At 47.0% G+C, this 144,179-nt stretch overlaps 2 protein-coding genes across 4 annotated transcripts; both read left to right on the forward strand.

Annotated features, from left to right (window-relative positions):
• Window positions 1-4,535: 4,535 nt before the first annotated feature.
• LOC144808004 (uncharacterized) lies at window positions 4,536-79,493 on the forward strand. Of its 3 annotated transcripts, XM_078673574.1 has the most exons (5): window positions 4,536-4,642; window positions 6,331-6,400; window positions 29,514-29,634; window positions 40,890-40,947; window positions 75,641-79,493. In XM_078673574.1, the coding sequence occupies exon 5, from the start codon at window positions 77,013-77,015 to the stop codon at window positions 78,309-78,311; it is 1,299 nt and encodes a 432-aa protein (XP_078529700.1). In that variant the 5' UTR covers window positions 4,536-4,642; window positions 6,331-6,400; window positions 29,514-29,634; window positions 40,890-40,947; window positions 75,641-77,012; the 3' UTR covers window positions 78,312-79,493. The 3 variants fall into 3 exon arrangements, with proteins under 3 accessions (XP_078529700.1, XP_078529701.1, XP_078529699.1); XM_078673575.1 differs by lacking the exon at window positions 40,890-40,947 and having other exon boundaries at window positions 29,514-29,639; XM_078673573.1 differs by lacking the exon at window positions 40,890-40,947.
• Window positions 79,494-106,994: 27,501 nt separating this feature from the next.
• Window positions 106,995-131,005, forward strand: LOC144807636 (uncharacterized). The gene is made up of 4 exons (XM_078673256.1): window positions 106,995-107,014; window positions 111,579-111,629; window positions 114,897-115,015; window positions 123,970-131,005. Exon 4 carries the CDS (start codon window positions 125,312-125,314, stop codon window positions 127,280-127,282), a length of 1,971 nt encoding a protein of 656 aa, XP_078529382.1. The 5' UTR covers window positions 106,995-107,014; window positions 111,579-111,629; window positions 114,897-115,015; window positions 123,970-125,311; the 3' UTR covers window positions 127,283-131,005.
• Window positions 131,006-144,179: the final 13,174 nt, after the last annotated feature.

A 144,179-nucleotide genomic window follows, 5' to 3' on the forward strand; every position in this document is an offset into this window, starting at 1 on the left:
CCTGGTGTGAACACTTGGCATATTGTAAAAGTAAGTTAGTCGAGGGATTTTAACTCAATCCTCAGTCTCCTCTGCCCTAAAAGATCGAGAACAATTCTAGCCTTTTTTAAGATTTTTAAGATCCAGAGTGTACCAATAGCTACCTATGGGGCAGAGGTATGGAGTGTTGCCAAATGCTCTTGCGTCCAATCAGAGGAAAATAGATTTTGTAGAAAACTCTTGGCCCTCCAATCTCCACCCCTCTGTACATATGTTAAGGCGAACTGAAATTAGGATACATTGAAGACATCATAAGGGCCCGCCCCACACTATTTTGGCTATCCATAATGAAGAATCCCGAGGCTTCTCTCACAAGGGACATAATAGATGATAGTCTTCGCTGTGAGAAAGGATTGGATATTCCATGGCTTCCTGGGGTAGTCAAGAGTCTGAAAAGCGTTAACCTTGGTAGACTGTTTGCCAATTCAAACACAGCTGTATCAATGGACAAAAAAGTTTTAAAGACAGCATTGTACGCACTTCATAGCGCGGAAAGACTAGAAAGGGAATTGAATAAACAAACTGTTGCAAAATGTATATCCATTGCGTACCCCGTGCATTGTCTACCAAGTTATATTGCACTACCCATGTCCCAATGGGAGAGAGGCCTCCTATTCCGTCTAAGAGCTGGGACAGTAAGATATTTTCTTTGTTTTCCCTATAGCTATGAAGCAAAACGTGACTCCCTGCCATGTCCATGTGATGGTCACAGCAGTCAAACACTTTTACACTTTTTATTCTTTAGTAGATACTATATGAAATATGCACTATGGTTTCTAATTCCGTATTTAAAAAAATTGTCACCTATTAATTTATCAGACGCTCTTGACTGCAAATTTAAATTGGACAATGTTTAATTTATGTTGAGCATTGGCACCTTTTTGAGAGTAGCTACGGGTGCACGGAAATCTATGTGCGATCTATGAAGTCATTTGTATTGTACTATTCACAATATGCACTTTACCTAGGTTTACTGTATTTTGCTACATTATGATTGGATATTGCTATCTATTTCATTCAAAACATCTTTATTCGATTCGTGGAATCATAAAAGAAAAAACAATGCAATATTTATAAATACAACATTTCCGTCCAATGCCATAATCCTTGAGAAAGTAAATTTCAGATTTTTGGGTATCATTACATTTGTGCAAATACGCAATTCCAAAATAAACTGCAGTTAGTAGAATCAGTGCAAATAACATGGCCAATAGGTTCTCGGTGCAATAGACAATTAAAATAATAAAGTACAGTGCATATGTATCATAGTTGTATTCCCAAAGGTACTTGTGCCCCTTATATGTTTATCACAGTAACAATTAAAAAAGGAAATATTAAGAACTACTATAAACAAAATACATTATAAAATATTAAATACTATATACAATAAAACGTTTCGGCGATTCAGTCCTGCAATACTCAATTAATGTTCTTTTATCCTCTATTGCAGAATCCTAGTTAAAATTTCAAACCCTTCTTCATTCGCATATAGTTGATAGCCAATAAAAATCTAAAAACTCCAAATACAGTAAGCTGGGTGTTATCTGTTTTTAAAATGCGTAACATATCATTATATCTTCTGACACCCATATTCCTGCCCAACGGCACAATCCATTTTTGTCTAGCTCTCAGGTAAGTGGGGCAGAAGAACAAAACATGTGCTATATTTTCCTGCGTACCCAGCTGGCACATTTTACACTCACTATCTTTCCCCCCTTTTCGGCAATTTTCCCATTTGGTTGTAAAGGACTTAACACGGAGGGTCCCATACCTGAATTTCAAGTGCAATATTTTCGCCAATTGGGGTTCGATTTGGTCTAAAAATGCCTCAAAGCGGGGTGTTGGTTTAACCATCAGAATATTGTTTGTGAGTGAGCCAACTCACTGTGCACAAATTTTGTAAAACTTTGTGCACAGTGAAGTTCCAATAGACCCTTCTGAGTTCCCTTTTTGATTCTGCGGTCAACCTTTCTGGGTGGTGCCGGAACTCACTAAGCCCCAAGGTCAAAAGCCATCTACGTATATTAGCCAGCCATGGGAAAGTAACATGGGTATCTAGTGCGATAAGTTCACTTAGTGCCTGCCTGTAGATATGGAGTTCATCAGTGGCCCATAACCTAAACCAATATGACAAAGTCATCCACACAGCCCTTTGCTCGATGCGTTTTAACCCCAGATTGTACATGTAGGGGATCACCAGTGTATTTTGGGGGAGGGGGACCATGGCTCTTAAAACCCTGTTTTCTCCCGCGGTTAAGGTGGAGATTTGCTCTCCGCTCCACAGCTCTGAGCCATAGAGAGAAGCGGTTTGGGCCCTAGATTCATATACCTCCAATGCTGGGGTGATGGACTTGATACCAGTTGCATGGAGCTTTTTCAAGATGGGCACTGAATTTTGCATTAAAATGGTCCCAGATTTTCTGACATGCGGGCACCATGAGAGCTTAGAATCTAGGGTCACCCCTAAGTAAACAAAAGTGTGAACCCTCTCTATCACTATGCCATTCAGCATCATCTTTTTCTTTAAACTTTTGTGCGGCCTGATGGACATGTATTTTGTTTTTGATGGGTTTATTTCCAATCCTTTTTGTTTACAGTACACCACCAACTTATTCAGAAAATTTTGCAGTCCCATTGGGGTCTGTGAGAGGAGGATGGTATCATCCGCAAACGTCAGAGCACATACATGAGAGCCACCTAACTTTGGGGAATCGTGGTTTGTGTCCAATAGGAAATCCACCATATCATTACCATAGAGGAGAAACAGGGTAGGCGCCAGGACACAGCCCTGGCGGACCCTCTCCTCACCGGTATCTCCTCTGTCAACTCCCCGCGCATACCCCAGCGCACTTTTGCAAAATTATCTTCATGTAATTTTATGAGTTGCACCAGTAAGTTTTTTGGAACCCCTTGATTTAGCAGATTTATCCACAGCAGATCTCTTGGAATTGAATCGAAAGCGGCCTTTAGGTCAATAAAGGCCATATACAAGTTGCCGGATCTTAGTTTAGTATACTTCCCGGCAATGGTTAGCAGCCTAAACACCTGATCTATGGTGCTGATTCTTTTTCTGAACCCTGCCTGGCATGGGGATAATATGTTGTTGTCAACTAGCCAGTTGTTTAGCCTGTCCAGTATCTGCTTTGAATAGACCTTTTGGGTAATATCTATCAAGCTGATAGGTCTATAATTAGCGGGATCGTCCCTACTGCCCTTTTTGTATATAGGGACGATCTCCGCGCCCTTCCATGATATAGGGATAGGCTTCCCTCTGCTAATTGCATTGCACAGTAAGTTGATATACAGTGCCCATACCTCTGGGTCATGTCTAAAGAGGTCTCCCGGGATAATATCTGGGGCTGGCTCTTTGGACGGCTTAATGGCGACTATAGCCTACTTAGTATCTAAGATACTAAAATACAGTGGTTCAAACTCCTTGGACATTGTCAGCTCTTTAATTATGCATACGTTCTCGCTTGAAGGGGAACCCGGACATGCATATAAATGTGCAAAGTTTCTGAACCATGTTTTAGGATCTAGATGGTAGTCCTGGGCTGGCTTGCTCGACTTATTGCCGTTTGCAACAATTGATCTCCTGCCCTTGCTGCGGCTCGCAAGCCTTCCCAACCAGAGTCCTCCCAATGTCTACGTTCTGGTACAGTCTGAGCTTGCTGTGCTTGAGATTGTGTGCCTTTTGCCTGTGTTGTTTTGATTCTATGGCTGCTGTTTTTATTTGTTCCATCCTGTAACAGTTCTCTCATGTAACGTCACTGGTTCTATTGGTTCTATTGTACGGTGCTGTGACACCTTCGGGTAAAGTCCGCGCTTTATAAGAATGCATTAAATAAATGACCTCACCTGGGGCTTTATGTGGGTGCTGCTCTCTGTTGTGGGTCGGGTTAACAGAGGGCCTTGGATAAACAACTGCGCATGAGCCAAGGACAGACACTGCTTCCCACAGCGCGGGCTTAAGAGGCATTGGATTATGTGCGCATGCGCGGAGGACAGACACTGCCTCCCGCTGCGGAACGAAGGTTAGAGGGCCTTGGAAGAACAACTGCGCAAGCGCGGAGGACAGACACCGATGTTACTACAATCCAACTCCAGAAGTCGATGCAAGAAAGATTTCATTTAGTTCACAGCACGGAGCGCAGAAAAGGGCGACAGCTCAGAACCAGCACAGGTGGGACTCAAAGAAGCACAAGAATTCCAGTGTCCGCGCGGGGACACAATGAATGAGATATAACTGCCTCCCACCGCAGAGCACGAGGCGCCTCGCGCCACAGCATAGGGTGAGAGGTATGTAAATGCAAAGCTCCTCGGTCCGCTCCTCTGGGTATGTCTTTCCTCTGCGCATGCGTAGTGCGGCTGAGTGTTCTCTGTGCAGGGCGGTTCACAGTCCGTACCCCGTGCAAGGTCCTAACTCGGCGATAGGACGTCGTGTCTTCGCTCCGCACATGCGCAGCTGTGACGCGCGGTCCTGCGCGTGCCCAGCAGTGAGACGCCATGTTTTGTTGTGTTGAGCGCGCGCGTCACTCGGAGGGGGAATAACACACCGGACCCCACTCCCCACAGGCAGCCGGCCCCCGGGGCTCGAGCAGAGGTGAGGGGGGCCTCTGACCCCGGGGTGACGCACGAGCGCGGGGGCATCTTCAGGACACTGAGAGTCCACACTCAGGGCAGGGGCTGCAGGGCTCTCCAGACTCTGAACTGTTTCATACATGTGTGACTTAAGAAAAGAAAGTGCATTCAATAGTTCCACCATCTTTATAAAACAATGTACATATGCGAGCATAGAACAACTGTATGTAGCGTTTTCCTACAATGCTTTCCCGTGTGTGTGTCTGTGTGTGTGTGTCTGTTGGTCTCTGTGTCTGTGTGTGTGTGTCTGTGTGTGTGTGTCTGTTGGTCTCTGTGTCTGTGTGTGTCTGTCTGTGTGTCTGTGTGTGTGTCTGTTGGTCTCTGTGTGTCTGTGTGTCTGTTGGTCTCTGTGTGTCTGTTGGTCTCTGTGTGTCTGTTGGTCTCTGTGTGTCTGTGTGTGTCTGTCTGTTGGTGTCTGTGTGTGTCTGTCTGTGTGTCTGTTGGTCTGTGTGTGTGTGTGTCTGTGTGTGTCTGTCTGTTGGTGTCTGTGTGTGTCTGTCTGTGTGTCTGTTGGTCTCTGTGTGTCTGTGTGTGTCTGTCTGTGTGTCTGTTGGTCTGTGTGTGTGTCTGTGTGTGTCTGTCTGTTGGTGTCTGTGTGTGTCTGTCTGTGTGTCTGTTGGTCTCTGTGTGTCTGTGTGTGTCTGTCTGTGTGTCTGTTGGTCTGTGTGTGTGTGTGTCTGTGTGTGTCTGTCTGTTGGTGTCTGTGTGTGTCTGTCTGTGTGTCTGTTGGTCTCTGTGTGTGTGTGTCTGTGTGTGTCTGTCTGTGTGTGTGTGTGTGTCTGTTGGTCTCTGTGTGTCTGTGTGTGTGTGTCTGTGTGTCTGTGTGTGTCTGTCTGTTGGTGTCTGTGTGTGTCTGTCTGTGTGTCTGTTGGTCTCTGTGTGTGTGTGTGTCTGTGTGTGTCTGTCTGTGTGTGTGTGTGTGTCTGTTGGTCTCTGTGTGTCTGTGTGTGTGTGTCTCTGTTGGTCTCAGTATGTCTGTGTGTGTGTGTCTGTTGGTCTCTGTGTGTGTCTGTGTGTGTGTGTCTGTGTGTGTGTCTGTTGGTCTCTGTGTGTGTGTGTGTCTGTCTGTGTGTGTGTCTGTGTGTGTGTGTGTCTGTTGGTCTGTGTGTGTCTGTCTGTGTGTGTGTGTCTGTGTGTGTGTGTGTCTGTTGGTCTCTGTGTGTCTGTCTGTGTGTGTGTGTGTGTGTGTGTCTGTGTGTGTGTCTGTGTGTGTCTGTTGGTCTCTGTGTGTCTGTGTGTGTGTGTCTGTCTGTGTGTGTCTGTCTGTCTGTGTGTGTCTGTGTGTGTGTGTCTGTCTGTGTGTGTCTGTCTGTGTCTGTCTGTGTGTGTGTCTGTCTGTCTGTGTCTGTTGGTGTCTGTGTGTGTGTGTCTGTGTCTGTCTGTGTGTGTCTGTTTGTGTGTGTCTGTTGGTCTCTGTGTGTGTGTGTGTCTGTGTGTCTGTCTGTGTGTGTGTGTCTGTCTGTGTGTGTTTGTTGGTCTCTGTGTGTCTGTCTCCCATTCCCTGTAGGGAGAGTATGTAGCTCCCCGTTGTAGAAGAGTCAGTCAAGAAGGAGCACACTGCATTGAATAATTTCTTGGTATGCACTTTTTATTATTATTACAGGAAATCACAATGATTGATTGTCTCTTTTGTATTCTTCTTTCCCACAGGGTCTTCCACTTCAGTCCCTTAGGTGAGCCTCAGCCGCCGTCGTCCCTCAGACAGAAGGAAAAGGCTCAGGTAAGTGTTTTTGCTTTATGGTTTAGTCAAGGGAGGATATGAGGGATAAATAATAGCTATGCATAAATGTGAAGGAAGGGGGTAGAGGTTGGAGTAACCAAAAGAAAAAGAGTAGCCAATGATTTCTGCTCTTGTCTTTGTTTCCGTCTCACTTATTTCCTTTTCCCTGAGTCCCTTTCACCCCTCGGCCTCCCCTCCCATCCCTCTCTGACTCAGCCCCTTTCCAAAAGCCCCGTAGACGCCCACTCACATGTAAGAGCCACGTCACTCCGGGGCCATGGCGTGGTAACTCCACGTCCTTCAGTGAGGTCTGGTCTCCTTCTGTTTCGACTTTCCCTCCTCGCCAACAAGCTGTGACCTCCCCAAGGCTCCAGTTCTCTCTCTCGGAAGGCTGTTCGGTGTTCTCCGTTTTTCCGGTCTTCCCTGCTGGTTTCTCCGCCTTAGGTTATGGCTCACTTGAGCTCGTGGAATGCCTTTCTGGCAGCTTGGGGAGGATTTACCAAGTCTTAGTTCCTTTTCTCTTGCTTCAGTAGGTCGGTTAGTGGTGCTGCTATTTCAGAATAATTGGGTTTAAACCAGCGGTAGTAGCCTTGTAAGCCCAAAAAGGATCTAATGCCTTTTTTGGTGGGAGGGAAGGGGGTGTCTAAGACTGCTCTCAATTTCTCTTGTTGCAGAGCGATAGCCCCATCTCCCAATAAATAGCCCAAATATTTGACTTTGGTGAAGTTTATCCTGGTCTTTTTGGAGTTCACGTGGAGCCCTGCAGTCCTAAGTGCTTGGAATATCTTCCCACAATGGACGAGATGTAGTTCCAAGTTAGGGCTAAATATTATGATATCGTCTGTGAAGGCTAAGGAGTACTCTTGATGTTGGGAGCAAACTTTGTTCATAAGTCTTTGGAACGTCGCTGGTGCTCTGTGTAACCCAAAAGGCAGTGCAGTAAACTCGTATAGCCCATTAGAGGTGCTAAAGGCGTTTTTTTCTTGGTCTTCCTGTTTAAGTGGCACCTGCTAATAGTCTTTTGTAAGATCGAATGTGGTTATATATTGGGCTAAGCCTAATTTCTCGATTCATCGACGGGTATGAGTGAAATTTCGAGATGGCATTGACTGCTCGGACGTTTGGGGGAGACCAGTTACTGCTGGAAGGTTTTATGACTCCTAGTTGTAACATGCTCTCTATTTCGTCAGGAACTGGGTCCCGCCTAACGCCTGGTATTCTGTAGGGGTTTTGTTTTATTACTTTATTTGGTGGGGTAACAATGGCATGCTCGAGTATTGTTGATTTTCCCAGGAGGTCGGAAAAGATGGAGGAGAAGGACTCTAAGAGGGTCTGAAGAGACACTTTTTGTTCCTCTGTTAGATGTTCGTTTATGGGCAATTTATTAAATGTTGAAGGAATGGGTTTTGAGTCAGACAAAACGTAATGGGTGTCTTTGGGGAGGGGTCCCAACCATTTCTTTAGTAGATTTATGTGGTATATCTGGGTTTTGGTTGAGGAAAGGCGCAACCGGTAAGTAGTGAGGCCTATCCTTTCAACAACTACATATGGTCCCTTCCATTCTGCCCGTTTTTGGCGTATAGAGGAAGGTAGGAGTAGGAGCACCCAGTCATGGACCTGTAACTGTTGTCACCTCTTTCCTTTATTGTAAGACATCTGCTGGCTTCTTTGAGCTTTTTCTAGGTTTTTGTGAGCAAAAACTCGCAATTTCTGTATGCGGTTTCTTAGGCTTTGGGTGTATTCTAGATGGTGTTGTGTCTCTTCTTGTTTCTCTTGTTCCCACGCTTCTCTTGTTATTTCTAGCAAGGTTTGTGGCTGTCTCCCGTAAAGAAGTTCAAAGGGAGAACAACCGAGCTTCTCCGAACCTGGCTTCAAATAACAAAGAGGGCGAGTGGCAACAACATGTCCCATTCTTTCCCTTCGGTGGTTAGCATTTTGTTCATGGTTAGTGTTGGACTTGGCCCTTCTAGCAGGTTCACCCCTAAACTTTTTGCTTTTAATGGTGACCTAGTGATGGTGATTTTTGTGTTCTGCGCACTTTCACTGTGTCCCAGTGGAAAGTGCGTGCGCACTCTGAGTGCGTGGAGTAAGGTTGGCCTGCCCTCCCATAGGAATGCATGGGGAATGTATGTGTCCCTGGTAGTTCCTGATGCGTGGGGTGTACAGGCTCGAGTCTGGTATGTGCGGACTCGTGTGATTCAATGCTGCGAAATGATGTATGCGGCGTGTATGTGTCTAGTGTGGAAGTGCCACTTCTAGACATGGCTGTGTGTGTGCTGTAAAGGTGTTGGCGTGTGATTGGCTGGAGCTGGCTGGGATGCCAGGCTCCATGAGTCATGATGGGTCTGCCCGGTGGTGAGTGTGGAGATTAGCGTGCTGATGGCTGGGGAGGAGTGCACCTGGGTCCTGAATAGGGCTGGGCTTTCCCCACACAATGCTGGCTCCGCCCCCTGTGGTGCGTCTAACGACCCTAGCCTGCCTAGTGAATGGAGTGAGGGGCTGAGCACATCAAGGGTGCTCCCAGACCAGCTGCGACTGGTTCTTCCCCCACCCTGCACACAGACAAAGGATTTATTAGTATAAAAAGGGTCTGTGTCCCCTTGCAAGTTGTTCTTTCCTGATCTTACTGAGGGGGGCTGCTGCTGCTGCTGGGACCAGGAGGAACTGCCACTTGGGACTGCCTTCCTGCCTGGAGGGCCCAGTGAGCTGGGCCCTGGCCCAGCCTTGCCCCCCCATCTTGCTGCATTCCAAGGACTTTCTCTGGACTTGTGCTGTCCTCTAGCGCTGGGAGCGCTGGAATTGCCTCCTAGCGCTTGGAAGCGCGTTATTTGCGCCTGGACGCGCTTTATTTTCTGGTTATAGCGCTGAGAGCGCTTTATTTTACCTCTAGCGCTGGGAGCGCTTTGTTGCTGGAGGCCGGTGCCCACCCACAACCATTCCCCCCAATGTGACCTGCACCTAGTCTTGTTCTGTGTGTTTTATAATACAGGAAGAGAAGAATTTATCCTTTCGATTTTAAAGCGCCACAATTTTAAACGATGCCAGGTGGCACGTTACTTCTTTAAATCTCTGCCTGATCCCTTTGTCTGTGGTAGCCTCCTTTTTGTGGGCCTGTATGAAAAGTAGAAAGGCGCGAGGTTGGTTTTAACTAATAATTATATGCAGAAATGAGTAATTTGATGTAAACTAACTGGATTCGGTCTATGAGGCACATGATGCACTTTATGGGATAAAATGTCCTGTAAAAATTATCTGATGTTCTTTTTAGATAATTCTACTTGCTCTAGGATTTTAACTTGTTATGAACTGGGGCTGGTTGTTGATCACTGTTTTAAATTGTGCTTTTATGATCTGTATTTAAGAGATCGAATACAGATTTTATTGATTGATTGTTTGCATGTGTGTCTCAGAGTCTCACCCCTCTGTGCTCCCTCTCCCTGCTGCTTGGAGCTGCTGCTGCAGTGTCCCTGGCATGGCAGTGAGGAGCTCATGGTAATCCAAGGCCCGGGAGCAGTGTCTGTCCTCAGCGCATGCGCAGCTGTTAATACAAGGCCCTCTTGAAGGTGTCTGTTCTCAGCGCATGCGCAGTTGTTAATCCAAGGCCCTTCTTAGCTCGTGCTCCGCTGCGGGACGCAGTGTCTGTCACCAGCGCATGCGCAGTTGTTAACCCATCAAGACCTCTTTAACCCGCGCTCTTAGTTAAGTCCTGGGGTTTTCAGTTTTTCTGAATGGAAGACAGTGTGGACGTTCCCAGTTGCGTCCCCTCTCGGTTGGACTCTCCAGGCCGTGCTTCCCTGCGGGCTGCTCAATTACACACTCTTTATGTTTCATGGGCTCCGCTATTCTCAGCGCATGCGCGGCCACAACAAGCAGACATCCTGCGCATGCGCACTTGTGACAAACTGAGTGTCCTGCGCATGCGCAGCTACAGATCAGGGCGGCCCTTGTCCAGCGCGCGCTTTGTTGTCATGTGGGGCCCTCGGTGTGTCCCCTCCACCAGGCCGACACTGCCCCCTCGAAACCACAAGAGAGGTAAGGGGAGACAAGGACTCGAGGCAGTGGTGGAAGAGCATTAACGTATGATTCCTGAGAGGGGGCGGGGCCTGTGGTTGTCAAGGCGGGGTCTATGGGGGCGGGGCCTGTGGGTGTGGATGCTCCTCCTCTGCCGGGGGCGGGGTCAGTGAATGTGGGGGCGGGGCCTGTGGGTGTGAATGCTCCTACTCGGGCGGGGGCAGTGAATGTGGGGGCGGGGCTTGTGGGTGTGGTGTGTGGGGGCGGGGCCTGTGGCAGTGGGGGCGGGGGTCTGTGCGTTGGGTGCGGGGCACGTGGGCGTGGTCAGTGGCAGTGGGGGCAGGGTCAAAACAATACACCTACACAGCCTGGAGGCATTGACTGTTTCGTGTTCCTCACTGGAGACTACTTTGTCCTTACGCTTCAACTCTGGAATGTGTTTTTTTGGAACCCTAATCGCTCCAACTTTAGTTTGTATCGTGTCATTTTTGGTGGATTTATACTCTGTAAATATGTTGCCATAATATCTAATCCTATATACTACGCTCTATTGTAAAGCGCTCTGACACCGCTGGGTAAAGTATGCGCTATAAAAAATGCCTAAATAAATCCAATGCCCTGCGACCAGGCTGTTGGAGGCTCGTCGTGGCCTTGGGGCTCCCAGTCACATGTCCTCAGGTCTGTAGACTAAAGACTGTTGCAGCTTGCAACTCAGAACTGGCAATTCCTCAGGCTCCGGCGGGCTGCTTTTGGAGGCTTCAGGCATGATTCTGAGTGCCGCCGTAGTCCGCGAATCTCAAGTTGCACATTCTTACCTTTCTCCTGAGCCACCGCAACCACAGACATTACCCACTTGCTGACCGCATCTATAAAATAAGTTTTTGACACAAGTGTGTCCACATGAGCATCTTTTAATTTGGCTGATCTGGGGTTTTCAGCAAATATTTTTTTTAACCCTTGCGTGCATGCGTTGGCCAACGGCCGTCGCAAGCACTACCTCAGTAGTGCTGTGCACGTCCGTTAGCCGACACAGCCCCGCCTGCGCATTGGAACGCCCACACCGCAGCGGAATTGCCGCTGCAATAAACAGGTTAAAGCCATGCTCTTGTATTTACAATCAATAGAAGCTTGTGCAGTGAGGGCTGGTGCTGTTCCTGACCTCCCATTCATTTTGTGGAAGTGCCTGGACCAGTCTTCAGCGCGTTCCTTGCTCCCAAATGGTGCCTCTCAGGCCCAAGACCCTTGCTGTGGTTCGGTGGGCTCCTAAATCAAACTTTTGAACTCTTCATGAGTGGAAATGAACCCATTCGCACCGGAATCCCACTGCTCGCACGGAACTTCAGCACGAGCCCCTGCCGCCTATCCCCTTGCACGGAAAGCATCAATCGATCTGGAAGACCAACAACGTAAAGCTCCAGCCCGACCTTCTGCGACACCTGGCCTGCTCTTTGTGCCATGTCCACCACCGCCATCAACTCTCACCTTTCTCCCTGCGACCCTCTCCAATGCGAACGGGGCTCTTGGCTCAAAACTTGAGAGGGTAAAACCTTCAGCTGAACTAATCTGGGGCTCTATCTAATTCGCGCTCCATCGTGATCAGTTTGAACTTTTTACTTTAACCTGGTCCAGCATGACCAGATTGCCTCGGTTGACGCTTTATGTTTTTAGGTGCTGTATAGAAGTTTATACTTTAAAAATTCATATCTCCGGTTATACTGATTGGATTTTTGTCTTTGGGTTTCGATTTGTTGATTAAATTGAGCTCTATTTTTCTAACCTGGTGTTGATTTTGTGTGCTGTTTACGCTGTTTTACTGTTTGAAGTGTTGCACAAATATTTACTCATTGCCTCTAAATTAAGCCTGACTGCTCTGTGCCAAGCTACCATGGGGTTGACCACAGTTTAAATATGGGGGTTGCTTGTGCCTTATACTGACTAGGATTGTCAAATTCTGAAAAGGAGCATACAGTTATTACTAGATTCCTAAATCAATTATGCTCAAGCATGTAATTAAACCTCATTTCCTTTTCAAACTATACAAAATATTATAAGTTCCACCAAATCAGAAAATACAGCGCAGTCTTGAGATTTCTTTTTTTCAATGTATTCTTTATTTGTACTCAAACGCATCAGCCCAGCCAACGTGTTTCGTCCAACATGGACTTCATCAGGGTTGGAATAGTCTTTTATAGAAGCTCACCAAGGTGCTATTTCTGTAATCAGATGTAGTATAGATATATAGGCAATCACCGTATCATTCATGATTGATTTAATTCCTTCGATCCATATTGAAATAGTTTTATTGAAGAACACCAAGTCGCTTATTCTTATTAAGAGATGCAATATCAATAAGCTGGTAATCACCATCGCATCCAGTCAGATAAAAGCATGAAAGGATTATTGCCTTTGATAAGTCCTAGCATGTAGTCTCGTCGGGTATGCAAAGCCATCTATCCGATCTGATAGACAGACGGTCTTGCATGCAGCGGTGATTGGCTATATATCTATCCTACATCTGATTACAGAAATTGCACCATGGTGAGCTTCCTTGCACCTGCTTCACTAATGATTGCTGCTCTTGTGTGGGCGTAGGGTAGGCTTCAGTGAGCTCTTACCCCTTATTTTTTTTTAAACTTTATTTTGCGTTTAGGTATGAGTAAAGAAGTACACTAGGACTGTTGTATAGCTCCTATATATCCTTATATCGTGTTAAGTTAGCATAGGTACGTTTCAGATTTAAACGCCATTTTTCCTTTCTTGCAACTTCTGCACACGACCCTTAATTGTTGACTTAGCTTTCAACCTAGTGGTTTGCCGTGGTGTATGTGAGAATAATATGTTATTGCTCTGATATCAGTCTTGTTTAATAAACCATGTCTGCACGGAGAGTGCTGAAGTTTCAGGAGCAACACGATATGGAATTGTTATGAGGTCTGATCTCCACGCCTTCATAGTCATAACACAAGTGCAGCCTTTGCCAACTTGGGCTTGAGGCGGGATTGATATTGCTTTGCAGGAGAATTGTTAACACACTTGATGCGGTGCACATGCAGAGAGAGCTGGTGTATGCTGATGTGATTCCTTCATGCTAGGACACTAAGGTATGGGCCCGCCCTAAAACAACCCAAAGAGACCTTCTTAGATAATAATATAATATATGTGTTAGGGAGGGTGAGATATAAGTGTTGTTAACTCTTATTCATGACAGCATGTTAACATGCTGTCACCATTCGCTTTTTATGTCTTAGTAACTATGCTGATAATTTTGCTACTGATAATAAGTATACTTGTATTATCAAAGATACTGCGCCTGAGAAGACGGCATTAGTAAATAAACATTTCAAATGCACATGTGTCTTCTTTACTCCATGTTCTGGTTTGTAATGATAATATAACGAAAGAGTGTTCATGAGTCCCACGTACCCTGAGGTACTGTAAGTTCATGTTCTGGTTTGTCTAAACATTGGGTGTTTGATATGTCCAATGAGACACTGTAGCTAGCTCGGTAAGGGGTGAGTTGGTTGCTAAGGTAAGTTTTGGGACACCCTAATTTGCCGAGGTTCCACTCCTCTGTGCACAGTTCTGTGTGAGTACAGAAACCCTGCAACATGGCGCCCAACGGTTTTCGGTGGTCTTATATCATGACACTCGAGTAGTTTATCATTCATGCCTTAACCCCTTCACATCCGTTTCCGGAAAACGGGGTGTCGGTGAAACCTACCTATTTTTTGAAATAGGTCTTTATTCAAGCTTGATTCTTTCTCAAACGGTTTCTTTGAATTACTACCCAGTTGTGCTACAAAGTATTCTTTGTTTTTTCTTGTTTCCAATTCTGTGATGGCGGCAGCGGTGGCTATTGCGCAGCATAGTCGCGTAGCGGTACGCAACCATCTTCAGACGTACCAGGTCCCAGTAGATGGGATGGCTGTGATTTTCGTGGTATGTGCAGATCCGGCGTTTCCTTACGAGTTGTTTTACTCTTGGGTTACGTTTCCGGCTGTGGACGCTAATTCTGGTTTGTTCCACTCCTACACCGCCTCGGATGTCCCGGCTGAATATACGCCGTACAGGGCATTGGAAATACCTATTGATCATTGGCAGCATCGAGTTTGGTTTGATGGCGCCCTCCCCCACTCTATGTCCCCTGCGAGGTTAGGCCCACTCTCAATTCCAGGTACTAATTGGCCTGCGTTGGGTGGCTTTACCCCGCACCCGAATCACGGGGCTTGCACCCTGGCAGAAATTCGCAGGCTGCATGTAGTTTCCATTTCCGTGATTCGTGCTTTAGTGCAATACATCGGTCGACATCTTCCTGGTGGTCCCCAGGGGGGTGCGGCCGCTCCCATGGAACGAGGCGGAATGCGTCTCAATCCAGTGATGGTAAATTCGGTTTTTGGTGCGCGTCCAGTTGACAACGATGACTTCCCATTCTGGCTAGCAGAGAAGTTTGATCAACTGGAAGCGGTTTTTCCGAATTCCACTCCTGCTGATAAACATAGAATGTTGACGATTACTCTCCCGAAGGATATTACTCCTGAACTTGCTGACTGTGACAGCTGGGGAAAAACATTTGCGGCAGTTTATACAAGGTGCTTCGGCACCCCGTCTATGACTGCCCTGCCTGAAATCGTTCGACGTGTTCAGAATGATCACGGTCCAGAGGCAGCGGTTGAATTGGGTATGCGCCTGTGTGGTTCTTTTGAGATTGTAAGTGATCTCATTCTCTCCAATGTTAAAGGAGATGCAGTTAACTTTCAGGTGTCGAATGCTTTGGCTGCTCTGCCCGATGCCGACAAACCCCGCCAGTTAGCAAAGATTGTGGTGGCCGCTTATAAAACGATTGGCCGCACAAGTAGAGGTCTGAAATATTTTCCAGTGAAGGAGAAAAAACAACCACAGGGACAATCTGCAGTGACAGATGTCCAGCCCAAGTCCAAAAAACAGATTTGGCCTAAAAAACAGACACAGGGGAAGCAGACAACGCAGACTCAGGGTACTTTTCCTGCAATACAGGCTCCTGCGCCACCCGAAAAAGTTTATGATTTGCGCGACCGCGCGATGATTAAATCGCCTGATCGTTTTCAGGGTTCTGATCAACGCTCTCCTCGTTCCTTTCAGGACACATCGGCCCCGAAGACCGGTGGAGGAGGAGGGGGTGGACGTGGACGTGGTGGCCAACAAGGACGTGGTCAGTCCCGCCAGACGGACGGCGCAGTGAAGCAGGAGGATTCTACGCCTAGGCGTCCGCAGTTTGCGAAAAAGAAAGTCGCAGCCTTAACAGCGCATCGATATGCCACAGATAGTGAGAACGCGGCTTCGGAATCTGACGTGGGCTCTGACCTTGCTGGACAGCGCGGCGGAGATAACCATAGTCAGAGAGGCGCTGCGTCCACTACTGAGGGTGACAGCGACTGATGTCTACGTTGTGATAGAAACAGCGGATACGAGACTTGCTCCCCCTGAAAGACTATATGAAATTGTCCTGTTAATTGAAGGTGACATACAGCGTACCGTTAAAGGTGTATTTTGGGAGAATCTGTCTTCTACATATGATATTTTACTTTCGGAGGCTGACTGGCCCCCACCTTTTGTGCTCGCGGCGCCGCGAGGGGAGGAGGTAATCCTACCCAGTTTCGCGAACACTGTCTCGAAAGAGCATGCGCAGCATTTTGCAGAAGAGTGGGCTCGGGCTCTCGCGCCGGCTCTGTACCGTAACCAATGTGGTTGGGATAAATTGTCGCCTTGCCACGAAATTCCGTTGCGGTCTCAGCCGCAGCCTCAACCTCAATATCCCATTCGGCGTGAAGCAAAATCTTCCGTCGCGGAAATCCTTGAACAATTGGAATATCAGGGAGTTATTGAAACGTGTGTGTCACCGATGAATAATCCCCTTTTTACTGTGAATAAACCTGACGGATCATATCGTTTGGTTTTGGATTACCGGCATTTAAACTCGCATTGCCGTAACTGTGCTGTACAGAATACCCACGGCTCTGCCCTAGTGGATAGTCTCGTGCGTAAGCGTTTCAAGACAACGCTTGACATATCCAATGGTTTTTATGCCCACAGATTGGACAGCTTTAGCTCCCAATGGACCAGTTTTACAAGCGCTGGAGTCCAAAAGCAATTCCGGCGTCTTCCAATGGGCTACAAGAATAGTCCTGGTGTATTTACCGCTCGAATAGTCTCTATTCTGGAGGCACTCGACCCTGATGCTTTTTCGTATGTGGATGACATATATCTCACAGACGACGATATTTGGGAGCATCTGTGTCGTGTAAATTCTCTTGTTTGCAATTTCGCTGACATGGGTTACAAATTCAACTTTGCAAAATCGCACATTGCTGAACACACAGTGTTGTTTTTGGGCTATGAGCTCAACAATGAAGGTAGAGGTTTGGCTCCTCACTTCTTGGAGAAGTGCGCACAATTGCGCGCACCAACAACTCTGAAAAAATTACAATCCTTACTGGGCTTTTTGAATTTCGGCAGAACTTACATTCCGGAATATGCCCAGCGTATCAAGCCTTTGTATGCTTTGATACAACCAACTTTCTCAAAATCATGCTGGCTGCCTGAGCATTCAGCCATTTTGCAATCCTTGCAGGCTGATCTGCTCGCTTCTAAATATTTACTGACTCGTGATAACCACACCAACCTGGTCATAAGAATAATTCCTGGGACGGTGGGTTTCACATACCTCACTTTTAATGAAGGTGACACAGTACCTATTGCTTACAAGTCACACTTGTACACCTCGGCTGAGATGCGGTTTCCCACCATAGAAAAGGTTTTAACTGCTGTACAGATGGCTATTCTAAAGGAACGAGCTCTGTCACAGGGGAAACGCATGCTAGTGGTAACACCCTGTCCTCATTTGGAGGCAGTCACGAAAGCCAGTGTACCAAATTCAAAAGCTTTGCACCCTCGGTGGATTCAGTGGGCTGCGTCATTGTCATCCTCGGATGTCATGTTTATTTTTGACGCTTCCTTACGGTCGCAGGAGTTCTTGCAGTATGAATTCGTTCACCCTGCTCCTCTGGCGATGCGACCTTTGGAGGACTTCCATTGCATCATTTACACTGATGGGTCGGCGCAGGTTGCGCATGGCTCTAAACATGCCTACGTTTCCGCATGCGCCATTGTGGTCGGTGCTATGTTGAATGATGAGTTCATTTCCAGGGAGGTACACACGTTGCCCCTGGGCGATTGCACTGCACAATTAGCAGAGCTTCGTGCTCTCTTACTAGCTTTGGAGTACGCAGATCCAAGTGTTACTACTCTAATTGTAAGTGATTCTTACTACTGTGTCCAGTCTTACAATGAAAACTTGTTCTTTTGGATTCAAAATGACTTTCATGATTCCAAGGGTAGCACAATAAAACATAAAATGATCTGGGTTCGAGTGGCAGAGCTTAAGGCTAAGTTGCCACTCGTTTATGTGATTCATACTCTCGGTCATCAGCGCTTAGGAGTTCACGCTGTTGGCAACTCGCTTGCTGATGAAGCAGCGAAATCAGCAGTATCTACATACTTAGTTGCAGCAGTTACTAGGTCTAAATCCAAGATTGATAGCGACATCTTGGCAGCGATTGCTGCCTCTGAGAAGGGAAGTAAACATCCTGCGGGATTCCCTTCGAAGTATAAATACCACTTAAGTCCCGAAAAGGTTCCTTTTGTGACAATTCCTGATGTTGGGGAACGGCTGATTCCCAACTCTGATCGCAGAACAGACTTGATTACAGCGGCTCATGAAGGTGTGGCGTCTGCGCATGCGGGCGTCTCAGCCACTGTAACGCAACTGCAACAACGTTTCTGGTGGCGGGGACTGTACAAACAGACGCGTGATTATGTCCTTCTTTGTGACATATGCCAGCAGATTAAACCTTCAACTGCTACGCGTCCGCCTCAGACTCAGTTGTACATTTCTAATAAACCACTAGGCTGTGTTTATTTAGATCACTGCGGTCCATTTTCATCTGATACTGCGTATAAATACATCTTAGTAGCAGTTGACTCATGCACACGCTTCGTTTGGGTATGGCCACATCGCAGCGCTGATTCCCGGACTGTCATCAGAGATTTGCGTATCTTTATAGGGATTTTTGCCTGTGGTACCTTCCATTCGGATCAGGGTCCGGCTTTCGCCTCTAAGGCGTATAAGGATGCCATGACTTCGATGGGGGTCCAAGTCAAGTTTTCGTCACCCTACAGACCCGAGGGTAATAGTGTAGTTGAACGAATGAACCGAGATTTAAAGCAATCTTTGACAGCCCGGGTTATAGGCACTGGCAGAAACTGGCTGGCTCACCTCTATGGCGTGCAGCGTGCTCTTAATAATCTCCCTAGAAGGTCTCTGGGTGGGCGGACCCCATACGAAATGCTCTTTGGCATCAAGATGTTCGTCCCTGACCTTGACGGTCTAGACTCGGTGGTTCGCGCCACTTGCTTTGACGCAGATGAACATTGCAATGTTTTACAGAATCTACAAAAGACGAGAGACACTCTTGCAAAGGAACATTTGCCCTCCACATCGGATGATGCGTTGCAGATCCCGGTAGTTGGCTGGCTACCCCAAGTTGGAGAACTGGTTCGAGAGAAGATCGACAACAAGAAAGAGTTTGGTCCCTCCTATCGAGCTCCGGTCCCAGTGCTTGGAGTGAAGGGCACAAGAACAGTCATTTTACCACCACTTCCAGGTCGTAAGGAAAACAGGTTTATTTCTATTGACAATGTCAAGATACACAGAGTGGCCGATTCTTCTTAGCATGACACCGGCTGTTTCCTGTCCTTCCATTGTGAGAAATTCAATTATGCCCACTGCTTCTAATAATGAACCTGAGGTGGCCATCGAATTACCTGCTGTTTCCAGTCCATTATTGAATAATTTACCAGGAACTAACCTTGATGAGACAGACTATACATACCCCACTGATTTGTCCATGCCTGACCTGCAAGCTCGTTTAGCCACGGAATCCAGCTTTTCATTTGACTCTGCTTCCCTTGCCTCGAAAAAACCCTCTAAAATTGCATTATATGCTAGCCTGTTAAAAAAACATTTTTTGATACCTCCTTGGATATACATTTGGCTGGTCCTTTTTTCAGTTTACCTTTTTATGTCAATTGGTTTTGTGTTTTATTTTTTTCGGATTATGAATGGACACTATGTCGAGGAGAGAACTTGCATTACACATTTGAATGGAACTTTGGCCCCACTTTCCTCTTCACATTCTACACACAGATTAAAAAGAGACTTGACTTTGGTTAACATCACAGCGTGGCCTGTTCTGGATGGAATCGCGTGGGATGCAGTTCGTTTTCAGATTCATGGCCCAACGGAAGTCGTTAATGTCCCTAATGTACTAAGAGTTAATATGGGGGATGTGGTGAAACAAAACATTCGTTCTGATGATTGGGATGTTAATGCTGTGGAAAGTTTGTTTTCTGATTTGAAATATTATGCTGCTTTTGATGCTGAGGATTTATATTTAGAATCTGCTAATTATGGTGAATTGTTCTGTTACCAACATTATGGCAATCACTTCTTACACAAGACATCTTCCCGAAGGGATGCGGTTAATTTTACTCAGTGGGAACATTGCCCAGCACCAACACAAGGGAGTTCAGAAACGTTTCTTAAAAAGTATACTTATTTCACTGACTTTAATCAGTCCAATCCCGAGTCCTTTTATTTTAAATTTCACAAACAGCCACAGTCCAAGGTTCGACTTACAAATACAAAATTGTTATATTCAAAAGCCTTCCTGGATCAATTAGTTACTGGAGGGTATGAGTTATGGAAGGATACCATAGACCTTAAATCAGTTTGGGGCTCAAGGGCCTGGCAGGTACAAGGCACTGAGGCTTTGCACCGTGCATGTCTCATCCCAAATCATATGTGGTTTTTAAATGAAACCATTTCCCAGACCACATGCTTTGGATTGGCTACATCTAAAAGGTTGAACTCCCCGTCTTTCCCGGAGTTGGAGGAATATGAGAATTGGAGTAATTTTACTAAATTGTCCATTAGAGAAATACAGGCTCTGCTTCTGAATTCCTCCTTTAACATTTCCAGTATGAATCCCAAGGGTTGGCTGCTTTGGCACCGTAGTGCTGATTCTTGCCAAAAAAGATTTTTAAATATGACTGACGGTTTTAAGACTGTTAGATCTGATCCCCGTTTTGATTTGAGTCATACTGTCACCTCTTACTCTGTTGGCAAGTTGTGTCAAGCTTGGCTGAAACATTCAACTTTACCTGCGGTTAAGTATCACCTTTCCAAACTGAATGCAGACGTGGATTTGAATGATTTCATTAAGGGCCCAGCTAGTGGCAGGTCGAAAAGGTGGTTATATGGTGTTTACAATGAAATTTGGAAACTCTCACAGATTGAGGCTGCTTCACGCCTTAGGGCTATTGATCAGGCGAATCTTGAGAAAGTGCTTGCAGTTGTTGACAATAGCATTAACGTGCTTTCCTCTAGAATTTACACATTAGATAATATTGTGTCGTCTGTTGTTGATATTGTACATGATGAAGTGTCTGTATTATACCATGGTCAAAATCAATTACGTTCAATCATGCAGTTTGCATGGACACTACAGACTCTAAAAATGGGTAAAGTTCCCTGGGGATACATGAACGTTTCCTCTTTATTTGCACCGTTTAATTTGACAGACAAACAACGCTTGCTTTCAATGCGTGATGCTTCCTTTTCTATGCTCCATATTGAAAGATTGGAATCTTTACCTTTTTCTGTGGCGGAGACCACTGCTGCTACGTGGCTTATCCACGGTTTAATAACGCTGCCTTTTGCTTTATATAAGTTTTCAAATTGTATGAAATATGTGCCAATAGGTCGTTTTGAACCCTTAGGTAGCGGTTTTCTTCATGAGGTCTGGTCACTCCCATACACATACAGATGTTTCAAGGATGAACAAGAAGTTTATCTAACAGGGGATGAGTGTACTGAGACGCCAGATCATTCTTTAATGTGTAGACACATACAGTTACACGGTTCATGTAACAAGGACAGACCGAATATGGCTTGCGTTTTACAGGGCACGCCAGTTCCTGCTATCATCCCCACGTTTAAATTGTTAGAGAATGGTAGTTATTTAATGCTCAATAATGAAAACTGTTGTGGTTTAATTAAAGGTATAGCTTTCATAGTAACGGTTAGTGAGCGAGTTATTTGCTGCAGAAATGTTCTTTATCCTCCCACACGTGAACATAGGGAGTCTTCCATTTGGCCACAGATACCGACCTTGGGAGCAGAATTCAGCGGCATGGCTAGAATAAGAGCTCTATTGTCCCAGAAAGAGGTGGCCTTGAGCTCGGCCCGTGAAACTTTCGTGCTTCACATTGCTAACACCCGTACGGAGGTTCAGGCTCTTTTAAACACTGATTTGCCTTTGCATTTCGGAGCCATGGTCCGTTCTATCTTTAACGCATCCTCCACAACGGGCCTAGCACATTTTTTTAAAGTTGTTAGCGGTGGTCTCGTGACTTCCTTTGAGAAGATTTTTGGAGTCATCCCTGCCTTCTTCCATTCTATTTTTTCATCCTTATTTGGAGGGTTCCCATTTTTGCTTGCATTAGCGGCTGGCGCATTGGTGGTTTTCTGCCTTTTTAAATATGGATGCCCTTCCTGTGCAAGACCACGCACAGCTACTACTGACGCGGTTTCGCAACCGCATGCTTGATTATTATGGCACACTGCCGTTGGCGACTCTAAGCACGGCGTTTGGATTATCTTTTCGGTTCTCCTATTTCACCTGTGTCCAGCCTGTATTTTCGCTGCCTGACCTGTGATTTCCTTTGGGCCATTGATTTGTGTCTCTGCGGACCAGCATCTTCTGACGTCGATTTTGATCAACTGATGAGTCCTATCATTGCTCACGAGTTGGTTTGTTCTGACGAAAGGATTATGGCCTTGGCGTTGGCACATGGACTAATGGGTCCCTGGGATGTGTTGTCGGCAGCGCAAAATTTCTTGGAACAAAGTTTTCTTGAAAACCCACCGAGCTGTCCTCTGATGGTTATAGAGGATCCGGTGCTGGAAGATCACGTATGTTCCTTTCAACTTTTAAACTGGATGGCTGAACTGTTTTCGGATGAGGACAGTGACTTCCTCCTTGAGGCTGTTGCAGCTTACTTTTCATATACGGTCTTATCATAGACACTGCCTCAGATTGGCATGCTGATTGATAGCATTTCCTTGATTTTGTTGACTTTTGGTCAAGACATTTTATTTTTGCTTGCCTATTGGCTTGAGCCACATTATATTTGTGGGCTATTTTTTAGCGTTAGTTTTTATTATTGAATTTTTATTCATGCTCGTTTATAAATGGATTCTGCTCTCATGTGATGGCACTTCTGTTACCTTATTTAGTCCGTTCTCGGATCATGGGGGGGTGTTGTATAGCTCCTATATATCCTTATATCGTGTTAAGTTAGCATAGGTACGTTTCAGATTTAAACGCCATTTTTCCTTTCTTGCAACTTCTGCACACGACCCTTAATTGTTGACTTAGCTTTCAACCTAGTGGTTTGCCGTGGTGTATGTGAGAATAATATGTTATTGCTCTGATATCAGTCTTGTTTAATAAACCATGTCTGCACGGAGAGTGCTGAAGTTTCAGGAGCAACACGATATGGAATTGTTATGAGGTCTGATCTCCACGCCTTCATAGTCATAACACAAGTGCAGCCTTTGCCAACTTGGGCTTGAGGCGGGATTGATATTGCTTTGCAGGAGAATTGTTAACACACTTGATGCGGTGCACATGCAGAGAGAGCTGGTGTATGCTGATGTGATTCCTTCATGCTAGGACACTAAGGTATGGGCCCGCCCTAAAACAACCCAAAGAGACCTTCTTAGATAATAATATAATATATGTGTTAGGGAGGGTGAGATATAAGTGTTGTTAACTCTTATTCATGACAGCATGTTAACATGCTGTCACCATTCGCTTTTTATGTCTTAGTAACTATGCTGATAATTTTGCTACTGATAATAAGTATACTTGTATTATCAAAGATACTGCGCCTGAGAAGACGGCATTAGTAAATAAACATTTCAAATGCACATGTGTCTTCTTTACTCCATGTTCTGGTTTGTAATGATAATATAACGAAAGAGTGTTCATGAGTCCCACGTACCCTGAGGTACTGTAAGTTCATGTTCTGGTTTGTCTAAACATTGGGTGTTTGATATGTCCAATGAGACACTGTAGCTAGCTCGGTAAGGGGTGAGTTGGTTGCTAAGGTAAGTTTTGGGACACCCTAATTTGCCGAGGTTCCACTCCTCTGTGCACAGTTCTGTGTGAGTACAGAAACCCTGCAACAGGACAAGTAAAATCCTTTGGCAAGTACAGGTAGACATAATACACACTGTCAAGGGTTCAATCAATGCCGCAGAGTGATCACATGTTACATAAAGCAAGTCCCTCGGCTGCTAACATATTTTCTGTTACAATCGTTCTTGACTCTAATTCACATAAACGGTGTTTACAAACATGACATAGGGATACATCAACTGTACCGACATCAAAAAAGGAGTTTAGCATCCGGTGTAGTTGATTATTGACATGTATCTCGGGACAGTCTAACCCACCCCTGTTGGGACTATGCGCTGTTCTTTCTGGGTAGGGGGTCTTGTCGCTGCGCCTCTAGGTATGTTCTGAAAGGTCCCCAGATATCTTTGGGCCTGGAGGTGGGGGGACCGTTATTGCGTATAGGTCGCTGTTTGTGGAACAGGACGCCATGCTCTTCAGCCATCCCTTCATCGATGGTGCTGTTCTGCCACCCCAATGAATGGATACCTCCCTTTTGGCCAGTAGTAAGCTTATGGCAACAAACCTGCGAATTGCCAGTGGGAACTGCTTTACATATCCCAACAGAGCAATCTCGGGCAAGGGGGTCATCGGTACCTTAACCATGCCACTCACTATCTTATGTATTCCTACCCAGTATGAGTGTTTGCGTGGACAGGTCCAGGCGAGGGGGGCGAAGTCTGCATTTGGAGCGTTGCATCTTGCACAATGGTGCGGCCTGGCAGGGTCTATCCTGTGGAGTCTGGAGGGGGTAATGTATATCCTACGAAGAAACTTAAAGTGTATTAGTTTGTGTCAGCTACTAAGGAATGGGCATCTAACCCGTGTTTGTATTTTCCTGGCAATAGGGGAGGTTTTGGGTATTTCACTATTGTCTCCCATAATGGAGCTTGTGGCGCAGTAGTGGTCGAGGCACAGTACTTCCACGAAGCAGGTTGTTTGAAGACAAGGCAATGTGCAGTGGACAGTTAATGTTTCAAGTTTGCTACAGCATAAATTGGTGGCTGGGGCGCAGACACTGCTGAAGTTTGGATTCAGTTTTTCGCTCCGGGAGCAGCGCAGACATGCCAAGAAGCCTTACAAAAACGGAGCCCTGCGGGAGAAGAGAGGGAGAACAGCGCAGGCCGCGGCCGAGCGAGTGCATATGCAGGGAGGAGATCCCCAAGGGTGCTTTGGAAATGCTGTACCAGGTGTCGACGGGGGAGCAATCACAGGCACCGTACCTGTGTGCCCCTACGATCAGCGCAGACATAAGAGTGCCGCGCTCAGACCGCCGAAGGTCAAACGGACCTCCCGCCAGTACCGAGCGCCGCTTTGCCCAGATTGTGGCTGCTCAACGATCCGGCCCGTGGCCCGGTGACTCGCAGCACCCCAGCTGCTGGCTCAGTCCCTCCGCTGCTGCACCCGGAGTCTCCTCATATCGTCGATGCCGCCATCTTGAAAGTCGTCCGTCCGGCTGGAGTCGCCGATTTCTGCCGTTCCGGTGGTTTTCTCGCAGCACCGCAGGGAGACTTTATATCAGGATCCCTTCCGCTGCATTATGGTGTCTTTTCCCTGCCCGGTAGCCTCGCTGGATAGCGGGACATCACGTTGTTGCAACGACTGCTGGCGGAGCTTCAAAGCCGAGCGACCATCTTGGTCTCTGGCTTGGCCACGCCCCCGGCTCTTACCTCTTCTTCAGCCCTGGTGCCACTGTGCCTGCTGCACTAATAATAGATGTGCCTATGTTCTCTGTCCTAGGAGCATTTTGCACTTTGACCCCTAACCTTCAGTGCCCTGAGAGTTGGTTGCACTGGGCTGTTTACATTTATGTGCCCTCATGTGACTCCATCTGCCCTCATATGAACCATACATTAGATAAGACCCTTTCAACTCTGCGATCCGGAAGGGCCTCTCTGAAACCTGATATGCAGAGAATAGATAGAAGAAACCAAAGCAAGAGAGAAAATGGGGATATAAAAAAGAGTGAATGTTGTAGAAAAACAGAACGAGAAACAGCAAAGGAGAAACAAAGGTTATGAAGTGCGTGTGTGATTAAGGTGACCAGGTGCCCCGGATTCACCAGGACAACCCCAGTTTTTCAAAATTCAAGAAATTTGTCTTGTGTCCCTGTTTTCTTAGAGGGCTAGCTGAAAGAGGCACATTTTTATGTATTCAAAAGGAGGACTGGCTAGTTTCTGTGATCAGAAAGCAATTTAATTTGCAGGTATGAAACGGTCTTTAAAATGGCATTTTATTTATTTCCTTGGCATTTCGATGTTGATAAGCACTGTCATTCCATACCCCTCAGTTGATGTAAAATAGTCGTCCTTCTTTTAGTTTTTGAAATTTACAGTTTTTTTGTTGTTTTCAAAATCTGGTAGTCTTATGTGTGACCAACATAGCAAAAGAGATAGAAAGATAGACTAAGAGAATCTGAAAACTAAGTGAGAAATAGCATGAGAGAATGAAATAGGGTAAGAACCAGAGCAAAAGAGAAACAAATTAACATGAAAGTGACTGCAAAATGAAGGGAATTACAGAATAGAGTGAAAAAGTCAAAGGTTAGCATTTAGAATTTGTGAGATGATGGATATCAGCCAGAGATTGTCAGATATGATGTCCCCCTTATTCAGAGTGCTTAAAGGTGCACACTCTGCAAGTAGGGTGGAGAGTGAGAAAGATGAGAAGGGACAGCAAGAGGAAACCCAAAAGTATCAGAGAACAGAGTGAAAAAGAGGACAGAAAGAGGGTGATGCAGACAATGGTTGAGAAGAAGAGCAAATAAGGCAAAAATAAAGAGAGAGATAAAAGGAGACAAAGATGAGGATGAGAGAAGAACAGAGGGATAAAAAGAGCAGCAGAGCTAGAAGAGAACAAGATCAAGAGAGCGAAAATACAACAGACAGTGAGACAAAAAGTAAAAGCAAGAAGAAAAAGAGTGAGAAAAAAACAAGATTGAAAGAAAAAAAGGCTGTTGAAAAAGAGGAAGAGAGTTAAACGAAAACAGTGAGATAATACGGGAAAAAGAAAGTGAGAAGCTAGAAAGAGAAAGTAAGAGATAAAGTAAGAGCATGAAGGACCACTAGAGTGAGGGAATGAGAGGCTGAAAAGGATAGAAGAGGGACCACATTCGTGAGAGACATGTAAGGAGAGAAAGTAAAGTGGACTGAGAAGAAAGGCTGCATTGAAGGAATTTGTGATGTTAAAGGTTTTTTTTTCACAAATTGACGTACTTTTCATGAATACTATAACCAGGCGCAGGTAGCAATGTCTTTTGTACGGGATTTACTAATGAAAATCAAAACAATTACACCACTTGTAGGTGGTGGGAATAAAGAAAAAGCAGCAATATTGATCCATTAAAAAAATTCAGGATAAACAGTTTGAAATTATCTCACAATAGAATGATACATCGACTTTCAGTGCCAACTAGTTCTCACAATGAAATGCTGTCTGTAGACTGCTGTTTTGGGGAAAAAGTATGCCACAGAGTAATCGCAGGCACATCTGTGAAGTATAAATAGTCCAGTAATCATGATCGATACAAGACTTTGATTGCCAACGTGCTGCACTCCAAAGAGTAGGCAGTCGAAGCAGTTACAAATGGAGGCTGCATAGATTGAGAGAGAGAGAATTTACTAACTAGCCTACGGTAAACTGGAAGATCCTATTATAAATTGATATCTTTGAGCGTAGAGGTAAGGGCTGAGGAGCACATTGGGTGTCAGTGAGTACCCGAAAGTGAATAGGATCACTCATCAGTGAGGCAGTAAAGCCAGAGTCTCAGAAAATGCAGACCACTGCCATTGATCACATGTGAGTTTTATTGCGACAGTGCCCTGTCCCTCAGGGCCAACTAGCCCTCCTGTTACCTCCAGTAAGCCCCATACAGCTGGACTGCTGAGAGTGTTCAAAGGCCACGCCACCTTTTTACACCATTCTGCAAACGCGACTCCTGGCGCACTGCTGCTCAGGGGATGAAGTTCACTTTAGTCCTGAGGGCCTCAGGACACAACAGGACATCATTGCCCCATCAGCAATGCGCCACAAAGCGCGTTTGCAAAGTGGTGTAAAAAGGGGCGTGGCCTCGGACCACCTCTCAGAAATCCCACAGTGTGCTGCTTGCTGGAGGTACCTGGTGGGCTAGTTGGCCCCTAAGGACCCATAAGATGCAAGGGGACTTCATCCCCCAACCCAAAACGCGCCAGAAGGCGTGTTTTCAAGTGGTGCAGGGAGGGGGCGGGACCTCCGGTGAGATCCAGCTTCGGTTTTCTTTTTTGTTTTTTAGGAGGGGGCTGTTTGCCCCGCCTTCTCTTAACATTCTTTGGGCCCGGGGACCACCTCCCCCGGGGCCTGGCCTTGTTTTATTTATTTTTTTACAGGGAGGGTGTCCCCATGCCCCTGGGTCACTTGTGACCCCGGGGACCCAATACCCCAGGACCTGGCCTTGTGTAAAAAAAGAATTGCCGGGAGGGGGGCAGCGTGGCCTCACTCCCCAGGGCCACCTCTAGCCCCGGGGACCACATCCCCCAGGGCTGCCCTTCCATTAAAAAAAAAATCAATAAACTAAAGATGAGATGGCTTTGTGGCCCCCCTCCTGTGCCATTTGTGGCCCAGGGACCCCACCCCCGGGAGCCGACCCTCAATTCGAGGGGAGCCCCAATGCCCCAACGGTCCCTGCTGGCTCCTCGCCTCCTGCAGGAACCATAATTGCCTTTGGGCAAGGGGAGCTGCTAACATGCAGCTCCCCTTGCCCTAAAGCAATTCTGCTTTGCTTCTTGGAAGCGAGAGCAGGTTTCCTGCTCTCGCTTCCAAGAAGCAAAGCAGAGTATGCTATGGCATAGCGGGAGACATTGCAGCTGGCTCTAGGGGGTGATGGTGCCCAGGCCATCAAGGGCTCTAGAATGGGGGCTGCGTGGCCCCCCTCCCAACGAGTACAAAGCCCCTTGGAGGTGGTGGTCCCCGGGGCCCAGGGTGTCATGAATTCACCCACCTGTACTCCGGTTTGTTCCTTCCTTGATGCTTCTATTACCCAACTCCCTCTGAACTCCACCAGAGAGGCAAGGATAGGATTCACTTGCCGCCCTGATCGAACCCCGGGGGAGGGGGAAATAGGGACGAGAGAAAAGAGAAGACAAACTGGATTCTTGTAGACCGACTTGACAATTCAGTCGTGTAGAATGTCTCTCGAGAAAGGCAAAGTGTTACTGGGCTTCAGTTTTCAGCTCGTGTATAATCTGATAAATGTACCCGATTAATCTGAACACCCTAAATCACTTCTTTAGGTCAAACATCTGCTTTGGAACTCTTAACTGGGTATACCTGAATTTCCCTTAACCATTTCTCAAAAGGATTCTTGAAACTAAAAGAAAGAATAAACCAAAAAAAACACTACAGGTGCACTAATAATCTGTGATTGCTCAAATTATCACATTTCCTTTACAATATTTGCTCCGTAATTTCACATTAAATATATACAAATAATAATTACAAACAAGCTCTCTGTTCCCTTTCAGTCTTCTAATCAGACTCAAGGTATTTACACAAATGTCTGTTTTACTTTAACATTCTTCACTTACTCAATGTCCTTAAAGTCCTTGGATTGTTTCAGGAAGAGTTTCAAAACGTTCTCTTGATTTATAGAAGGTCAAGAGGTCTGCCACAGTTTTCATAAAGTTTAAATTCTTACAGGTATGTGTTCAAGCATGCTGACGCTTTACCATTCAGAGCGAGGTGTTGCTTGGCAACCCTTTGTTGATTCTCTTTTCTTTTCTCCTTTGCAGGAAATCGGAAACAGTGCCGGGAGAGGATCTGGAGCCGGAAATTCAGAAACAGGAAGGAATGTCTGAAATGTGCTCCGGGCAGCAAGAACACAGCCGAAGACACTGAGTGAAGACAGGGAAGGTGTGGTAAATAAATAAATAATACCTCTATTTTTGACTGGATATACAATAACAGATAGCTCAATAAATAAGAGGCAAGATTCGAGGTAGCTGGAGTTTGCAGGTTTAATACAGCATAAAGGACAGGAACAGGACAACCTGCACGGGAATAGGATGGCAGCGCTGCACGGGGCAGGGACAAAGGAATGGTAACTTTTCATAACAGTGCACAAGTATATATACTTAAACAAAATACATGGTATTCAATACAATAGGCGTAGCAGTGGGCAGGGCCTGTAGCAGTCGCGAAAGATAAGGCAGAAAGTAGGTGTAACAAGAGGCGTGAACAGGGCGTATACATAGACATGTGATGTAAACGTAACGGAATATGTCATAAATGGGGCGGAAACATGGAGGGGGCTACCTAAGGAGCCGGGACCTCTAACCTAGTGGTGCGCGCAAGCTGGCAATGACGTGTTACTAGGGAGAAACTGGGGGCTATGACTTCTGAGCTAGAAGGAGAGACGAAAGTCTGGAGTGTCAGAGCGACATGTACCTAAACACTATCTAGTATCTGATGTTTAGAGAACATGTTGATAGAATCCAAAAGTTATCAGGGTAAAGGCTAACAGACTCTAAGACTGGTGCATGCATTATTCTACATGTAGTGTGTGTTGAGGAATATTAAATGACCATAAATACAGTATTTCTCTTACATGGAGACGTAAAGGCTAGACGATGACTGAAACTATTGATGCGATTCAGTAGCTTAGGAATGCAGAGAAGGAGAGCTGGACTGATAACTAGAATCATAACATACTCTTGGCAGACTGGCAGGCAGAGCCAGGCCGAGCCGGGCACTGTGAGGCAGGAAGTAAGTGAAGGGTCAGGGATACAGGTGGGGGCTGTATCGCTCCTCAGCGAGGGTTCAGGAGACAGGAGCTGAATCTGGTGTCCGGGCCCTTTTGAGGCCTAGAAACGGAGACTTTTCAATGAAATAACGTGCACACTGAGAAACGTGGCAACGTAACTTTACATAGGCCTGATGCTCGTAGCTTTCACGAGAACTGGAAACTCGCATACTAGAGATGGACACAACTGTAATTGCGTCTTTAATCGATCATGGGGAATACATATGCATATTAATCATGCACATACAACATAACATGGGGAACACGTAGGGACACAGAACATGGCAAAATTTACTTTTCCACATTCCCTCCTTGTCACTACGTTTCCATCAGGAAACATCAATATTCATGATACCATCTATCATTTCATACAGTATCATTTGTTCGTCTCGAATTGCCTTGGAACGGGACTTAGGACGGGACTTGGGACTAGGAATACAAGAGGTAGCACAAATGCCGCAAATCGCAGGGCCACATTGTAAACAGAGGCAGCAACTGAATATGATCGCTACTGCAATACCTAGAAATGACAATACTTTCCATCCCCAGGCAGAAATTATACTCCAAAACCAACCGGACCATGTCCAGGTGCCTGGATTCTGGTGTAACTGATGGGCAATTTTATGAAGTCTGGTTATAGCTGAATAAACAGACGGCGCGTTATTAGGAATGAAAATGCAGCAACTAGATCCGATGACTCTACATGCTCCTCCTCTATCGGCCAGTATGACGTCAAGAACGAGACGATTTTGGAGCACGACAAATCTCATAGCAGATTGCTCTTCGGTTAAGTTACCTAGGGCAGAGGTAGTCTCATTCACTACTGCTTCAAGGGTTCTGGTTAACCTACGGATTAACTTACTATTCTGGATAGGTCCTATAAAGAAGAAGAAACCTCTATTGAAGTCTGTATACTGTTCTAGAGCAGTTTCAGTTTGATCGACAATCGGGGACTCGATCTCCCTTCTATGTCTAATGTGTACTAGATGTGTGTTTCTATGATAATCAGATGCGGCTAGAAAAACTGGTGGCAGTAGGAAGGCAATGTAACAGGTTCCATCCCAATCGAGGGGCAGACGAACATATGCGGTCTGACCACAAACAAAATAAGAATGACGTGAAGCTTTGAAAATAGATTTCCCACTGTCACTATACTTGACAATAGTAGTACAATCACTATGTCCTACATGTGCGGAACCATTATTTCGGACACATAATTCGCCTTTGACTGGTAGTACTGAAATAGCAGGTAAGTCTGGAGTAGTATCAGACTGAACATTCAGGACCATAAAATTCGAAGAATAATTACCCAAATTATAAACTTCATTTTCTAGGTCTAACCCGGTTCTATGGGGAAGACCTTGCTTGTCTGGAAAACATGTACTGTTCAGAAGGGACATATCAGTTGAGGATGACGTTAACGTGGACCAGGCTCCACATGAACCATTATGTGAAAACGGATAAGGAAACAGTGGCAGAACTCCCTTCGGTGTCTGGAAAGGGGGGAGTCGACCACACACCCAACAATTAGTGGCATTGCTGGTCTGGTGTGAATAGTGTAACATACGGATAAATGTATTGTTGCGCATAGCAAGACGATAGGATAGTTCGTGAGGAGGCAGATCACTAAACGTATGCTCTACTGTAGCATTAGAATACTTATTTACATGAGAAATTGGAAAACATAAATGAAATGCATAACTTGTACAGGTAATCATTAAACTCAAAAACAATATAAAACTTAGAAAAACGATACATCGGATAGAGTTTTGACTAACTCTCTCACTATGGGGGTCTATCTCATACATGTCAGATACCTGTCTAACCGTTTCACCCAGGGGGACTTAGACAATTAAACTGGTTGACTTAATTTACTAGACCGGAGCTTACTTTTATACTCCTGCTGTGGAGTTTTCTCTAACAGGGAATCCTTTGAATCAGAGTCAATAGCGGGACAGTCCTTGATAATAGTATCTTGGCAGTCTTTAAAATCTTGACAATCCTTGGAAATGTTCTTGGAAACAGTTTTTAGTCGGAGTCCGTGAAATTTCTTGACATGCGACAGGTGCACCCACCCCTTCCTGCCTTCCAACTTGACGGCAGTACGGGTGGTCAAAAGGACTAACTTCGGTTCCTTCCAGCGAGGCTCCAGCGGACTTGAACGATCGAAATTCCGGACAAGCACTAGACTTCCTGGAACGATTTCATGCGGTTTCACCTCGGTATTGTCTGGAAATGCGGCGGCGACCTGTGAACGACAAGAGTGTAGGGCAGACATCAAGGAAGCTAGGTAATCTGTCAGCATATTACTGGAAACATCTGTAATACTTCGGGGTCTAGGTGTACCCCACACGTTCGGGGGGCGGCCGAATACGACCTCATAAGGGGACAGACCTGATCTGGAATGTGCGACCATGCGCATATAGAACAGAGCGACTGGCAGGGCAACTAACCAGTCTACACCTTTTTCTTGACAGACTTTGGCAATACGGATTTTCAAGGTTTGATTATGTCTCTCTACGAGACCGGCTGCTTCTGGATGGCGTACACAATGGAACTTCCACTGGTACCCTAACAAAAGGGAAACATGCTTCATAAGTTCGGATGAGAATGGCTGGCCGTTATCTGAGTACACGACCCTAGGGAGTCCATAACGGGGGAAGAATTCACGAACCAGCTGCTTGGCAGTGGTCGCGGCTGTATAATCTGGGACTGGATATGCCTCTGTCCACCTGGACAAAGCGCATACAACTACAAGGACATACTTGAAACCTCGACATCGCTCCATCTGAATATAATCCATCTGGAGGACTTCAAAAGGGTGGTCAGGAGGCTGGAATCCACCTTGTTCCACCGGGACACTTTTACCTGGATTGAATTGACAACATATCATACAGGTACGGACTTTCTGCTTGGCTGCAGCTCGTAAATGCTTGTTAAACCAAATGTTCTGGATACTGTCTATCATGGCTTTTTCTCCTAGGTGTGCAGGACTATGTGCGGTATTAATAATGACTGGAACCATTGAGTCGGGGAGAAACCATGTGGCCTTTCCCTTCGTCAACCATCCCTGATCTGTCTGGACCCCTCCTTGTTCGGACCATTTCTTGATTTCTTCGGGAGTAGCATGTGACTGGATATCTATGACATCTTGAGTAGGGTCCTTAACTGTCATACAAGTAGTCGGTTCTAGAGTGGATGTCGGTGTCTTGTTGACTGGTATGTCTGGTGTCTGTGCTGTAAGCTTGGCTGTTCGATCTGCTAGATCATTACCTTGAGAAATAATGTCAGTAACTTTCGTATGTGCTTTGCATTTCATGATAGCGATAGATGTCGGTAAATGTATTGCATCTAACAGAGCTTGAATAAGGAACCCATGCTGAATCTTGGTTCCATGAGAAGTCATAAAACCTCTCTCCTGCCAGAGCACTCCAAAGTCGTGTACAACTCCGAATGCGTAGCGTGAATCTGTGTAGATATTAACTTTCAGGTTCTTGGCATGTATGCAGGCTTGTGTCAGAGCGACTAGCTCTGCTGCTTGAGCAGACAGGGTGTCAATACGGTGTGTTTCTATAACTTCAGTCTCAGTAGTCACTCCATACGCGGCTACTAGTTCTCCTGTACTTGTTCTCATACATGAACCATCCACATAAAGTGTCAGGTCGGGATCTGGTAATGGAATATCTGTCAGATCTTGTCTTGGCTTTGTCATAGTGTTAACAACTTCCACACAGTCATGTGTGGCAGGATTTGAAGTAACTGACGGTAACAGTGTAGCAGGATTTAGAACGTTGCAGCGTCTGATTTCTATGTGTGGCTGGAACAGTGTCAATTCATAACCTGTTAAACGTGCAATGGTCAAGTGCTGAGTCTGGGTTCGGTTTAAAAGAACTTCCACGGAGTGTGGAACTTGTACTGTCAGGGAGTGTCCTAATACTATGGAATCACTTTGTCTGATAGCTAGTGCTGTGGCTGCAACTGACTTGAGGCACGCAGGCAGAGCCTGGGCTACTGGATCTAGTGTGCTCGAAAAATAAGCACAGGGCTTGTATTGTCCTGCTTGATCTTGTGTGAGAACAGATAATGCTGTACCATTACGTTCTGTGACAAAAAGTGTAAAAGGCTTACTGTAGTTCGGAGTAGCTAGAACAGGAGCTTGGCATAAAGCTTTCTTTAACTCATTAAAACTAAGTGTATGTTCCTGGGTCCAAGGGAGGACAGTCGATACGGCTGCCTCCTGTGTCGTTAACTGTATCAGTGGTTTGGCTAGAAATGCATACTGAGGAATCCATTGTCTGCAGTAAGAAGTGAGGCCGATAAAAGCACGTACCTCCTTCTGTGTCTTGGGCTGAGGAAGACTCGCTATTAACTGGATACGGTCAGGTGTCAACTGCCTACCCCTCTTGGACAGTAAGTGGCCTAAGTAGATCACTTGCTGGACACAGAATTGAAGCTTCGAAGGGGACACCTTGTGCCCCATCTCGGCTAGGAAATACAGAACGGTAAGTGACGCACGCTCGCAGGCACGTTCAGAACGGGCTGTGATCAGTAGATCATCGACATACTGGAGCAGGGCAGTGTCAGTTGGCATGTGAATGTTGTCCAGTTGTCTCTTAAGTGCTTGACTGTAAATACTAGGACTTTCTGTGAAACCTTGAGGAGCTCGTGTGAATTTATAGCTCCTTCCATTTAAACAAAATCCGAAAAGAAACTGACTGTCTGGATGAATGGGGACACTGAAAAATGCGTTTTTGAGGTCTATGACTGTGAAAAATGTAGCCTCAGAATCAATGGCTGTCAATAGGGAAGAAATATCTGGAACAACTGGGTACTGGGGAATGATACATTTATTAAGTTCTCGAAGGTCAATCACTAATCGATATACTGGGGGTGCATTTGGATCAGTACGTTTCATGACTGGAATGATAGGAGAATTACATACATTGGAGTCAGTTTCTACAACCACTCCTTGAGCAATGAGCTCGTCAATAATTTTGGATAAGGCTGCTACAGCCTCAGGTGGCAATCTGTACTGTCTGATTCGTGGTAACACTACACCTTGCTTGAGAGTCACACGATGGGGTGTGATTTGCATAAAACCAACATCAGTTGGACCTTGTGCCCATAGATGCTGCGGAACATTAGACAATCTCGGATCAAAATCTCGTAAAACATAGTGACCCTTGAAGTCACGTAAAAACAAACGTATTCCCTCTGGGGAACAGCAAATAACTGCACCTAATTCTTCCAGTGTCTTAATTTCCAACAAATTTTCTGGACATGATTTCGTAAGCAATAGATCAGTAGTTCGGGACAATGGTCCAACTTCTAAAGTAACTGGCTTTGATATCTCGTTTACAATAGGCTTTCCTGAAAATCCAAGGGAAACATTTCTAGAGCCTGAGAGCGGAGCCCCTGGAACCTCGTCATGACTAATAGTCGTCCTACTTGCCCCTGTATCAATCAAAAACTTTCTGTCTTTCCCTAATACTTGACTGTGAACATAGGGACCTTCTTGATCTACAGGAATCTCGATGAGAGGCAAGCCTACCTCCCTCTCTAGGCTGTTTCATGAATACGCTTGATACTCTGGATACTCGGACTGTGCATACTGGTACATCTGCTGTGTAACATGCTGTGTTGCAGCGATAGGCTGCGGTGCTGTAACTGTCTGTTGTGCATTCTGTGGCTGAGAAGTCTGTGAAACCTGTTCTTGTCTAGGTGGACGTGGTCTTTCTTTAGTCTTACCAGTGGCTATGTTGTGTTTCAGAACTGCACACTCGTTTATAAAATGACCTAGCTGTTTACAATAATTGCATGTCCCTTTAACGGGAACTGCAGGATGACTGGCTTGATTCGGACCCCTCTTCTGACTGTCTTGTGGAACAGATTGTGCAACTAGTACTTTCATTTTCGTGTCTTTCATACGTTTCCTTTCGTGTTCTTGCTCTTCCCTGATTCGATTCTGGTGATACTGGAGCATCTGGAGCATTTGGGACGGAGTATTAGCTTGCCAGGTACTCTCGACTTTCAAAACTCTATTTTTAACTTGTGGGCTTGAATTCTCGACTAATTTAGTAACAAAAAGATGGGGGTATGACTCGCTACTCGTCTTCAAACCACTGTTTATGCTAAAACATTTCTTGAATCTAGAATAGAAATCACTAGTATCTTCGTCTTGTTTCTGTTTACAGGCTGAGATTGCATCCCAGTCTTCCTTTTTAGTGGCTAATAATCTAGGCAAAACTTGTATTAACAGTTCAGGTAATTCTTTACATTTGTCTCCAAGACCGGTACCTGGTACTCGTATCTTATCTTCAGCTTCTAGAGCTGTCCAATCAATCTTTTTCTCTCCCACCTCCCAATCCTTTTCCTTGAGTTTTTCGTATATGCCCGCAGGCAACAGGACTTTTAACATTTTAATTATATCTGGATACGTGTATTCTCCCATACGGAGCATGTCTTTTAATTCACGGTGGAACCCTGCTGGATCTTTGTCGTGACAGGGAATTAATTTCTTCATCTCTAAGAGTTCCATCTTTGAAACTGGGGTGTAAACAAATACTCGTTGCATCTCACCACCCGCTGTCCTAACTGGGTGTACTTCTCGTAACGGATGCTGTCTATCTATATAAAACGGTTTACTTTCTGGAGGTGAGACATGAACAAAATGCGGATTTAGGAACGTTCTATATTTGTGGCGCTGATCTAGAATGACACTAATTAAATCGGTGCCTAAACCTTTCCATCTATACTGGAGTAACTCGTTCATGACATCATGTAACGGACCTGGATCAGAATGTTGACCCTCATACAATGTAATGAGGTGTTGGATCATATACATACCCACCAGTCGCTGCTCGGCTGGGGGCAGTTTCAGAAACATTTGTGCCACTATTTCGTCTGGAAAAGTGGTAGAATCAGTAATCCATCGGACTGCTGATCGGGCTAGTTCTTGTTCATGCATGGTACTTAACTCACTATAACCGATTCGTGATTTCAGAATGTGATCGGTAGCTTGAAATACTTGTTCTAGAGAACCTTGTTCTGGTGCTGGAAGAGGAACAGTTTTCTTGTGTTCTAGGCGTAAATGTCGGTCTGGAAATCTAGATTTACCTACATACGCTATTCTGGCGGGATTCTCGTCGTCTACCTCTTCAGCAGAAGAGTCATTTTCTTTCTCGCTTCCTAGAGCTTCTTTGCGTTGTTCGTGTAACCTTATTATTTCTTTACGAATTTTCTTGTACATACTCTCTATACTATTGAGTGTCTTGTGCTTACCCTCGGCTATATTATCACTCCACTTTGTCAGAATTTTCATTTCGGTCGGATCTTTAGTCGGGGAATCTTGTTCCCTAATTAAACAATTGATCAGAAACTTTAATAGCATGAACTGGATCTCAGATTTTCTGTGAGACATGACTTCACCAATACTTTCTGGATCTTGTCCTGTACGGATGAAACAATACATTCTGTCTAGATCTTCTTTCATATTCGGTAGGGTGTCCAAATACTCGGTCACCCGTCTTACACGCAATGAATATAAAACCATATTATCATCACCTGGGACCGGATCATAACGGCATTCGGTAAGAGCTCGTCTGATATCTGCAACAGACTGATGTTTGGGCGTGCGCTGTAACGCACGTTCATGTAACTCGACTGACGTTACACGTTTGTGTGGCGGCGGGGTACCCGGAGGACCTCCTCCCGCGGCCCCTAAACTGGAATCGTCGACTGATACTCTTCGTGCTGGCAGAGTGACCAGTGTAGCGGGTACTTGTAATGTAGGCTGGACCGGGGGTACCGTAACAGGTGCTGTAACAGGTGCCCCGGTGACTGGAGGAGCAGGATTTACATTATTTACAGGAGCTGGCGGAACAGGATTTGCATATTCTGGGACTGTGTCGTCCAAATAGGACGAGAGAAAAATATCAGCTGCGGTCGGTTTGTGACGTAGCTTGGTCGGAACTAAGGGTGGCGGAAAATTACTGGATGCCTCCGGGGTTGCTTTTGGCAAGCCTTCGGCAAGAAGAGGATACATACCCTTAATAAGGGCATTCCTCTGTCTGTCTGACTGTTCGGTTTTAACTCGTTCACCTATTTCGATTAATTCCCTTTCTTGGGCTCTTTCTGAGGATTCTCTACTTAATTCTGACTTTCTGATTTCTTTTTCGGTTCTTTTATGAGATTCTTTGCGCCATAACTCGATGGCATCTTTCTGTGACTGTCTGGCTTTCTTTTTCCATAATGCTTCTTCTACTCGCATGATGCACTCGGCATCCCATGTACCCGATACGGGCCATCTATATTTCTCTTCTAACTGTTTGGTGTACTCCACCCACAAATCTAGATACAATATGGCACTTATGCCATGCTTTTGATACATAAAATGACCTGGACTGTCCCTAGGCGGGACAGGAACTGCTTCTTCTAACAGACCTTTTCTAGTTTTTAACTGACGCAATTTGGAAAACAATGGCATGACTGGGCTGGAGTCTAGACACAATACAATACACAATGAACACGATAATTACTGAAGAAACACCATTTTCATACCACGACATTGAAATACATGAATGACATTTAAAATAACAGTTCTGACAAAATACTACCTGGAATACTGAAAACAGAATACATGAATTTCTCGAGAACAGAACGGACTAGAACAGAAACTAGATGCACTGCTAAAACAGTACGAAACTTACCGGTCTCATAAAGAGACACGTCAGGACCCGCATCCACCTAAGTGGACACTTCGTGTTGGATCTGTGTACCCAAACCCACGGACCAGAGACAATGCAATTGACCCTGTCTAGATACTACCCCAGCAACGGTACTCACCGGGCAGCAAGAACGGAAGGCCTCGGACTGGACTGGACTGCTACGACGACGGACGGACGAACTTCGGACTTCAGTTACGGGTGGGCCTCCGGATACCTCGGACCTTGGACTCTCGGCTTGGGCTCTGGTCGGGACTCGCCGCGTTCCTCCACCGCCTCGTCTGGATGCTGGACCGCAACCTCCGTCTCCTCCGTGGGCCTGAGGGATACTTGAAGCAGAAATATCTGCACGTGCACGGTATGGTTCCGTCACGGCTGCAGAGGATCAGGGGGCTTGCGTGGCTTCACCGGCGCGTGGGGAAAGGGCAAGTCCCTATTCGGGCGCCATTATGTGGTAAATAAATAAATAATACCTCTATTTTTGACTGGATATACAATAACAGATAGCTCAATAAATAAGAGGCAAGATTCGAGGTAGCTGGAGTTTGCAGGTTTAATACAGCATAAAGGACAGGAACAGGACAACCTGCACGGGAATAGGACGGCAGCGCTGCACGGGGCAGGGACAAAGGAATGGTAACTTTTCATAACAGTGCACAAGTATATATACTTAAACAAAATACATGGTATTCAATACAATAGGCGTAGCAGTGGGCAGGGCCTGTAGCAGTCGCGAAAGATAAGGCAGAAAGTAGGTGTAACAAGAGGCGTGAACAGGGCGTATACATAGACATGTGATGTAAACGTAACGGAATATGTCATAAATGGGGCGGAAACATGGAGGGGGCTACCTAAGGAGCCGGGACCTCTAACCTAGTGGTGCGCGCAAGCTGGCAATGACGTGTTACTAGGAGAAGCTGGGGGCTATGACTTCTGCGCTAGAAGAGGAGACGAAAGTCTGGAGAGTCAGAGCGACATGTACCTAGGCATATCTGGTATCTAGTGTTTAGAGAACATGTTGATATAAACTAAAAGTCAGGAGGGGAAAGGCTACTTGACTCTAAGACTGGTGCATGCATTATTCTACATGTAGTGTGTGTTGAGGAATATTAAATGACCATAAATACAGTATTTCTCTTACATGGAGACGTAAAGGCTAGACGATGACTGAAACTATTGATGCGATTCAGTAGCTTAGGAATGCAGAGAAGGAGAGCTGGACTGATAACTAGAATCATAACATACTCTTGGCAGACTGGCAGGCAGAGCCAGGCCGAGCCGGGCACTGTGAGGCAGGAAGTAAGTGAAGGGTCAGGGATACAGGTGGGGGCTGTATCGCTCCTCAGCGAGGGTTCAGGAGAAAGGAGCTGAATCTGGTGTCCGGGCCCTTTTGAGGCCTAGAAAAGGAGACTTTTCAATGAAATAACGTGCACACTGAGAAACGTGGCAACGTAACTTTACATAGGCCTGATGCTCGTAGCTTTCACGAGAACTGGAAACTGGCATACTAGAGATGGACACAACTGTACTTGCGTCTTTAATCGATCATGGGGAATGCATATGCATATTAATCATGCACATACAACATAACATGGGGAGCACGTAGGGACACAGAACATGGCAAAATTTACTTTTCCACAAAGGAAGCAGGGTGGAGCGCTAAAGAGCTTCGGATGATCTGCCACCCAGGTTCGGAGTCAGGTGAGTGTTTTTCTTTCAAATGAGTATGTACTTGACTTAATATACCGTCGACTTTGACCAGCTTTCCATATTGATATTTAAATTATGATGAATTTCTGCCAGGTTTCATTTGCTTGCCACTTAATGCATTTTCGGGCAAAGTAATCTTTTATAACTATTTTCTATAATGTTCACCGCACTAAAAGCATTTATTACTGACAGTTTGGTGGTAATTTACATTCTACATTGTAAAACAAGCATTAGGAATGCATTAGGGCTCGGGTTTGTTTTAAGTTATAGATAATGGCATTGTAAATGGCAATGTGTTTTAGACACTCTGCACTACCACTCTGCACTCTGCACTACCAATCTGCACTCTGCACTCTCAATCTGCACTCTGCACTCTCAATCTGCACTCTGCACTCTCAATCTGCACTCTGCACTACCAATCTGCACTCTGCACTACCACTCTGCACTACCACTCTGCACTCTGCACTACCACTCTGCACTACCACTCTGCACTCTGCACTACCACTCTGCACTACCACTCTGCACTCTGCACTACCACTCTGCACTCTGCACTACCAATCTGCACTCTGCACTACCAATCTGCACTCTGCACTCTCAATCTGCACTCTGCACTACCACTCGCACTCTCAATCTGCACTCTGCACTCTCGCTCTGCACTACCACTCTGCGCTCTGCACTACCACTCTGCGCTCTGCACTACCACTCTGCACTCTGCACTACCACTCTGCACTACCGCTCTGCACTCTGAACTACCACTCTACACTCTGCACTACCACTCTGCACTCTGCACTACCAATCTGCACTCTGCACTACCACTCTGCACTACCACTCTGCACTACCAATCTGCACTCTGCACTCTCAATCTGCACTCTGCACTCTGCACTCTCGCTCTGCACTACCACTCTCGCTCTGCACTACCACTCTGCGCTCTGCACTCTGCACTACCACTCTGCGCTCTGCACTACCACTCTGCACTACCGCTCTGCACTCTGCACTACCACTCTGCGCTCTGCACTACCACTCTGCACTACCGGTCTGCACTCTGCACTACCAATCTGCACTCTGCACTACCAATCTGCACTCTGCACTCTCAATCTGCACTCTGCACTACCACTCGCACTCTCAATCTGCACTCTGCACTCTCGCTCTGCACTACCACTCTCGCTCTGCACTACCACTCTGCGCTCTGCACTACCACTCTGCGCTCTGCACTACCACTCTGCACTACCGCTCTGCACTCTTCACTACCATTTTGCACTCTGCACTACCACTCTGCACTCTGCACTACCAATCTGCACTCTGCACTACCACTCTGCACTCTGCACTACCAATCTGCACTCTCATTCTGCACTACCAATCTGCACTCTGCACTACCACTCTGCACTCTGCACTACCACTCTGCACTCTGCACTACCACTCTGCACTCTGCACTACCAATCTGCACTCTCACTCTGCACTACCACTCTGCACTCTGCACTACCACTCTGCACTACCAATCTGCACTCTCACTCTGCACTACCACTCTGCACTCTGCACTACCAATCTGCACTCGCCACCAGACACGGCGGACTCGTGGAAAATTAATGAAGTGACCTAGAGGGTGAGGATGGGATACTTTGCTACCATCGAGTTCGTAGAAGAACAAGATTACATACGAAAAACAAGCAGCACAGAAAGCATCACTTTCGCGATCGCAATTGTTTAAAAAAACCAGATCTGATGCATGTGATTCTCTACATTGCTGGCCGGCTGTTCATGCGCGCACACAGAGCTGAAGGGAAAAAAAACACAGCAGTGCACACGCTCCCAGCACCATCTGCCTTCAATTACCGGCACCTCGGACAGCTGGTAATTGAGGATTTATGTATTCTTCTGCGCGTGTCCGAACACTTTATGCAGATTTTATATACACTAAGCACAGGGGTTTGAGGCTATGAAAGATTGCACCTATCCATTAGTGTCCAATTTGTATCTAGAAAGTTTAGGTGCTAAGGACAGGAAATCCAAGACCCCTCGATCTCCCTAAGACTAACAAGTCTCAAACAATCAGAAAAAAGATTTGTCCAGCACTCTTTAACACATGGTATTACACAAAATAATCATACTAATTTATAATAAACAATGTTGTGGCATGATATTCCAATGATTGTAGTCCCAATCAATGACGAGTCTTCAGTGGCAGAGTAATAAAGTCTTTATTAATTTCAACAAAAGATTCTTTCTTCATAAAAGACAGACTGTAGCCGATGCCTACGCGTTTCGTCCATCAAAGGACTTCTTCAGGGCGAACTGATAACTGTCTGAAATTCTTAGTATGTTGGAAGAAAGGTTTTTACTGGTTCTTCTCAAGGTAACAATTCGTATTTAGTTACTTTCTTGGCACATTTGGTGCGATCCCAAGTCGCTGATTTGCTTATAGATTTAATGCAAGGTTTCTCCTGATTAATATCACTTTTTCTTTTCGATGAGCATTTGACTGTAGTCAGCTGGTTTTTTACAAGTCCAACATATTGCATTTAGTTTTGCAGCTCGCTTAGTGGCGTCGTGTCCTGCCGCGATGCAGGAAGTGGACATTGACAAATTCCTAAGGCCTATGGCGTGCTGCCTTACTTAAAAACAGCCTTGCCTGGACCAATTACCATGCACATGGCAAAATACCACACGCAAAAACCGCGCGCTTTCTGGAATGTATCCTACAGAAGTCTGGAAGCCCCAATAGGGTCGGAACTCCTCCCACTGCTGACGCAGTGGCAGAGGCCTCGCCCTAAAAACCAGTATTCACAACCATTGTACTAATGCGATCCCCGGTGTACACGCTGACAGATTATATATTTATTGCTCCATTACGTATCCTTTGATGTTGGGAAGGAAGACTTGTGTCAACACATTTTTTCATACTTCCGTTTCAAATTGGTTAGACACGCTCTAGTAGCTCCAGGGAGTTTCCCATTTCCGGAACTACGCTCCAGTGCGCATGTGCACGGCCATAATTTCACATTTAAGCCGAGTCCCTCGGTGTCATCGGTGATCTTCCCGCGCACTGACATACACGTCAGGTAAGAGCACATCTCCCCGTTTGGATTCCGAGGCCATGTAACAGAGCACAGTTACTGTAGGGTGACCAACTGGCATTGGTGCAAATTCAGGACAGTGAGGGTAAAAATTCAGGACAAAGGGTCAAAATTCAGGACAAAAATTCAGGACAGGAGGTCAAAATTCAGGACAAAACTTCAAGACAATTGGATACGTTTTACAGACACATCAGAGGTCGCGCAATAGTATATAAGTAAGCCCAGCCATATCCAAACATATTCAACTATTTGCAAACCTATCCATCATGTATCCTTCCATCTATCATTTCACTCATCCATCCCTTCATCCATCCTTTCACTCATCCATCCATTATCCATCCATCCACCCTTTCACCCTATCCATCTGTACACTCATCCATCCACTCTTCTACCCATCCATCCTTCCATCCAGCCATTTACCCTTTCACCCATCCAGCCATCCTTTCCCGTACTCATCCATCCACCCAGTCACTGATTCTTTCACCCATCCACCCTTTCAGTCATCCATCATCCTCCCTTTCTCTCTCCATCGACCCTTTCACTTAGCAATCCTTCCTTCCATCCATCCACCACCCATCCATCTACTCATTCACTCATGAATCCATCCATTGACCCTATCACTCATCCATCCTTTCTTTCATCCATTTATCCTGTCACTCCTTTACTCATCTATTCATCCTTTAGTCCATCTACCCTCCCTTTCACTCATCCATCCTTACATCCACCCTTTCACTCATCTGTCCATCCATTCAGCCTTACACTTATCAATTCATCAATCCATCCATCATTTCACTCATCCATCCATCCACTCACTCACTCATCCACCTTTTTACTCATCCATCCTTTCACTCATCCATCCACCCTTTTACCCATCCAGCTACCCTTCCACCCACACATCCAGCTATTTACCATTTCTCTCTTCCATCCTTTTTTTTTGCAGAGTTTTATATAGCGTAAACTAGACCCGAACTGAATCAGGTATCAGAGCGCTTTACATAGCACCAGTTACGTTACATGAGGACACGCATTCATTTTTAGGCACGGGGAGATTAAGTGATTTGCCCAGAATCACAGGAGGTTTTTGGTGTCGTTACCGAGACTCGAACCCCGATCCCCAGGTCCGAGGTCGAGCGCCCTAGCCGTTAGGCCAACCCCTATCCTTCCACCACTCATCAATCCACCCATCCTCTCCCATTATCCATCTATTCAATCTTTCATTCATCCATTCACCCTTTCACTAATTCATCCACGCATCCCTTGACTTACTCACTCGCCCATCTTTTCACATTAATTTTGAGCTGAGCCTTTTTGAGCTGCAGGAGCCATTCCAGGACTGGGACAGAAGCCACCCAGGGCAGAGACAGGTCCACCACAGGTGGGGAGGGTGGGGGGAGGGGAGGGACAGGAGCCATCACTGGGGAGAGGGAGGGCAGGAGGGGGACCAGGATCCACCAGGGTGGGCACAGGGGTGGGCATGCGGTATTCTAGTATCATCTTGGTCTCTTCCAGGGTGGGGTCGGGCTCCTCACCCCCTCCTGGACAAGACAATGAGAAGTCAGTCTCTCTTTCCAAAATTTTACTTTTGCCCAGGGCATGTGCAAGCTGTGCACCTGCACAGGGCCACCAAACCCCAGGGGCCACCACGCCAATATATATCGTTAATATATTAATCCTCTGAGGATGGATACATATTTGCATGGTGGCCCCTGGCAGGGATTTGGCGGCCTCCGGCTCTGTTCCACTTCTAAACACCCTGACCCCCTCCCCTCTTTACTGGCCTGCGCGCTCCGCCCCGCCCGGACCCCTCTTCCGGGCGCCCTACCTACGCTCCCTGCCCAGGGCCACCATGAGCCTAGAGCCGGCCCTGTTTTGCCATCTCCCACTGCGATGTACAGTACATAAAGGAGATACTCCAAGAGAACTGATTTAACTGATTTTCCTCCATACTTGGTTAATCAGTGTGGTGCGATTGTGCCATTTCTTTATTTTATTACATGAAAGTCTTCATGTTTGAACAACCGAGGTTTGTTTATAATTTAGTGACAGTAATTTAGCTCTGTGCTGTGAAGAGAACCATGCGCTGCCTCGGTGTAATCAGGGCCGGTTCGAGGATGTTTGGGGCCCTGGGCAGAAAGGGAATATCTCACACAAATTGCAGAGACATGGCACATTCAGAGCTGTTTGCATCTGAATCGATGCCCCTGCTCCTGAAGCTGCAGCCCCTCCCTCTCAGTCAACTTCAAGCACTCCTTAACAGCTCATCAAGGGCTGGAGGTGTGAGGGCAGGGGGCTGCAGCTTCAAGAGCAGGGGCATCTATTCAGATGCAAACAGCCCTGAATGCGTCATGTCAAGTCAAGAAGGGAGGTGGGTGGAAGCTGTGCCGGCGTTAGGGAGGTGCGACTGGTGCCCGGTTAAAATTACGGACAAATGGCGTCCGTTAAAGAATCCTTCACGGCAACGGACAGACGGCCGAAATTACGGACTGTCCGTGAAATTTACGGACGGTTGGTCACCCTAAGTTACTGGTGACAGCAGCAACTGGAGTCTTACTCATGGCCCCCTTTGTTTTCTTAATACCTACAGGAGATCGTGTGCCTGTCAGACCCGACGGCATTGACGGACCTACTCCTATTTGGACTGCTCGTAGTCCCCGACAAAATACCAGGGACCTCGCGCCAAGTTTACATATTGCCGGTGAGATTTGTTGCTATGTGTAGTTAACCGGCCGCGCCTTCTGCGTTTACATCGGCCTGGTTTCTTACTCGACTCTTCCCTCTTTCTTTAATCCCTACAGCTCAAAGCCATACACATCGCTACAGGTATGGGCACACGAGTCATTTCCTTTTCTTTTTCCACCCCTTACTTATTTACAGCTACTCTCGGGGATCGCATTATAGAATCTGTAGAGCCGCATCCGGCTTTTTGTACTGAGCACACTGTTTCTTGGCATTAGCTACGCATTGAACGTGACTGTTGCCGTTTGTTTTGATGTGAAGTGTATTTAACCGTGCATGCACTGTACCGTGACGGAGTTCTACCTTAAGTGCCTCCTTTTCCGCCCTTGTAGATTGTTGATGATGACTTTTCACTCACACTGTTCGGTGCACGTTGCAGATTTCGCGTGTCATTGTAGAAATGGTAATAATTGTAATATGATCACTGTGTACCATCATTGCCTTCTAGCAACCTTTCAGGGATAATGTCCTAAATTGTGCGATGTTGACTTGTTCGACATAGACGTTCGTGTGCCGTTTTTTATTGTCAGATGTACTAAGTTATGTCACGCCACCACCAGCATGGTCACACGCCGGCTAGCCCACGTTATGACTTAGACTACCTAAATCATTGCATCGCACAAACGTTTAAACCTACGTGGTTCTTTATAATTATCACCTGTTTAACGGTCACTTGAAGCCCTTGGGTCACTCGGGACGTTACACAAACATGTAGGCAATATTTATTTCTCTCCAAGTACTCGGTAAAATAGGGTCTGATCCTTTTACCCTGAACAGTCCTTCACTACACCACTCTCACCATGGACTGGATGCTCTTCATTCACAACGTCACAGGCGATCCACATGGTTTTAATGTGGAGGTCACACGTATTCCCCCTCGTTATTTTGCACATCCCTTTGTGTTATCCCGCACCTTTTCCCACAGTAATGTCTGTACTTTGGTGCACATTCTCACATATGTAGACACTTTCATGCGGAGGTCCAGATTATCACACACGGGCCACTTTACTTCATTTTTTTTCCCCCTTTCTTTTTCGTTCACAGTGCTGCTTGCTTGTTGTAGTGCCTCTAGATACCAAAAACTTGTATATTGATTTTGTAATTATTTTCCTATTGTTGTATATCCTTCACAGCCCTGATGAGTCACAGGTCATCCTGTTGACGAAACACGTGTCGGCTGATGTTCTATTTTGAAAAACAAAACAAGATGAATTATATGAACTAAAATATATTACCTTCTAAAGAACCCTGGTGTCTCCTTTGTTTGTTGTCACTTACTACTTAACACCAACCAGTGTGTTTTTTGTACATTTGACGTGTGCACAGTACTTGCTTAATCAGGTGAGTGTTTAGGCACGAAGCAAAGCATCGGGAACCAAGTGGGTGGGGTTTAAATTGCTTTGGGTCTCAGGTTTTCTCACGTGTGCATGTGAAGGTGATTTGGGCCTTACATCTTTCCCAAGTAATTCACATGTACATGCCAAGACCATTTACACATGCAGGAAATGCCTCCTGCCCCCCAAAGGTCTTCGTATGTGACAGGGTTTTTCCGGATGCAAGGCATGGAAAGATCTGACCAATCTTGGAGTATGTACATGTGTTTCTGTTTCCAGGATCTTTCTGACAATCCAATCCAAAAATTCTTTATTTCGGCCATATAGACCATAAAAGATGCAGTACAAAACAACACATACAATAAAATACACATTTTTTTTAAAAATACATATTATAAAAATCCACTAGCCCAGCGGGGAAATAGTAAAAACACTAAAAAGTTCAAGAGGCTTCAGCAGTTTTTTTCTTTCTGATCAACCAAATAGCCATAAGAAATTTGGAAACAGCGAACACAATGTGGTCCAGAGTACTGGTTTTCAGGATCCTGTATGCCTGTGCATACTCTCTGAACCCTAGGTTCTTACATAATGGCGCTATCCAATGTTTCCTAGGCCTTTGGTAAACGGGGCACACAAACAGAATGTGAAGATCATCTTCCACGTGGGTGTTACAGCAAGGACAGGTTTTATCGTCCGCGTTGGACCACTTGCATGTGAAAGAGTTAATGGGTAGTGTGCCAAGCCTCCATTGGACAAACAGTTTCCTCGCCAGGATAGGGAAGATAAAATCCATAAAAGGTTCAAAAGCATATGAATTTTTGGATTCTAAAAATCGCAAGGTAAGGGTGCCGCTGTTTTGAGCGTCCATCAAGTGTGCAAGGGACCTATCCTTAAAAAATTTTGACAGGGCTTTGCGCGAGATTGCTTGGCAGCCTCACGCTGGGTCCTCCCAGAGGTCACGGAGATTCATGGCAATCAGTTCGTTTTCACAGAGGCAAGCCAGGGGATTTTGCCACTGCAGTTGAAGCTCATGACGTGGGTAAGATCCTCCCTATAATGATGAAGTTTGTTCGTAGACCAGAGCCTGTGCCAGAACTTCACTGGCTTTGACACAAGCTCCTCTGCAATAGGGGGGAGACCCAAGTCCATTCTCTGGAGAAGTGTGGCTCAGTGGTTAGAGGCGGCAGACCCGGAATCTGAGATCGACCGTGGACCAGGGTTCGATTCCCCGCCTCGGCGGGTCTCGGGCTCATAAATTCCACGGTCTCGACAATTCTCGCTCTGGTGCCTACTCGACTCACGGGGTCACACTCTGCGACTCTGGGCAATAGCTTGCTTAATCTCCACATCGGCCCCTCGCGGCGGGATGCCTGGCTTTCACCTTGTGGATACCCTGCCAGGGTTTCTCACAGGGGAATACCAGGACGGGTTCCCTAAGCAAGCGCGGAGATGCCCCAGGGTAAGTCCTGCGCTATATAAGTTTCATACATTTACATTTACATTCTCAAGGGCAAAAGTGGCGTGGCACGTGGGAGAGCCAGTAGGCGCCTTAGAAAACTGTTTTCAACTGTTGATAAGTCCTTCACCGCTTTGTGCCCCCACAATTCACTGCCATAGATGGCCGCTGCCTTGGCCTGGGACCTGTACGTTTCAAGGGCCGGACTTATAGGCTTGAAGGAAGAAGTATTGGCCACCTTCAAAATTGCACCCGACAGTTGGGACAGTTTAACCCTTGATCGTACTATCTGGCGGTCCCAAGATAAGTTTTCCTGCAATGTTACCCCCAGATATATGAAGGTAGACACCCTCTCGAGGCTAACAGTCCCCAGGGTGGGATTAGGCCTGGTTTTAATGGGTGGATTAAAAATCATAAACTTGGTCTTCTCTGTGTTCACCTCCAACCCGTGCTGACAACAGAAAAGACCAAATCCATCCAGGATCCTCTGGATCCCCATGGGAGATTTGGAAAGGAGGAGGGTATCATCGGCAAACATAATTGCCGGTACCCTCCTTCCTGCCAAGCATGGGGCGTCGTTGTTCTTGACATTTTCCAGGTGGGAGATGACATGATTGATGTATAAACAAAACAGGGTTGGTGCCAAGACACAACCCTGCCTCACCCCTCGACGGACGGGGAACCTGGATGATAAACTGCCATCTTTCCCACACCTGACCTGCGCATAGTTGTTCTCATGCAGCCTAACTAAGATGTTAAGTAGCTGGGAAGGAACTCCTAGCTTTTCCAGCACCTCCCACAGTTTCCTGCGCGGGACTAGGTCAAAGGCTGACCTCAGATCCACGAAGACCATGTACAATCTTCCCCCCTCGATCTTCACCGTCTTCCAATAAAGGAGGACGAGGCGGAAGATCTGGTCCATGGTCGACGTGTTCTTCCTGAAGCCAGCCTGCAAGGGACTCAAGATGTCATTATCCTCTACCCAGTCTAATAGATGGTTCAAAATAAGACGCGCAAAAAGCTTTTGGGGGACATCTATAAGGCTAATTGGCCTATAGTTTGCCGGATTCAGAGGGGACCCTTTCTTGTGAATCGGCACTATTTCAGCCCCTGACCAGGAGGGAGGAACCGCCATACCTCCTAAAATAGCATTAAAAAGAATAAGAAGGTACGGGCCCCAGATGTCGGGATGGTGTCTAAACAGATCACCGGGTAGCTTGTCCAGCCCCGGTGCCTTCCCCAGCGCCAGGCGCTCCAGTGCTGTCTTCACCTCACCTAAGGAAAATTCCAGGGCCGTATCTGGAGGGCAGGGGGTCTCCGCCGCCATCCCTTCGGGCCATAGAGTGGATTCATGGTACAATGCTCCGAAGTGAGCCTCCCAGATAGAGGGGGCGATATTGGGTTCTACTGCGGATGTAAGCTCCCCTGTTCCGTTGTTAACCAAGGCCCAGAATTTCCTAGAGTCTTTGCATTTCAGGGCTTCAATCAGTTCATGCCAGTGGTTCCAGTCCCACTCTGCCCTAGAGCTGGCTAATGCTAACTTGTACTCCCTCCTAAGGGTTGCAACCCTCTCCTTGTCACTACCTTCCTTAATGGCGGAGAGTAGGTCAGATTTAATTTTCCTACAAGTAGAGGTGTACCAAGTCGCAGTACGAGTGACTTTCCTTCTTGAGGGCACCACCGGGTTAAAAACATCTGCAAGGTCCCTGACCAAAGCCTGATGGATGCCAGAAAGTCTCTCATTATAATCAGAGGGTCTGGGTTGGTTGATGAGAGCATCCACCTCCTGAAACATGGGGATTGCTATACCATATAGCTTGTTGATAGCGTTTTCATTATTAGCCAACTTCCCCCATTTCACCCGACGCCTACTTGTAGTGAGGAGTATATCCCCCTGGTCACCTCCGGCGTCAGTAGTTGTCGGCCCTGCTGCGGGGGCTGGGTGCTGAATCTCCAGCAAGAGGGAATTGTGGTCACTGTCTGTTCTCGGTACCACTTTAAAGTCTTGAACTTTGGTCCACAGGGAGATATCAATGAAAATATAATCCAACCTTGACTCATGCCCCTTTCTATTGAATGTACACACCGATGGAGTATCGGAAGGGGTGCGCCCATTGCACGCCCTCAGTGCAAAGTTCAGAGTGAGGGAGGTAAGTTGTATTGCCAACGGAGACCAAGCTTTGGGGTGAGGTGAGGAGGAGGGTGGAACTCCCCAGTGATCATCCTCGGCTGTGAAGGGACCCTCCATTAGACCCTCCAGTGGTTCAAAGTGGCAATTGAAGTCCCCTCCCATCACTATTTTCAGGTCAGCTGGTAGTTGACCTAGAAAGGATGAGAGTTCGACTAGGGTAGAGGATTCCTTGCCCACAGCGACTGGTCGTGAGTAAACATTAACAATGGCCCAAGTCCTTTTACCGGGCCAACTAAGGAGCACACACTGAATGTCCTGAGAGAGAGTATCCATACTTTCCACCTGACACCCAATGTGGCTCGCCACCCAGATAGCTAGACCTCCCGAAGGTCTCCCCCTGCCATTCCACTTTGCCGGGATTTCAGAAATATCATACCCCCTCCTAGACTGCGGTTCCCTTGCCCACGTCTCCTGGAGGAGGAGGATATCACTTTTGTTGACCAGGGATTCCCACTCCGGAGTGCCCACCTTATTCATAATGCCTGCCACATTCCACGAAAGAATACTTAGCCCTGAACCTTGAGGTTGCAAATCTACTTCACTAAGTGCAGGCAAGATGTCGTGTGTATACTTTGCCGGAACACCCAACCCGGCTATGGTGGGCGACGGGATGGGTAATACAACAAGCTCCTCCGATTGCAGTGTAAGAGCAGTGCGTGTGCCTGATGGTTCCTCAACTTGCACTTGGATACCTCCCAAAAGGGTCCCCCCCTCATTGAAAGAAACCTGGATCTTTGTGTCATTTACGGGATGAGGTGAACCCTCCCCCCTGGCTGAGACCCCAAGGGGAGATTTTGCAGAGTGTTTTGATATGTCTCCCCGTTGTGGTCCATCTACTTGGTCCAGGCAGGAAAATCTGTTCTGGTGAACGAAGTTGCCAAGAGCGGGAATTGTGTTGTGCTTGGGTCTGTACCGTGAACCATCAATTGCGAAGCCCACTCTAGTCCAGCTCTGTTCCCTCCCCATAGCTAAATTAGAGACATTTGGATAAAAGTCTGAGAGGGACACTAGATCTATATTGGACTTATCCGGCCTTACCAGCCAGTTGCAGATGTAAGGGGCAACCAGTGGGCTTTTAAAACTGATTATAATACAGTCCCCAGCCCTATTCTTGGGGGTGACTCCAATCCATGGGATCCTTCTGACCATCAGCACATCTCCTTTGATGTTAGGGGGGAGGGGCCTGTTAATATTGAGCCAGCTGATTACCTTATTGCGAAGTGAGTCCTGTGGCTCTCTAGTATGACCGGTGAGCTCAGGAACTCCCACCATAATCGCTGTATAGGGCACTGCCTCAGGGGGCAGATTAACCGCCCTGCGCCTGGTATTGGGACTAATAGAGTGACCAGTATGTTTATTAGTATCACACCCCACACTCCTTGGTTGGGGTGGTGCCGGTGGCTTAGATCTTCTAGGTGCAGGGACAGGGGGCCTGCGGGTTTGTGAAGGGGGGAGTAGGGGGACATGACTATCTGTAGTACTATGTTGTGCCCCAGTCTGGGCCTGTGTACATGTTTCAACAGTGGGAGGTCCGTTCCCCACAGGTTCTCGGGGAGCCATCTGTGCGCTTGGGCCCAACCCCCCACTAGAAGTGTTTCGATTGTGTGCATTTTCTATAGCTATAAGTCTCGCGACTATAGAGTCCAATTTTACAGATAGTGGTTCCAATAAGTTCTTAAGGATGACCGTAAATGAACTAATTAGAGCATCTGTAAGGTTAGGTGGGGGTCCGCCGAATATAAATGGCCCTGTGCACCCTGGTACAGCTGTGACATAAGGTGAACCTAATTGACCAGACCCGATACCCAGGGCAATGCTATCAGGAGATGCCGAAATATCCGTGCTGGCATCAAGTATTGGAGTGGTTATGTCCACTTTAGCCCTTTTTGCCCCTGTTAGCTCCCTTGACCTTTTCCTTTTCGGCGGGTGAACCATTCCACTGCCTACAGCATCCGTTAACACTATAACTTGGCCCCCCTCCAATGACTCGGTCATTTCCACACAATTCACATAAGGAGTGGTTTCCACTACCCCGGAGGGATGCAAGGACTCACTGTCCCTTGGTAGGGTTGTCGGGGTCCTAAGTTGTTGGAGGACTGACTCAATTGTCTCATCAATGCTGTCCAAGAGTGATAAATGGGTATTATGGAGGGGTATTGGAGTACTGACATCAATTGAAGAAGAATCCGAAAGGCCCACGGACACGTTTTCAATGTTCACCTCAGGCAAAGTGTCTGGCACTGTGTGACCTTTCTTGACCGCAGCACTGGCCTTGGGGAAGAAATTTTCAAGTGTATTAGAGAACTGTTGGGCAGACTTACTCCTGGATACTCTGGAAGCCATAGGGAAGGTGCGATCAGGAAGAGCAGGCTTAAGAAGGCAAGGGCAAAGACTTGGGACAGGCCAGACGTCAGAGGGGGGGCCCGGTCCGGTCTCTCCCGGCCTACAACGGCCCGCTCTTTGCCCGGTCTTCGCCCGCGCGCGTCCCGCGTTCGCGCGGGTGAGCGAGATTAAGTAGGAGGAAGAGCGAGCGGGAAGAGGCAGCAGGTGTGCGCGCTGGTCCGGCGCAATTACCTGTGGGCCTCGCAGTCCCGCTCGCGCTGTAGGAGTCCTCTGGTCACACCGGGTTCCAAAGACCTGGAATGGAGCACGCCGGCTCCCGCTGATGCCCACAGATAGCAAGGCAAATGAAACCAAAGAATGTTTTCAAAGAGCACTCCGGCTCCCGCTAATGCCAGCAATTAACAAAGCAATTTAGTGACTGGAATGAAGGGCACGTCCCGCTTGGCAGCACGACTTCGAGCGGCTCCCGCGGAGCGGGGGCCGCGAGTCGTATTTAAGTGTTGGAATACTTCAGGGTGGGGCGAGCGGGAAGAGGCAGCAGGTGTGCGCGCTGGTCCGGCGCAATTACCTGTGGGCCTCGCAGTCCCGCTCGCGCTGTAGGAGTCCTCTGGTCACACCGGGTTCCAAAGACCTGGAATGGAGCACGCCGGCTCCCGCTGATGCCCACAGATAGCAAGGCAAATGAAACCAAAGAATGTTTTCAAAGAGCACGCCGGCTCCCGCTAATGCCCGCAATTAACAAAGCAATTTAGTGACTGGAATGAAGGGCACGTCCCGCTTGGCAGCACGACTTCGAGCGGCATCTTTCTGACACATCATAACCCTTCCAGTCAATTAAATACTGTAATCGACCATGTATACGTTTTGCATCTATAATGCGATTTTCTTCATATGCAATATTGTCTGCAACTACAACAGGTGGAGGAGGGTTGTCTTTTCGTGTGGACTGATGTAATAAATGATATTTTCCTACGTTTCTGGTGTTTCAGCTAGTTAGCTATAAAGTAATTACTCATCACAGTCCCTTCCCAGAATGCCTAACAACAAAACACCACATTCAGACTACCTATCTGAGAAAGGAATAACATAAAAGCAGAAGAAGACACGGAGCCTCTCCCCGATCTCCTGGGTGCACAAGAGAAAGACGGCTCTGTAGACTGAGTATGGCTCTCCTCCTCCCTCACCCCCGAGCAACGCGAGGGTTGTCGCCAGTTGCTAGGGCAGTTCTGCGACCATTTGTCCCTCGTCCCCGACGTCACCAGCTGGTGTGTCCACGATGTGGACACCGGGGACAGCCCTCCGGTACGGCACAGAGCCTACCGCGTTCCTGACAGAGTCCGAGCCTGCATCCAGGCCAAAGTTTCCAAAATGCTAGCCCTGGGAGTGGTCGAGGCCTCTTGACAGTCCATGGGCCAGCTCCGTGGTCCTGGTTCCGAAGGCGGCTGCCCCTGGCGAGGCTCCCGAGCTAATGTTCTGCGTGGACTACCGCGGGCTCAACGCAGTCACCAGGGCCGACACTCACCCCATTCCCCGAGCAGACAAGCTCATTGACCGCCTGGGGTCGGCTCGCTATCTCAGCACCTTTGACTAGACTAACGGGTACTGGCAGATCGCACTCACAGAGGGGGCCCTGGAGAGATCCGCGTTCTCTACCCCGGATGGTCACTACGGAATGAAAAATGCCCCCGCCTCCTTCCAGAGGCTGGTTAACCAGGTGCTGGCTGGGTTGGAGGACTTCAGCACCGCATATCTGGACGATATCGCGATGTTCAGCGCCCACTGGTCCGAACACCTCCAGCACCTCTGGGAGGTGCTGATGGCCCTGCGTCGTGCGGGCCTCACCATCAAGGCCAGTAAGTGTCAGATCGGACAGGGGTCCATGGTCTATCTGGGGCACCAGGTCGGAAGCGGCCTAGTGGCCTCCTCCAACCCAAGATCGATGTGATTGTTGCCTGGGAGGCCCCCACGACCCAGACGGAAGTGCAGGCTTTCCTGGGGCTCACGGGGTACTACCGAAGATTTATAAAGGGGTATGGCAGCATCGTAGTCCCCCTCACAGAATTCACCTCCAAAAAGCAGCCACAGAAAGTTAGCTGGACTCCCGCCTGCCAAGAGGCGTTTGACACCTTGAAAGACGCCATGTGCACCGCCCCGTACTGCAGGCCCCCGACTACTCCCGAGAGTTTGTGGTCCAAACGGATGCATCCGAGCATGGCATCGGAGCCGTCCTATCTCAGGTAAACGACAAAGGCCTGGACCAGCCAGTAGCCTTCATTAGCCGGAGGTTACTCCCTCGAGAACAAAGGTGGACCACCATCGAGCGGGAAGCCTTTGCTGTGGTTTGGGCCCTGAAGAAGCTGAGGCCCTACCTGTTCGGTACTCACTTCCGGGTCCAAACTGACCATTGACCCCTCCGATGGCTAATGCAAATGAGGGGAAAACCCCAAACTGTTGAGATGGTCCATCTCCCTCTAGGGGATGGACGTCACTGTTGAACACCGGCCTGGTGCTGACCACGCCAACGCGGACGGCCTGTCCCGATTCTTCCGCCTCATTGAAGAGAACCCCCAAGGGGATGGGTAGTTCTCTCTGCCTTTCAGCTGGGGGGGACGCGTGTTGGACCCGGCCTCGTGGCGTGGCTCCACCCGTTCCCCAGCACCCCGTTAGCCCCGTCCTGCACCCCGAAGCACCCCTGGTCGTCCAGTTCCCTGTCCGCCCTGCTACCCACACGCCCCTACTGACAGACGACCATCCCCGCATTCCGCCATTCCTCCTTCCCGGTCCCGGGCGCCCTGAACCTGCATTCCCCCCAGGACACCCGGCCGCCATTAACCGTCCCAAGAGGCATGACTCCAGCCCCAGCGGAACTTAGACTTCAGACGTACCATGCCCGGCTGGGGGGTAGAGGGCCTCCTGAATAAGATAAGCCCAAGGAGTTTCGATTGCACCTCTGGCCTCCCCTGGGAGACTAGTTTCTCTCACACCTCTGGCCTCCCCTGTGGGCTGGTTTCGATGGCACCTCTGGCCTCCCCAAGAGCTGGCTCCAGACCATGCTGAGCGTCTGGCAATCCCCAGACGCATCTTCCAAAGGATCAAAGAGCCAACCGACGAGCCCTCCAAAGACCAGCCCCGAGGCCTGAGATCTCCGCCTGCGAGAGTCCGGATATCAAAGGGCTACTGCCCTATTCCAAGCCCCGTCCGAGAACTAGCGGGCAGTTGTATCCTGGACAAGAGAGCCCTGCTGATCTGATCGCAGCATACCTTGAGGAGCAGACTGAACTCTGGAACTATCGAGACCTGCTGACGCTGTTGCGGCTCTACTACGGAAGGAAGGAACTAGAACCTGGGAGCCCTGCTGACCCCGTCGCGGCTCGCCTTTAAGACTTAAGGACATTCGTAACACCCTGAGCCCTGCTGACGTGGTCGCGGCTCTGCAAGACCTGTTCAACACTCCGGATCGAGCCCTGCTGACGTCGTCGTGGCTCGAGGAGGAACCTGGTCCGGCTGGACCAGCAACGCTACCGACACGACCTGGTATGAGAAGAAGTGAGTGGAACAGCAGTACGATCCCCATCTCCGTACCCCACGGTTCGAGGATTGAGAGCTCTGCATAGGGTATGTTGTGTACTGGCCTGATACCGAGACTGTCCCGCTTCCCTCTTCCTTTCCTCAGAGACCTTTGCGATCCCTCAATTGCCTGTAAATACGTGTGCCTTTTACTTGAATTTACTGCTGATAAAGAACTTGTGTACTGAACTCTCAGTGTGGTGTCCGTTCGTAAGTGTGGTGTGAGCTCAGTGTGTATGATCCTAGGCTCCGAATCCTCCCCGGTGAGGATCTCACGTAAAGCCTCGGCAGTACTGGTGGGAGAGGTGGAACTCGGCGTTGACGGGAGCGCAAATCCTGGCCCCCGGGGAACACCCCTTCTAAAACACACTCAGAGCTGGACACACGCACACACACTTCGAGCTGGACACACACACACACACACACACACGCAGAGCTGGACACACACACACTCAGAGCTAGACACACACGCACACTCAGAGCTGGACACACACGCACACTCAGAGCTGGGCACACATGCACACTCAGAGCTGGGCACACACGCACACTCAGAGCTGGGCACACACGGACACTCAGAGCTGGGCACACACGCACACTCAGAGCTGGGCACACACACACACTCAGAGCTGGGCACACACGCACACTCAGAGCTGGGCACACACGGACACTCAGAGCTGGGCACACACACACACACTCAGAGCTGGGCACACACGCACACTCAGAGCTGGGCACACACGCACACTCAGAGCTGGGCACACACGCACACTCAGAGCTGGGCACACACACACACTCAGAGCTGGACACACACACACTCAGAGCTGGACACACACACACTCAGAGCTGGACACAGAAGCAGAACTAACAAAAGACTCATAACTGCGTTACAAACACAACTGCTTGTCTGTAATGCATGCATGTTACAGGTACATGAGACACTGCAGGCGCGCAACTGTAGTGCAAGCAGATGTATGTATGTGACAGATAACGTCAAGATGCAATGATAGTGACTGCGGACACCTGCCTTTTAAATGCACTCAAAACTTGACTCGATTCCATAAATATGTAATACAGATAACTTTATTACAAAGACACACAAGTAAGCTGTAACAAACACACAGGTCAGCTGTCGCAGACACACAGACCAGCTGCCGCAGACACACAGATCAGCTGCCGCAGACACACAGACAAGCTGCCGCAGATACACAGACAAGCTGCCGCAGACACACAGACAAGCTGCCGCAGACACACAGACAAGCTGTCGCAGACACACAGACCAGCTGTCGCAGACACACAGACCAGCTGTCGCAGACACACAGACCAGCTGTCGCAGACACACAGACCAGCTGTCCCAGACACAAAGATAAGCTGTCGCCTGTCACAGTCACAGACGAGCTGTCCCAGACACAAAGATAAGCTGTCACAGACACAGACAAGCGGTCACAGACACACAGACACATTCTCATACAGTAGTCGAGTTTTCAGAAGCTGCTGCCGTCAGACAGCCTTGAATGCACCAGTTTGTCCCACTCACAAGCATTTCAGAAACAATCGTTCTAAGACACACCAGTGCAAATGGTGCACAGAGACGCTGACCCCACAGCCCACCCCTCTCCACACTTCTAGGCGCTAGACAATCCTCCATAGAGTACTCACGGGAGGTGCCCGGGGGCGCCGGCCCCACAGTGGACGCTGCAACCAGTGAGGCTTCGGTGAGGGGAGGGGGGCTGCCTCCCACCGAGACCCGCGCCCACTTACTGTCCCCGCATCTCCAGGGCCCAGCAGTCCAGATGTGACTCTTCCCCAGGCCCCTCCCACCCCCGGCACTAGTTGTACTGGGGGGGGGAGGGCCTGCTGCTGCGCCACAGAGCACTCTATCCAGATAGAGAGCCCCCAAGGAGGGGGTGGGGGCTGTGGGCAGAGGGGGCGGGGTCATGGGCAGAGGGGGCGTGGACAGAGGGGGCAGGGCTGTGGGCAGAGGGGGCAGATTAAGGCTTTAATGACAAATAATGGAGTTGGCACTGCGGACTAAGTGATCGGATGGGCTAAATTCAGTGGCAACAGGGGGCGGCGGGGATGTGTGAGGGGGGGACACTGCCAACCGGGGAAGTCACAGCTAAAGTAGCTACTAAGGGGGGGGAGCAGCTGCAATTCACAGATCTAAGGCCATCAAGTAAGGTTTGGCAACTAGGGGGTCCAGCTAGAGGGATTTCACTGCCCACTTGCGGGATAGAGTGAGGAGGGGGCGCGGTAAGTGAGAGATTTGGAGGTATTTGCAAGGAGGAAACTGGAGGGAGACGGAGAAGGAGACAGAGAAGGGGGTGCAAGTCAGCACCGGCCAAGTTTGGGGAGGGCGTGGTAATCTGGGGGGGGGGGCGTTATCAGCTCTGACGCCCCTGGAGAGAGAGAAAGGGGAGTTGGGTCCCTGGCTCCGGAGAGGATTGAGATAGTTTCTTCAAAACAGGCAGAAAATGTCTGTGTCTTCAAATCAGAGGCCAGCCAGCGAGCCACAGCACACAGTGCTAACCAAGGAGTGAGACCAGCTATGGGGAGGACAGTGCACCCAGCAGAGGGCTGCCAACCACAGGGGCAGTGCCCACAGTGCCAACCAAGGGGTGAGACCACCTCTGGGGAGGACAGTGCGCCCAGCAGAGGGCTGCCAACCGCAGAGGCAGTGCCCACAGTGCTAACCAAGGAGTGAGACCAGCTATGGGGAGGACAGTGCGCCCAGCAGAGGGCTGCCAACCACAGAGGCAATGCCCACAGTGCCAACCAAGGGGTGAGACCACCTCTGGGGAGGACAGTGCGCCCAGCAGAGGGCTGCCAACCACAGAGGCAGTGCCCACAGTGCCAACCAAGGGGTGAGACCAGCTATGGGGAGGTCAGTGCGCCCAGCAGAGGGCTGCCAACCACAGAGGCAGTGCCCACAGTGCCAACCAAGGGGTGAGACCAGCTATGGGGAGGTCAGTGCGCCCAGCAGAGGGCTGCCAACCACAGAGGCAGTGCCCACAGTGCCAACCAAGGGGTGAGACCAGCTCTGGGGACAAGGGCACCCAGACCGATCAACAAGGGACCCTGGGGAGTTAATATTTCAAAACAACAACGGTCCCTTTACAAAGGACAAAATAGTTTCAAATGAATATAGACCAAATCGTAGCTATATTAGGGTGACATGTCCAGCCGGACAGAGGTCTAATGCATAAGTTGGTGTAAAACATTCTCACATTTGTACAAGAACGGGCACAAGCCTGCACCCAATTTTACAGACAAATAGTGAACACAAAGAGACAAACAAAGGGCTTGTAGGCAAAAACTGCAAGTTCTATTACACTGTTGTCATCACAGTATTAAAATGTAGTGCAGAACATTAAGAGACACCTTTACACTCAACGAAAAAATTAATATACTGTTGTATAAGGTGTAACTACTTGTCGATGGCATTTCGATTCGTAGTAGAATTCACGAATCATCATCAGGACACATATATACATGCCTAACATTCATATAGCCTCAATTGCCTATAGGGAGGGAAGGGAAGGAAAATACAACAGGGATACATTAAGAAAGACATAAAGGAATTCGTGTGCATATAATTATTCACTTCACTTCTCCAACATTGGCAATACCCAAAGTGATTCTATTGGTGGCTTTCATGATTGTACATTTCCATGTTGACTCTTTTGGGGGCATATATACATCCACTTCTACATCATTGGCATTACCCAAAGTGATCAAGATTGTACATCTCCATGGTGATTCTATGGGGGCATTCAGGATTGTGCGTGCTTGGGGGTGCCCAGCCACATACTCGGGGACGCGAGGCGGTGTGCCATGCTGCCTACGGTGAGGTGTTCAATGCGTGCGTGATACAGGACGCGCTAAATGTGCAGCACGTGGGGTGCAAGTGAGCGCCTAGGCGGGGTGATCGTGGAAGCGTTGTCTATTGGTAGACTAAGTGATTGGAGATTGCCGGTGGGGAACGGTGTGCTCAGTGTACATATAAAAAACGGAGCGTGATGCCGGTGGGTGACGCAAGGTGACAGCGGGGAACTAATTGGCTTACCAGACGCATTGTAGTGCTGTCATTGATCACAATCTGGGCAATTTATGGCACCTGTGAAAGGGAGGGGAACTGTTAGTGACATAGGGCATGAATTGTGTTAACGGACGAGTACCGGTGAAGAGTCGGACTTCCGCTTACCTAGGAAAACCTGCAATGAGGATTCAGGCGTTTTATGTATTGTCCACGCTGCCCTGCCAGGTCGCTGGGTAGTTCGTGTAATTGGATACGAGCACGTCTCTCAGCGGCCAGAGTAGTGGATCTGACCGTGGATGTGCCCTCCTACTTAAGCGGTGCTGGTTACAGGTCACATGGCCAACATTAGGCCAGTGGCATGAAGAGAATTACTGGCGACATAGAGTAGTTCTCAGATTAGAGCTGTCCAGTCCTCAAGGAGATTGAGCCCAGAGTCATTCCATTGCCAACTACTTTGAAAAGAAAATCCTTGACATCGTTAAGGATTTCCCGAAACAGACACCGACCTCCTCAGACATTGAAAGGATGGGGCCTTTTGAGGAGAACATCCATATGGCCCGCTTTAACGCATTCGACCCGATTTCCTTAGACCCCTGCCCCCCATCGTTCTTACAAGCCTTGGTTAGTGAAGTGAACCCTACCATCAATAGCATTATTAATTCCTCACTCTCCACGGCTGAGAGCCGCTCATTCAGCGCTCTAGTCTACCGCCCATTAATCCCTACATAACCGGTGGGAAGGCGCGGACGCACGCAGCGGCGCCCCGATCAAAAGGGTAAAGCTGGTTTTGTAGCTGTACTGCTAATCACTAGTTAACCTGATGTAAATTCGGGCTCAGATTGAATTGTGCTCCGTTTTTAAATTCCTGTGTTGCATTTATATTGTTTACGCCGCCAAGATTAACCACTTTTAAAGTTCACAGCAAGTACTGTCTCACCTGTTTCTGCCCAGACCCAAGTCCGCCTCGGCTTGTGCCGTTAGAGCGGATGGTCGTTGCTGGCATTTAGACTCACTTCCGGTTGTAAGAGCGGAAGGGTCATTCAGCGCTCTAGTCTACCGCCCATTAATCCCTACATAACCGGTGGGAAAACGCGGACGTGCGCAGCGGCGCGCCGAAGGCAAGCCCGTCCGCGCCAGGCCGCCACCAGCCGCCACCACATCATCGTCTCTGCGGGCACTTTTCTCCACCTCACTTGCATGGGGCGCTAACTATTGTCGATCATGATTGCTGCCAGTATGCCACTCATCAGGTATGGGAGGGTGGAATTGTTAGAACTGAATGCTCCTCTCAGTCCTGTATCGGCGGCCCTCCTGGCAGAAATCTGGGCGGCACCTTGCTTATGGGCTGTAGTGCCGAGTATAGAGAGTACATTGCTGCCAAGCCCACGAGAGGCTCTTTGCTCATTCCGCCCATATCGAGTCCCCCGGGAGGGACTCCACGAAGCCCTGCATTGGTCCCGAGCCCCGAGAGGCTCCCAGCGGCCATTTCCCCCGAGCCCCGAGAGGCTCCCAGCGGCCATTTTCCCCCGAGCCCGAGAGGCTCCCAGCGGCCATTTTCCCCCGAGCCCTGAGAGGCTCCTCCGATGTTCCGAGCCCCGAGAGGCTCCACTGTTGCCCCGAGCCCTGAGAGGCTCCACCTTTGACCGTTGTCTCCCGAGCCCTGCGAGGCTAACAGCATCCCTTTATGTCTCGAGCCCTGAAAGACTCCTCCTTGGACCCTTTTGCTTCAGAGCCTGCGAGGCTCCTACGTTGGCCCCATCATATACAGCTGCCCAGCACTTTGTGGGCAGCTGCCACGTTTAAGTTCTTCTTGGCTCCCTGCAGCCTATCTTGACTTCGTCTCTTAGGGCGTCTTAGCCCCAGAGAGGCCCGTTGGCCTAGAGAGAGTTCTGTGTTCTTACTAATGTGATTCCAGCGAATTATTCTATGTTGCACCATGGAAGGTGATGTATTGTGTCATGTGCCTTGTCTTTTCCCCGCTGAAGGTTCTATGCATCTTGTGTGAAGCTGAAGGTTCTATGTATCTTGTGTGAAGCTGAAGGTTGTTATACGGTCCCAATGTTAGTCTCCCAATTGCCTATTCCTGGCAGTGGTCCTCGGGCCCTGCCTTGTAAATATTCCCCTGTAGATTCTGCACGTGCCTGATGGCACCTTGTGAAGTGTGTATTCCTATATAATGTGTGTTTTCAACACAAAGGCTATTTTTACATAAACCTTGTGTGGAGTTCCTTTTGTGGGGGGCCCTGGATGTTGCTGCTGGTGGGTGCGTGCGCAAATACTTTACACTTCGCCTCCGAGATAGGCCTGACTGCTCGTGCCAAGCTACCTAGGGGGTGAGCAGGGGTTGTCCTGGCGGGTACCTTCCTTACCCTAGCGGGGGATGGTGGTTTCTGCCTGGCCTTGGCGCACGCCTTGGCCGGACAGGGATCCCATTTCCTACACACACTAATTCCTTTATGTCTTTCTTAATGTATCCCTGATGTATTTTCCTTCCCTTTCCTCCCTATAGGCAATTGAGGCTATATGAATGTTAGGCATGCATATATGTGTCCTGATGATGATTCGTGAATTCTAATAGGAATTGAAACGCAGTCGACAAGTAGTTACACCTTAAACAACAGTATATTTATTTTTTCTTTGAGTGTAAAGGTGTCTCTTAATGTTATGTACTACATTTTAATACTGTGATGACAACAGTGTAACAGAACTTGCAGTTTTTGCCTACAAGCCCTTTGTTTGTCTCTTTGTGTTCACTATTTGTCTGTAAAATTGGGTGCAGGCTTGTGCCCGTTCTTGTACAAATGTGAGAATTTTTTACCCCAACTTATGCATCAGTAAAAATTAGACCTCTGTCCGGCTGGACATGTCACCCTAATATAGCTACTCTTTGGTCTATATTCATTTGTAACTATTTTGTCCTTTGTAATGGGACCGTTGTTGTTTTGAAATATTATCTTGATCTAGGGCTACAAGTTGTTTTCTCTCTAGGCAAAGCTGGCGCCATGCTCTGGCCGCCCCTGTTCTCTGATGTAGCTGCTCAAGGTCTGAGACTCTCTGGGTGAGTTCCGCTCTCTTACGTTCCCTATTTTGATTTTGAGCCGAAGAGATCGCTATGAATTCCCCCTGCAGGACTGCCTTTAGGGCCGCCCACTGCTTAGCTAGGGAAGTGTCCGGAGTATCGTTGACGGAATGAAAATCTGTGATGGCTTTCTGGATTTGAGTCAGTACAGGTGGGAGCTGCAGCAGCGTGTCACGCAAGCGCCAGTGTCTGAGGGGGCGCGGTGAACAAGGGAGGTGAAAATTGGCCAGGACAGGGGAATGATCCAAGAGAGAGGCCGTCCAAATATCAATGTTGGTGATATGGGTCAGGAGGGAGGAGGAGCCTATAAGATAGTCCAGGCGTGCATAGGTTGTGAGCGCCCCTGAGTAAAAGGTGTAGCTACGAGTGCGGGGGTGGGAATGTCACCAAAGGTCAGATAATCCCAGCTCCTGAAGCAATGCTTGGCCTGAAGGCAGGAAGACCCCGGCTTGGGTCGTCCTCTGGCAGGAGCGATCTAGGTCATTGTCAAAAACAACTTTGAGGTCTACCCCAATCGGCAAATGCCTATCTGCGGCAGCAGCCGCCTCCCTTATAGCCTTGAGAAGGAACGTCATCTGCCCCTCGTTAGGTGCATAAATAGATCCTATGACAAAGGTTGTGTCCCCTGTAGGAAGGTGGCTACCTGACTATGGTTACCCCAGATTTTTTGCCTGTGTTTAGCTGTTTTTTTGACTTAGTTGACCTGGTTGCCTGCTAATCAGGGCCCCAGGCCATCTGCTCTCTCTGTAAAATGGATTCCATGTACCCTAGGTACATACCACAATTGGAAATGGACTCCTTGTCAGCCCCTGTATAATGCACTATAGGTGCCCAGGGCATAGGAGCCCACAAGGCCTACCAGGGGCTGCAGTATATCTTTTGCCACCCCTGGCTGGTTCTTAAATTGACACAACTGGCTGATCACTCAGCTGGGGTAAGGTGGTGTAAGCACCCCTTGCTTAGATATAGTATACCTATATCTAAACCTATATCTGGACACATATTAACCTGTGAGCCACTCCTATGGAAGGCCTCATCAATCCTGGAGGCAGAGTGCGTGGTTTAATGTGAGATGGAGCTCTAGCATGAGCTGAGCCTGTCTGCAGCTGTCGGGAACAACTCCCTAAGCTGTTTCAGGATAGGGCCATACCATATACTCTTAAGTGCCTTATAATCCTCGCGGTTATATAGCAACTTTGGTTTGGCTTTATCAAAACATGTCGTGTAAGGTGTCATACGATTTGGAATACTATCCCCTCGCCAGTTCTGGCGACGGGGATAGCATTCCACCCCTCTAGAGGGGTAAGACATGTTACTTTGCTTAAATGCGGTTAATTTCAAAAAGGACCTTAGATCCACAAAATGGATGCCTCTGCCACAGACAAATGTCTGGACCCCTGCAGTTGACCGAAACTCAGCAGATGGGGCCTGGACAAAGGGTTTCCTGTCACAGGAGGGTGTCACCGCCCTCCAGACAGGAGATAGTGTATTGTAGCAGGGAGGTTTGAAAGAAACCAGACAGTGCCTGGGGAGCACAAGGCTTCCCCTTGCATAATCCGGTCAAACCGGTTCTGGGGCAGCCCAGCCCCAGCTCCAGTGAGACCTGGACAAAGGAAAGGGGGTGTAACCACCCCCCTTCCTGGTCCCACCCATAGGGAGGGACCTAGCAGGAGATCCACCCCTCAGATTGGAATAAGAGTGGGAGCAGTGCCCTAGCACAGCAGATCATCCTGAAATCACCTTTAAACTAAGAAGACGACTGGACTTCGACATTCTGATGAACAGAAGACTGAAGAGCATCTCCCTTGTGGCCTAGGAGGGGCCACCCTGTGAACACAGGCACCACCCAGCACCTCGACATCTGCTTTGCCGCCGCCTCCCGCCGGAGCCCGAGTGCAGAGCCTGACAAGACCCAGCTTCCCAGACTTCTCCCAGCCCGATCCACAGTCCCTGCAAAGAAGGGACCCGTGGAGGCACCGAGAGACGTGGGAGCGGACATCTTGAAAGACCCCCGAGACGCTGACTGCGCAGCACCCGAGGCACCCTCGACTCTGTGCTTTGGGGTTTGAGAAGCCCCACAATCGAGCAGCATTTACTTTAAAGATCAGCCCTCCAGCATCTCCACGATCTGCGTGGGGCCCTTTTGCTTTGTGCCACTCGACTCGCCATCCCGGCCGCTTGTCACGTGGTCAGCGGCCATCTTGGCGACGAAACCTACGATTTACACTGTGGGTCTGGTTGCTCCAGACCTGCCCTCGCTCCTGTAGAAAGGAGTACCCGCTCTGACCTTGCTGGTCCGAGTAATAAGCCTTTTTCACTTTCCCCGTGGCTTGCATTAGCCAAGGCTTGTTTGCTTCAATCGAGTTCTCGACACCGCCATCAGCTAGAGCCTTTGAGGGACAGCTCGTGATCGACTCCTGGACGTCCTTGACCTCTTCGTGTCCACGTGGCTGCAGAGAGAAGCAACACCTCATCACCTGTTTGCACCCGACTTTGCCTGGTTCCAATCTGGTTCCACGGTGGTCACTGGCCAGTGACTTTGAACACTGTCCCCTCTGCTTTCAGGTCTTCACCCCTTCAGATCCACCCTTGGATCCACCGGACACTTCTCCTTCACATCGCCTGCAGCGTCTTCAGCTTCAAGCGCCAAGAACCTGCGTGTCAAAACCCGACGCCTCTTCGACCCTGTGCACCCACTTCCTGTGGGTGAGGTAACTTTGCTCCGCCGGTGTTCCCACACTGGTGCACACCTCTAGGGTCTGTGTGTTAAGTTTTGTTCCTCTAGGTTCAGCGGAAGTGTCCTTAAACTTTAACTTTGCAACTTTTACGCACCATTGGTTAACATTGGTGCATGCGTGCGCTTTCCGCACATCTCCCGAATCCCGAGGGCCATTCCCGACTTCAGCATTGCTTGTCCTGACTGCTCCCAGCGATTCCCTAGGCCCTAGGCCTAACCACTGTTCGAGTGGCCTTTCTTATACCACTTGTTTAGTATATGGTTTGAGTGGCCACCCGCCCTCATCCATAATTGTGCAACTTGTATGTTTAAACAGTGCTTTTGATTTAACGCTTGTGCCCCTTTATTCATAAAGAATACTGGGGATTGTTTTTAGTAATAAACACATATATTTTTATAATATATACTTGTGTGGTGTCCTTTCATTTGGTATTACAGGATTGTATGTGGTAAAACAGCTCGCTTAACACGACCTCTTAAGTTAAGCCTTTAGGCTGCTTAGTCCATGCTACCCCTAGGATAGCTTGTCTAATAAGGTTGACTTACAACCAGACACCATAAGGGGATTGTTTGGTCAGGTAGTAGGTGGTTCCAGAATTGGAAACATCCCCTACCAGGCCAACTTCTCACATCCCCCAACAAAAACTGGTATGTCAGTAAGCGACCCCTGAGCTCTGCTTGCTTCTGTAGCACCCTCCCCTAGAAAGATCGGGTGACTAGGATGGCCACCCCTGCTGATTTTGTGGTGTTGGAGGAGAACAACTGGATGGGGAATGCCCTAGCCTTCAATCTGTGATGATCTTTGGAGAGGAGGTGGGTCTCTTGGAGTAAGCATATATCCGCCTTAGAATGCTCAAGGTAATGTAGTATAGCCCTGCGATTGATTGGGTTGTTCAGGCCGCGCACGTTAAGGGTAAGGACTTTAAGAGAATTGTGCGCCATAAGAGATCTGGGATCGAGGAAAAACGCAATGCATGGCGCTGGGCATGTTGTGCAGCCACTAACCTATTAAGGTGGAAGGGAACGTAAAGTGGCCGGCGGTATAGAACAGAACAGTTCGTTAAGGGCACCCAGGGGAGGTGGACGAGGAAACCCAAACCCAACATAAAAAAAAACCCAGACAGTTCCAGTAGCACTAATGTCTCAGCCAACAACAAAAAGTTCAAAAATGCAGGAAAAGCCCAGTCTCTAGGGTATAGTCCACCAACCCGGAGGAGCCGGGCAGTCGTTGAGTGAGGGCTCATAACGTGACCAAGGGGAGAGGACCAGGTCCCCCCGCCATCCGCCAGAAATCAGAGTATCGCAGCAAGGGTACATAATGGCAAGTGTCTTACTCTGTGCCAGGTTTCGTTCTGTCCAGGGCATCGGCTGCGGAGGCGAGGGCCTCCTGTTGCCCCCTCACAACATCTGCCTTATTCGGCTTTCGGACTCACCGCCTCCAACTATGGTTATGCCATCCTGAGGGTGTGATCTCGGGCCCAGGGCTGCCGTTGTGCCTATCATCGTCCTCATCATCCGGCACCGTCCGGCCCAGCAGCTGACAGGACTCTGTGAGAGAGCGCATCTGGTGAAGCTTGCCATCAAAGCGGAAGATGAGACGGAATGGGTGCCCCCAGGAGTAGGTGATGTTGTGTTGTCTAAGGTGGTCCGTCACCAGGCGGAATTGCCTGCGGCGCTTTAGGGTGACTAGGGCTAGGTCCTGGTACAGCACAGGAGAGTGACCTTGATAGGAGAGAGGGTGGAGGGTTCTCGCCTTTGTCAGAATGGCTTCCTTGGTTTTGAAGTCCTGCAGGCATACTAAAATGTCCGCCGGGGTGTTGTTGGGCGCCCCCGGGGGTCCGACTCTGTGTGCTCTATCTAAGACAATTTCCACATCCTGAGCAACAGCCACGATATGGCGGAAGAGGCCCTGTGTGAAGGCAAAGAGATCTTTGGTATCTTCCGTCATCTTTACCCCTGGGATCCGGATGTTGTGTCGACGTGATCTGTTCTCGAGGTCCTCCACGTGCGTTTGGAGATCCAGCTATTGATCTTGGAGCCTCAGTATCTCCTGTTGGAGCATTATCACCTCCATCGTGGTGGAGTCGTGCTTGGTATCCAGCGTTGCGACCCGCTCCCCCACCTCATCTACGTCTCTGCGTATTTCCCACATCTCAGCCTTCAGATCCGTCTTCACTGTCAGTATGTCAGCCCTGAGAGTGTTGAAGAGCGATTTTAGGAATGCCTTAGTGATAGGCTCCAATCCGGCCCAGCTCCACAGGTCCAGGTGTCGCAAGGGGTGTTGTGCTCCCAATCTCCGGCTCCACGGGTTCCACGGGTCCGCGACTAGGAATGCGGCCCCCGCCGTGCAGCAGATGGCCGAGGCGGGCAGAGGCCGCGGTGTTGAGAGCTGGCCTCTGCGGTCTCCGTCACGGGCTGCCCCTGTTGTTAGGCTTCTGCCACGTTGGTGATGCAGCCGCTGGACTCGGATCTCTTCGGCCCGTATTTGGCCCCCGCTGCCAGTCATCAGTCCACCGACGGTAGGTAGGGACAGACGGGTCTCCGCCACCGATTTTGGCGCTTCCCAGCTGTCGTAGGAGCGAATCATCCTGCCTCGCCACCATCTTGGCCACGCCCATGCCTAAATATTTAAAGCCATGTAGTACCACAAGAACTGTGCACCTAGAGTGCAGCCGCAGGGTCCCTGATTCCAGCAGGAATATTAAGGACTTCTTCCAATTGATCTTCTATCCTGAATAATCTCTAAATATGGTAAAAATGTGTAGGATTCGTTCACTCGAGAAGGCTGAATACGTGTCCTACAGCAAAACGTCAACGTAGAGGGAGATTCTTGCATCCCACTCCTGATCAACTGGAATACACCATATGAGAGGTCCTGGCGAACCCACGCACGTGTGAAGAGCATAGGAGGCAAGGAGCATCCATGTCGGACGGCAAAGACTCGGGAGACTGTATTATTGACGTGCATTCACGCTAGAGGGGCCACATACAAGAGCTTAACAGCAGCGCCGCTGGTTCAGCAAAGGAATCCCCGGTTGCATGTGGTACTCCATTAAGGTGTCGGAGAGTTAAGCGCGTTCCCTGGTGTGACATAAAGCCCGGTTGATCAGGATGAACCACTGTTGTAATTAATATCCGCAGGCAGATCGCCAGGGCTTACGCAAGGACCTTAGTCTCAAAATTAAGCAGGTAGAGAGGTCTAGAAGACCCAAACTCAGTTGCTGGTTCGTCCTTTTTTGGGATGACCACCACCTCAGACATTCTTTGGTCCTCTGGGAGACACCCTTATTTTCAGGCAGTCTGAAACCTACACTGGAGGTACTCCCTGAATTTATCCATCATGCTTGTATATAATTCTAACGGGAGCTCATTAGGCCTTGTTGCTTGTCCTGTTTTCAAGGTTCTTATTGTCTTATTTATTTAGTCTACTGCCAGGTCTTGCTCTAGTGCGTCTCAGTCCTCATTCGTTAGCATTGGCAGGGTCAGGTCCTTCAGGAAGTCTCTCCCAGTATTTCCGGCCCCTTAATGTCCGTGTCCGCAAGGATCACTGGCTTGAATTCATCCTATAGCACGAAAGCTGATTCAGCAGGCCGCCCGTTCTCCTTAAAATAGAAGTCTGCTCGATCTCTCAAACGAGCTTTGTACGCCTGGTCTTTTAAACATCATGGATCAACACTTGGGGGTAGGATGAAGTCCACAACCAGACCATCGAGTTTCACCTCCACCAGCGAATGGTCTGTGATTCCCACTGCTATGTGCGTAGCGGCTCTAAAATCATCTTTATGGACTGTCTGGGTGAAAAGATAGTGTAGGCATGCCAGACTACCATGTGCTGCAGACCGGTGCGTCCGGTTCTGATCCCCTCTTCCCCTCAAGGGGCATTTAGGAGTATCATGAATATAGTATAGGTGCAGTTCTGTCACTCCAGTCACCCCAATGCGTATATGCTCTGTCGTAAGCGTCTTACCCTTTCACAGGATGAGTCAGTCTTGTCTGGGTCTCTTTCCTGTTTCCCGACACTTGACTGGCACGCCCCAAGACTCGAGAGAGCAGTGACCCACCAGCAGGCTTTTGTGGAGTGCTTTTGTCCTGGATGTAGGGCTGTATTCAGTCAGAAATTTCAGCAGCTAAAAGCCCAACACGGGCTCTCCAGGAAGTCAGTAGATTCAGACCCTGTTGTGTTAGGAATTTGACAAGTGCAACCTTGAACGGGGATGTTGGCAGCACACAATCGTCCTACTGGGCCTCAACAATCACGTTGTCGTAAAGTTTTATTTTCTGCCTTGAACTGTTGGGAGAGTATTGGCGGAGCGGGGTCCCTCAGACTAGCTGGTCCTGCTGGATGGCTTGCCGGCCCACCCTACAGATGAAAGGGATGTGTCTGACCTTGCTTCTTCCAGGACAGCCTTGTCCTCCTGCTGGATAGTCAAACTCCCTTCCCTTTCTCACCAGACAGGCAGGCTTCTAGGCACAGTTCTAGGCTCTGCAGGACAGGTACACAGCTTCTCCATTAAGTAATTCAGCCTGCAGGTGATGTCTCTTCAACTTAGATAAACTGTCAGGCTCTCACCATCCCTGGTGGTACAGCAGGCACCTGAGTACTTTGTAGAGCACATTATTACTTGGTAACAGGGGACTTTGAACTAGAGTATAAAAGAGGGTTAGATGGTCCCACTGTATACACAACTGGCAGGCAGGAGATGCTGTTTATTCTATCGCGGTTTACTCTGTCGCGGTTTACTCTGTCGCGGTTTACTCTGTCGCACTCTCACATTGCATTTATGCTACGCACACCAACACCCTAAACACGCACTTGATGTTAGCGCAAAGTCTGGGCACAGGTATAGAAATGGAGCATTACATGGGTGTGTCAGCAGGACGCCACTCCACTGACCATGATGCAAAGATCTCATCAGGCTATTGATCCTTACAACAGGGTGCATTGCCACCACCGCTCTAGCTGTTAAACCCATGACAGTCCTCTGCCTTAAATATAGGCACACTTGGTGTGACCCTCCAGGTCACAGGACCGTTCCAAGACCTCTCATAGTCCCTTGTTAGAAGTTGCACAGTACTGAAGTGGCAGAAAAATCTCATGTAATTGTTTTTTGGTAGATTTACCCCAGTAACGTGCAGTCACAAGTTTGGCGCCATGGACTGGGTAGTTGCCACGAGGAACAGATTCTCCTGCCTGTCAAACCACATGCCATTCACTATTTCATAGTGTTTTTCTTCTTTTATTTACCACTTGTTTTAAGCAGGTGGTAGATATATGCATGTGGTTGGTTGGGGGGATATGGGTGAAGCATTGGAGGGAAGTGGAAAGCCTTTTCTAACAGAGGGAAGAATTGTGGGTTTCCCCCAGTTAGTACAAAATACAGGATAATTCTTGGCTGCTTCTGCTGCACCCAGAGTCTTGTGCGTCTTTTCAGTCTAATTTTCCGGTCTGGAAAAAAATGGTGTCCTGTTTTTCTACACCTGATACATCCAGGTGCAGAAAAACCTAACAACTGATTTTTTCTTTTTTGTAAAACCTTTTTATTGATTTTTGTTAATGGAAATAATGTTCACAGTACATAATAATGCGGCAAAGGTGATACAATAGTACAGACATGCCCGTTAGATGTATACAATATTCCACAGGCGCGTGGAGTAGGGGCATGGGCCGCTTAGAACTGATGTAGCTAGAGCGCAAGGAGAATTTGGGGGAAAGAAACAGGGGGACTATGTGTGGGATGAGGGAACTTGGTAAAGAGAGCAGTGTCCCTGCGAAGGGAGGGAGAGAGGAGAGAGAAAAGAGAAAGCCCCGGAGGGGAATTAACTAACTGGGGAGGAGGGGGAGGGGGGGGGGGAGGGATGTGACTGAGCCAAGGGAGTAGAGCAGGCGAATTGCACTGAGCGCATCTACGGAGTAAAAAAATCGTGGGGGGGAAGAGTGGGGTAGAACGGAGCGAAGGCCGGAGGGGTGGATTCGGAAATGGGGGGGGGGTGCGGGGGGGCATGTCGATTACTCCCTATGAGGGCATCGATGCCGTCCGGGGCGCGGGGCGTGTTGGGAGGGGCTTGGGGTATCACGCTGGTGATCTGACAGAGATTCGTGGGATAGGGTGGCCCATTCTAGGGAGATAGGACGCTTGCGCTGACCTTTAGCTTCCTCCTCCCGAAGGGCATCCTCTTCCGCTGCAGTCCACTTTCTCACTGCGCCCGCCCACGTCTCTAGTGAGGGTCCAGCTGGCGCGCCATTGCATGGCTATGTTCCTTTTGGCTAGAAGCAAGGATAGCGCAGCATATCTGAACTGCACCTTGAGTGTTTTTTGGCCTGCGGAATGTCCCCAGGGCGACTGCCTCCCAGGAATGCAGGTCGGTGAGGCCTGTGAGGGTGCTAATGGAGTCAAGTATGGCTGACAAGTAGGGCTGAAGGGTTGGGCAGTCCTAGAACATGTCGTGGAAGTGTGCGTACGGGGAGTGACATCTGGGGCATAAGAACTGAGTGTCAGGATAGAAACGCTGGAAGCGTGCCGGGGTCTGGTAAGCCCTATGTAAAATGTAGTATTGTATGTTTTTGAACCACGTGTTTCTCTACACCTTCTTTGGGAATTCCAGCGCTCTGTCCCACTCCCGGTCATGTAATTGTCTCCCAATCTCGTCCTCCCACACCGTCCTAAGAGTGAGTAGCGGCTTGTGTGTAAGTTCCCGGATGGACTTGTACAACCAAGTGACTAGGTGTCTTCCGCTCCCCATGTAGAGGATAGTGTGTATTACGGGGTGTGTTGCGGGCTCACTGACCGTTAGATCACCATGTGGGCGATAGCCGTCGATGTGTTGGGGATGTGTCAGGAACTGCCCTGGGGGGAGGCCAAGGTCCTCCATAAGTTGTGCGAACGGGCGAAGCTGGCCCTCCTCAAATAGTGCCTCCGCCTCCGTGACCTCCGAGTCCGTCCATGTGCCTACCATGGCGCTCGTAAAGTAGGAGACGCCCCGTGGCCACCCCGCTAGTGGCAGCCGTGGGGGGTAGCAAGTCGTCCTCGTTGCCATGCGGTGAATTCGCAACATACATTGGCGGGCCACGGACACCTGCAAGGGGTAGGTCCGGCAGGGTTTGATGCCAGCGAGCAGCAGCCGACAGAGTTCCGGGATGGGGCCGTGCGCTGTATGAGTCTCCCCAGAATGTCTTCCCGCCGTCCAATACGAGAGCCATTGAAGTTGCGCTGCTAGGAAGTGCGATTCGAAGTCTGGGGCACCCAGGCCCCCCTGTGTGGTGGATAGTCGAAGTTTGGCGAGGGCTATTCTATGCCGACCATTTCCCCATATAAGGGTGCGGCGCAACGAGTCCAGTTCGCGGAAAAAACGTCTGAGAGGCACGACCGGGAGGTTGGTGAAATAATACAGTAAGCGAGGGACAATGATAATTTTTGCCAGGGCTACTCGCCCGATGGGGGCTAGTGGAAGGTGTTTCCAGAAGCCCACCGAGGCGCGGATGCCAGCGAGAACCTTGCCATGATTGCCCTCAAAGATGTCGGCGGGTGAACGATACAGGCGAATCCCCAGATAACGGGGGTAAACAACCTAACAACTGATAATCAGGTGGAATAAAATTAACACATGAAAGTACGCCTTAATTTAAGTGCCCTTGATTCATACTGTGGACCATAGTTGAGGGATAGGTCTAGGCATAGTCCTTGCAACATACAATAGATTTGCGTGCGGCAGAGGCCAGAACTCAAAAGTCAGGATACCAGATACAAGTAGTTGGTAACTCAGGGCAGGGGAAAACACCTGTTGTCCGTGGAGAGGAAATTCCCATCTCAAAAATCTACATTAAAAATTAATTAATAGTATTCTTTTTTAAATATCTGTTTGGTGCCAGTCCATATGACTTTAATTTCTGCTTTGGGATTCTATGTTACAAGTCCATAGGGTACATGTATCCTTTGTGAGCATAATAAAATGTTGGAATTTCTACAAATCCTCACTCCTACGTCCAAGTACTCTCAGGCTACCATTCTACACTCTGCTCTGTCTGAAGAACAGGTCAACATTTTCAAAATTCTGCAATTCTGCATTGATATGGCTTGTAAATTATTTTTGGGGAAATTTACATGTATTATGTATTAACTATTTAATTTTAATACTACAGGTGATTGAAATTACGGACGAAGAAAGCAAGATTTAACACCAGGCAACTGAATGTTAGTGCCATAAGAAGGATTATTTTGAAAAACTGAAGGACATCCAGCATTCTAAGTTTAAACAATTTCCAAAATCTAGGTGTGGGGAGGAAGTATGAGCTGAGGAAAGTACTATACCTGTAAGTGAAGTCTCTAATTTTGCATTTCATTAACCCAGAGCAAAGTCATATCTGTGCACACAGCATCAGAAATAATCCCAGAAAGACCAAGCACAACATCCTCATCTGAAATATTATCAGAAAGACAAATTGCCTCAGCATGACAGAATAACGTTCATCTAAAGCACGCATGATCTAAAGCATCATGTAATTCCAGAGAGGAAGCACACACTGCATAAAAGAAAGATATAACTAAATGTTTCTTCTGCAAACCATCAAAGAAAAGACACTGAAAGAAGACTTCGAAGCTGACACGTTAACAACCAAAAGATTGGAAAATCACCTTCGTTCAACAACCGTTTTTAACCAGTTACACAAGTTTGAGACTATCTGCCTCGGGATATAACACCTCGACCCACTCTGCTCACTCTGGCGAAAACCTTAAAAATCCACCACTTTATTGTTTTCATGACCATCTCAGATTGTTTCCTTTTTAATGTGTACTGCTCTGAAATTCTATGTAAATCACCTAAACATTCTGTTGTGCAGGAGTGATATGTAAAAACTGATTAAATGAGCACCGTTGCGCTATAGCTAATGTAAATAAATCCTCATCTTCAGAACTACACCTTACACCAAACATAGAAAGGGTAAAATTAACTGATGTTCTGTGACTGGTGAGCCACAATAGTACTGTGCATGTTCTAATGTTCTCAGTTACTGCCATTACGCCAGTGCAAAAAGGTACGTCTCAGTTTAATCATTAAATATCAGACTAACACCTTATCCCTGCATTGCTAAGAACCTATACAAATAGATTTGAGAAAAACTTCAGTCACAAAATAAGTTGCTGCCGGAGAGGCTGTAACCAAAAGACTATTATCTGCTAGAAACATTTCGACAGGTGTTACAGGGCTGCATCCAGACATATTTTGCTCAATTCAAGTGTTAAGAAGATTACACACAATTTCTTTTAGAGATAAATACTGTACATTATCTAAACAAGCCCGACTCTAAAATCGAGTTCACTCGTACCGTGGCATATAAGCAAGAGAAAACTAAATGTAACTCTAGGAATACACCTTATAAAAACACGTGCTGTGAGAACAAATTCAGTGTTCAAACCCGCCTCAATCAAAGCAAAATAACCCAAGTTGGAGAAATAAGTTACCTGTGCCAAAAAAGATTCAGCCATCAATCTCATCTCACTGAATTTGAGAGAATGCACACTGGGAAAAACCTCTCTCAGTGCTCTGAATGCCAAAAAAGTTTCAGCAGTAAATATTATCTCACTGAGCATATAAGAATCCACACTGGGGAAAAACCTTATCAGTGCTCTGAATGCCAAAAATGTTTCAGCCATAAATATAGTCTCACTGCGCATGTGAGAATCCACACTGGGGAAAAGCATCAGTGCTCTGAATGCCCAAAAAGTTTCAGCTGTAAATCTCATCTCACTGAACATATGAGAATCCACACTGGGGAAAAACCTTATCAGTGCTCTGAATGCCAGGAAAGGTTTAGTATCAAAGCGTTTCTTTATCGACATGCATTAACCCACTGTGTGGAAAAACCTTACCAGTGCTCTGAATGCCAAAAAAGTTTCAGCTGTAAATCTAGTCTCACTGAACATATGAGAATCCACACTGGGAAAAACCTCTCTCAGTGCTCAGTGTGCCCAAAAAGTTTCAGCAGTAAATCTTATCTCACTGAGCATATGAGAATCCACACTGGGAAAAACCTCTCTCAGTGCTCAGTGTGCCCAAAAAGTTTCAGCAGTAAATCTTATCTCACTGAGCATATGAGAATCCACACTGGGGAAAAACCTTATCAGTGCTCTGAATGCCAGAAAAGGTTTAGTATCAAACGGAGTCTATATCGACATGCATTAACCCACTCTGTGGAAAACCCTTATCAGTGCTCTGAATGCCCAAAACATTTCAAACTTAAATCACTTCTAACTGCACATTTGAGATTCCACACTGGGGAAAAACCTTATCAGTGCTCTGAATGCCAGAAATGTTTCATTGACAGAAACAGGCTCACGGTGCACATAAAAACCCACACTGGGGAAAAACCTTATCAGTGCTCTGAATGCCCGAAATTTTTCTGTTTCAAAGGACTACTCACTAAACATACTAGGACCCACACTGGGGAAAAACCTTATCAGTGCATTGAATGTGACAAATGTTTCAGTGATAAAAACCGTCTCACTCATCATATAAGAACCCACACTGGGGAAAAACCTTATCAGTGCTCTGAATGCCAGAAATGTTTCTATGACAAAAGAAGACTCACTAAACATACTTGGACCCACACTGGGAAAAATCCTTATCAGTGCACTGAATGCAAGAAATGTTTCAGTGAAAAACGCAGTCTCACTCAGCATATAAGAACCCACACTGGAGAAAAACCTTATCAGTGCTCTGAATGCCACAAGTGTTTCAGCCGTAAATCTGGTCTCACTGCACATGTGAGAATCCACACTGGGGGAGAAACACCAGTGCTCTTTATTTTTTGACCATTTCCGTCTGTATTTATCCATATTTATTTTTTGGGCATTTTTTCTGTATTTATCCACATTTATTTTTGCCACACGCAAAAAACGCCACTACAGCTAGTATTTTTCCGCATTTATTTAAATTGACAATGCACGCCAGTGTCGGGTTGTTATTGGGCAACACAATACATTCATCTGAAAACGTTGCCATTGTAGTACAAGCACATGTGCATTTCAAGAGACTTTGCAGACATTGAGGCTCTTTCTGGCTTGTAACGTACCGGTTGCTACCTCATCTTGTATCTTGGTTACTGGAGTTACTTGCACAATTGTCACTTTTTCCTCATGTAACGTAACATTTGCTCTTGTAATGTTACTGTTCCTATTGTGAAGCGCTCTGACACCCTCGGGTAAAGTCTGCGCTATATAAAAACGCATAAATAAATAAATGCCTTGACAGGGGCCTAAACGCAACGAGAGAACTGCATCTCCTAAAATGGGAATTGCAGCCTGCAGTTCTGTTTCTCGAGAGGCCTAAGCCTAAGGTAGTACTTCCTCTCCCTGAGCCCACGCTGCCAGTCAACCGCCTGCATTGAATGGCTTACCAGTGGTAAATCGCCTAGATGCAGCTCAGTGCAGCCTGAATATGAATCATTCCCAGACAGCAGAGGACAAGGGGTTCTGAAAATGCTTCCCTTTATTCAAGTACAGAGAAACCGACTGCTTCATCAATCAGGATTGGGTCTTTTTCAAGTCACGGCAAAGAACTACTAGTTGGAATTATGTGATTACATGGCTGCTTCACTTTCTGCATAGTTATGAATTTTGCCACATTATCCAAATGATCCATCATCGATACATGATCTGTTGATTCTAATAACATTTTTGTTTAAAGCACATTTCCCAGGCAATGGATGCAGATGAAGCATAAGGTCACAAAGGGGGATCAGCTCCAGCTTCTGGTGATTAATGGAGCAATGAGGCATTAATTGAAGAAACTTGAAAAAAAGAAAGCTAAAGTGTGTCATTTGTTCGATATCGCTTCTGTGTAGGCTTGGTTTCTAAGCGCTGTTAATATATCTCACAAATCCTACCCATATCACGTTGATAGTTAAGTTGTGCCGTTTTAGGTTGTTTACAAAGGAACGTTTACTTTGTTTTTGCATCACAGTAACTAAGATGACTCTGTAAGGGGATGCGAACAGCTGGTGCTACGTGGGTGGGGGCGGGAGGGCCGGAGCCCGAGGCTGTAGAGGTCAGAGAGAGGCAGGAGCGGCTTTTAAGGGAATCGATCTGGATTCTGACAAAAACATTTTTTAAAACACATTTCCCAGGCAATGGATGCAGATGAAGCATAAGGTTTACAAAGGAACGTTTACTTTTTTGCATCACAGTAACTAAGATGACTCTGTAAGGGGATGAGAACAGCTGGTGCTGCGTGGGTGGGGGCGGGAGGGCAGGAGCCCGAGGCTGCAGAGGGCAGAGAGAGGCAGGAGCGGCTTTTAAGGGCACATACACGTACCCACAAAGTGCAAATAGAAGGAGCTGGAGCTGGCGCAGGCTAACGGCGGAGGAGCTGGTGGTATTAGCACGCCCGCACTGTGATGCTTGTAAACAACCGGGATTGGCTCAGGGTCACTTGAAGACCCTGAGCCAATAGGTCAACAGTACGTCACTGAAAGGATTCCACGTCACTGGAAGGAATCCCCAGAATCTGAGCAGGGCACGGCAACTCTGAACAAAGGCTGCAGCGCGGCAAAATGTACTTTTTTATTTGTATTTTTCTGCTTCTACATACAAATACAGACAAAGGAAAAAAATATTTCCGTCTGTATTTATATGTGTAAATACGGAAAACCGGGAGCCCTATACATAATATACAACAGCAGGAAAACATAACAAACCAGTTACTTGCCTTCGGTAACGCTCTTTCTGGTGGATACTCCTTTACCTGGAGATTCCTTACCTTGTGAATATTCCCCACACGCCAGAGTGGATCCTCAAACTTTAAAGCAGTCCTGCTGCACGCAGTAGGAGACATCATGCAGCTCAGTGTCGCCGTCATTCTGCTCCAGAAGTGACAAGCGTAGACGTATAAAAGCACTTCCCATGTGCACTGTGAACAACTACAGAGGTCTGAGTTCATTATCTCACAGGTCTGTATCACATATGCAGGCCCTGGGCAGATATTAATTCACCATTTTTATGAAGATTAGAATTCAGATGAGGCCTTTTCATTTCCAAAAATTCTGATTGTGTTCTCAGCAGCAAGTGTATATATAACACGTTGAGTGATGACTGCGCAGTGCTTAAGATGAAAGTGATTTGATGATAAAACAGTACGATCCACATTTTGCACACAGAAACAGGGGTGCAAATGCTTTTGCACAATACAAGTTAAGCAAAGGCGATTCATAGAAGATATAATGTATATGAAATAATCCCTGTATAGTCAATGTTTCAACCGTTCCATTTAATTACCATGGTCTCATCAGGACGGTAGATCCCCGCCTCTCCGATATGCTTCTCAACCATATTCAATACAACCGAGTAAGGATTCTTCTGTATCTCTGGGCAGCGTACCAGGGAGGAAGTTAAATTCAACTAAGCAGTTCCAGCGCCCGTTCGTCAGACCAAACAACTGCAGCCTGTGAATCCTCGGCTCGCTGTCAAACAAGTTCAAGTGTGACTCTTCCTGATGAGACCATCGTCATTGACTGTCTTGTCTATGAGAAGTTGCACCAGCCATCCTGTGATGGTGGGCAGGAAGACATTCACCGCTAAGTGAAATGCTCGCAACTCCAACAGCTTGATGTGGAGTTGGGTCTCTGCCGGTGACGAGGGTTCCCTAATCTCTGTCTCCCATATGGCCTTCCCATCCCAGAAGTGATACATCCGTCGCCATTGTTAAGTCTGGGTGGAATAGAGAGAGGGGTCTGCCACTGGTATAATCTAATTCACTGGAGAAAATGTTGGATATTGCCTATAATAGAATGAGTCAGTGTCTGGAAGGACACAAAGAGGTTTTGCAGCTGCACCAGTTGTAAGGCAGGTCACTCAGTGGCATGATGTCCTGGACGTTGCCTTTGTGTGCTATGGCCATGAAAGAACTAAGAGACCTGTTGGGTTTGTAGCAGGGTCTGGTGCTGGCAGAGTTGCAAAACCCTACTGTAGCCAAAAGGGGACGAGATTTGTGATGAAATTGCGTGGCGGAGGCAGACAGACCAAAGGAATCTGCCTGGGGCCTAGTCCACTTCTTGCTTAAAAGGCGAGAGCCATCGAATAGCTTGTCCATTAACGATGCTCGGGTTTCTTTAGAGAACAATATAGACATAATCTTGGCAATGCACTGTAGTTCTACACTCATGCCAATCGCCTGACCCAAGCAATAGGCTATGTCCAAGTCACAACATAGTACAAACTTTGCTGCAACACATCTATCCTGAATAGCTTGTGTTCGCCTGCAGAATTTGGGCCACTGTTTCCCACAGGGCATGATTATATTTGGGAGCATTGTCATTGAGACCCTCCAGGATTTAGCGATGTGCCCAAAAAATCGCCAGTTTTGTAACAAGTCTGCATTTTTCAAAAAAATGCCAGTGAATGCTACCTCGTCCCTGCATTGATCCAGCGCTCGCCAATGGGCCAATAAAAGGAGGAGTCTCAGCAGCAGGCAAGGGATGTGTTCTTTGTTTATTTACTCCTCACCGGCCTGCCTGCTGTTTTGCATTCATCTGGAGGGCTTCGGACTCCACCACCAGAGAGTAGGACCTCATATTGCACATTGTTACCAGTCAGTTTGTCAATTAGGGCCTTTTAGATTGAAGACTAACCATCTGTCTGCGCCTTCCACGCCATGGTACTCCTATTATCTCAATAAATGTAAAAGAAAATGTAGGCACCAATAGCAATTTTGGAGGAAGAGTTACAGCCTACTGTTCAACACAGTTAAATCACTTTCATCCTTTGGTTATAAAAATTTAGCAACTCCCAGCCAAAAAGCTGTGATGAACTAGCCATATTACTTTTTCCAAAGTTAATAAAATATTCCTGGATTTTAAGATAACACCAGATCATCTTCAGGGACAGATATAGTGGAGTAACGTACGGTGAATAAACTAACTTACCATTTCCTGGTAATGAGTACATTCACCCCACTTTCTGAAGAGAAAGTATCTAATCTTATTAGCACTATGAAATGTGGAGCCCTGCAGATTCTTGCCCTCCATCCGGTTTCAGCGACCATTTCTGCTCATCTCACTTTGTTATTACAATGGTGCTCAAGTCCGTCTTTTTTCCAGATGCTTAGAAAAAGCATCGCTTTTGCCACTTCTAAAGACTCCTTCCCTCGATCCCTCAGATGTAAAGAACTACAGACCCAGATTGGTCCTTCCTCTTCCTGATGAAATTTTAGAAATGGCCATGAATCAGGAGATCACCGCCTTCTTTCAACATACCAACTGTCTGGATCCTGCTCAACATGGGTTTAGACCCTACTGCTGTACAGAGTCGACCTTATCAGCAGTAGCTGAAGAGATCAGATCCATTGTGGATAGAGGAGATAAATGCAGCCTTGATCCTATTGGATCTTTAGGACACCTCCAAAATGGCCTAAATCAATCAATTTAATTGAAATTCAAGTTTATCATTTGAATCCTGTTGTTGGAAAAGATGTGATTTTGAACTCCATTAGGCGGGTCCTTTCCAGAAAGCATTCAGGTTGTAATCATGAGTCAAATAATGCTGAGGAGGTTAAAATATTCAAATTGAATTCTAATTACACATGAAATGTTCATTGTTCAATATATTTATCTTAGTATTTTAATGTACGGACTTTATTGCTTAAGGAAAATATTAGTATTTGTTTTTCTATATGTAGGAAGCATTACATTAATGAAATCACTGTATCCCCACCTTCTTTGTTTCCTTTCCTGTTCTTTATGAACGTTTCTATTGTTGAACTTTAAAGACTGCCCGAAATTAAGAATTGTGCTCTACATAACTTTTCTGTGTTACAGTTTGTTGATTTTTATGTACTACTTGTGTCTCTTATGTGTATGGCAACTGATGTTTTGCTTTAATAATCAGCTTATGTTTATTAGGTTTTATTATTCAATAAAATGTTTCAAACACAACAAATGGTAGTTGATTTGTATTTACAACTGCAGCATTTTTATTGTATGGGCACTTTCAAAGGGGCCAAAAATATGGTCTGCGGGTTGACGGAATACCACATTGGCATCAGCAGGGAGAGGTTTGGGCAGGTGATTGGGGGTACATGTTAAGTTGGAATTAGGGGGAACAACGGATTTACATTGTGTGGACTGAGACTCCTGGAGTTATTGTGAGGGATACCATGCTACCCTGTAAATGAATCCCCTAGTGATTATTATCACGGTGAAGTTCCCTCAGAAATAAAATGATGTTACTGTCAATGCCAATGGAGGACATCAACTGCCACAGCTTGGACCTATCAACACAGTCGAATGCTGAGAACTGGTCCAGGAAGGCTAGGTATATGGGACTGGAACGAGCCACGGTGTATTTGTTCAGAACCATGTACAGGTTTAAACACTGTTCCACAGTGGAACGACCTGGGCAAATGCCGTTTTGGATATCGGATAAAAAGTTGTTTTCCTCAACCCATGATACAAGTGTGTCAAGTACCATGCGGCCCAACATTCTTCACCACAGAGTCCAGCAGAGAAATGGGCCTATAACAATAGGTACTGTCCCGTTATCCTTTTTTAAATGCCGGGACTAGAATCGATCAAGCCCAAGAATTTGTGCGGCCAATCTGGACTGCAGTATTGATAACAGCTGTGAGGACAGGCAGCCAGGTTTTTAAGTGGGCGATGTAGAGATCTGTTGGGATCCCATCTGGCGTGGGGGCCTTGTTTTTAGATAGACCCAGAATACCGGCACTCACCTCTTGCATGGTGAAAATAAGTTCCGACTTGCCTTCCACCCTTTCTTGCCCCTCAATTGGAGGGGTATCCAACTGGAATATACCCTCGAAATTATGTACCCAATCGTCCTCTGTGATTTGGGCATCCAGTAAATTAGCATTATTTCCAGATAGAAATGGGCTGTTAATAATGCCCCAGAACTTTGAGCTATTACGCAGTGTACTAGCCTCCACCAAATTGATCCAGGCCTCCTCCTTCAGGACAGACTCGCGAGTTGCTAGAGCAGCCTTATATGCTCTTCGTAGTCCGTTGACTGCCACCCGGTCTCGGGGCTTAACACCCAAGGCCTGTCTCAGGTTCCTGGAAGCCTGGGAGCACGCAGAGTCAAACCATCTTGGACCTGGTTGTTAACAGGCCCCGTAGAAAGTTCCTTATGACAGTAGACATGGATCCAAATGCACCCATGATGTCGGGAGCACTTGCTTCATCATCGAGGCTGGTGGCAAACTCGCTGTGACAGTGAGTTAAAAGGGACTCGTGGAGTAGCTCTGGGACAATACACCCCCACTTTACGCTCCTTCCCGCTTCCACCTCGTTAAGGGGGACACTAGCCCCCCGCCCATCTTGGTTTGTCCTAGTGTTAGGGTCCAGCAAGTTGAGACACAAATGGGGTTGTGGTCACTGCATTCACTCGCCTGCACAGAAAAATCGGTAACCAGAGAGTAAAAGGGGGTATATACAAAGGTGAAATCAATAAAGGTCTCACACCCTCTCCAAATAAAGATGGGAGTAATGTATGTTTTCCCCGGAGGCAGCTTATTTATTACAGATGTTAGATCAAATTCAAGCAAGATGGAGTTAAGCTCAACACCCTTGGGAGTATGTTCCATGTGTAAGCCTGCTTGTCGTGCACAGCCCATAGCTTCCACTCCTCCTTGCATGATGTCCCTACAAATGAGTGTTAAAATCCCCTGTTAAAAAAATGTAGTGATAACTCTGACCTTTCAAGATGCTATGCTGAAGTACAGACCCCAGCAGAGTTATATTTCCCTCATCCGGGTGTGTAACTCCAGCGTTGAAGAAGTTACCAGAGCAGCTTGCTCCTTCCACTGGGCAACATCACATGTAAATTGAGAGAGACATACAATGAGGTATTGTAAGAAACTGGATCTGTATACTGCACCAAAGTGAGGTATAGTGTGTATAGAGTCCAAGGGTCTCCAGAGGTAGGCAGAGGTTAAAGTTAGATAGAACCTTACTCTCTAAAGTGGTAGCTTGGTTGAGCAGTGAGGCAGTATAAGAGGACAGTGTTAAGCATTTGATGTTCACACTCAGTCAGCAAATGAATTCACACACTCAAGAACTGAACTCTAGGCCAATTGTTTTTGTATAAAAAAATATAAGGTTGTTTTATTTCTAGAACCAAGCAAGCCTGGCACAGGTAAGCATAAAAATACTTTACGGTAATCATTTACTTGTATGAACACAGTTCAAGTATGCAGTAGAAATTGCACTTTGTTTGATTTACAGGGGAGAAGTAGTATGCAACACTTAGCAAATACAGTACATTGATATGAATAGGCTTTTTCACTAAATTGCAGGTAAGTAACTTTTTGCTTTACTTTTCTAACTCAGTGCTAGATACCTAGATTCAGCACTGGTACATTTCCTAGAAACAGCTAAGTTATTACGTTTTGGTTATTCGCATGATTTTTAAAGAATATTTTCAGTTTTCAAAACTCCACACTTGGAAACTTTTTGGAGCAATACATGGAAATGAATGGGCTTCTACAATAAATTGCAGGTAAGTTACTTTTCGTGTTACTTTTCTAACTCAGTGCTGGATACCTAGATTCCGTCCATCATCTCCTTTTGTATCGCTTTGTTTGCCCTAAGTTGGCAGGGTATGCTCAGACGTGAGTACCTTGCTCACTTTGCCACTTGATTCAAGATAGCCTGGCTGATGAGGGTTATGAACCCGAAACCGATCCCAGGATACTTGTTTCCGGTCCAGGGAAGACATATCTTGGCAGTTCGGGCTGGACTGTTCCCATGAGGCACAGGGTCAGACTGATTGGCATATGGCCATGTCTGAACTGGGGTAGCGGAGTGAGCTAAAGAATGGTGATGGATTACACCCAGATCAGTTGACTGGGGGTGAGTGTTTGGTTTGCTCAAACGCTCCGTCCATCATCCCCTTTTGTATCACGTTGGATACCTAGATTCAGCACTGGGACATTCCCTTGAAACAGGTAAGTAAACACATTTTGGTTATTTGTGCAATTAAAAAAAATATTTTTAGATTTCAAAACTCCACACTTCGAAACATTTTGGAGAAAAAGTGTCCATGTTATCCTATGAAGGGAAAACAGGTTAACGGTTCTCAGGTAAGTAATTGACTGTGGGAGTTAAGGTTCTGGGGTTAGACTCAGGGGGTCTCCCAGGGTCAGTGATGCACTGTTGTTGCACCCTCAGCGGCACTAGGACGGCTGGGTGCAGAGTGTTGAAGCCCAATGTTATCCTAGGGAGGATAGGGGGACTTCGTTTGGTGGTGGCTGGCAAGCAGGCCACAGGATTGTGGGAGCAAAGCTCCTAGGGTTTAGCTCGGGGCAAGTTGGGGACCAAAGGTGCACCCTCAGCGGCACTAGGGCGGCCGGGCACAGGGGCTGTTTTGAGGTCGGGTGCCCGGTTGATTTCAATGGAGATTCTCCGGGACAAAGAAACACTGCAGGCTTGTGGACAAGGATCTTCCAGGAGCGACCACCACTTCGAGTGGTAAGTTGGGATCTTGAAGGTTGGTTAGGCACCGCTGGGTTGGGATGTAGGGGTGTCTTTGGACGTCGGATTTTCTTACCCGCTCCGGTCACGGTAGGGGGTCCTCTTGATTGAGGCTACAGACGTCTTCTGGAGGCTTGAGGCAAGTCATGGGTCGTCGGATCTCGGGTCAGGATCGCCGTGGGGACCTCCTTGTGGTGTTTTTCCACTAGAGCTCGGGTCGGGTTGGGTGGATGTGGAGTGGGCTGGATTCTCGATTTCTGGCTCGCACCAGAAGCTGCAGTTTAAACACGTCTGGTGTTCACCGGAGAAACAGTCTTGAAAGTGAAGGCAGGCAGGTCCTCTGGGGTTTGTGAGGGTGCTGGCTGCTGGAAAGGCCGGGGTTTCGCAGGAGCAGGTTCAAGGGGAGACAGGCCTGTAGGGCTGGGGCCAAGTCAGTGGGCGTCGTCCTCTTGTTAGCTCTGCACAGCTTCTCGTCCTTCTTCTCTTCTTTTCTTGTTGTTGCTGGATCTGAGTAAGGAAGGTTCTGGCTGCCACTAAATACTAAATTTAGGGGCGTTACAGGTAGGTAAAGGGCAGGGACCAATGGGTCCCTTCCCTGGGGTGGGTACACCCCCTATTCTGTCACTCTTTAGTGGGAGGGGGGCAGGAGCCTGTCCCTGGTTGGCTGGGTCCCCCCATCCTCAAGATGGTGGGGCCTCGAGGTGGTGCTTGACCTCGCCTCCCCCACCTTAGGGGTGGAGTTGGCAGAGGTGGGCACACCTCTCTTCCGCACTTGTTTTTCCCGCCGGTTCTCCCGCCCAAAGTGGGGGGGGTAGAACCAGTGGGGACCCATTGCTGAAAGCGGCAAATGGTCTGGAGAGTCTCACAAAGGTGGCATGCCTTTGAAGCTTCCCCTTCGTGAACCCTGCCTATCCTGGGGGAGGAGGCTTGGCACCTCTTCCCAGTATGTGCATTGTTTCAGGCCTGGTCTGGTGGTGGCAGCCTAAGCAGCCGCTCAATCAGGTCACTAGGAGTTGGTCGAGTTTCAGGGGGCATCTCTAAGATGCCCTCTGTTGTACATTTTACATTAAATACCACACTGGCATCAGTGTGGGTTTAATGTGCTGAGAAGTTTTATACCAAACTTCCCAGTCTTCAGTGTAGCCATTATGGTGCTGTGGAGTTCGTAATGACAAGCTCCCAGCACCATATATTCTTAAGGGCAGCACTGCACTTACAATGCCCAGGAATAGACTTGGGCACTGTAGGGATATAGGGCTCATGCACCTGAACACTCACCACTGGCATTGGGCACCAAGCTAGAGGGGTGACTGATGTATGCCAGGGCAGTGGTTTGTGGGCATGGCACACAAGGATGTGTGCCATGTCGACTCTTCACTTTATTCTGCACCAAGTTACTTCAACAGAAACCCACTGTTCGAGGCATATGAGCTGCAGAATTCATACTCTGTGCATAGATCGCCATCTGGTGTCAGGTTTGGATGCTTGCACCTTGTTCTTGTCTTTGAAGAAGTCTTTTGTAGTCACGAGATAGGTGACTCCTCCCTTGGACGATAGTGTGCATGGGCATCGACTCCATCCTCAGATTGTTTTTTCCGCCATCGGGTTCGGATGTAACTTCTGCGCCTGGGTTCAGCACCATATCTCCAAACCTTTTCGACGTGCAAACCATCATAAAATTTGACGGTATTGTTTTTCGATCGCATGACCTTCGGCGCGCTCCTCAAATATCCCATTCCGGTCGTCGACACGGTCCGCTGGGCCTATCAACGCCATTCAGGCCTACGGCTCATGGAAAGGACTCCACACAGTGACCACCACAAGGTCTGTAATCTGGGTCTCTCGACAGAGCACAATGAGAGTAATTGCCGGGCCTGCGCCTCCTTTCGATCCAAAAAGACCATCCGTGATCGCCGGGCCCGACGACACATCATGGCGCAGCAAGCAGCTCCGGTACCGGTGAACATCTTTGATGCAGGTCCCGATGTCCCGGAGTAAGATTCTGAGGAACTGGAAATCGTGTCCGAAGCAGACCACTCCAACTCAGACCACCCATCCCTCCAGATCAACGAGTGAGTACCACTGCCGCATCCCCAACCCCACCTGCAAAAAAGAAGGCCCTGGTCAAGACTTCGCCTGTTGGCCCCAGCCGTGACCGAAAACAATGTTCAGAAGCCCCGCCCCCGGGCTCGGCTCCAAAGACAAAGGACAAGCCTTCAGGCAGCTCTTGACCGAGCAAACCGCATGTTAGTGTCCCACATGCGCCATCGGCACCGAAGTCGGGAGCGCAGCCTACTCCCAGAAAGAAATCAGCATCGACCACCCCGGCGCCGAAAGAAAAGGCATCGGATCCTAAACCAACACATTCGGAACCAAAAAAGATTTCCGCCTCCACAACGAAGCCGAAGGATCCAAAAACACCTTCCAAGGCTCCGGAGCAGAAATCCAAACCACGCTTGGACCCAAAAAGATCGACACCGAAAGCATCTACCGAAGAGGAAGAACTTTTTCGACCAGATCCTATCGCTCCGAATAAAAAAACACTCCACATAGACCCTAAAACCGGACATGTGTCTACTGTTCCACACGAGAAGAGGAGACTGTATACACCAGGCATTCCTGCAGTGCCTGTTAAGAAAAGAAATGGTGCTACTAAACCTATACAACCTTCTTCTCCTGTTCTTCCTACCAATCCTATCTCTCCTCCACACTCTCCTATACTTCCACCAAACTCACCATTACCACAGATCGATGATAATTTAGGCAATGGGGGAGGCAACAATGACCCTTTTACAGACTCTGATACCGACACAGACTTACCACAGGACGGCTGGGAAAATTATGATGACCCGGTCGACCCTCCAGACCTCCCTGATCCCCAGGCATACCCAACAAAGCCATCTCCCCCAGATGACAATATTGGCTTTAGTCAGTTGGTTAATAAGGCAGCTACATACCATGGTGTTTCAATGCATTCAGACACTTTTGAGCAGTCACTAAAGACTGCACAAACCCTGCCAATGTTAAAAGGTGTCATTAAACATGCCCCTGACATATTTAAAGACCCTGCTGTTAGGGCTAGAATTCTCAATCTGACAATTGACAACAAATATAAACCTCCTCTCAATGATCCCGCCTACATCAAAAGTCAACTCCCTTAAGATTCCCTGGTGGTAGCTAACGCTAGAAAATGGGCTAATTCTCAGACCTCTGGTGAGGCACCACCTCCGGACAAGAAGTATAAATTATTAGATGCTTCCGGCAAACGAGTTGCTGCTCAAGCAGCTAATCCCTGGTGGATAGCCAACACACAAGCATTACTTGCTAGGTATGATAGGGCTCACTATGACCAACTAGAAACCCTATTGCAACATTTACCAGATCAATACAAGACCAAGGCCAATGATCTCATCCAAATAAATTAATAACCAATGCATCAATCAAGTGTGCCCTTGATGCAGGGGAACAAGGCAGGGCCGTCCCCTTTCTCCCCTTTTGTTTGCTATCGCAATGGAACCACTTGCGGCCAGAATTTGGCAGCACCACACGGCCCGGGGGATTGGCTTCAGCTCCAGAAGCCTATTGATCTCCATGTATGCGGATGATGTTACTTTGTACATCCTCAACCCCTCCGAAAACTTGGATCCTGTGCTCCGTGAATTCATTAACTTTGGCGGTATCTCTGGTATTGCCATCAACTGGAAGAAATCTGTAATATTCCCGCTTACAGATGGTACTCCTGAGGTGGTTTCAGAATATCCGCTGCGCTGGGAAGCAGACGAAGTAAAAAACCTGGGAGTGTGGCTAAGCCATTTTCTGCAGAACATATGGGATTTAAACTTTGGGAGGGCCATGGACTGTTTGGAGACGAAAGTAGCTATAAGGTCTAAACTGCCGCTATCCATTACTGGGAGGGTGGCATTGATAAAAATGGTCATATTGCCGAAATTCCTGTATCTGTTTGCTAAGGAACTGCTCCCTCTTACGCAGCATTTTTATAAAAGCCTTAGAACACAGCTGCTGTCTTTGGTGTGGGCTGGGAGTCAGGCGAGAGTATCCTGGGATCTCCTGACGCTTCCACTCAAGCAAGGTGGCCTCGGTGCTCCTGACAAGCCACTTTATGCACTGTGTGCACAAGCACAATTCCTTCACTTCTGGGTATACCCTACCCTTTATCAGCCGCATGTCGCGGTTGAGATGGACGCTGTTGCGCCCACTCCTTTGAAAGTTGCACTCTACAAAAAGGCGCCACGGCCCGGCAGGACATCGACACTGCTGACATGTTGCGATGGGTCTGGAGTGAACTCCAGCGGCGAGCTAATGTCCCACTATTGTACGCGCCCTCCATGCCCTTGCGCGATAACCCCACTATACCGGGTCTGGAGCAAGGAGGTGGGGTGGTAGAGATAGGAGGTACGCAGCTGCTAACCTTTGCCGACCTATATCCAGAGGGCAGTTTTAGGCCCCTACCTGCAGACACAGAAGATCAGGCATTGACATTTGCTGAGCGGTTCCCCTACCATAAATTGAAGGCTGCATGCCGCGCGATGTGGAAGGGTTTCCTGGAGGCCTCTCCGACACTAAACGCATTAGATAACATCTTGGCCAGGGCCTCCCCTCGGAAACTAGTCTCTAGGCTATACACAACCATGCAGGACCAGACCCCAATTATTCAACCAAAATCCTTGCAGCTCTGGAACGCCGAATCGGATCCCCCCTTTACAGAAGAGCAATGGGACTACTGTTGCAAACAATTATCGGACTAATCCCCCAATTACAAACTCCGACTTATACATTTTAAATTCTTACATCGGTATTATAGAACTCCTATTAGTCTCCACAAAATGAAGTTGCGCGAGGATGAGCGATGTTGGAGATGTGGGTATGAACCTGCTTCCTTCTTACATATAGCATGGGACTGCCCGTCGCTAATAAATTACTGGACAGACATTTTTTCGGCAATCAATCAGATAGTTGAATGTAGAGATGAGGCATCACCACACCTGGGTCTACTAGGGCTGTTTTATCAAACGAAATGGAGGAACCCTACTATTGTTGAAATAGGGACAGGGTAAGTAGACGAAAAAGTAAACAAATGTCCCTCAAGTCTGTTCCTAAAAGTGTGCCTCTACAGGGGCAGATGACTGTTAAGCCATATATTATGTTACAACAGTTCAGATATTTTGTACAAACAAACGAGATTTTATCAGGGGTCAAACCAACAATAGATCGTAATAAAAGCAAAATTTACTCTAAAAGTAAAAACATTGACTTATTTTATTATATCATCTCATAGAGAACAAAGAATACATTAGATTCATAGTTTAAGAAATGTCACATATAAAAGCATATTAAAAATCACACAATCATATAGTCAATACAGTTCCCAATGATTACATTCCAAATTAAAAGAAAAAGAAAACATTCGTCGACGCAGCGTTTCGGTGAATTTTCTACTATATACACCTTCTTCAGGACTGTTTTCTACAAGAAATGATATTTATAATTAATATTAACATCCATTGTTGGTGACCACATGTTTGTTGACAACTGTAAGCATAACATTATTAATTCATCTGAAATCCTTATGCCTATATCGTAGGCATTTACAAATAACTTTTTCATATACTGATGTGTCATATTTATTAGACAAAGGAAGAAGGTGAAGGATATATCATATCTAGTCTTTATAATATATCACCACTATTCGTCCTCTATTGATAGTCGGTCTATCGGGTTATAAAAATCAACAACCATCTATAGATAATACATTTTGAACCGTCTTTCAGTTGCCCATCTATACACAACGATATATTTTCATAAAATGACATACATATATTGGCTTAAAGGGTCGAATATAGATTTCAACTTCTATAAATGATTTAAAATAGCAATTCTTTTAGCATTGAATTGTTTGTATCGGTCCAAGGTTGAGAACCTATAGGTAGACAAAATAATACTTGAACTTTTCAGTCTTTATATTTCTCTAGTCTTTATCTATCTCCAAGGTCATCTTAGGTAGAGATATGTGTTTAGACATACCCTATAATGAGGGAATATTCAAAGTGGACGGCCGTCTGTGGGTGCCACCGAAGTATTTGGTAGTGCACATATAACACTAAAGATAAATAAAAATACAATGTGAAGTCTTTATACATCTATTTAATGTTAAACAGGATATTTAAAACAGAGGTCCACGTCGACTTGCCTTGAAATGAATATAAATCAGACTGAGAAATTGGTCTGCTGGCACTTCGCTGAGAATGGCGAGGGGCCTTGTTTCTCCCAACCACTTTCTCATTTCCGTTCTGCAAAGAGATTAATTTGAAGAATCCTATCAATTATTCGATGGCATCTGGATTTGCCATTTTAGTAAGTCTGTATAGTGATATCTTATAATCCATCATCTAGAGCCATACGATTGTGCTGTATAATTGAAAGTTTCCCCCCCCCTAAATATGTATATATCATTTCTGTTTAACGCTATTAAAATATACCTTTTATATTGATATTTTTCTATACCCCCCTGTCATTAATCGTGTCATCTTCATCCTGATGAGTTATCATTTTTATTCCGACTCTCGATACAGTCCTTCTATTAGTGTTGTGCCTTCTATGTTTACACTTTAGTTGTCGATAGCGATACAGTTTATGCCAAAAATAAGTTGACCATTAGGCTTTAATGAAATGTTACCCCATTGGTCTCATTTTCTCTTACAATCGAAATATTTTTGTGATATTTTTGTAAAAAAGACCTACCCAGTTGCATAGGGGCTATTAAGTGATATTAAATGGGGCAGTGTTAGGTAGAGAGAAAATTAGCGATATGAAAAAACTGTTGTTTCTGCATTATAAAGCAGGCTAAATACATTAGCTATATCATCAAGATCTTAACTTTGTGCTGTGTTAGAGACACCCTATAATAGTCCCGTTGCTTTTCTCCAACGCTTACCTTTGAAAATTTGGACGGCCTCCCTGCACCCACACGGATCTTGATATTTTCCAAAGATAATCCCCTTTGGCGTTCTTGTCATTTATAAGCATGGGCGGATTTTGCGGATCCACGATTCACGAATTTGCGTATTCACGGATCGTGGATCCGCAAAATCCGCGTATTTGCGGATTTTCGTAATTGCGGATTTGGGGCGGGGCTTCCATGCGAGTGCACATGCCTCTTGTGTGTATAAAAGGTCAGATACCGATCAGAGACAGCTTCCCAGCCTTACAACGCTCACGATTGTTTTCGGGGCCGCTAAATGAGTCACTGAATTTAAGCTTCAACTAGGGCTCATGCTTACATGATATCTGTAAGTGCTTCCCGTTGAGGTTTAATTTTGTGCCAGCCCAGGACCATCGTGCCAGAATGAACTCTGCCCTTCATATTTATTCAAGAAGACGCCACCGTTTTGGGAAGAGGGCACAGCTGCCTGGCCTGGAAACTATTTTACGATGGCGCCGGCAAGCTGCCAGCGCCATCCTAAAATAGTTGCTACATTAGCTTCAACAGGAAGCGCGAATAGATAAAATAAAGCAGATGCACGAGCGCCTGCTTGATTTTATCTATTGGTGCTTCCTGTTGAAGCTAATATAGTAACTATTTTACGATGGCGCTGGCAGCTTGCCGGCGCCATCGTAAAATAGTTACAACAACAGGCCAGCAAGGCTTGAACTTTTGACCTAGAAATCCGCCGCTCGCGGATTGCGAATTTTCGGTAAATTTGCAAGAGTTCGCGGATCGCGAATTTACCGAAAATCCGCAAAATCCGCGAGCGGAGCGGATTTAGCGCTCATGCTTAGTCATTTATACCGTGCTACGTCGGGTCAAAGTTCACTGAAAGTCACGTGACTTTCCCGGGAGTTTTCATCAATTTTATATATCCAAATTAATTATTAATTTACCTAAAAATAAGGGTTATAACAACACTGACCCATAATTACTAATATCCTGCTACAGATTATAGTATTGACTTATATATACTCGTTCGTTTTACTTAACCGCAATTTTTGGCCGCCATTTTGGATCGGGATTTTTTTATTTTTTTATTTTAATTGTGAAAATTGTATCATCACTTACATCAACTTAATTCACATCCTGTCTCATCCTCATTGCTATTTTAATCACAGATATCAATTCGATATTCTGATCCACAATTCATGAGTCCGGTTTCAACAATATTTGCCCGCCATCTTGGATCGGGAATCCAGATCGCCTAGACTCACAAAATATTTTCTAATATGTATCTTAAGCAGATTTCCAAATTACGGAAACCGCAAGGATAATTTTACGGAAGTCAGCAATATCTAGTTCCTAAATGGATCATATATGTCTGTGTTGCCGGTTGGTCTATATTTTAAAGATCCAACGTTATTCATGACATCAGAGTTATTTTACTATATTAGGAATTACTTCCTGGAACCATACACTAAGTATAAAGATTCTGGATGAGTATCCATAGTGTTAAAAAAGTGTTATAGGGTTTTTATAAGAGTCTTTCCCAGTCCTCACGGCTATTAAGCCCTCTTTTAACAGTGTCAAACAGACTCATGTAGAATTGTTCACGTGTTTTCCTTTTGGTCTGTATACCTAGTGTGTGGTTCCAGCTTTCCAGGTAAATATACCGGAAAGAAACCACTGAATTAATTAATGGCAAGGGCATATTAAGGACAAATGGGTTCAATTATATATTAGCTTTCTATGCCATGTTTTAACATTGCCATCAACAATTCGGAACCTTAATATGGAGCTTTAATATATATAGTCAAACTGTTAGAGCTCCAAAAAAAAGTAATTCCTAATATAGTTAAATAACTCTGATGCCATGAATAACGTTGGATCTTTAAAATGTAGACCAGCCACGCCAGCAGAGCTCCCGATTTGTCCCCCTCCCCGTGTATCCGTGTCCTAATTTCTTGTAATCGAATGAGCATAACCTCTTCATCTGCACCGCAACAGCTTCCACCTCAGTGCCTGCCCCGGGTTTCCCCGGTCTGTCTCTCTCGCTCCCCTCAGTCTGCCCTCCGCTGATTCCAGGTCTGCCAGTAACGTTTTCCTGACCCCTGCCACCTTGTTAATGCAAACGCCCCTGACCACAACCTTAAATGCATCCCATTCTATTACCGCCGATGTCGCCATCCCCTCGTTCTCCTCAAAATATCGGGCAATGCCCACCCCAACTCTTCACTAAAGACTGGATCTTCCAGCGCCTCCGGGCGGACCCGCCAGGTCTGTATAAGTGATCTCTCTCGGCTCCATCGTATCCGCACTAACAACGGATTATGGTCAGAGATTGTTCTCGCTAAGTACTCATTATCTGTCACCTTAGCATGGATGTCAGGGGTGCACAATATGGCGTCCAGTCGCACATGCAGGTTATGGATGCTAGAGTAATAAGAGTATTTTAGAGAAACAGTGGTCCTTAGATAGGAAGTGCAGAAGAGACAATAACATATAGACCTTAATAGGTACTATAGATATTCAATGCCCTGCCGGACAAAGAATTTTTAATTTGCAATTGGTCAGTAATAGTTTACATAAGGAACAACACAACACAATGTAGAAGAAAGCAAAACAAAACACATACAACACGAAGGGTTTCAGGCAACAAAAGAGCAATGGCTGCTTGGAATAATCATAGAGTCAAGCGAGCTAGCCAAAACAGTGACCACATTCTTCATATAAATTGCTAAACAATGGTACTGTTTTTGAAAATGTCGACGACGTTTCGATCCCTATCTCTTAACATACAAGGATCATCATCAGGACTACAGAAATAATTGCCTGGTATTTTTACACAATGCCTTATAAAAGCAGTGATGCCATCCATAGGGTGAGGGATGACAATCCTGCCGTGATGGATATACTGGGGTAGTCAATAAGGCATTTAGAGTGGAGGAAAGCGCTGTAACAGCTTCACTTCGGGATTCACGCGTCAACTGCTACGATGGGCGTGGCACATAGACGCCTCTCAGCCATTGAGCGAGAAGGATTTTGCCCATCGTAGCAGCTGGTGCGTGAACTCCTCGCGATCGCTCCAACTATGCCGATAGTGCAGGATCAATAATGAAGGTCATGGAGCTGCAGCTGTGTGATAGCCAGGTTGCGTACCTCACTTCAGAAGAGTTCAGGATCAATAACGAAGGCCACGGAGCTGCAGCCGTGTGATTTCTAGACCGAGCACAAGGTGTCTGTTCAGCAGATACAAATTAATAATGAAACTCACTGACCCACATGCTGTGTGATAGCCAGGGTGAGCACGCAGCTTCTCTTCAGGAGAGTGAAGAATCATTTATAAATGTCAATGAGCCGCATGTTGTTTGATATTCAGGTTGAGCACAACAGTAGGGGCTCATTAACAAAAGTCACAGAGCCTCACACTGGTTGATAGCCAGGCAAAATCACCATTTTCCATTCTTGGACAACAATTTCTAGATGGCTAATGGAGCCAAATTTTGAAATGATTGTTCCACAAAAGAAATGAAAAACAAAAAGATTGATTGCACAAAATAATATATAGCTAGAACCAATCACGATGCTATAAAACTTACACAATAATTACTAGCTTTTACATGTTAAAAAGCAATGCATGTTTTTTGATATGTAATAGAATTTAAAAAATGATTTGGATTTTGGCATTTGACTGCTGATTGTAAAGAAATGAAATTGCTCCCCTAAACTCAAGATAATTTTTGCTGTCAGCAGGGAGTCTGATAGAGGAGGTAGTAGAAGGGGGTCCCGTCTCGACAGTGTGACTGCTGTCAGCAGGGAGTGTGGCAGAGGTGGTTTTAGAAGGGGGTCCTGTACCGACAGTGTGACTGCTGACAGCAGGGAGTCTGGCACAATGAAGAGACAATGCTTGAAATGAATGTCTAGAGTCTTCCTCATCGGGAGTTGTGAGGGGCTCGATGTGACACTGTTAGTCAAATCTTCAAGGGGAGGTCACAGAGACTCAAAGACAGAGGATTTCAATGTCGAGCCTGTTTATCGCCACTTAATCATCCACACTGATCATAATAAGTGATTGGATCAGGCCCTCTCCTACCAAATTGTATTAGTATTGTTTTTATCTATGATTTTCTACTGTACCATTCTGCGCAGTGATGTTAACTACGATCCCATTGCACTTGTTACTTTCTTATATGCATAGTTGATGTTTGTCCTTCCGTATATATCCTTGTATGTCTTTATATGATTTACTGTATGTAATTTTGTCTGGAAACAACCAATAAAAACTTGTTTGAAATCAATAAACCACTAGGACAGCGGCTGATGTCAAACTCTTGAAGGGGGAAGAGTCGCGTTCCCTAAACCACGGCAGTTAGGAGACCACCCAAACTTCACGCAACTTGGCCTCCACTGGTTCTTTTGGTCGGGCACCGCCAGAACCTCCTTTAGGCTTACTTCAGGAAGTAGTGGGTTTGAAACTCTGTGACTTGGATTACAGTCCGTCTTTGTGTAAGTAGCCCTAAAGTTGTAGGGTGGTTCATAGGGTTAGCATTAGAGTTGTAATAGGAATGTCCCCTGCATTTTTTGGGATTTATATTAAGCTTGCACTTGAACCGAAGGTATTGGGGATCATAGTGCTTTATATGAGCCCCAGTTGCTTTACAGATGGACACATTCATTTTTGTTAGGCACAGGGATATTGAATGTTTTGCCCAGAATCACAGGATCTCTCACGTGACGGATCTGAGTGCCATGCATGAAAGTATAGAACTGGGAATTTTCAAGATTATTACGTCTCCAACAGATAGTTGGAACGGTGCACTAATATACAGACCCCCCCGGAACTAAGACCAATTTCACAGACCAACTGATAGATCTAATTGCTATACATGTGCTCCCCTCAAATACATTTCTTTTTTTGGGGGATTTTAATTTTCATGGTGAAAATCATACGAACCCTGAGGTTAATAAACTCCTCTCTACTCTTGACATGATTGAACTCACCCAAAGAGTTACAGGCCCAACTCATCCAGCTGGCCACTCGCTAGACCTAATCTTTTCTAATATTGATCATCTAACCTGTAACCTCCCAGACTCTCTCACTTGGACTGGTCCTTCAATGATTAGGTTCTCTATCCAACAGCCATGCCCTAAGAGCTCAGACTTAAGTGCAGGGAAAAACAAGTGGCGCAAGACCTTGGCGAAATCTTTCTGTAAAAGCCTTTAATGAGGATTTTCGCCTGGAATCACCAAAGAAGGATAAGGATGCTCCTACGACGTTGGAAGAATTTAATACCGCCTTTGTGACAGTTTTAGATTCTCCCCAATGTCCACCATCAGCCCCCTGGTGCACTTCGGAGCTAAAGATTGAAAAATCCAAATGCAAGAGATTGGAGAAACTTTGGCGAGTTATTAGAGACCCACAAAACAAACTACGGTTTGAACAATTCTTGTCTAGCTGTAATCTGAATTTAAAATCAGCCAGACGTCTATTTATTATTAACCAAATTGAACGTGCCAGTAACGGTCCAAAGGCCCTTTTTAATATAGTAAAAGACTTTGTATCTCTTCATGTCTGTAGACAATTGCCTATGGAAACCCAAGATTTTTGTAATTCGTTAGCAATCTATTTTCGAGAAAAGATAATTATTATTTATGCTAACTTTTCATCGATCACCTCTCAAGACCTTGAAGCCTCTACTAGAACAGAGGGCTTAGAAAAAATGGCAGCTAGCACCTTAGGTTGTTTCGCGTTAACCACGCTTGAGGAAGTTTCCAATGCTCTCTCCTTCTCAAAATCTGGCTCACCCCAAGATCTTTGTCCTCCAAAGACAATGGCCCTATTAGCCACTCGTTGTGAGCCAGCAATTCTAAATATCAATAATTATTCAATACAATCAGGTACCATTCCAATAACCTGGAAGGAAGCATTCGTACGTCCAATATTGAAGAAACCAACTGCGGATCCCCAAGAACTCAGAAACTATAGCCCTGTTTCTTTGGTACCCTTATTGGGCAAGCTGCTGGAAAGTATAATTAACAAGCAACTAAGTCTATGCCTGGAGTCCAACGAAATTCTAGATCAATCACAATCCGGGTTTCAACCAGGCTTCAGTACCGAGACTGCCATGCTCGCTGTAACTGACTCGCTCAGACAGAAAATAGACATTGGAGGATCGGTAGTACTGATCCTTCTAGATCTCTCGGCGGCTTTTGATACCATCTCACATTTAGTGCTCGCGGAGAGACTAACTTCCCGTAGCATTCAAGGTACAGCCTTAAAGTGGTTGCAGAACTTTGTCAGACAGAACGCAAACTATCATGCTAGGGCCATATCTGTTAGAAAAAATTGTAGAACAGCTAGGTTTTGAGATAATTTCATATGCTGATGATACTCAGCTTATATTTACTATTGGCCCAAAGATAGAAGCAGAGAAATTGCTGTTCTCCAGCAGAATGCTTGTAATCTCTAGCTGGATGACACAGAACTGCCTCCAATCCGAGGTCATGCTAACGGGGAAAGCCTCAGCTAGCTGGTCTGATGAATGGTGGCCCTTACAATTCGAACTAGCTCCGAGTCCTGTTCCTAAACAATGTGTTAAAAATCTAGGCCTAAAATTAGATCAGTCATTAACTATGAAAGACCACATTGCTGCCACTACTAGCTCCTGCTACTATAGTATGCGATTTCACAAGACGCCGAACGAGGAGAGTTACAGGTTGCCCGTACTGCAGGGACCTGAGGATCTAGGTGGAAGGATTGGTTCCGCATTTTCGTCATTTCTCTAATATATGGATAGAATCGGAGCAATGTCAATGTACGAGATGAGTAATTGAACCTTAAGAGACAACCTGGAGAAATATTTTAGGCGGACTGTTTGATTTAATCGGCGGATTTACATGGTGAAAAATCGGATATTGAAAAAAGTTTTTAAAGTAGGAAAGGGACTCTTACCGTGGGAAAGACAACCTACTTCTTGCAACTGCGAGGGACAGTAATCTGACGCTTACAGGATACATAAGCCCTGAGGAAGTCGTGGGTACACACCCAATGACGACGAAACGCGTTGGCATAAGGGAGTGGAAGACTTTGATCAAGTGAAAAGAAATAAAGACACAAGACAAGCACAATAATTTGGAGATCAATCTGTATATTCTTTTGTATTGTCAATTTATATGTTATTTGGCTTGTGCTTCAAAAAACTTAAAATTGCATTCAATCTTCTGATTGATTTAATAGAAGGGATTGGGTGTACAATCTCCTTTTCTGAAGGCACAGCGATACGTAGCAAATGTCAGGATACTGTGGGTTCATAACAAATTGTGTGTAAATTTTACATGAGCGCCCCGAATCTCTTTAGACACCCAATTTCAGTTTCTACCATTCCATTAACATGGAAGGAAGCATTTGTACGTCCAATATTGAAGAAACCGACTGCGGATCCCCAAGAACTCAGCAACTACCGCCCTATTTCGTTACTACCCTTATTGGGCAAGCTACTGGAAATTAAAATTAACAAGCAACTAAGTCTATGCCTGGAGTCCAACGAAATTCTGAATCAATCACAATCCGGGTTTCAACCAGGCTTCAGTACCGAGGATGCCATGCTCTCTGAAACTGACTCGCTCAGACAGAAAATAGACATTGGAGGATACTGATCCTTCTAGATCTCTCGGCGGCTTTTGATACCATCTCACATTTAGTGCTCGCGGAGAGACTAGCTTCCTGTGGCATTCAAGGGACAGCCGTGAAGTGGTTGCAGAACTTTGTCAGACAGAACGCAAACTATCATGCTAGGGCCATATCTGTCAGAAAAAGAATCATCTAGACAGGGGCGTACCCCAGGGCTCCTGCCTAAGCCCAACATTATTTAACATATATATGGCACCTTTGGCTAAAAAAGTAGAACAGCTAGGTTTTGAGATAATTTCATATGCTGATGATACTCAGCTTATGTTTACTATTTGCCCAAATATAGAAGCAGAGAAATTGCGGTTCTCCAGCGGAATGCTTGTAATCTCTAGCTGGATGACACTGAAGTGCCTCCAGTTGAATCCTGGAAAAACCGAGGTCATGCTAACGGAGAAAGCCTCAGCTAGCTGTTCTGATGAATGGTGGCTCTCACAATTGGGACTAGCTCCTGTTCCTAAACAATGTGTTAAAAATCTAGGCCTAAAATTAGATCAGTCATTAGCCATGAAAGACCACATTGCTGCCACTACTAGCTCCTGCTACTATAGCATGTAATTACTCCGCAAAATTCTTCCATACATGCCCACTAATCACCGCAGAACCTTAGTTCAAGCCATGGTCATCAGCCAACTAGACTATGGTAATGCTCTGTTGGCAGAAGTGGGAGAGACCCTGCTTACTAAATTACAAGTGATTCAGAACACGGCGGCCAGAATGTTACTGAACCGCCGTGCTGGCTCCCCTTCTGCTCCCTTGATGAAAGAGCTGCATTGGTTACCTGTAAGGAAGAGATCCTTTTTCAAAATCTGTTGTCTCACTTACAATGCGCTGAATGGCAGAGGCCCTTACTATCTACAAAAGAAACTCACCTTTCATACACCGAACAGAAATGTCAGATCCAGTACTCTAGGCCTTCTACAGGTTCCTCGTATACGTTTGAGTCAGACTGGTGGAAAAGCTTTTTCGTATCTGGCCCCAAGATACTGGAATAAACTACTGCTGTCCCTAAGCTAAATTTCCATATACAGCACCTTCAGCAAACAACTAAAAGCAGTCCTGTTCTAACTCTGTTCTGACTTCAGTCCTCGGGCCAAATTTCTAGGCGAGCGCTGAGATGCCCCTGGGTGAGTAATGCGCTATAGAAATTAACTTAACATAACAACATACATAACATGCCTGAATATAGCTAAACCAGAGCCCCTAAATGTGCGCTGCCAGCTTTGCTCAGTTTGACTTCTAATTATTATAGCAGCGCTTCAGCACTTGACAGCTCAGGACGCCATAAAAATGTGTGTCTTTGCATTTCAATACGGTGATGCGGACCACCACAATGAAATGTGTTACTCTAACCCCTGATGCGTGGTACTTGGCAGGCCTGCTCCCCTCAACGCAGGCACACTTGCAGTATGGCGAAGGCAGCTAACTTCAGGACCAGCACAGGGAGAAATGCAGGGCTACACCGTATTCTTGTACACCGTATACGGTGTAGTCCTGCATTTCAGAAGTGGAGAGAGTGGCGTTAAGCCAAGGAGGCCAACGCCGTGCTCCATCACTTCCTTGTAAATATGCCCCTTAATGACAACAGCCTGACCTATTTTATCAAGAGACAGAAAATCCTCTCATTTCTGAAGTTGCATCACCTTGATGTAGCATTGCTCCAGGAAACACACCTGTCACCTATTGAACATGATAAACTCAGAAGGGATTGGATGAGTACGGTACTACATGCCGGCGGGATCCAGACTACCCTTACACACCCATCTACTCCTTTGGAACATGGGGAGAGTGGGTTGGACATCTGTTTTCACAAATCCCTTTGACATGGCGGGACCCCCCTGGGCAGATGTATTTTTGCCAAGGTTCAGATTCTCAATGAGTCTTTGTGTGTGGGCTCTATCTATGCCCCAGCGGCTGACCAAACTCCTGCTCTCCTTGGGACAGCCAGGGTATTCAAGAGGGGGCTGCTGGAATATGGCCCCTTGACAAGTCCAGAAACCAAACGACCAGGCAGCCCCGAGACCGGTTCATCCTCTCTGACATTATTGATGATCATGCCTTGATGGATCCATGGTAATGGACGCAACTGAGGGACGCGGACTATACTTTCACCTCCTGCGTCCATTTTAAATGTTTACCCTAGATCCTCCCAAACAGTACCTCTGATCATGATCTTCTGCTACTCGACCATAAACTTTGTTGAAAACCCCTCAGGCCCGTTGGCGTATGTATACAGCATGGTATAAAGCCCCTGAAAACAAATACCGACGGTTCCAATATCTGAGCCAGTACTTGGAGGAGAACGCTGGGTCCATCTCTTCTGCACAGGTTGTGTGAGAGGGCAGGAAGGCTGATGAACGATTTGGCTGCCTATAAGTGCCACTGTGAGGTATAACAGTGTTGGTTGACTGACCTTGAGTTTCACCTGGCTCAGACGTATAACGCACTGCTGATCCCTTCTCTTCTCAAGGAGCTGCTTGGGGCCAAGTATGATCTGAACTCCCATTACACAGTAGAGGGCCAGCGGGATACGCTCTGTTGACGATATAGTAGGGAACGTTGAGTTGGCCCCCTTTGCTACTCTCATGCGTGATTATGGGCTGCCACAGTCGCATCACTGACAGTACCGACAGCCTATGCATAGCCTGCGACACATGCTGGGAGCTCCCCCTTATGATCTTGAGACTGCCCCAATGTTGAGTTATACTCTGATGTGGAAAGGATTCAAGGACACTATGGCCTGATTCTGATACGGTGTGGAAAGCTTCCCGACCAAATGGGTTTGGGAATGGTTTCCAACCAAATCGAATCGGGGGAGTCCAATGGGCCGAGAATGATGCGTTGGGATGCTTCCAGATATGATTTGTTTGGACTCCCATTGACGTCAATGGGAGCCTATGTTCCTAACCGCATCAAAATCGGGCCTGAGGTGGGAATGCTTTCCTAATCACATTGTAATAGGGCCCTCAATTGGTAAGACACGTTCCCGATCCGATTTGGACATAGCAAATGCCGTTAGGAGGCCTTCCTAACCACATCAGAATCAGGCCCTAAGGTGGGATTGTATGTTACAGCTGTGGACAGCCTTTTTTAAAGCACTGCTGCCTACAATCTATGTTGTTTGCTGTAGCAGAGGGTGTGCCTCTCACTCTCTGAGCAGGAGTCCCATGACCTTTGGAAAGATCATGGCAGTATACCTCAGGAGGTCAGGTTGAAATCAGTTATTTCAAGTTCCTACACCACTGGCACTGGACGCCGGAGTGGATCTATAAAGCACATATGGCAGACAATTCCAAGTGCTGGAGGTGCTGATGGTGTAGCGCACTCGCCTGTGACATTTTGGATTTCCTGTGGACTGTACAGTACTTTGTGCTACTGCGGCTCAGTTTGGGATACCTTGATGACCAACCTAGGGGTGGCACCCCAATTCATGGCCCGTCAGACCTTGCTTCACAGAATGTCAATATTCCAGGATTTAACACCCCTTGGTAAGAGTAAGCTGGCTACGGCCTTCGTAGTGGGAGTTGGTTTTTTGGGGGGGGCGACCATGGGGCAAGGCACCCTGACTTTTCTCTCCTGTGTCCATGTCCCTTCCCCTCCTGTTCCCCCTCGTCCTCCTTCCCTGATCTTCTGCGGGATCTTCTAGGACACATCACCTCTATCTGGAGATGGTATTTTATTTATCATTTCTCCTGTTATCAATGTCGTCTCACCAGTTCTAGTTTACACAGTATCTTGGACTCTGCTGAATTGATAAACTTCAATCCCTGTTAAATGCTCATTGTGTATGAAAAGTCAATAAAAAAATTAGATATTTAAAAAAGACACAGGGAGTGGTGTCACTTAAGATTTGACTTTGACAATTCCAAAGGAAGAGACATTACTGAATTTATAGACATGATCAGAAGAAATGTAAAGTGATAAAATTAACAACCAAGTCTCACTAAAATTGACATTCAATTTAACATTCCACTGAACTGTGTGCAATACTCATGGTGAAATATAAGTTATGCCACTAAAATGTGGGACAGAGGGTCTGCTCTGCGCCGAATAGTCACGTGTGAAGTTCTAGTTAATCCCCATATTTTGGAAGAATGAACCAGGTTTGAGTGACACTTCAGACCGACCTCCAAATGTGTGAGTGTCACTCATGAAGAGTGAGGTTTGAGAGCTCTGATGTATGCACGTCCGAACTAATGTTGCTGTCGAGACATTCAAGACTGCTTGCATGACAATGCTACAAAGAATTGACCCACTCACTAATCAATGGTGTATTGATGACGAGCGTACGATGATATAGGGGCCTATGTGAAGGAGTAGAATATTTTCCAGTAGTCAAATGCCCCTCCCCAGTTCTTCAGACCTGTAACACCCACTCATTTTTATGATACAATGCAAACTGTGTGAGAAATTTCTGGTTCATACTTGATATCACTATCTTAGGAATGAGTTGTTTTAAAGATAAATTGCTTTATTTTTTGTCAGTGAATCTTTGTTGAGAGAGGATGGTGGTTACTGTAAACAAAACAACAAAGCCTGGAAGAGGCCGGTGTCTTAATATTTTAGGAGACAGTTGTGCTCTTAAACCAGAAACTCAAAACCTAATTAGAACCTACAATTCAATCTTGTTTGAGGATATAAAACCGTATTAAATATAAGGAAAAAGCCACAGACATAGGAAAATTAGAAATAAGCTCCTTCAATTGTCGCTTTGACACATGACCTATGCCTCATTGTCACTGATCTGGTGTCTTAAACTCCATGGTATTTATCTCTGTTTACTTTGCTATCCAGCACGTTGTGGATTTGAAAAACTGCAAATAAATTATTTAAAAGAATAAATAAGCTGTCCAGTTTAATTGCAAAACTGACCGAAATACACATATATTCATTAAAATACCGATATATTCATTGAAATACAGATATATTAATTGAAATACAGATATATTCATTGAAGTACAGACTGCCACTTCCAGTTGTCACCTTTCTGTAAACACTCTCAAGTCCTTTACATCAGTGTTTGGAAGATGCTCACCTGAAGTGAAGCTATAAATACTTTTCTACAGCAGCAGCCAAGTGTGAGGCCCTGTACTTGAACTGTCTGACCCTTAAAACCATTCCCGTCTGTGACATCTGAAATCCCAGGTCTTTACAGGTATAAATGCTTGTTTGTGTGAAATGTATTCACTCCTGGAGCCTGGAGACGGCGGTTCCGTCAGCGGCCACCAGAGGGCGCTCCTCGCCTGCTGATGAAACCCACTGAGCTGCTCATTGGATGAAAGAGAGAAGGGTTTCCTTTTCCGGGTCACCGGTGGCAGAGACAGCACCAGCAGCGATGGTGACATCACTTCCTGTCTCTCCTGGTGTGTGCAGCCTGCAGCAGAGGAGGAAGCAGCCCTGTCTGGTGGGCAGATACCTTTATCTACAGACCCCAGATCCCCCCATCAGCCCCCAGTGGTGGTTCATCTTCAGACTCTCACAGACCCCTCCCAGCCCTCCAGGGGGAGGAGAGAGCCTGGAAAGGTTTCTGATCAGGTCGGAGAGGCCTGTCCAGGGGTGCAAGGGGAAGAGGTCTGTCCAGGGGTGCAGAGGAGGTGAGGCATGTCCAGGGGTGCAGAGGAGCTGAGGCCTGTCCAGGGGTGCAGAGGAGGAGAGGCCTGTCCAGGGGTGCAGAGGAAGAGAGGCCTGTCCAGGGGTGCAGAGGAGGCGAGGTCTGTCCAGGGGGGCAGAGGAGGAGAGGCCTGTCCAGTCGTGCAGAGGAGGTGAGGCCTGTCCAGGGCAGTGCAGAGGAGATGAGGCCTGTCCAGCGGGAGGAGGAAGAGAGGCCTGTCCAGGGGTGCAGAGGAGGAGAGGTCTGTCCATCGGGCAGTAGGTGAGGCCTGTCCAGGGGGTAGTAGGTGAGGCCTGTCCAGGGACAGAGGAGGTGAAGCATGTCCAGGGATGCAGAGGAGGTGAGGCCTGTCCAGGGATGCAGAGGAGGTGAAGCATGTCCATGGGAGCGGAGGAGGAGAGGCCTGTCCAGGGGGTGCAGAGGAGGAGAGGCCTGTCCAGGGGGTGCAGAGGAGGAGAGGCCTATCCAGGGGTGCAGAGGAGGTGAGGCCTGTCCAGGGGAGCAGAGGAGATGAGGCCTGTCCAGGGGCTGCAGAGGAGGTGAGGCCTGTCCAGGGGAGAGAGGGGGGGGTGCAGAGGAGGAGAGGCCTGTCCATGGGAGCGGAGGAGGAGAGGCCTGTCCAGGGGTACAGAGGAGGAGCGGTCTGTCCAGGGGGGCAGGGGAGATGCGGCCTGTCCAGGGATGCAGAGGAGGTGAGGCCTGTCCAGGGGTGTAGAGGAGGTGATGTCTGTCCAGAGGGGTGCAGAGGAGGTGAGGCCTGTCCAGGGGCAGTAGGTGAGGCCTGTCCAGGGGTGCAGAGGAGGTGAGGTATGTCCAGGGGTGTAGAGGAGGTGATGTCTGTCCAGAGGGGTGCAGAGGAGGTGAGGCCTGTCCAGGGGCAGTAGGTGAGGCCTGTCTAGGGGTGCAGAGGAGGTGAGGTCTGTCCAGGGGTGCAGAGGAGGTGAGGCCTGTCCAGGGGCAGTAGGTGAGGTCTGTCCAGGGGTGCAGAGGAGGTGAGGTCTGTCCAGGGGTGCAGAGGAGGTGAGGTCTGTCCAGGGGTGCAGAGGAGGTGAAGCCTGTCCAGGGGTACAGAGGAGAAGAGGCCTGTCCAGAGGTACAGAGGAGGAGAGGCCTGTACAGGGGGTGCAGAGGAGGTGAGGCCTGTCAAGGGGGTGCAGAGGAGGTGAGGTCTGTCCAGGGGTGCAGAGGAGGTGAGGCCTGTCCAGGGGTGTAGAGGAGGTGATGTCTGTCCAGAGGGGTGCAGAGGAGGTGAGGCCTGTCCAGGGGCAGTAGGTGAGGCCTGTCCAGGGGTGCAGAGGAGGTGAGGTCTGTCCAGGGGTGCAGAGGAGGTGAGGCCTGTCCAGGGGAGCAGAGGAGGTGAGGCCTGTCCAGGGGTGCAGAGGAGGTGAGGCCTGTCCAAGGGGGTGGGGGGGCAGAGGAGGAGAGCCCTGTCCAGGGGTGCAGAGGGGGTGAGGCCTGTCCTGGGGTGCAGAGGAGGTGAGGCCTGTCCAGGGACAGAGGAGGTGAGGCCTGTCCAGGGGTGCAGACATGGTGAGGCCTGTCCAGGGGTGCAGAAGAGAGGCCTGTCCAGGGGAGCAGAGGAGGAGACGCCTGTCCAGGGGTGCAAGGGGGTGAGGCCTGTCCAGGGACAGATGAGGTGAGGCCTGTCCAGGGGTGCAGAGGAGGAGAGGCCTGTCCAGGGGTCCAGAGGAGGAGAGGTATGTCCCGGGGTGCAGAGGAAGAGAGGCCTGTCCAGGGGTGCAGAGCAGGTGAGGCCTGTCTATGGTTGCAGAGGAGGTGATACCTGTCCAGGTGTGTAGAGGAGGTGAGACCTGTCCAGGGGGACAGAGGAGGTGAGGCCTGCCCACGGGTGCAGAGGAGGTGAGGCCTGTCCAGGGGTACAGAGGAGGTGAAGTCTGTCCAGGGGTGCATAAGAGGTGAGGCCTGTCCAGGGGTGCAGAGGAGGTGAGGCCTGTCCAGGGGTGCAGAGGAGGTGAGGCCTGTCCAGAGGGGGTGAGGCCTGTCCAGGGGTCAAGGGGGTGAGGCCTGTCCAGGGGTCAAGGGGGTGAGGCCTGTCCAGGGACAGAGAAAGTGAGGCTTGTCCAGGGTTGCCGAATAGCAGAGGCCTGTCCAGGGACAGAGGAGGTGAGGCCTGTCCAGGGGCAGAGGAGGTGAGGCCTGTCCAGGGGTGCAGATGAGGTGAGACCTGTCCAGGGGGAAAGAGGAGGTGAGGCCTGTCCAGGGGTGCAGAGGAGGAGAGGCCTGTCCTGGGGTGCAGAAGAGGTGAGGCCTGGCCAGGGGTGCAGAGGAAGAGAGGCCAGTCCAGGGGGGCAGCAGAGTGGAAGCCTGTCCAGGGGTGCAGAGGAGGTGAGGCCTGCCCACGGGTGCAGAGGAGGTGAGGCCTGTCCAGGGGTGCAGAGGAGGTGAGACCTGTCCAGGGGTGCAGAGGAGGTGAGGCCTGTCCAGGGGTACAGAGGAGGTGAGGCCTGCCCTGGGATCAGAGGGGGTGAGGCCTGTCCAGGGTGCAGTAGGTGAGGCCTGTCCAGGGGTGCAGAGGAAGTAACGCTTGTATAGGGGTGCAGAGGAGATGAGGCCTGTCCAGGGGTGCAGAGGAGCTGAGGCCTGTCCAGAGACAGAGGAGGTGAGGCCTGTCCAGGGGTGCAGAGGAGGTGAGGCCTGTCCAGGGGTGCAGAGGAGGTGAGGCCTGTCCAGGGGTGCAGAGGAGGAGAGGCCTGTCTAGGGGTGCAGAGGAGGCAAGGCCTGTCCAGGGGGAGCAGAGGAGATGAGGCCTGTCCAGAGGGTGTAGAGGAGGTGAGGCCTGTCCAGGGGTGCAGAGGAGGTGAGACCTGTCCAGGGGTGCAGAGGAGGTGAGGCCTGTCCAGGGGTGCAGGGGAGGTGAGGTCTGTCCAGGGGTGCAGAGGAGGAGAGGCCTGTCCAGGGGTGCAGAGGAGGTGAGGCCTAACCAGGGGTGCAGACGAGCTGAGGCCTGTCCAGGGTGCAGTAGGTGAGGCCTGTCCAGGGGTGCAGAGGAGGGGACGCCTGTCCAGGGCTGCAGAGGAGGTGAGGCCTGTCCAGGGTTGCAAGGGGGTGAGGCCTGTCCAGGGACAGAGGAAGTGAGGCCTGTCCAGGGGTGCAGAGGAGCTGAGGCCTGTCCAGGGGTGCAGAGGAGGTGAGGCCTGTCCAGGGGTGCAGAGGAGGTGAGGCCTGTCCAGGGGTGCAGAGGAGGAGAGGCCTGTAAAGGGGGAGCAGAGGAGGTGAGGCCTGTCCAGAGGGTGTAGAGGAGGTTATGCCTGTCCAGGGGTACAGAGGAGATAAGTCCTGTCCTGGGGTGCAGAAGAGGTGAGGCCTGTCCCGGGGTGCAGAGGAGGTGAGGCATGTCCAGGGGTGCAGAGATGGTGAGGCCTGTCCAGGGGTGCAGAGGAGGTGAGGCCTTTCTAGTAGTGCAGAGGAGGAGAGGCCTGTCTAGGGGTGCAGAGGAAGTGAGGCCTTTCTAGCAGTGCAGAGGAGGAGAGACCTGTCCAGGGGTGTAGAGGAGGAGAGGCCTGTCCAGGGGAGCAGAGGAGGTGAGGCCTGGTGTGCAGAGGAGATGAGGCCTGTCAAGGGGTGCAGAGGAGGTGAGGCATGTCCAGGGGTGCAGAGGAGGTGAGACCTGTCCAGGGGTCAGAGGAGGTGAGGCCTGTCCAGGGGTGCAGAGGAGGTGAGCCCTGTGTCCAGGAGTGCAGGGGGGAGAGGCCTGTCAAGGGGTGCAGATGAGGTGAGGCCTGTCCAGGAGTGCAGAGGAGGTGAGGCCTGTCCATGGGTGCAGAGGAGGTGAGGCCTGTCAAGGGGTGCAGAGGAGGTGAGGCCTGTCCAGGGGTGCAGAGGAGGTGAGGCCTGTCAAGGGGTGAAGAGGAGGTGAGGCCTTTCCAGGGGTGCAGAGGAGGTGAGGCCTGTCCATGGGTGCAGAGGAGGAGAGGCCTGTCCAGGGGTGCAGAGGGTGAGAGGCCTGGCCAGGGGTGCAGATGAGGTGAGGCCTGTCCTGTGTTTTGGTGGTTCATAGAAGGTGGGGCCTCTCTCTAGGAGGGATGCAGTGAGATGAGGCCTGTCGGTCCAGGCCGGGTGGTCGAGAGCTGAGTTTAAGTTTGTTAATTGTTGTCCCAAGAGATTTGTGGAAGGCGTGTAAGTTGTTTGTAAACTGGCCAATTGAAGAGCCACAGAGTGAAGCGCCTCAAAATATTTTATTATATATTACAAGAGATTGATGCAGATTTACAGACAATATTGCAAAGTCGTAGACCGGGTAAAGGAGGACGCGTTATCTTCCAACACCACAGTCTTCGTGACTGAGACCAGTAATACTGAAGACTCTGAGACTCACAGCAGTAATTTCTCCTTTCAGAGCGTTATTGCTGCAGATGGAGTGAAGCACAGAAGTAAGCACATTACTAAGGTACCAACAAAGTTTAATATTGTTCATTTGTATTAACTGGTTCTCTTTTACAGCATTTGGAAATGCATTTTCTAGTTTTGTTGTTCTTTGTTTTGTTTTTTCTTGAAGGTTGTTACCTTTGGTTTAAAGGGAACGATGTTGTAGTGTGTGACCTTAATCTGCAGTTTGCATTTCATTACCATCATTTGCTTATCCTGGAGAATCTCCAGGGTGCAGGAGGCTTGCTGTTCCAGAGTTCTTTCTTCAGCTTCTGAGCAGTTGTCGCTCTGTGGCGATCTGTGGTCCTGTTTCTCTGCTCTTCTTGTAGCAGCTCCTATCAGAGCTTCATCCTCCCGCCAACGATAATAAGATGCTTGGTGTTAGAGGGCGATCCCAGGGGAGGGCAGACTTGGCACCTGACCACCCTGTGACCCACCTCTCCTAGGAACACAGCCGAGCAATGGCGGGAGATCCTCAGGGAGAGGACCTCGAATCTAGGATCGTACGCGCTGCGCTAGCACCACTCGACAAAGGGACACCACACCGTAGGATTAAGAGAACGTGTTCTTTATATCTTCAGGTAAAAATGGATCTTTATGATCCGCAGATTCTTATGTACAGGCGAGCAAGGGCCCAAAGAGTCTCGGTAGGGGTAGGGTAGCGGGACAGTCTCAGGGTTCAAAGTCACTTGCGGGTGCGTATCCGGCGCACAGCTCTCAATCCTCGAGCCGGGGGATACGGGATGATCTTGGGTCCAGCCGGACCAGGATAGTCTCTGAGCCGCGATCGAATCAGCAGGGCTCGAGCAAGGAGGTCGCAGTTCTTATGGTCTTAGGGAGCCGTGATCGAATCAGCAGGGCTCAGGAGTCTCACGGTTGCAGGAGAGCCGCGACAGCATCAGCAGGGCTCAGGTGGTCTCGGGCAGAAGTCCTTCTCTGCCAGGTAGGAGCCGCGACAGCGTCAGCAGGGCTCGGGTGCTTCTTTAGGTTGCAGGGGAGCCGCGACGGCGTCAGCAGGGCTCAGGTGGTCGTCGAGTAGAAGTCCTTCTCTACTCGGTAGGAGCCACGACAGGGTCAGCAGGGCTCACGTAGTCCAGGATACAGGGCTCACGTAGTCCAGGATACAACAGACTCGATCATCCCACCCATCATCAACCCTTGATATAGGACTCCTCGCCTTTGATGTCCGGAGTCCTCGCAGGCAGGGGTCTTAGCACCTGGGAGCCGGTTGTTGGGGGTTCCGCCTCGGCAGCTTCTTTCATCCTTTCAAGTTGGGTCTGGAGGGATCCCAGACACTCAGCAGGCCTGGAGCCAGCCCTCAGGGAGGCCGGAGGGGTGATCGAAACTCATCTCTCGAGGGGAGGTGGGAGGTGTGATCGAGCTACTCCTCCCTCTCTTGCTCACGGGGAGCGCTCTACCCCCTGGCCGGGTATGGCGCCAAAGGCCGAGGTCGGGCTGGGAACGGGGTGGCCATCTTAGGTGCAGGGACATGGGCATCGGTCTCGGGTACCAGGGAAATGGAGGGAGAGGACGGGGAAGCCCAGTGTCGGGGATTTGGGTCATGGAGGGAATGGTCGGGTGAATCAGGGCCATGGGGAGCTGCCCGGATCAGGAGGGATTACTACGGGTCAATAAGGACCACGCCACGAGGCCGGGTACAACACTAGGCATCACCCAGCACACAACACAGCCTATGATGGGCTACGTCTATCTGCTCGGCGCAGTTAGAGTGCAGATAAAGTTCTCCAGGTCTATCAGGCTGTGACTGTAACCTAAGGGCTTAAGATGAAATGTAGAGCTTACCTCCTTCCTGAGTGGCTCCAGACTGCAGTGTGCAGACCCGATAGCTGGCAGCACCCTGGAGTATGTATGTACAAATCAGATTATGTTGGAAGTAACCTGCAATATAGTGGCAGGCAGCACCCTGCCATAGAGTAGGATTTCTCATAGTATTTTTTCCTGACACATTAATGGAGATAGTCTTTTAACTGGCAGAAGAACAACACTGCCATACATTTCCTGCCACAGTCATTAAAATGACGTACACATTAGGAATGGCATTTTGTCCTGCTGGAATAATAACACAAGTTATCTTGCACTCTGCTATGTTGTTGCATAGATTGTTGTCTGCAATGCATTCCATGTTTCATTCAAACGTGCTTTCTACAGGACGCATACATGATTTGCTGCTGTAGAGAAATAATGCTCCTGTGTACTGTGGCAGACTCAGAAATGTTGAAAAACTTCATGATTTCTCTTTCAGCACTTCATAGTCAAACCTTTCATTTTTTGACTCATGCATTTTGCAGAAAAATAACTTAGTACCATTAAAATAGTTGTGATGGGGAACATTCATGTGGGGTTAGGACTGCCTTGACCAGAGTGCTTGCTGACTTGGAGGAGTATGGAGTTGACCACCTTGCCTGGCCTGGTGTGGAACCAAGCCAGCGAGGCTTTGCTGCAGACTCATTTGCCCTGATAGCTGGTCAACAGTTTGAGGAGGAGGAGGAGGAGGAGGTGAAGAGCTGGCTAAGTGTGCCATGAAGCTGGCATTTCAGTACATCCCTGAGAAGTGAGCTTTGAGTCGATGTAGTGTTCCTCTTATACCACGTGCAATTCAGCCTCTCCAAAGCCTCAAGAATTCCTGGGTGTGAAGGGCGACTGATTCTGATTGGGTGCTTGATAGTTTTCCAGAAACTCATGTAATTAATTTTTCATGTTTGTCTGTAGTTAATTAAACACGCCCAGGAATCTTATCTCTTCAGTGACACAAGCTGCAATAAAAGTTTATTAGTCGTTGCAAAAAAATATGAACGGCTGACGAGCGTCTGTCTGTCAAAGAATGGAAGGGCTAGGGAACTGTCAGTCATCTCACTGCTAAGCAGAGCAGTGTCATACTTCATCCTCCGTCAGGCCTCTGATTTTAGAACACTGGGACTTTAGAGACCATCCTTTTAACCCCTTCCATGCTCATGACGGAACGGTTCCGTCATCAGCGTCGGTGCTCCGGTGCTGATGACGGAACATTTCCGTCATGAGTCAATATGATTTATTACCCTTCAGCACTGCAGCGAAATTCGCGCAGCACTGAAGGGGTTAATGATGAAAACAAAACTACAAGTCCCATAAGCGATAGTTGCGGAAGGTGTCACGCATGACCTGGGGCAACATCCGATTCAGCACATCCAGTTCCATTTTTTAAGTATTTGACACAATATTGAATTTATAACCTTTGTTTTTTATGGTCATGAGTCACCAGAATACTAAAAACGTGTCTTTTATTTTCAAGGTCAATTAAGTAATGGTCACCAGCTTGGAAGCTCTGTTAATTCTTCAGTATGTGTCATTGATCTCCACGTGTGGCTGGTTTGGGTCTGCCCCCTGCATCGTTCCCGATAACTCGCACAGGTAAGAAGGTTGTAGCGGCAACATGATAACCCCATACTCGTCTGTAAGAAGTGCGCTCCGAAGCAGGTATCCGATCATTTTTGTGAAACAAGCAAGCGTCAATATCTGCTATGTACATTTGTTAAAATAAAACAGTCAAATCAAAGTATACTGTTCCGGAGGTTCAGTCCCAGAGACATTATCTTTAGCTAAACGCAGACACCCTAGGAAGCAGGTGCTTTTAAGACAAGTTGCGTTCACTCACCTGAAGGTGACATGCTTTATCATTGGGCAATACTCCTCACCAGGCCGGCACTACAATGCCTGGCGGGCGCCGCAAGAGGGCACGTTGTCGCAGATTTTTTATTTAGTACGCCGGATAAGCATAGTAGGACAGAGGATGTTGTGTCATAAGATGTGAGATTGGTGAAAGTCTGAATATAAGATCAACTATCGACCAGTTGCCACAATATAGTTAATGTGACCTTCCTGGTCCATGTTGAGATTAAAAACAGTGGCAGAGAAATTGAGGAACTAATGGCCCCTATCACTGTGTGAAAGTGTCGATCACCTATGGACCTGCTGGTAAGCTGGGGTCTGTACTTCAGGTCAACTTTTCTCATGCCTTGTGTAGTCATGGAGCAATCTGTTGGCATTTCATCAGGACCAAATATGGGAAAACGGGTAAATGTGACCTAATCTTCTCCACAGGGTAAGGAGCTCTGTAGCTCAAAGCCCTGCACCGTGCATAGGTGATAAGGTGCCTATTAACATCTTATTACCACAGATGAGCGCTGCCTAACAGGGTGCACTAGATACGGTAACCCTCCTAAAATTCAAGACATATGACTTATCCAATAGCGCCACACCAGAGGGCAACTGGTTTGAAAAGCACATGCTTCCTAGGGTGCCTGCGTTCAGTTAGAGATAATGTCTGTGGGACTGAACCTCCAGAACAGTATACTGTGGGTTGATTTATATGAAGAATGCGTATACTGGACTGTAATTTTCCTCGTCATCTCTTGTGATATGTAAAATAAAACACAACACACCTGGAGGCCAACAAATCTATCATGAATTTAATGCAAGAATAGCAAAAGGCCAAGCAAACTAACAAGTGACAATTGTCTTTGCAATGGACGAGAGCATCCCTCCTAAAGCAAGTTGGAATATATAATGCTAATGCTCCCCATGTATTTTTATACACTTTTCTCCTAATACAAGTCAATAAAACATGAACAAGTGCTAGAAACAGTTACTAAAACAACACTAATGAGTAGGAGGCAGGATCTTCTCTCGAGAGGAATGTGAGGAGTCCGTGAGGTGCCGATAAAAGATACACAGACAAGCTGCAGAATTCACTGTTTCTGGAAATAACACTTCTGTTTGTCAATATTCAAGTTACTACCAGATGCAGGAAAGTGTGCAGATGGACATCACTAAATAAAATGGTTCTGGGCCCTAATAGAATCATGTAACTTTGCAGGCATATTAAGGTGAACAGACACATCAAATTAATATAAGAATATTGTAATTTGGTAATGTAATATATCAATGCACGTTGTGGCATTCATGTGTAAACAATTATCGGTATTAAAGAAACCAGTATATCCAGTTATGTTTTCTCAATTCCTTCTTCCCAGTGGCCACCACTGCTGCTATCCAGCTGTATTCAGCAGTGCCTCCTGTGACCTGGAATCCTGCATTTAATCAATACCAAATGTTGGCAATGCTTCTAGCCAACTCCGGTCACTGGTGCCACTCGCACCCCCACCACCCTTGGGCCTGTTATTCTTTTAGCCAGCTCCAGTCAGTAGTGGCCCCTTCGGCCTGTTTGTAAGCCTACTAGCCAGCTGCTGTTAGTACTGGCCCCTGGGACCTGTTATCATTCTAGCCAACTTGAGTCATTAGTAGCGCCTTGGGACTAGTGATCATACTAACCAGCTTCAGTCAGTATTGGCCCCCTGAGATCTATTATCCTGCTAAGTAACTTCCGTCAGTAGTGACCCCTGTACCTTAAATCCTGCCAATATTCAAAACCAGAGGTTAACTCTACTGCCAACCAGTTCCGGTCAATATTGGCATGCATTGTTACCCTGCCTGTAATGAATACCAGAGCCCAGCATTGTTGCTAGCCAGCTCCAGTCACCAGTGGCCAGTCACATATTATCCTCAATAGGATCAATGCCCAAGGCCTGTGCAGCTGCTAACCTGCCCTAGTCAGCAGTGACCTCCCAGACCTAGTATTCTGCATATAATCAGCAAGGCTTCGGCCCTAATAACACTCACCCCACATCCTTATGGTATATTAGCAATGTAATTTATTTACATCATACGGTAGATACCGCACTATATCACACGATCCCAAAAACAACGAAAATCAAAATTTGCCTAACCGTTCAGCACTCCACCTTGTCAAAAATGACCAAATCACACCAAGCACTATAGCCTGCCACATCACATGGCACACTCAGCCACAACATGACAAGATACCACAGCAGGGATTTGGGGGCCAGTAATCCTCTGTTCGAGGCATGTATGCTGTAGATGCACATGCTTCGCATACTCCTGCCATCTTGTGTTGGGTCCCGATATTTGCAAGTTGTTTCATTATTACCCCTAGATTTATATTCCGGCATAAAAATTACCTGCACCACTTAACAAATCTCTATTCGTTTCATCCCCTCTGATACTCTCCCTCTTTGCTCTATTTGTTTCCAATTGTGATGGCTTATTTTCCACCTGTTTATTACATTCCTCCACTTGCAGCATTTCTAAGGACTGAATTTTCCCATTCCCTATCATTTTTATACTATCGGCTTGATTGTTTAGGCATTTATTTTTCATAACTGCTTGTACCTCCGATAGATCCTTATTAAATAGAGGTTAAAAGGGATTTGTTGGAGACATTTGTTTACCCTCATCGTCACGAAATGATATTTGGTCATGTTTGTTTCCAGTGTTCAATCTCACTATATCTGATGCATTTGTATTTTTCATACTTTTAGAAGCTTTATTTCTTGCTTTCCGTAGTTTTTTCCTCTGTCTTTTTGATAGATGAACTTCCGGAGCTGCGTCTGTCATTGTTGATTATGTCGAGCATAGGTTTATCACTTCTTGATCTTTTGTTTTATCATCTATTTTTTCTTTAACAACAACAGTATTGTCTTTACATTTTATTGTATCTTTAGAGGGGCAGTCGGTCTTGATGGGTTGAATTCCCACATTAGGAAAATTCCCTTTTACATCGTCAATTATTGTTTTTAAAATATCCGGAATGGTAGTGTAACAGGGCGAGGGAGGAACCGAACACAGAAGTGGACCGGTGGTCCGCCACCCCCCTTTTACCTGCTTCCGTTCCCTCTCAACAGCCGCCTGATCTCTACGCCCCTGAGTGAGCCATCACAGAACCTGAACAAGGATGGCAGAACGCCCCGGAGTGGGCCACCACAGGACAAGGCTGGCCGAACGAGAACACCCAGATGCACGGCCCCTTTAACTGGGATCCCTCGGACGACAAAGCTCCACCCTTACAAAGCGTCACGAGTGCGTCAAAAGAAGGCCGGAACCAGGAAGCAGTGGACGGCGTTTCCCAGGAGGCGAAAGGTGGTCCCAGCAGCGGAGAGCGTGGAGGTTACAGCAGCGGAGAGCATGAGTAGAGCGAGGCGGTCGAGACTCGAGAGGCCGGTGCCGAGTTGGAGAAGCCAGACGGCCAACGTATCTACGCATCGCCCCGCCACGTTCTCACGGGAGGAGCGTGGCTCCAACAGGTCCGGGGCAGAGTGGCGGGCTGGGTGGGACGTCAGGTCCAACCTACCGAGTGATCAGTTGTATAGCCCCGTGTACAGTCCGTAAACCCTTTCCTCTTCCTTACGAGCACTCTCCCCCCCCCCACAGACTGTATATATTCACGATTGCACTGGTTTCCTTCACTCCCGGTCCTTACTGCACTAATTGGTCACATACCCTGACCTAACACCGCCCTCTCTCTCCTTTCTCCCTACGACAACGGAACCGGCGGGACAAGCTGAGATCCGATTCCCGAGCAAGCTGGATCCTGTCAGGAAGTCTGCCTTCGACCCTGCCGCCTTTGCGAGAGAGAGGATTACCAGTCGCAGAAGAAAATCGTATAGATAAATAAAGCCTTCACTTAAAACCTTATTCAAAGGGTCCGACTCTCTATCTACTTCTACTACCCCCCACTGCACAGGAAGTGTCGGGCACTGGTCCTACGTCCCTCCCTACCCCGGGACAGGTAGCTAGTTTGTTAATTAGTTGGGCACAACTACACTCTGCATACGTAGATATTGGCTGAGATTGAGCCCTTACTATTAGATTATTTTGTGTTGTTATCTTCTGCTCAATTCCGGCAACAAAGGATGCCGCAGCACTCAAGAGATCTATTTGGACCTCCTTTTTGTTGGACTGATATGTTAAAGCTTCCAGAGTTAATCGCGAGGTTTTGAAGAATAAATCCCAAATTGCTCCCGCGTTCCCACTTCCTGGTACCTGAGTACCTGGGCAATGGTGTTGCCCATTTATGAATGATAGGTCCTTATACTTCTCTTTTTGTTGTCCTTGAAAATCATGTCCCTCATCACAAGAATTAATGAATTGTGGACTACTATTCAAAACGTCTTTTTGATACGGAGTACTCCAATGCTGCAGAGTTTCTGGGTTGCTGTTGTATTCGTCCTTATTAATTTGAGATCCGTTATTTTGAATACATTTCGGCTGGTCCTGTTTTTTAACTGAATATATCTTAGACAGAGTAAGATCCGATTTCAGTGGGGTATTGGCTTCCCTCATGATTTTTACCCCACCATTTAGTTCATTTGGAGCTTCTTCTTATGGTTGATTTATTTGGCTCAAATTAGATGGTTCTCCTATCCCGTTAGCTGTTCTGATTTTTACTTGCACTTCTATTGGCATTGGATGCCTAGTTGGTAGTAATTGCTGAGTATCTCCCATTGTTAGATTTGTGCATTTTGCGTCCTCTTCTTGTGAACGACCAGTAAGTGGAATAGTTAACATCTCTAGGGCCCAGATGTAGGTAGCCAAATACCGGTCGGTAACGGTCGAATTCGGCCGTTACCGACCGGTATTTGGCTTTTGAGATGTAGGGGGCAGGAAACAGGCCATTTCGGTAATTTTACCGATTCGGTAAATATACCGGTCGGTAAATTTACCGACCGGTATTTTTACAGAATCGGTAAAATTGAGATGTAGGTCGGACTCTTCTGAGTCCCACAAGCCCTACAAATTCGGTATTTTACCATCAAATTCACTTTGATGGTAAAATACCGATTCAGGTGTGCATGCACATGTGTGCATGCACACCTGTGCCATATGACAGGCAGACCTGCCCTTAGGGCAGGTATGCCTGCCACATGGCCCCCGAACCTTTTTTGGGGGTGCTAGAGGGTGTCAAAGTGACACCCCCTGCACCCTTGTCAAAATCAGTATTTACCGATTCGGTAAATACCGACCGGTAATGCCCCATTCATTCCTATGGGCTTCAAAGCCCATAGGAATGAATGGGGCATTACCGGTCGGTATTTACCGAATCGGTAAATACCGACTTTTAAAGATTCGGTAAATCCACATCTGGATTTACCTACATCTCGGTACTTCTATTTTACCGATTCATAAATACCGAATCGGTAAAATTCGGTATTTATGAGTCGGTAAAATAGAATTACCTACATCTGGCCCTAGGTCTGTTATTTGACCCCAATGGTTGACTTGGTCCTTAGATAAATTTGACATTTGTTCGACTTCATCTTCAGACTCAGGGTGGCCTGGTTCACTTACTCCTTGCTTAGGGGATATAATATTTGTTCTACTCAGTGGTTTAATTGGAGTTTGAAGATCACATGGGTCAGTTAGCAATGTTAGCATAGCACCAGTTGGATCTTTCATAAAATCAAACTTTGACGGCGACTTTCCCAGTATCCCAAATGTACGGACCTTAGATGTTTTAAAGGACTATATGTCACCTGCCTGTTTTATTTTAAACGTATCTAGTATTAGTGTTTGTTGTATTTTTCTTTTCCTTTTGATAGGAGGGAGAGGTGGCCGCTCCTTTCCTGACCTCAAAATACACCCTATAAGGTGAAGAAGTCTTGCTTCTTTCAGAGAATCAAACGGGCCAGTGACAAGACCAAACGGTGCTTTGATTGGACAAAAACACCTCCAAACACCTCCAAGGGAAAACACCCCCAAAGCACACGTCAGTACAGAATCCGCCGGTGCTGCTGGTTACTTAGTTAATTAACTAATTAATTAATCAATTGATTAATAGCCGGGCTCCGGGTAGGGCTGTAGCCTAGGCATGCAGAGTAATTCAGGGGTCGAGGGGTGCTTTAAGAGGGTCAAAGTCTATTGTCACTTTCCCCTTTGTATAATTTCTCAGATTTTGTATTACAGAGTTATTACAGACTGTAATGGCTCAGCGACTTACGGACCGATCAACCTTAACTACTCGCCACACGCCACACACCTCTTGCCACTTGTCACTCACCACTCACTGTTCATTGCTTGTTCGTTGCTATTCATCGCTGTCAAGAGTACAAGGGAGAATGCTGGCAATCGTTCAGGAGCAGGAGCGGGATCCAGAGCCAGTCCCACTACCGACGGCATATGTAGGCACTTCTCTCCACTCCTCTACTCAGCTCTGCTCTGTTCAATGCTTGGTGTATACGTAAAATCAGGTGGCAGTTCTCTGAGTTCTGAGGAATGATTGAAGCGTGCGATGTCGGACCATAGATGCGTCCATTCCTCATCGGAAATAGGACGGTAAATTAAGTCTTCTCACATAGACATGTACCGGGGGCGCGCGGAAAGCACTGTTTTAAGGAGGAAGCTATAGATAAATAAGATCACCCCTTTCATGTTAGCAGTCTTGGTGGGAAAGGCCTCAAATTTTGTGAGAGGTCGAGTAGCAGCCTCCCGTATCTGAGGTGTGAGGGCCCAGTGCATTAATTGGATATACTGATATCTTTCCGTGTTCTTCAATACAAAGTCCCTTTGACATTGATCAAAAGTAAGGGGATCAAAATTGTGGAACAAATGTATTAGAGCTAAGCAGCCTCCCCTTCTCCAGGCATCAAAGGGCCCTCATGTTGGGCCGGGGGTAAAGCTGGATTGAAATGGATTGGAGTGATTGGGGATGGAAAAGAAGTCCACCTGTCGTCACCCGAAATTGAGTCCCATACTTTAAGAGTGGTGCGTGTGGGGCAGCTAAGGTCACCCTGGCAGCCATCTGGAAGAGAAGGGTGGCTCCAGCTATTTCCCTATGGCACTCTCGTCTTTGGAGACTGCTTAGCCTAGAACGTATGGCTGATATTTTCAGGGATAATTATAAGAATTTCGAATTTAAATGGGGTCCCCTTGTCTCCTTCCTCTCCCAGGGCCATCCGTCTGCGGTGTGTCCCTCCACCATCAGAGTCCGCCATCTCTTCCAGTTTTGAACACGCCGCCACGTCGGGTGGGGGGTGGTTTTTTTTTTGTGGTTTTTTTTCTGTGTTCCTTGTTAGATTCATAATTAATTATCCCATGTTAGGATGAGTTTGTCCATGCTTTTTGGCTATTCCGCATACAACACCTCGGTGGAGCAACCTGGAGAAATTACCATTACAGAAGGCCGTTGAGTTTTCTTTAGACCTATCTACTGGCTTAGCAAAGTTGCATGATCTTCTTTTTTTTCTTTTTTATCTCTCTCTCTAAGCTCCGGGGCACTTAGAAGCTGCATCTTTCATTTGGCTTATTATATAATAAGAGGAGGAGCTGATTTATATTGATCAATGCACTTTGTCCACCTGTTATAATTCTGTTGAGGCTTTCTGATCCCCTGCGTGGGACCAAGTGATGATGTCATTTTTGCCTGTGGACTGTGGAAAAAAAATAATTAATAAACACATTTTTGAGATAAATCAGGTGGCAGGCCAAGGCTCCTCTGTGCTCCTCTGTGCTCTGCAGCAGCCGCCGCACGAGCAGCACCAGCAGCGCCTTAGCACCGCGGTGCTGGCAGCGGCCGTTCCTGCCTCCATCGCAGATCTGTAGAACTTAAAGCGCCCGTATAACAGGACGCGGGTGAAGCGGGAACCGGTCACAAAACAAACCCTGGCAGTCGTCCCTGGCTCCGCTCCGCTTACTCGTCAACTCCTCCTCGGCTCGGCCCCTCAGCTCTAATCGATATGCTCTGCACTCACACCGAATCACAGGCCGACAACAACTGTGAACACCAACAGAGGGAAGAATTGTGTGTTCCCCCCAGTTAGTGAAAAAAAAACAGCATAAGTCTTGGCTGCTTCTGCTGCACCCAGAGTCTTATGCGTCTTTTCAGTCTAAGTTTTCTGTCTGGAAAAAGATTGTGTCCTGGTTTTCTGCACCCAGTAAATCCAAGTGCAGAAAAACCTAACAACTAATGATCAGGTGGAATAAAATGAACACATGAAAGTCCGCCTTAATTTCATTGCCCTTGATTCACACTCTGGACCAAAGTTGAGGGCTAGGTCTAGGCATAGTCCTCGCAGCACACAATAGATTTGCTTGAGGCAGAGGCCAAAACTCAAAAGTCAGGAAACCAGATACAAGTAGGTGGTAACTCAGGGCAGGGGAAAACGCCTGTTGTCCGTGGAGGAGTCATTCCCTTCCCAGAAATCTGCATTACAAATTAATTAATAGTATATATTTTTTAATATCTGTTTGGTGTCAGTCCATATGACTTTCATATCTGCCTTTGGGATTCTATGTTGCAACTCCATAGGGTACATGTATCCTTTGTGAGCTTAATAAAATGTTGAAAATTCTACAAAACCTCACTCCTACATCCAAGTACTCTCATGCTACCATTCTGCACTCTGCTCTGTCTGAAAAACAGCTCAGCATATTCAAAATTCTGCATTGATTTGGCTTGTAAATTATATTTTTGGAAATGTACATGTATTAACTATTTAATTTTAATACTATAGGTGATTGAAATTACGGACGAAGAAAGCAAGATTTAGCACTCAGCAACTGGATGTCAGTGCCATAAGAAGGATTATTTTGAAAAACTGAAGAACATCCAGCATTCTACGTTTAAACAATTTCCAAAAATCTAAGTGTGGCGAGGAAAGTACTATACCTGTAAGTGAAGTCTCTAATTTTGCATTTCATTAACCCAGAGCAAAGCCATATCTGTGCACACAGCATCAGAAATAATGTAGAATGACTGCTTCAGAATCCTCATCTGACATATTATTAGAAAGACAAATTGCCTCAGCATGACAGAATAACGTTCCTCTAAAGCATCATGTAATTCTAGAGAGTAAGCACACACTGCATAAAAGAAAATTATAACAAAAGGTTCTTCTGGATACCATCAAAGAAAAGACACTGAAAGAAGACTTCGAAGCTGACCCGTTAACAACCAAAAGATTGGAAAATCACCTTTGTTCAACAACCATTTTTAACCAGTTACACAGGTTTGAGACTATCTGCCTCTGGATAGAACACAACGACCCACTCTGCTCACTCTTGGGGAACTCTTAAAAATTCACCACTTTATTGTGTTCATGACCATCTCAGATAGTTTCCTTTTTATTGTGTACTGTTCTGTAATTCTATGTAAATCGCCTCAACATTATCTGTTGTGCAGGAGTGATATGTAAAACTGTTAAATATAAAAATGGATTAAAGGATCACCGTTGTGCTATAGCTAATGTAAATAAATCCTCATCCTCAGAACTACAAACCTTAACCTTACACCAAACATAGAAAGGGTAGAAGGAACTGATGTTCTGCGACTAATGATCCACAATAGTACTCTGCACGTTCTAACGGCCTCAGTTACTGCCATTACAAAGTGCAAAAAGGTACTTATCAGTTTAATCATTAAATATCAGACTAACACCTTATTACTGCATTGCTAAGAACCTATACAAATAGAAAAACTTCAGTCGCAAATTAAGTTGCTGCCAGAGAGGCTATTACCTAAAGACTATTATCTGCTAGAAACATTTCAACAGGTGTTACAGGGCTGGTTCCAGACATATTTTGCTCAATTCAAGTGTTAAGAAGATTACACACAAACATTATCTAAACAAGCCCGACTCTAAAATCAGGTTCACTCTTACCGTGGCATATAAGCAAGAGAAACCTAAATGTAGAGGTATTAAGTCTAGGAATACACCTTATAAAAACACGGACTGTGAGAACAAATTCATTGTTCAAACCCGCCTCAATCGAGGGAAAATAATCGAAGTTGGGAGAAAAAGTTACTTGTGCCAAAAAAGATACAGCCATAAATCTCATCTCACTGAATTTGAGAGAATGCACACTGGGGGAATCCACTCTCAGTGCAATGTGTGCCAAAAAAGTTTCAGGCGTAAATCTTATCTCACTGAGCATATGAGAATCCACACTGGGGAAAAACCTTATCAGTGCTCTGAATGCCAGAAAAGGTTTAGTATCAAACCGAGTCTATATCGACATGCATTAACCCACTCTGTGGAAAAGCCTTACCAGTGCGCTGATTGCCAAGAAAGTTTCAGCCGTAAATCTTATTTCACTGAACATATGAAAGTCCACTCTGGGGAAAAACCTTATCAGTGCTCTGAATGCCAGGAAGGTTTTTGTAACAAAAGCGCACTCACGCGCCATACAAGAAGAACCCACACTGGGGAAAAACCTTATCAGTGCACTGATTGCCCGAAATGTTTCATTGACAAAAACAGTCTCACTCAGCATAGAAGAACCCACACTGGGGATAAACCTTATCAGTGCACTGATTGCCAAAAATGTTTCATTTACAAAAACAGTCTCACTCAGCATAGAAGAGCCCACACAGGGGATAAACCTTTTCAATGCTCTGAATGCCAGAAATGTTTCAGTTTCAAAAGCAGACTCACTGAACATACAAGAATCCACTCTGGGGAAAACCCTTATCAGTGTTCTGAATGTCCAAAACATTTCCACCGTAAATCCCTTTTAACTGCACATTTGAGATTCCACACTGGGGAAAAACCTTATCAGTGCTCTGAATGCCAGAAATGTTTCAGTGAAAAAAGACAACTCACGCTCCATATACAAACCCACACTGGGGAAAAACCTTATCAGTGCTCTGAATGCCAGAAATGTTTCAGTGAAAAAAGACATCTCACGCTGCATATACAAACCCACACTGGGGAAAAACCTTATCAGTGCTCTGAATGCCAGAAATGTTTCAGTATAAAAAGTAATCTCACAGTGCATATAAAAACCCACACTGGGGAAAAACCTTATCAGTGCTCTGAATGCCAGAAATGTTTCAGTTTAAAAAGTAGTCTCACTCGGCATACAAGAACCCACACTGGGGAAAAACCTTATCAGTGCTCTGAATGCCAGAAATGTTTCATTGACAAAAACAGTCTCACTCAGCATAGAAGAGCCCACACTGGGGAAAAACCTTATCAGTGCTCTGAATGCCAGAAATGTTTCATTGACAAAAACAGTCTCACTCAGCATAGAAGAACCCACACTGGGGATAAACCTTATCAGTGCACTGATTGCCAAAAATGTTTCACTTACAAAAACAGTCTCACTCGGCATAGAAGAGCCCACACTGGGGAAAAACCTTATCAGTGCTCTGAATGCCAAAAATATTTCCGAGACAAAAGAAGTCTTTCTCAACATATAATAACCCACACTGGGGAAAAACCTTATCAGTGCCCTGAATGCCTAAAATATTTCAAACTTAAATCACTTCTAACTGCACATGTCAGATTCCACACTAGGGTAAAACGTTATCAGTGCTCTGAATGTGACAAATGTTTCAGTGTAAAAAGCACTTTCATTCATCATATAAGAACCCACACTGGGGAAAAACCGTATCAGTGCTCTGAATGCCACAAATGTTTCAGTACAAAAAACAGTCTCATTCATCATATAAGAACCCACACGGGGGAAAAACCTTATCAGTGCTCTGAGTGCCAGATATGTTTCATTGAAAAAAGCCGTCTCACTCATCATATAAGAACCCACACTGGGGAAAAACCTTATCAGTGCTCTGAATGCCAGAAATGTTTCAGTGAAAGAAAGACTCTCGCTCGGCATATAAGAATCCACACTGGGGAAAAACCTTATCAATGCTCTGAATGCCATATATGTTTCATTCAAAAAAGCAGTCTCACTCATCATATAAGAATCCACACTGGGGAAAAACCTTATCAGTGCTCCGAATGTCAAAAATGTTTCAGCCGTAAATCTCATCTCACTGAACATGTGAGAATCCACACTGGAGAATTTTTTCTATCAGTGCTCTAAATGTCAGAAAAGATTCAGAGGTAGAGATGGTTACAAGCGCCATAAGAAAACACACCATCAAAATAATTCAGTGCTCCGAATACCAGAAAAACATCAATTTTAAATGCAATCTCACTCTACATGAGCAGACGCACACAGGGAAAAACATCACCAGTGCTGTGAATGCCAGAAATTCCTATTTGATAGGCACAGCCTCACTAACCAAAAGCGACTCCATACTGATGAAAAACCTCATGAGTGTTCTGAATGTCAGAAAAGCTGCAGAGAAAAACGCTATCTCACCATGAGAAACTCCACACTGGAGAAAATCCTTATGCCATAAAAGCTTGAATCTTAAAGACAGTGTTATGCTTCATGAGAGATCCCACTCTGGGGAAAAACTTTATGAGTGCTCGAAATGCAAGCAAAGTTTTGCTTACACTTAGAATTGTCTTTCACTTCAAGCTTTCAAAGGTATATTAATATAAAAGCAGTATTGAATTTTTTGACGTTGTGTACTCTTACCAAAATTTAAAGCATCAACTTTATATGACACACCATAGAAAAAAGGAGTTGTTTATATATACTAAACCTCCAGAAATGTTTGATTAACCAGTTATAAAGTCACGTCTAGCTTAGTTAGTTTATAGTCTTCTTTTTTTAATTGTAATTATTTCACATTGTTACTGAATATGCATGGCTAAACACTTATAAGGTCCCAAAGGCGAGACCTATTGGCTATGACAATGCTTGTTATTGATTGAGTACATTGAGCGGCAAAACATTTTGATTAAGTCCTGAAGAATGCCGCAAACATCTATTTGGAGGGTTAATAGGCTGAAACATGTTGACCTCTTATTGACTCTTAACAGTGCATATATATTTCTCCCACAGTGTCCTATTTTTAATCCTGGCCCAGGGGTGTACAAATAATGGATACCACATACCCTTTAGCAAGTTTTAACTTTCACTCTGCTGCCCCCACTACCCTGAGCTCATTATTGTGGTATTTAGTATACCTTTCTCTATAACAAAATATGCCTGAACTCCTCCCTCTCAGTGAGGGGGTTGTTTCATGGTGCAAGGAGATTCGCAATAAGGAAGCATGCCAACTATAGTGGGAGAGAGAAATCGTCCTTTTAAAGGGATATTTCATCTTAGCTAGGTCTTCATTTGCAACAGTAATCCTCAGAGACCCAAGGGTTTCTTGATTGTGGTAGAAATGCATTTTTACCCCTTCATTGTACGTTCAAGCACAGACCATTGCATGAAATGTGATCTATGTAGGGAAAATACTCTGTGCACTGACAAAATGTGTTAAAATAACAGAAAGTTGATCATCGCAAATATAACTAGAAAGTTAATTCTAGCATATTTTTGATACCACAATAAGAAGTTTGGGGATCTTTATCTGATATCTTTATCAGTAAATTATCTGAAATTATTGAACATAAACTTTTCCAAGTATTATTTCGAAAGATTAAGGAATTGGTCTTTTCTAAACTAACCCCAGTGTGTATGACTACAATATTCACCTCTCTCAAATCAATATTGTGCTTGTTTTAGTGAGAAAGCTAAATGATCTAGGAGAAACCAGGAACTGGCGTCAGTATTTTTCTTAGGAAGCTTCAAGTTAGAGAGTGAAAACACTTTTTAGAATGCCCCAAAATTGGGATAAAGATATTTCAATATGTTTGACAAAAAGAATAGGTACATTTCATGACAATATTGAAATTCTGAACTAACAGGAACAAATATTTACACATTACAAAAATATTAGGTACGAAATTTCAACAATATAGGAAATACTGAGGTTCATGTACTAATAATCCATTTGGTGAAAAGTGGTTGCTTGTAGAGTCAGCACACTACTTTGTCTGTGATAGCTTTTAAATAAAGGCATTTTTAATACACCCCATTTTACTTTCACATTCACAAATGTCCCCTTGGCTTACTACCTCCTGTTACTGTTTTTGCTGCCCACACATGGTTTCAAAGCTCAATATATACCTTAACAATGTATTAAATATTCAGAAGGGAAACTATTAACATTCCCCTTCCAAATTCTGAATTTTTAAATGGGCTTAGTACATTTCAAAAAGGGGTTTAGCATTTGCAAACTCTGTGAATTACTGAACCAGTAGATTTTTTTAACAATAAAACATGAGGCAATTTTTCTCAATTCCCTCCAAATTAATTAGGTTAAAATTGTTAGTTGAATGATAACCGGTGCATGTACCTATTTAGTGTTAGTGTTGCTTCAGATCAAATAAAAACCATCGCACATAACTCTTACACAATACTTAAAGACAGAATTTCTGACATCCAGCGTTAATGTTTTGTTAAATATATTTGCAAATGTTGTCACTTAAACAGGAAAGCAGCTAAAGCAGTCTCTGGACATAAAATAGGATGTAATCATAATCTTTAGATACATTTTCTGAGTTTCAGGAACAATGTGTGTCTTCTGGGTTTACTCTAAACCACTATAATAAACATATTCAATGATTTTAGATTTGATCTGTTTGTACTGGTTTCCATTGCAGACTTTAATCTAGATTTAGACCAAGGATCAATTCCACCCATGGCTTTTAAAATCTATTTATCAATGATCTGTATTAGTGTTATCGCAACTAAAACTGTAATAGAACTGATCTGAGAGATGGACCTTCAAGTATTATGCTCAGTCAATTTATTGAACAAATTATGGAGTTAAAATCTGAATAGATTAGATCCTCAAGCTTTGCCTGACCACTGTATTTTACATCAATAGATTACTTATCAGCACATTTTCTCTAAGTACAATTCAGTCATCTTCTATTTTTCGCAGAGCTCATGCTGGGTCTGTTAGAACTCTTTCAAAAATATGACATTTAAATGTCCCAAAAATCAGGAATTCTAGTTTCAAGCCTGGTCAAACCTTAATGAATGCTACACCAAAACATGCCCTTCTGTTCCTACATTTTATTGTGCACCATTATTCAGAAATGGCATGTTTTTGCTTTTGGAGTTAAAATTCTAAACATATTTATTGTTATTGCCAGCCAAAAAATTATCACTAATTGGGACGATAACAACAAGTGGTCTTGTGATGTTTGCTGGAATGGGAAGTATTTAATCAAAAAGTGGATGGAATTCAAGTTTAGGAGACAATTTTTACAAAAGTGTATGGATTTTGTATATATTTCAAATTGTTGATCTCCAAAGTGGCCTAAATAAATAAATTGAATTGAAATTCAAGTTTATCATTTGAATCCTGTTGTTGGAAAACATGTGATGTTGAACTCCATGAGGCGGTTCCTTTCCAGAAAGCAATCAGGTTGTAATCATGAGTCAAATAATGCTGAGGAGGTTAAAATATTCAAATTGAATTCTAATTACATATGAAATGTTCATTGTTCAATATATTTCTCTTAGTATTTTAATGTGAGGACTTTATTGCTTAAGCAAAATAATTAGTATTTGTTTTTCTATATGTAGGAAGCATTACATTAATGAAATCACTGTATCCCACCTTCTTTGTTTCCTTTCCTGTTCTTTATAAACGTTTCTATTGTTGAACTTTAAAGATTGCCCGAAATTAGGAATTGTGCTCGACATAACTTTGCTGTGTTACAGTATGTTGATTTTTATGTACTACTTTTGTCTCTTATGTGTATGGCAACTGATGTTTTGTTTTGCTTTAATAATCAGCTTATGTTTAATAGGTTTTATTATTCAATAAAATGTTTCAAACACAACAAATGGTAGTTGATATGTATTTACAACTGCAGCATTTTTATTGTATAGTCAGTGAGAGGTTTGGGCAGGTGATTAGGGGTACATGTAAGGTTGGAAGTAGGGGGAACAAAGCATGTACATTGTGTGGACTGTGACTCCTGGAGTTATTGCGAGAGATACCATGCTACCCTGTAAATGAATCCCGTAGTGTTTATTATCAACAAACTTTATTCGGTTTTATAAAAGAAAAACATCTTCCAAGTTACAGATTGACAAGTATAATATGTCCAAGTTAATCAGAGCACAAGATAAAAATTCATGAATTACTGTACAGAAGTTAATAGCAGCTTGACCTGAGTCTAACAGCGACTCGTAAAATGTTAAGCATATGCAAAACAGTGTCATTAGAGAGTAGTTGTTAAAAGATAAGAGCTGGTCTCACCCTCCTAAAACCTGCTTTTTTGAGAATGGGAATAATAAATAAATTTCTAGGGACAGCATAAAAACTACAAAACATTAAAAAAGTGCATCATGTTCTGACGAGACTCACTGTTGCAGCTACAGGGCATGAGGCACTGGCCTCTGTGGAAGCCGCAAGGGTGTGCCATGAGGTAATGGAAGAGGTTGAGCCGAAACCGGGTCAATAGAAAATGATCATGGATGCTTTTAAGCCCTAGAAGATAAGGTTCGGTGGTTGGTACAGTTTTTAACACAATCTACTTACGCACACTAGGCTTACACAGCTCAATTCCCTCTCTATCACAGCAGCTCATTCTTTAAAAAACAGAAAGGGCCCATCGCAGGAAAGAGATTGCAGCATTTTGCACTTCCCCTACCCCAATGTGGCCCCATATCTCACTTCCGTAACTAACCTTTGAGATATATATTTTTTTGCAGAGTTTTATATAGCGCGAACTTGACCCGAACCGAACCGGGTATCATAGCGCTTTACATAGTACCAGTTACATTACATGAGGACACACATTCATTTTGTTAGGCATGGGGACATTAAGTGATTTCCCCAGAATCACAGGAGGTTTAGCGACATTACCGAGACTCAAACCTGGTTCCCCAGGTCCGAGGTCGAGCGCCCTAGCCGTTAGTCCAAATCCTCTCCCCTAAATTTGTCTTCATACGTCTTCAAAAGAGCCCCTATTGACTTCCCTCCCACTCTGCTGACAAAGTTAATAACAGCTGCAAAAGCTTTCACAAGATCCCCTTTCTTTCGAATAAGCAAAGGCCACCAACTCAAGGAATCGTCAAACACAACTCCCAAATAAGAAAAAACATTGGTCTTCGGTATCGACGAAAGTTCGAATTTAAAAGTGAACTGCTTAGCTTTACGAGGTCCCACCTGCATAATGAACAACTTGGAATCATTAAACGAAAGGTCCAAGTCCTTCATAAAAAGGGCAAAAGAATTCAGAAGAAGTTGTAGGCACCTAGATGTCCTCGCCCAAGGACTGCGTGGTCTGCGTATAGGAGGACTGGCAGGCTACACTTGCCTACCCTGGGGACAATCAGCCTTTGTGGCCAAAAGGGTCTTTTCTAAAGAATTAATATACAGGTTAAAATGAAAGGGTACTAAAATGCATCCCTGACACACCCCTCTCTTGATGTCAAGCTGACTGGACACTTTCAGATTGTATGAATCGTGGACAACCGCGGTTGAATCACGGTGAAGATCCCTCAAAAATAAAACGATATTACTATCAATGCCAATGGAGGACATCAACTGCCACAGCTTGGACCTATTAACAAGTCAAGTCAAGTCAAGTCAATAGATTTATATAGCGCGCTACATACCCAGAGGGTCTCAAGGCGCTTGAAGAAGGGTGGGGAATTACTTGTCGAAAATCCACGTTTTAAGTTGTTTTCTGAATGCTAGATGGTTCTGAGTACGGCGAAGGTGAGTGGGAAGTGAGTTCCAGGTTTTAGCTGCTAGGTAGGAGAAGGATCTACCTCCCATGGTGGTTTTGTTGATGCGAGAAACAGTGGCAAGGGCTTGGTTGGAGGATCGTAGTTGGCGGGAGGGGGTGTAGAAGGACAGTCGTGTGTTGAGGCATTCGGGTCCGATTTCGTAGAGTGCTTTGTGTGCGTGGGTTAGGAGGCGGAAAGTAATCCTCTTATTGACGGGGAGCCAGTGGAGGTTTTTCAGGTGACCAGAGATGTGTTCTTTACGCGGGATGTCTAATATGAGCCTGGCTGAAGCGTTCTGGATGCGTTGGAGTTTTTTCTGGAGTTTTGCGGTGGTACCGGCGTAGAGGGTGTTTCCGTAGTCCAGTCGGCTCGTGACCAGTGCGTGGGTGACCGTTTTTCTAGTTTCGGTGGGGATCCAACAAAATGTTTTTTTGAGCATGCGAAGAATGTTGAAGCAAGATGAAGAAACGGCGTTGACTTGTCTGTTCATCGAGAGTGAGGAATCCAGGATGACGCCCAGGTTCCGTGCGTGGTCCGTCGGGGTGGGTGCTTTTCCAAGGGCCTCTGGCCACCAAGAGTCATCCCAGGCGGAGGGGGAGGTTCCTAGGATGAAGACTTCTGTTTTGTCTGAGTTCAGTTTCAGACGGCTGTGCTTCATCCATTCGGCTACTTCTTTCATTCCTTCATGCAGGTTGGTTTTGGCAGTGTTAGGGTCTCTGGTGAGTGATAGGATCAGTTGAGTGTCATCGGCGTAGGAGATGATGTTGAGGTTGTGTTGGCGTGCGATGACCGCGAGGGGGCTCATGTATACGTTGAAGAGGGTGGGGCTGAGTGAAGATCCTTGTGGTACGCCGCAGATGACTTCAGAGGCCTCTGACTTGAATGGTGGAAGGCGGACTCTCTGGGTTCTTCCGGTGAGGAACGAGGTGATCCATTCCAGTGCTTTTCCTTGGATTCCGACGTTTCTGAGGCGCTGTAAAAGAGTGCTATGACAGACCGTGTCGAAGGCTGCGGAGAGGTCGAGGAGGATGAGGGCGACTGTGTCTCCACTGTCCAGTAGAGTTCGAATGTCGTCTGTTGCTGCGATGAGGGCGGTTTCAGTGCTGTGCTTGGCTCGGAAGCCGGACTGTGAGGAGTCGAGGGATTTGTTGGTTTCGAGCTGGTTGTTGACCGCTTTCTCGATGACTTTGGCCGGGAATGGAAGGAGTGAGATAGGGCGGTAGTTTTTGAGTTCGGTGGGGTCAGCTGTGAGTTTCTTCAGGAGGGCGCTGAGTTCGGCGTGTTTCCAGCTTTCCGAGAAGGTTGCGGAGGTGAGGGAGCAGTTGATGACGTCTCGGAGGTGCGGTGCTATAATGGAGTCTGCTTTGTTGAAGATGTGGTGAGGGCATGGGTCTGTAGGAGATCCTGAGTGGATAGAGTTCATCAGACGGATGGTGTCCTCAGTGGAGATTGGGTTCCAGTTATTGAGGATGTTCAAGGGGGGTGGGGGTCCTGCAGAAGGTTGGGTGGGTTGGTCTTCGGGTTGGTTGTCGAAGCTGTTGTGGATGTCTGCAATTTTGTTGTGGAAGAATGAGGCTAGGGAGTCGCAGAGGGCTTGAGAGGGGGTGATGTCGTTGGAGTTGGCTGAGGGGTTGGTGAATTCCTTGACGATGTTGAATAATTCTTTGCTGTTGTGGGCGTTGCTATCTAGTCGGTCCTTGAAAGCGGCTTTCTTGGCATTCCGGATCAGTTGGTGGTGTATGCGGGTGGCGTTTTTGAAGGTGTCCTTGGTGCTGGTGGTTGGGTCTTTTTTCCAGGCCTTCTCAAGGGAGTGACAGAGTTTCTTCGATTTCTTAAGATCATCGTTGAACCAGGAGGCCTTCTTGCTGCCTAGTTTGATTTGTCGTTTTTTCAGTGGTGCTAGGATGTCGGCGCGGTTGGATAACCATTGGGTGAGGTTGGTGGCTGCTTGGTCGGGGTTTGAGGAGTGGGCGGGGGGGGTTTTAAAGAAGCGATGAGGAGATCTGGTCGATGGTGATTTTGTTCCAGTTTCTTCGTAGAGTGGGTTGGGGGTGGTTGTTGGATGTGGACTTGTTGTAGGTAAAGTGAACGCAGCTGTGGTCAGTCCAAAGGAGAGCTGTGGTGTGGCTGAAGGAGACATGTTTGCTGGAGGTGAAGATAGGGTCGAGTGTGTGACCTGCGATGTGGGTGGGGGTAGTGACAAGTTGTTTAAGTCCGAGGTTGGCGAGGTTGTCCAAAAGGGTGGTGGTGTTGCGGTCGTTGTTCTTTTCAAGGTGAAAGTTGAGGTCTCCCAAAAGGATGTAATCCTCGGAGGGGAGCGCGTGTAGAGTGATGAAGTCCGTGATGTCTTCACTAAACTGTGCGCGGGGTCCTGGTGGCCTGTAAAGGAGGGTGCCTCTGAGTGTGGTCTTGGGATCGATGTGGATCTGGAAGTGAAGGTGTTCAGTGATGGCGAGATTGACGTCTGAGCTGGATGAGATGCGGATGGATTTCTTATGGACGATAGCGATGCCTCCTCCTGTTTGGCCGGTCCGGTCCTTGCGAATGATCTTATAGCCTTCCGGGATGGCAATGGTGATGTCTGGGGCTGATGTGGCGTTCATCCATGTTTCTGTTAGGAAGGCGACGTCCGGAGAGATGGTGTCTAGTAGATTCCAGAGGTCGATGGTGTGCCTGTGGACCGAGCGGGTGTTGAGCAGGATGCATTGTAGGTGGTTGGGGTCGGATATCTGTTGTGTGTTCGTAGATGAGGAGTAGTTCTTGGTGCCGTCGAACTTGCAGGAGTTACAAGAGAAGGGTCCATGGGTGTGTCCAGGAGCGGCTTGGACGCAGTTGGGGGAACGGCCGGGGTTAAGGGCTAGGAGGGTGGTGGCATCGTAAGTAATGCGGGAGGGGTGGGCATCACGAGGACCAGGGGGTCTGGCGCTGGGCGCGGTCCAGGCGCGGACGGGCTTACCTTTGGCGCACCTTCGGCGCGCATAGGGCGCGGTCGCTGCGCGTGAACGCTGCGCGCAAATGCATCAGACATATATTGATAGTGGAAGGGGAGGGGCGAGGGAGGGTCTGCAGGGAGGCGGGGTGGAGATCAGGGGAAGGAGTCAACAACAAACAAAATGGCAGCAGCAAGCAGGCAATCCCAAAACAACACAGGGGCACAATGGAGGCGAGCGCGATGCAAAATCACAGCACAATTGCAGGCAATAATGTATTCTCAGGCAGCACGTCACTGACTAGGCGCTTCTCTTAAATAATGCTACTTATCTAAATAAATGCTCGGCGGTCTAGCGCTAATAATGCTACTTATCTAAATAAATGCTCGGCGGTCTAGCGCTAATCACAGACTAGGCGCTTCTTTTCAATAATGCAGGCTCAGGCAGGGAGTGAGACCGGGTCTCGGCGTCTACAATACCACTTCCAGGAGGCAGGGAACAGTGAGTGGAGCGGCCGCTTCTGCTGAAAGCAGGACGGTCGAATGCTGAGGGCTGATCCATGAGGGCTAGGTAGATGGGGCTGGAACGAGCCACAGTGTATTTGTTCAGGACCATGTACAGGTTTAAACACGGTTCCACAGTGGAACGACCTGAGCGAAAGCCTTATTGGATATCGGATAAAAAGTTGTTTTCTCAACCCAGGATACAAATGTGTCAAGTACCATGCAACCCGCCACCTTCAACACAGAGTCCAGAAGAGAAATGAGCCTATAACAATACGTACTGTACTGATCTCCCTTTTTAAATACCGGGACTATAATCGATAAAGCCCAAGAATCTGGCCAACCTGGACTGCAGCATTGCTAACAGCTGTGAGGACAAGCACCCAGGTTTCTACGTGGGCGACGTAGAGATCTGGCGGGATCCCATCTGGCGCGGTGGCCTAGTTTTTAGACAGACCCAGAATACCTGCTCTCACCTCTAGTGTGTTGAAAATAAGTTCCGACTTGCCTTCCAACCTTTCCTGCCTCTCAGTTGACGAGGTATCCGACTTGAAGATACCCTCGAAATGATGTACTCAATTGTCCTCAGTGATATGGGCTTCCAGTAAATTAGCATTGTTTCCAGATAGAAATGGGCTGTTAATAATGCCACAGAACTTTGAGCTATTACGCAGTGTACAAGCCTCCTCTAAATCGATCCAGGCCTCCATCTTCAGGGCCAACTCGCGAGTTGCTAGAGCAGCCTTATATGCTCTTTGTGAGCTTTGAGAGCCACCCGGTCTCAGGGTTTACCACCCAAGTCCTGTCTCAAGTTCCTGGAAGCCTGGGATCACGCCGAACCATCGTGGACCTGGTGCATATAGCCCCCACCCGAGGCCCGTAATAACTTCCTTATGACAGTAGACATGGATCCAAATGCACCCATGACGTCCATCGAGACAGGTTGCAAACTTCCTGCGACACTGGGTTAAAAGGGACTCGTGGAGTAGCTCTGGGACAATACACACCCACCTTATGCTCTTTCCCGCTTCCACCACTTTAAGGGGGACACAAGCCACCCCCCGCCCCCACCCACCTCAGTATGTCCGAGTGTTCGGGTCTAGCCTGTTAAGACACAAATGGGCTTGTGGTCACTACATTCACTCACCTTCACAGACAAATCGGTAACCAGAGAATAAGGGGGTAGATACAAAGGTGAATTCAATAAAGGTCTCACACCCTCTCCAAATAAAGGTGGGAGTAATGTCTGTTTTTCCCGGAGGCAGCTTAAGCTCAATACCCTGGGGAGTATGTTCCATGTGTAAGCCTGCTTGTTCTGCACAGCCCATAGCTTCCACTTCTCTTTGCCTGATGTCCCCACACATAAGTTAAAATCCCCTGTTAGAAAAATGTAGTGATAACTCTGACCTTTCAAGATGCTATCCTGAACCCCAGCAGAGTTATATAGCCCTCATCCAGGCGTGTAACTACCGCATTGTAAAAGTTTAACCGAAGTAGCTTGCTCTATCCACTGGACAACAACATCACATGTAAATTGGGAGAGACATTTAGTGAGGTAGCAGAGATGACAAGGACAGCTAGCGAAGCAAAGGTAATAAGCCTCCCCTTGGTTATCCCTGTCCTGGATGGGGTAGCTGGAATGAAGAGGGTTTTATAGCCATCCAGGTGATAATTATTGTCTACAGTCTATGTTTCCTGGAGGCATATCACATCAAAACTCTTAACAAGGGCCAACCATTCGGTGTTCTCAATCTCGCTCTCCAGCCTCGCGATATTCCAATAAAGAAATGTACGCCCTCCATTCACACTTGATGCCTGTTCTGGGGGCGATATATTACCCTCGGATGCGTGTTCCACAGGGTCCGAGAGACCCACACATAGTCAATCACAATCTTCCAATGAACTCAGAGGAGTAAACCTATTTGCTGTGCTTACCCCCATTATCCCCTCTGCACGACCCCTATGACCCACCTCTTGGAGCCGCTTGCGCTGGGACCGTAGTTGGTAATAATTGAGTCTGTAGAAGTATCCCAGCTGGAGTGTCAAGATTGCTGAGTTCCAACGCCTGTAGTTAGACCGGGCAACTGTGGTTAGGGTTCGGTTTACCATGACTGGATTGTTAAAATTGATTATAATACAGTCCCCCAGCCAGTATTTCTTGGCGCTACCAACCCACTGTGTCCGGTGCACCATGAGAATTTGGTTTTCCACCCTAAACCCAGGGGCAATGTTTTAATTGAGCCAGTGCACCACCTTATTGTTCAGCTGGTAAAAGTCTTCCTTGGTCCCGGGGTTGAGGCATGGTACTCTAGCTAACACCACAACAAGCGTCGTGGACTCTGCTAGGAGATGAATAGAGCCCGAGCTAGGATAATAATTATTCTAGTCCCCGGGGGCATGGCTTCCAGCGCTTCCCACCTATCATCGGAACTGTACAATCCACCCACTTTGAAACCCTGAGATTGCAGAGACTGAAAAGATACTGGGTTCTGGGTGCCCCCCTCCGGTTGGCTGGACGGTGCTGAGGGTCAGTCCTGGGCAAAAGGTGCCGTTGTATCTCCTACCATGTGACTAGGCTGCTTCGTGATAGACACTACTCTGTCTCCTGCTTCTGTGCCACTACTACTGTGACTGGAAATGGTGGTCGAGATCGTAGGCCTTGTAGGAGGGATACTTGTGGAGAGAAGGACATGGTCCCTTTGCAAGTAGCTATCAGTGCAGACAGGTTGCTTTCCAGTGCAGAAAATCGGAGTAGGATGGGGTCCAATTTAGTTTCAAATGCTGACAGCAAGGCTGCTTTGAGCATGTCTAACGAAATAGCATCCAGGTTAGGCACTTCTGGGTGGACTGCTGAAGATGACTGTTATCCAATGTTCTTTTTGCGTTTACATGGGCGCCCAACTGAGGGGCGCTTCCTCTTAGCGCCTCCTGGGCCCCACCCATTGCCAGGGGTCATGTCAGGGGCTGACCTAAAAATTGGAGACTAGGCACCGACCCGTGTGACAACAACTGGTGTAAGGGGGACGATACCCCCAGCCTAGCCTTGAGGCATATCTTGAGGTTTGTCCACCAAGCCTACCTGAGGGGACTGAGTATGGGAACCAGCATATGGAGCAACAGAAGAAACCCCTAGGGAAGAGTGGAAAGGTGAGCGAGATAATTGTCTAATAGCCAGTGTAATCTCCTTGTCCAGAACCCCAGCAGCCTGCTGCAAAAAAGCATCCTATCTATGACTTTTATGTTTTTTTCCATTTACAAAACCGAATAAAGTTTGTTTAATCCCCTAGTGTTTAGAAGAAACATAGATTAGACAGTACTGGACCTTAAAGTAAGACTTTTCTGCCTGCTATTGCTGCATTTGGTGAGCCAAGTTTACACAGGAAGTAACTTGATTGGTATGAAATAAAATCTTAGGCATCGCTATCTCCTTATTATACCTTTAGGGCCCGATGTAGGTAATCTCAATTTACTGATTCTTACATACTGAATTTGACCGATTCGGTATTTAAGAATCGGTAAATATGATGTAGGAAAAAAATAGGTAAAATTTACCGATTCGGTAATATTCCGTATTACCGAATCGGTAGTACCGATTGGGTAATGAGGAATACCTTCCAATTCATTCCTATGGGCCTGGAATGAATAGGAAGCCATTCCCTATTACCGATTTGGTAAATACTGAATCGTTATTAGCGGGAGCATATTCAATGGTGGCAGGGTGTCACATTGACACACCTGAATCGTGCATGTGTGCACATGTGGCACACATACATGCCCTAAAGGCATGTATTTCTGCCACATGGCACTTTGAAAAAAGCAAATAATTGCTTTTTAAAGGTATTCGGTATTTACCACCAACTTGTAGTTGGTGGTAAATAGAGAATCCTTAAAGCAAAAATGCACTCACTTAAGTGCTACCTACAAAGGTTTTAAGGATTCGGTAATTTACTGATTCCTTAAAATAAGGAATCAGTATTTTACTGATTCCTTAAAATAACGAATCGGTAAATTACCGAATCCTTATTTACAGCCTCCTACATTGGAAAGGGCTAAATACCGGTCTGTAACGGAAAATTCACAGATTTTTGGCCATTACCGACCGGTATTTAGCTTCCTACATCTGGCCCTTAGTCTCTTATCGGTAAACACTTTGAGTGCTTGGAAACTGGCTCTGTTAAAGTAGCAAGTGCTTTAAAAAAAATCCTTGTGAATCTCCCCCCCCCCTCCCCCACCCCCAACAAGGTGTTCACTGATTTGGGCAGCCACAAACCTCACTCATTTATTTGTGGCTTCACCTCTTTGCCAAAATATTGTGGTTGAGAACTCTTTATTCAAGGTCTGGGCAGCTCGCACTCAGTGGCATTTCCTTGATAAGAACAGTCCCGGTCTCACCATCACAGACAGTGACATCCACTAAAAAACAAGATGGCATCTATAAAACCAGGAGATTTGTTGTTTTTCTTAATTCTCAGCCCACCCTTGTGACAAATTGTGTTCTCAAGATCAATCTCTTTGTTTTGAACAGTTACAGCAATAACTTAAATCAAACAAAACATTTGAAGTAAGTTTGTAATAGAAAAACAGGACTGTAACCTTGGGTAGTCTTAGATACATATTTCGTATCATCCCACTTGTACCATTCAGCAAACGGCAGCTAAACCGCCACTCAACTGATCGGCCATCTTACACAAGGCCTTTGAACACTGCATGCACACGCTGCGGCTGCCAGCTGCATCCCGTTTATGTTGTAGGTCTTCTCTGCTGTGTTTCATTAACCAGAAGAGCGGAGAGAAGCCACACTAATCTATTCGTTCTTCAGAAATCGAACGTGGAGCATTTAAATTTCAAATGAATATATGAATCTTTTACTTATACTTTAAGTTCTTTGACTCTAAGTTCCCTGACTTATTGTAACAAAATGTAAATTTGAGCTAGGACAAGTGGATACTGTCCTTATAGAATCCCTATGGGATCGTAAAGAAGTGCCACACTCAGCGCAACTTCCTGCAAATGTGTTTTTCTACTGCCCTGCACTGAAAAACTAGGAAAGATTACATCAAAGATGGCATTATGAACTTTGGCACTGTATCTTATATAGCAATCCTAATTTAACTAATTTTCCTAATTATGTTAATTTGCCCCGTGGACAAAACATTGATCCACAGTTTTCATCTCATCCCGACTGGTAAGTGAGTCTTAACATGCTTTCTAGTGTTGCGAGTGTTGTGAGGAATGCATCTAAGGTAGTTGGGTTCTTTCCTGGTAGGAGGGTTGGCGGGCCGGATGCTGGTGAAGCGGCAGTTCCGGCAGGAGAAGGGTCCTTGGGTGCGTTTCGGGGCAGCCAGGCAGCAGGTGCATGATCGTCCGGCGTTGAGTGCGTGGAGGGAGCTGAAGTAGTTGCGGAGACGGGCGTCGTGGCGTTCACGGGGGCAGGTGTTCTGGCTCTGGGCGCGGTCCAGGCGCGGACGCTATAAGAAGGGGAGGTGGAAGGGAGGAGCAGCTGGGTGGTGGGGGCAGACGAATGGGTTAGCGGAAGGGCGGGGCGCAGTGGTTGGAAAACAGGGGAGAAACGGCGAGGGTACAGAAGGCAGAAAGGGCACAGAAATGGCACAAGAGGAAAAGGAGGAATAGGAAGGAAAACAACTAACAATCCAACAAAATGCAATACAAAATACACTAAGGCGAAGTGTAGCAAGTGGGGGGGCGGGCCGGAGGGGACGCCGTGGCGAAGAAACCATGGGAGGAACGGCAAGAAGGCAGAAGGGCACTGGGCACAGAAGTAGTGCAAGAGGCAAATGGGGTAATGAAACAAACAAAATAAACAATACAACAAGCAATACAATTACACAAAGCGACGCAGGTGGTAGCCTGTAGGTGGAGGATAGCCCGATCTCACGTCCAAGGCAGCTGCAGCAAGCTTGGAGACACAGGCAGACAGGTGGTGCTGTTGCGGCGTGGTGAGCCACCTGCCTGTGAAAGGGTCAAGGGTCGGTCTCCTCACCGTGCAGCAGCCGCCATAAGATGGGAAGATGGGAGGGAGGAGCATCTGGGAGGTGGGGGCGCATTAATGGGCGAGCGGAGGGTTGGGGCAGCAGGGGGCGCAGCGCCGGGAAAACTGGGAACGGCGAGGGTACAGAAGGCAAAAAGGGCACAGAAATGGCACACGAGGAAAAGGAGGAATGGAAAGGAAAACAACTAACAATCCAGCAAAATGCAATACAAAATACACTAAGGCGAAGTGTAGCGAGCGGGGAGCAGGGCCGCAGGGGACACAGCGGCGGGGAAACCACAGGATGAACGGCAGGAAGGCAGAAGGGCACAGGGCATGGAAGTAGCGAAAGAATCAACAGGGGGAATTAAGCAAACAAAATAAATAATACAACAAGCAATATAATTACACAAAGCAACCTACCACTGGCCACCAGGGATGAGGCACAGGTGGTAGCCTGCGGGTGGAGGAGGGCCTTGAACTCGTGTCCGAGGCAACAGCAGCAAGCTGGGAGACACAGACAGACAGGTGGTGCTGTTGCAGTGTGGGGAGCGACCTCCCTGTGACAGGAAACCTTTTGTCCTACCTTTCCCTGCTCGGCCATGGCCCAGCAGCAGGAGGGCAGAATTGTGTCTGGCATCGGCAGCAGACCTAGTTTGCTGTTAGGCTCTGTAACGTCGGTCCCGGGAGCAGGGAGGGTTCCCCGGAAGAGCTCTTCTGTGATTGGAATCATACCTTCAACACCGGATATGGTGTTGGGGTATGATTCCAACAGGTTTGATACCAAACATGCCCAGGTTCGTTCCAGTCAGTTTCGAGATGCTCATCGCGTGATGACTCTTGGCCTCTCTATTTCAGGATGGCTGTTCCACTTACAAAGCCTGGAGAATGGACTCCAGGGTTTGTAGGGGTGTCCCGCTCATGCAGGGGCACCCTCACACTTAAAACCGAGAACCCTGCCTCTGGGGCTGAAAAGACCTGCCAGAGGGGTGACCTCTAGGGTCTAAGTGCAGTGGAGAGAGATGTAAGGAGCTTATATCTCCGGTGAGAGGTGCAAGCACCAACTCACACAGTCTGCAATGGCAGGCCTGTAGTCAGGATTTAGAGGGACACTCATGGGTGGCATAATACATGCTTCAGCCTAGGGAGGAACCCTGGCGCACCTTTGCCCCAGGTACTTCAGTGCCATATACTAGGGGCTTACAAGGGTGCACCAGTAGCCAAACAGGAATGTACCAAGGTACTTGCCATAGCCAATTTAGGGAAGAAAGAACAGAGGCTAGGGTACTGGTTAGCAGGATCCCAGCCAGACTAGTCAGAAACAGTATAACACCGGGCATAAAGGGAAGGGAGCCACAGAAGCAGATCCTACTTTGCTACACCGCTGCAGACAGCCTTTTTTCGAGCGTCACCATCCACAATTTATGGTGTTTGTTGGAGCAGAGGCTGTGCCTCTCACTCTCTGAGGAGGACTCCCATGAACTTTGGAAAGACCATGGCAGTTCCCTCCAAGAGGCCAGGTTGAATTAATGAATGAATACGCACTTGTATAGCGCATGGCTACCCAAGGGCATCCCAGCGCTTCTTGTGACACCTTATCATTCACCACTGCTCAAGGAAAGAGAAACGTCTTCAACTGCTTCCTGAACCTAAGATTGTTATGTTTAAGACGAATATGGTCCGGAAGCTGGTTCCAAAACTTGGCCGCGTTGTAGTGGAACCGTCGACCTCCCTTCCGTGACTGTTTAATCCTAGGGACTGCAAGAAGTTGTTTATTGTTAGATCTAAGAGTCAGATTGGTGCGATATAATTGCACAAAAGACTGAATCAAAAAGGTTGAAATTCAGTTATTTCAA

The sequence above is a fragment of the Lissotriton helveticus genome, chromosome 1_2, assembly GCF_964261635.1.
Source record: "Lissotriton helveticus chromosome 1_2, aLisHel1.1, whole genome shotgun sequence".
In the NCBI taxonomy this organism is placed as follows: domain Eukaryota; kingdom Metazoa; phylum Chordata; class Amphibia; order Caudata; family Salamandridae; genus Lissotriton; species Lissotriton helveticus.

Excerpts from the sequence above, each read along its gene's own strand:
- LOC144808004 (XM_078673575.1), top strand. The coding sequence starts at position 77,013 with ATGCACACTGGGAAAAACCTCTCTCAGTGCTCTGAATGCCAAAAAAGT.
- LOC144807636 (XM_078673256.1), top strand. The coding sequence starts at position 125,312 with ATGCACACTGGGGGAATCCACTCTCAGTGCAATGTGTGCCAAAAAAGT.